The 144179-nt window shown below is 36.8% G+C and overlaps 5 protein-coding genes and 1 pseudogene across 5 annotated transcripts; 2 read left to right on the top strand and 4 right to left on the bottom strand.

The window, feature by feature from the left end:
* Window positions 1-34864: 34864 nt before the first annotated feature.
* On the bottom strand, window positions 34865-63277 carry ZNF215 (zinc finger protein 215). Its single transcript, XM_003919793.4, has 6 exons — window positions 63204-63277; window positions 54636-55112; window positions 45748-45830; window positions 44206-44338; window positions 43785-43880; window positions 34865-35703 (listed from the first exon to the last, which is right to left on the bottom strand). The coding sequence occupies exons 2-6, from the start codon at window positions 55033-55035 to the stop codon at window positions 34865-34867; spliced, it is 1551 nt and encodes a 516-aa protein (XP_003919842.1). The 5' UTR covers window positions 55036-55112; window positions 63204-63277.
* Window positions 63278-70762: 7485 nt separating this feature from the next.
* OR2D3 (olfactory receptor family 2 subfamily D member 3) lies at window positions 70763-71722 on the bottom strand. The gene has a single exon (XM_003919792.4). The coding sequence runs from the start codon at window positions 71705-71707 to the stop codon at window positions 70763-70765; it is 945 nt and encodes a 314-aa protein (XP_003919841.1). The 5' UTR covers window positions 71708-71722.
* Window positions 71723-92955: 21233 nt separating this feature from the next.
* OR2D2 (olfactory receptor family 2 subfamily D member 2) lies at window positions 92956-93903 on the top strand. Its single transcript, XM_003919791.3, has one exon. The coding sequence runs from the start codon at window positions 92956-92958 to the stop codon at window positions 93901-93903; it is 948 nt and encodes a 315-aa protein (XP_003919840.1).
* Window positions 93904-106385: 12482 nt separating this feature from the next.
* Window positions 106386-107380, bottom strand: OR10A4 (olfactory receptor family 10 subfamily A member 4). Its single transcript, XM_003919790.3, has one exon. The coding sequence runs from the start codon at window positions 107355-107357 to the stop codon at window positions 106410-106412; it is 948 nt and encodes a 315-aa protein (XP_003919839.1). The 5' UTR covers window positions 107358-107380; the 3' UTR covers window positions 106386-106409.
* A 13495-nt stretch (window positions 107381-120875) lies between these two features.
* On the bottom strand, window positions 120876-121823 carry OR10A5 (olfactory receptor family 10 subfamily A member 5). Its single transcript, XM_003919789.4, has one exon. It carries the CDS (start codon window positions 121812-121814, stop codon window positions 120876-120878), a length of 939 nt encoding a protein of 312 aa, XP_003919838.2. The 5' UTR covers window positions 121815-121823.
* Window positions 121824-123598: 1775 nt separating this feature from the next.
* LOC101037418 (phosphorylated adapter RNA export protein pseudogene) lies at window positions 123599-124751 on the top strand (annotated as a pseudogene).
* Window positions 124752-144179: the final 19428 nt, after the last annotated feature.

Raw genomic sequence — 144179 nt, 5'->3', positions numbered from 1 at the left:
TTCACTGAACATTAAAATCAATTGTCAGATGAATTAGAACTCTCACATTCTTTAAAATAGTTTCCTGGTGAACAGTGACAGCACAGTGGCTGAAGGATCCAAAAGACTCACTTGGGTTTTACCCAGAATCTGTCCTTTACCAATGGTATGGGGTTGTGATAATCTTTTGATCTCTCTGAGCTTAAGCAGCCTCAGCTATAAAATAAAATGTTGAAATAAGATGAATCCTAAGGCTACTGCCCAAACAAATTTATCTTTTCTCTAGAATAGTGCCCATTCAAATAATAAAGTATTAATTTTCACAGTACACTGATTCTCAGAAGGGTTAAAAGTTTAATGTCATTTAAATTTCACAACTGCTTTGCGAAAGGTCCCACAGGGCACATTCTATAGTCAAGAGAAATTGTGGCATAGAAAAGTTCATGATTCACCAGAAGGTGAAGTTCTAATCACAACCTTTTCTCAGTGGATCAATACGTAATTTGGCTTTAATAATTAATGTGCAATATCAATTAGTATTAATAAGTGATACTAATATATCACAATATAGAATATATAAAAATATAATAATATTTACTATATTGATTTGTTAATATTGAACTCATAAGACAACAGCACAATAATACCTGAAGGAAGCTTCTCTTTCACATGTATTTTCTCCTAAGGCATATCACAGCCTCTTGTGCTTAGGAACACTTAGACAGCACTTTAGCACTATACTTGGGATGCTAAAACAGCACTAAATACATTGTGAAAATGATGCTTTTTATGGTATGAGACCTAAAACAAGAAGGCATGGCATTGCTTTGTTCCACCTCAGCTGGGCACATGGACAACTCGAAATTTTCCCTGCTCTGCACCTGTGTACAAATGACTGGGGAAAGTGCTGCAAGTATTGATTTGTGTTACAAATAAATTATAGTGAGTAGGTGAATTTACAAATATGAAATCCATTAGTAACGAAGTTAGACTGTATATAAAAAGCTAGATAAGCCAATCAAACGTAAAGGCATAAGAGAGAACAAAAAATAGGATACCGAAGAAAATATATTTATAGCACACTGCTTGTCTCCATTTGGACAATATTGGCATAGTCATAAAAATGCTAACACTGAAAATAAATTTACAAAAAATTGATAAAACTATATTAGTAGGATCAGGGAAGGGTGAGAGGGGTATAAAAACACCAAATTTCCATTTCCCATAATAGAAAAAAATCAGAAAGGAGTACCTAAAATTGTCCATCTTAACTGCATAAGCATAGTACTATATTTAGAAATGAGTAGGTAGATACAAAAAGAATCAGCTGAAAGTGATTCCTCTGAGGATCAGAGGCTAAAATGGAGTAGGAAATAGTGCTGCCAGAAAAAGAGGTCCCAATCCAGACCCTAAGAGAGAACTCTTGGGTCTCAGCAGGAAGGAATTCAAGGAGAGTCGCAGAATACAATGAGAAGAGTTTATTGAAAGCTACCCAGATACAGAGTAGGGTGTCCTCAGAAAGCAAATGGAGGAATGTGCCTTCTTTGTTTTAAACTCTTCTACTATAGGGATCTTATCTATGTAAAAGCTATTATATCTATGTGGGGGTAGGCTGACAGCGTGACAAAATTTAGTACTTCGTTGATTTTTAAAGAGTTTTTTTTTTTTTTTTTTTTTTTTGAGACGGAGTTTCGCTTGTTACCCAGGCTGGAGTGCAATGGCACGATCTCGGCTCACCGCAACCTCCGCCTCCTGGGTTCAGGCAATTCTCCTGCCTCAGCCTCTCGAGCAGCTGGGACCACAGACACATGCCACCATGCCCAGCTAATTTTTTTTTTTTGTATTTTTAGTAGAGACGGGGTTTCACCATGTTGACCAGGATGGTCTTGATCTCCTGACCTCGTGATCTACCCGCCTCGACCTCCCAAAGTGCTGGGATTACAGGCTTGAGCCACCGCACCCGGCAGATTTTTTAAAAGTTTTCTTTGGCATTTTAGTGCATAAGCACATCAAAGCATGACCATATCTTAAAAGCATACATTGTTATGTGATTACTGGGACATCAGGACATTCTGCTGTCATAGGAATTTGTCCTTAAAAGCATTACTAAGCTGCTTCCTTAACCAAAAACATCTTATGGCTGTGTGTTGTGACTGGCAAGGAATGTGCCTTGCTAGTTTTAAGATGGAGTTGATTTAAAAAATAGTATTACTGTAGCTCTCCTATACTCCTGTTTACTTAACAATAATGTGACTAGCCAAGGCATTAACCTGGGTCAGAGGTCCCAGAATGAAAGCCTACATAGCTGGATGAGTAGTACAGACCTCACAGCTGGTACATGATATTAGAAATGTGTTCATTGTAGAAGCTGAAAGAAAAGTTCCAACAGTTGTCTCTATGGGCCCCTTGGTGAGGAACAGATTTCTCACAGCATGTGACATAATTCTGTGGCACAGCATGATCCGTCAGTCCTGTCCTCCAAATCTAACATAACTGAGTATTTTTCCCTCTGAGGACAATTTACACATTTTATTTACACTTTAGTGTTAGTGTAAAAAGGTTGATTTAAGACAAAGTTGATATCCTGTCATATTATTTAAGCATGTTTATCCTATTGATGGCTGCAGAAGCTTCACAGATTCTTTAACCGTTATTAGCAGTCTTAGCTCTTGAAATACAACTTTGACAATATATTAATTTTGCCCCTTTGCTAACATTGATGTTTTGGTTGTCTATTGCCATTTTACATAACAGCAACCATTTTATTTGCTCACAGTTGTGAAGGCTGGGCTGGGCTGGGCTGAGCTGAGCTGCTTAGTTCTTCTGGTCTTGGCAGTATGCATTCTTTGATTGCATTAAGGTACAAGCAGGGCTGGGCTTTTTCGCTCTCCATGTAGTTTCAGACTTCTCCCTCTTCACGAAGTTTCTACATGGCATTTCCAGCAGAATTCCTAGATTCTTCCTGGGTTGCTCAGTAATCCTACGAGCTCAAGCGCAAACTTCCAGCCCTTCTTGAAATTTAAGTCCAAACTATCACTTCTACCATATTCTATTAGGGAAAAAGAGTCACAAGACAACCCTAGATTCACTGGAAGGGGACTACACAATGCTATGAATACTAAGAGGCGGTTCATGGGGAGATGCCAATAGAACCAGTGGCATCTCCCCATGAACCGCCTCTTGGTATTGATAAGTAGTTGTAATAATAAGCTTGCTCTGGTAACCAGTGAATCTAAGAGACTATACTGGAAATTAAAAGTGGTATTAAAATATTAGAACAACTGAGGAGTTATACTTAATCCTACACAAAGTCGGGGCAAAGTAGAATTTGGATACAAAATCATGAAAATATGAGCCACACAATGAAAATATGAGAATTCTAGAAGTGTAGAAGTCATAAGGATTCTAAAGCATTGTTTAGTTTACTTACAAATGTTGAACTGAGATGAGATACTGACAACACAGAGGGAAAAAGAAGGCTGAGCCTGAGCTCTTAGAGAGGAAGTAAAAAGCAGTTAGGGGTGAGTTGGGAGTTTGGTGGCAGTAAGTGCAGGAGGCCTGAGGGGCCCTTGGATAGGACCCTGGAGTGGGTGACGGAGCACTGGAGTACTAACCTGGAGGGTGTGTACTGCCCCAGCCCCAGTGCTGTTGCAGGCAGCATCCAAGTGAGCCAGAGGAAGGGAGGCTGTCCAGACCTTGGGCTTGTACACTGGCTGGTGCTGCACATCCCGGAGGGAAGCAGGGAGACTTGGGTAAAGTGGAACCACAGATAGCAAAGACCCAACCATTTCGACCATGAAGAAACGCAGGCAAAGAGATACTAAGTGGTTGTCCAGAACTCTACCATGATTACTGTAAGGTTTGTGACCTGAGACTCTGTGCCCTTTCCCACAGGCCAGGCAGCTTGTCTAGGATTAAAGTCAGAGAATTGATGAAAACACTTTTCTCACATGGTGAGAGGCTGGAAGGCTTTGAAAAGGAGGATATAATTTTGGTATGTGATATCAAGTGTGATGCTAACTTGATTTCCTGCCTATGCCTACATATTTAGCCAGTTTCCAAAATGCCTTCTTCAGTCACTGGCTTGTGATTCTTCTTCATAAACAAGTTCTTATAATTATTGCTTAATTCTCATTTTTCCTGGTCTGTTGAATTTTTGCAGGTGTGCCACACTAATTTAAATAACTTTGGTTTTATACTGTGAATATATACCTGGTAGGGCCAAATATATTTTAATCACCCTTCTTTTCAACATCCTTTGTGTGTGTGGTTGGGGTGGGTGTGTGTGTGTGTGTGTGTGTGTGTGTGTGTGAATTACGAAATATCCACTAATAGCTGTTCATATATAGACAACAGAAAGACTTCTTAAGAATTTTTGAAAAACAGTGCATTCCATTCTATGCTGAACATGAATTTTCCTTTAAAAATAGATAATACATTAATGTGGCTGTAAATGCAAAAGATACAGAGAGTGTAAGGTGTAAGTCTCCCTCTCACTTCTGTCTCTCACACACCCATACCAATCTCTGCAGGCAGCCATTTTTTTTTTGGTGTCTAATAAATTCTTTCAAAACATTTTTAATAAAAATAGTAGCATATTCTATACACAGTTCTGTGTATAATACTTTAACAGATGAGGTTTTTCACCATTTTGTTGTGACTTTGCCACTGGAAAGATTTCCCTTCACCATTGTTCTTTAAGGCTATCCTTGAGTGGGCTGAGGTACAGCAGCAGTATGATTTTGGCTCCAACATACTGTTACCAAGCAATCCATGGGCTTGTTGCCTGATACACATGGAGACCAATACCATGGCACAAGCTTTTGAAAATAGAAAAAGCTTATTTTAAGTTGACCTGCAAAGAGATAGGAGGAAAGTCTCAAATCTGTCTCCCTGAGCTAGGGGCAGGGTTGGGTTTTATAAGCATAGGGTAATGAAGCATGATCTGATTGGATCTTGCAATAAAGTAGTGCTGGGAGGCATTATCTGATTGGATCCTGCCATGTGGGTGATGCCAGAGCTCGATTTGATCTGATCCTGGATTCTGACATGCAGTGTCTGCTTCTTAATTCAGTTTCTGATCCTAGGTCTGAGCATTTAGGTTCTCCCTATGGTTGCAGGCTTCATTTATCCAGGCATACTCAGTTTACATGACCTGTGGGTCCATGGCAATTGAAAAATAACTCACAACCTTGTTAAAAAGTTGAACCAGATTAGTCTGGTGCGGTTGCAGTACTGAACCACTCTTCTGTGGCCCAGGCCTGTGTTTTCACTTCCTCTGTCAGCTGGTCACAGGAAACTCCCTTTAGAGCCAGGATACATGTTTAGGAAGAGCCAAGAGTGCAGCAGAGCTATTGAACATGGGGGTCTGGGCCATCTATTCATGAAATTTTAGCCCTCTCAATCAATCTCAAACATACCATTTCCCTCCTATGATGGATTCCTTTAGTACCTATCCAATTGTATAACTTGGTTGATCTGACAATACCCAGCTCATGGGTAGGTGTGACTACCCAGTAATTTGATGTTCCAGGTAGGTGTTCAGTCTCCACTAGGGCCTAATAGTATGTCAGAAGCTTCCTTTCAAAGGGTGAATAATTATCTTCTCTGGAAAGAATGGCTTTGCTCCAGAGCCCATGTCTGCTTCTTTTATGGAGCGGCATAAACATGGCTAGAAAGAAGTAGGTTTGGAAAAGTGAGATGTTTGATCAGACAGCTGGTATTTTTTCCCAGAGGTCAATTTTATTTGGATGGTGCAAAAGTAGTTATAGTTTTTACCATTACTTACAAGCACTCATAATAACCAAATAAGTATAACATCTTGACAATTTTGAACTTTACCTGAGCCACGTGATCCTACAATCCTCCTAAGGTTCTAGGGCGTGGTGGCTCACACCTGTAATCTTTGGGAGGCCAAGACGGGCAGATCACGAGGTCAAGAGTTTGAGACCAGCCTGGCCAACATGGTGAAACCCCATCTCTACTAAAAATACAAAAATTAGTCAGGCATGATGGCGCATGGCTGTAACCCCAGCTACTAGGGAGGCTGAGGCAGAACTAAATTTAAAAAGAATTGAAAAAAATAATAAAAGTTTTTTTTTTTTTTTTTTTTTTTTTTTGAGATGGAGTCTCACTCTGTCACCCAGGATGGAACGCATTGGCAGGATCTTGGCTCATTGCAACCTCTACCTCCCAGATTCAAACAATTCTCCTGTCATGTAGGTTTTATTTTCTTGCCCCCTACCCCAATCCTCTCAGCAATACATTTTAAAATTGTTTTCTTAGTCAATATTTTATAACTGATTATATGCCATTGTGGTATTTTGACTTAGTCTGTTAATAACATTTAAAAGCAACAAATTTTTTATCAGTATTTTATTATAATTGAGTTACCTCTTAGGAGATAAAGAATCAATTCACCCAAGTTACTTCTCCTCTTTAGGACATTTAAACATGCTACTTAGCCTCCTTCTTCTACTTGAATGTTATGTGGAAGTCACAGCACTGATCACTCATTACTGTTCCTAAAATAGTTCCTCCTTTTAATTGGACTATTTGACTTATTCACAGTATTTGTCTTTCCTGCTTACATAGACAGAAAGAGCAAGCACTTGCTTATAAACAGATATAAGTAACAAAAGAAACATAATGTCCATATAGAGAAACTCTTCTTTTAAAGCTTAACAATCAAGTTGTTATCTATGTTTTTTCACCGATTCAGCTTGTTCTAATATACTACAATTATTATTTTATTATTATTAGTGTTATTCAATAAGCAAATTGTAAAATTTGCTAGCAGGAGTCCCTTTAGATTTATTCTTTTCTTCTTTCAAAACTGTCCTTGATATTCTTGGAAACAGTATTGCTACTATGTCACTCAGAGTACAGTATCATAGATTTGGATAAAGAAATGTAGGCTGGGGGGTGAGAGACAGTAAATTGATAATTGGCATATATATCCCTCCTTATGTTTTACTGATCCAAGATTTGTATTTCATTACATGGTAAGGTGTGCTTGTTCCTTTTGGTGGATAAGAGCATTAAAACATTATAAAATTTAGGCAATGGGGGACACAGTAATTTTATAACAGTGGGCAGAAGTACTGCTATTGTTAGGGAGCAACACTATCTTAGCAGTGATAGAGCTGGAAAACATGTTTCAATTTTATGAGTTCACATTTCTCATTTTTATTCATTTTATAATTTAATTTCAATTAATGTTTTAAAATTAAGTAAACATTAATTTTGTATTATATTAATGTTAGATTATATTAACAATATTCTCAACATTATATTATGAACATTTTCAAGCATAAAGTTGAAAGAATTTTATAGTGAATACATTTTTTTTTTTTTTTTTTTTGGTAGAGACAGAGCCTTGCTACGTTGCCCAGGCTAGTCTTGAACTCCTGACCTCAAGTGATCCTCCTGCATCAGCTTCCCAAAGCACTGGAATAACAGGTGTGAGCCACTACACCCTATCTTCTAGTCACGTCCTACCATACTGGATTTATCATATCTGTACATCTGTCTATTTTTCTGTCACCTATCAATCTAATTTTTTCAATTATTTCAAGTGAAACTAGAGAACATCAGTATGCTGTCTCCTACATATTGCAGCATTCATATTAATCAGAGTTCAATATTTGATTTTAATTTGGATCTTAAATGTATATTCACAGAGCTTTGTCAAATGCCCTTTTCTAATCAGTCCCCAACACAATCCACCAGAGGTAATCTCTGTTCTAAATGTTTTCCACCATAGATCAGTTTTGCCTGTTCAAGAACTTCATGTAAATGAAATCATAGATTATTTTCTCTTCTGTATAGGACTTCATTCACTCAGCGTGATTTTTTTTGACATTCATCCATGTTGCATGTATTGGGGCACATTCCTTTTTATTGCTAAGTATTATTTTTATGAGTATTCCACAGTAAAATTATCCATTCTCCTACTGAACACTTAGGTTCACTGACTGAACACTGCTTTGCCTATATTAAACATTTTATATACATGGGAGATAACATTATTTTCGAATCAGTTTCTGGGTAGTGTTTAGTAATGTTAGAAAAAAGAGGCATTACACTCATGGGACTGCAAATCACTACCCTATAAAGTGCACCAACAGAGTGAGCTATTGCCTTTTCCCAGATTTGAGTCTCTGATCTTCATGGTTTCCTTTTGCTGTGGCTTAGATGTGTCCCTCAAAGTTCTTGTTTTGGAAACTTAAAACTCTATGCAACAGTATTGAATATGCATATTTCAATTTTATGAGTGATTAGGTTGTTAGGGCTCCGCCCTCATGAATGAATGTTGTTTTGGGAGTGGGTTTGTTGTTACAGGAGTGTATTCATTATCACAAAATACCACAGACTGGATGGCATAAACAACAGAAATCTATTTTCTCACAACTTTGGAGGCCAAAATTCCAAGATCATGGTGTTAGCAGGTTTAATTTTTTCTGAGGCCTCCATCTGTCTTCACATGCTTCTTCTCTATTTGTATGTATCCCTGGGTCTCTCTGTGTGTCCAAATCTCTTCTTCTTACAAGGATACCAGACAGATTGGATTATGGCCCACTCTAATGGTCTCATTTTAACTTAATCACCTCTTTCAAGGCCCTCTCTCCAAATATAATAGTTTCTCCTTATCCACAGGGGATACATTCCAACACCCCCAGTGGATGCCTGGCACCTCGGATAGTACAGAACCTTATATACATATATATTTTTAAAGATCTAATAACCAAGATAACTGCTAAGTGACTAACAGTCAGAGTATATGGTACAGATATGCTGGACAAAGGGATCATTCACATCCTGGGCTGGACAGGGTGGGGCACAGCAGGAGAGCAAGACTGCATCACTCTACTCAGAATAGCTCACAATTTAAAACTTATCAATTATTTATTTCTGGAATTTTCCATCTCATATTTTCAGACTGTAGTTGATCACTCAGAAAGTGAAACCATGTAAAAGGAGAGACTACTATGCAGTCACATTTGAGGTACTGGGAATTAGGGCTTCAACACATGGGGAGGACACAATTCAGTCCCTATCAACTTAACACAGAAGAGAAGGTAATATGACCACAAGACAGAGATTGAAGCGATAGTGCCACAAGCCCAGGAATGCCAGTAAGAGAAGGTGAGGAACCAACTATCCTGAAAGAGAGCACGAGGCTGCCAGCACCTTGACTTTTTGCTCATTGAAACTGATTTCAGACGTCTGATATCTAGAACTTTAAGGACATAAAGATATATTGGTTTAAGCTATTTGTTGTTTAAACCCTTTGTTGTTTGTGGTAATTATGCCATAGGAAACTGATAGAAGAAACAGAAAACATATACATGTGTATTTCTCTCCACGAACAAGATACTGATATTTCAAGCCAATTGTAATCACTCAGCTAGAGCATGGGGAAGAGTGATGACTAGTGGAGAAAAAAATAATTTCTAAATTACCCTCCAGGTTAGAACCAAAAAGTATTTGCCAGTCAGAGAAGAAGCAATTTCTTCTTAAATGAAATTATTAAATAAAAAAACAACAAGAAGAAACTCCTCCAAGTTTCCTTTGTCTAAGGATAAGATTAAAGTCAGTTAAGTTCCCTCAGTACTACATCATTTTCACATATTTTCTATGTATTGATTATCTGATATGATCTTCTTGACTCAATGTAGGTACTTCTTCATCAATTACATGCTGCCAGTTCTCTGGATTTATTTTCATGTAACCTCTACTAGGCCTTTATTTTCATAAGATATTATTTTTAGCATCCTTTGTCTCTGTTTCAACATTGCATATTTTAAGACATTAATTGGACCTTTTGGAAAATAAATTAATTTTATGATACTCAGGCCACTTTTACATGAGATTTGTTTTGTTTTTCCTCTTTAAAAATAATTCCTTTTAAGGATCTCAAACAACTCTATAGGAAAAAAAATGTAATAATCCAGTCAAAAAATCAGCAAAAGATTTGAATAAACATTTGTCAAGTGCTCAACATCACTGATCAGAGAAATGCAAATCAAAACTACAATGAGATATCATTTCATCCCAGTTAAAACAGCTTATACCCAAAAGACAGGCAATAACATGTTGGTGAGGATTTGGAGAAAAGGAAACCCTTGTACATTGTTGGTGGGAAAGTAAATTAGTACAGCCACTGTGGAGAACAGTTTGGAGGTTCCTCAAAAAACTGAAACTAGAGCTACCATGGGACACAGCAATCCTGCTGTTGGGTATGTGTACAAAAGAAGGAAATCAATATATCAAAGAAATAGCTGCACTTGCACTCTTGTTGCAGCACTGTTCATAACAACTAAGGTTTGAAATCAACCTAACTGTCCAGCAGCAGAGGAATAGATAAAGAAAATGTGGTACATATGCACAATGGAGTACTATTCAGCCATAAAAAATGAGATCCAGTCATTTGCAACAATGTGGATAGAACTAGAGATCACTGTGTTAGGTGATACAGTCAGGCACAGAAAGATGAACATCACATGTTCTCACTTATTTGTGAGATACAAAAGTTAAAACAATTGAACTCATGAAATAAAGAATAGGATGATTACCAGAGGCTAGAAAGGGTAGTTGGAAGCTGGGAGGTAAGTGGGAATGGTTAATGGGTACAAAAAAAATAGTTAGAATAAAAAAGACCTACTATTGGATAGCACAAGGGAACTACAGTCAATAACTGTACATTTTAAAATAAAGTATGTAATTGGATTGTAACACAAAGGGTAAGTGCTTAAGGGGATGGATACCCTATTCTCCATGGTGTGATTATTTTACATTGCATGACTGTATCAAAACATCTCATGTACCCCATAAATATATGCACCTACTATGTACCCACAAAAATTAAATATTAAAAGATTTTCAATCCTTTCACTACTAAGAGTTATTTTATGACATTGGAAATGCACAGTCTGAATTTGTCTACATATCAGCTCTTTCTAGTCTCTTGAGTCCTGCAATAATTAGTTCACACTGTTCTACTACTGTCTTGGTGATCATTTAATAGGAAAATACAATGAAATTATTTTGGTTTCATCTCTGTCAAAATTTCTTTGGCATTTGCCAGGGAAGATTTCTACTTTCCTTGAAATTCTACCCTCCATTGATTTATAAGATACAAGAGTTTTTGAATTTATGAAAGTAAAAGATTTTCCACTCTCATTTAAAATCCATTTATTAAAATCACTTATGACTTTTACTTGCAAAAATCTCTTACAAGGAGAAAAACTTACAGATATATTCCTAATTTAGTAGGACAGTTTACAGTGTTTATAGTTATTCAATGGTTATTAACTATAAAAAACAATCTGTTAATTTATAAGAAGTCAACTGCACAAGATTGGTTAGAAAAAACAATCTCCTAGGATAAAGTTAGTATAGAGGGGGCTGATAAATTATGTGTGCCAAACTTGGCCTGTCACATGTTTCTGTAAATATTTATTTTAACACAGTCACACCCATTCATTATGTATTGTTTATGGCTGCTCTTGTAAAAAAAAAAATTGAGTAGTTTTGACAAAGAGTGACTATATAGGTTACAAAGCCTAAAATACTTACTATCTCATTCTTTACAATAAAACCCAAAAGTTACTGACACCTGATCTATAACTTCAAATAAACAAATATAATTATCTCACTCAAACATTTAATGGAGTTTCCCAGATAACAGTAGGCAGTCTCAAGTTTCCAGATAAGTAGTCTTAGGAAGACAACTATTAAAACAAATCTCTGAGTAGTACAGAAAAAAAGAAAAAATTTCCTTTAGTAAATAGACTTGGCAAAAAACAACCTTACAGTAACAATATATAGTTTAAAAATAGACTTTAATTTAAAATTTGTTAGCAATTCTGTAAATATTCTAACATTTTCCAGTTTCTTCCTAAAACAAGACAATGGCTAACCTGCTTTATGTACTCAAAAACACCTGTATCAACATTTTCTTCCCAGCTTGAGTTCTTGCTAAGTATTGTTTTGACTGTATGTCTATGGTTTCAATGACAATTTTAACTAAGGCTAAATGAGAATGTGTGTGAACTTATAATAATAGCATTTCATAGGTTTCTTCCTAACAATTTTCTATATCTCGAGTTCCTATTTTGTGGCTTCCCCTCTTAAAGAAAAATCTAAGAATTCTCATTTTTCATCTCTGCTCCTTTCTAAAGATACACATTGAAAGAACTAAAAGATTTTCGTATTTTAATCTATCCATTTTATGTTTTCTCTATGATAGGCATTTATTAGTCAGCATTTATTGAGCATCTACTATCTTCCTGGCATTCTGATTGGTGACAGGATACAAAATAGTAAAGAAAAATTTATTCGTTTCTTCAGGGAGATAGAACAGAAGGTATTACCAAACTGCAATGAAAAAACTACAATACAAGCTAGCCCAAAGAGCTATGTAAATGCAGAGGAGCAACAACTCTGCCATGGAGGAAGAATAATCTCCGATAGAAGGAGATGTGATCAACTCAATTGATTGTTGACAAACGTGATGGAAAGGATCCAGGATTATTATACTTACACATTTATTAACATCTACTATGTTCAGACACTGCACTAGGCAGTGAGGATTTGAGCAAGAATAAGAGATGCTCAATATTAGTTAAGGAGGCAGACTTCTCTGGAAATACTCTCAAATATAATGACACAAACTTAATAAAATTTGCTTCTTTTTTCATGTGACAGTCCAAGGCTAATATCTCAAGTTGGCTAATATTTCAAAGTATTTACTCCACATGAGCCTTCAGGTTACTCTGGCTGTCTACACTCTGTCATCTTCAACACATGGGTTTCAAGATTGCTCTGGTCATTGTTCTACCAATCACTTGCAAGGGAGAAGAGCATGATAGAGTTGCCCCACAGGGTGGTATGGGGCAGATCTGAAAGCTTCATTTATCACATTTGGTGCACATTCCATTGTTTAGAGCTATCACATGTATACATGTACCTGCAAGGAAGGAAGTCTGGGAATGTCTAGTTGTGTGCTCAGTAAGCAGCAGAGCATATGTTGCAGTAGGTACCTGTACTCTGATGCAGGTGAGATGGAGAAGGTAACAGTTATTTTTTAAACTTTTCAGGATGAAAAATTTCAAAAATGCACAAAAGCAGGGAGAACAGTTTAATGAATGCCCACTATTTATTACCATACTTAAGATATTGTAAATAATTTGCCATTCTTGTTTAAATTATTCCTTATTTTTCTCCATATTTTCAAGCAAATCCTAGGTGTTACTTCACCCATAAACACTTTAGTGTGTACTATTAATACACAAGGATTAAAAAGTTACCAAAAAATATTTTATCAGCTAACAAATAGCAATAAATCCTGAATATTTTCTCATATTTAGTCTATGTTCAGTTTTCCGCAATTGTTACAAAAACGTCTTTTTACAATAGATTGGTTCAGATCAGGATGTAAACAAGGGCAAGACATTGGACTTGGTTAACATGGCTCTTAAGTCACTTGTCATCTACAACTTGTTCTCATGCATTTTTTTAAAAAGAAATTGGATCTTTTTTTCTGTACAGTTTTTTATACTTTTATGTCACTGATTTGCATCTTGTAGTGGTATCATCATCCTGTATTATTTGTACTTCCATATTTTTCTGCACTGGTAGATCTAGAAACTTTAATAGATTGAGTTTTAACTGTTTTAACAGGAATGTGTCATGGGGGTGATATGTATTTCAAAATACCAATGCTAACCGGGCACGGTGGCTCATGCCTATAATCCGAGCACTTTGGGAGGCCAAGGCGGGTGGATCACTTGAGTTCAGGAGTTCGAGACCAGCCTAGCCAACATGGTGAAACCCCAGCTCTACTAAAAATACAAAAAGCCGGGTGTGGTGGCAGGTGCCTATATTCCCAGCTACCTAGGAGGCTGAGGCAAAGTGAACTGCCTGAGCCCAGAAGGTAGAGGTTGTAGTAAGCTGAGATCACACCAATGAACTTCAGCCTTGGCAACAAAGTGAGACTCCATCTCAAAAAATAAAAAATAACATTCTACCAATGCTAATATTAGTTATGAAAAAATAAGAGCCTTAATATGCGGTTTAAAGTTCTTTGCAATTTTTTTTTCTTAGGATATAATCCATCATGTTTAATAAATATACTACATTTTAAATCTTCAGAAAATTCTGTGCTTTTGCTATAATTAGGTTCATTTGTTTTAACTAAATTTTTTTAGCTATTGCTTTTCACTTTACTGATGCAATTATGTTTAATTATATGAAACATTTATATGATTCCAAAGTCAAAATTAAAAATAGAGTACATTCAGATTATTTTGTCCACATAAGTTGAAAATTTTCTTGTTTGCTTTTGGAAAAAAGTGTATCTTTTTTAGTAGAGCTTTTTCTCTGTGGTGGCAATCAGATCTCAGTAATCAGAGATTAAGATAATCAGGAAAACTATGAGTGTTCTTAATTCCGCAAGGAGTAACTCAAGTGCATATTGGAGAAAAATTCATAGAGGAAGGTAAATAGTAATTGCAATGGCCTTAAAGTGAGAATACACTTGGCATGTTCTTTCATAGCTTACAAGTTGATCCTTAAAAGCAAAGTCACTGTTACTGAGATTTTAATTGCCAATATGAGAGCTCTTTCTTTCTTAAAATCACAAGGACATGGAATAAATTTGCATTTTGGATTTCATTTAGACTTGGAAACCAGAATAAAATCCAGTGATTCAACATCAAAGTGCCTAGTTTATTAGGAAGGATCAGTACATGGCATAATAATGGAAAGATATGGAAGAAACAGTGACTATTTCCCATGAAAAGAAATCATAAAATCTAATGAACAATTAGGGAAGCATTTGGAAAACCAGAAGCAGTTTGTTTTATTCAAGGCTTGTTTTTATTATCAAAGTTACCCAGAGACAGGGACTCACTCTGTTGCCCAGGCTGCAGTTCGATGGCATGCTCATGGCTCACTGCAGCCTCAACCTCCTGGGCTCAGGTGATCCTCCCACCTCAGTCTCCTTGGTAGCTGGGATTACAAGCATGTGACACCATGTCTGGCTAACTTTTGTGGGTTTTTTGTAAAGATGGGATTCTGCCCTATTGCCCAGGCTGGTCTTGAACTCCTGGGCTCAAGTGATCTACCCCCTTTGGCCTCCCAAAGTGCTGGGATTACAGGTGTGAGCCACTGTGCCCAGGCTTAAATTTGATTTCAAACCTTGTTACATATCAGAGTGCCTGTTTAAAAAAAAAAAAAAAAAAAAAGACTCCATATATGTAAGCCAAAGAGCTTAAAATGTAATTCAGAGCAATCAAGAGATACAATGTGTAATAAAAGTACAAAAAATAACAAATACAGTGATGTGTATAGCCTTATCTCAGAGCTTTTGAGGCATAGGATGATCTGTACTGGAAAAGTAGTTTAAAATGTAAGGTTTTTCAGAAGATCTTTAGGGAGTATTTAAATCTTATTCAACATTATGTAATCCATAAAGAAAAATACTTTGAAAGCAAAGAATGTGGGAAATCTTTCAGTGCTAGTAAAACAGTAGCTAGAAATCAAAGAATTCATACTAGGGAGTAGCTGGGCAATGTAGATGTGTAATAGGTAGGAAAAGCCATTCCGTTTAAACTGCCATCTGATTACAAATGACAGCAGTCACACTGGGAAGAAACCTTACGAATGTGGTAACTATGGGAAAGCATTCAGCTGTACTTCCGACCTTAGCCTGATATAATTCATATTTGGAAGAAAGCCAACAAATACAGGGATTGTGGAAATGTCTTTTAAAATAATTCAAGTCTTATATCCCATCAAGAAACTCTTATAGGAGATAAATTATATGGATGTAAAGAGCAAAGAAAAGATTTCAACTGCAAATCTCAGTATACATCAGAGAACTCAAAAAGGAGAGAAGTCCTATGAATGTGATAAATATGGAAAAGCATTCCATCAGAATGCAAACCTTACTGTCTACCAAAGAGTTCACACTGGGAAGAAACCATACGACTGTAAGAAATTGCGGGAAAGCTTTTATTAGAAATTCAAACCTTACTATACACTGAAGAACATAAAGGGGAAAAATCTTATGCATGATAACAAGAGTTGAAAGAAAACACATATCATCGTACAGAAGAATATATAGAAGGTAGAAAAAACTTTAGTTGGTGAGCACATCTCATTAGTATTCATAGAAATCATACCACAGGGAAACTCAATGAATGTAAGGAATGTGGAAAAGCCTTTCCCTGGAATTCAACTGTCATGTAGCATTAGATCATTAATACTGGGGAGAAAACCTATGGGTGTAATAAATGTGGGGAAGTCTTCAATTTAAATGCAAGCTTAATTAAACATAAGAGAACACATATTGAAGAAAAATCCTTTGGGTGTAAAGAACGTAGAAAAGCTTTCAACTGAAGTACAAATGTTATCAAACATCAGGTAATGCACACTTGGAAAAAACTCTATGGGTGTAAAGAATGTGGAAATGCTGTCAAATCAAGTGGAGGCCTAAGTAAACATCTGAAAACTCACTGGGGGTGAAGCTTTATGAATGCAGAAATTCTTTCTGTCATAATACAAACCTTACCATACACATACAGTTCATACTGGGGAGAAACCATATAAATGCAATCATTGTAGACGTACAAACCTCATAGCACATCTGAGAACTGACACTATGGAGAAATCCTATGAATGCCAGAAAGAGTCCCAAGAAATTATACATCATTAAAAGCCAGCATGTTTGTACTGCAGAGATACCTTTTGTAAGGACTAATTATGGAAGAGACTTTGGTTAGAGAACATACCTCATTCAACATCAGAGAAATAATACTGGAGAGAAACTCAATAAATGTAAGAAATGTGAGAAAGCCTTCACCAAGAGTTCAGTTCTCCTGCAGCACAGGGGAATTCATTCTGGTAAGAAACTCAATGCATGTAAACAATATGAAAAAGCCTTTATTTCAAATACAAATTTAATTAAACATCAGAGAACTCGTACTGGAGAAAAACCTAAACAGAAATAACATAAAGCCTTATAAATGCCTTTATTCATACTACAAACCTTATTGTATACCAAGTAATTCACACTGGTTGGTTGCAAACCCTATGTATGCATAAAGTATGGGAATATATTCAGCTGCAGTTCTTCTTTTGCTCCTGAGAGAATTTACACTTGGAGATAAACTTTGTGAATGTGATCAGTGAAGAAAAGTTCATCTGTTACCTATTTGTATAGTTGAAATCAAAGAAAAGAAGAGGAAAAAAGAAAGAGGAGGGGGAGAAAAAGGAGGAAGAAGTGGAATATGAAGAAGGAAGATGGAGATAAAAGGAGAGAGGAGGAGACAGGAAAAGAGAAAGGGATAGAGGAAACCGAGGTAGGAGGAATACTTGGATGTTTAAAGGTCAATAATTTTCCAGAAATAATGAAAGACAACAAACCAAAACTCAATACACTCCGAGAATCCTGAGCTTGATAAAAAAAATATTTTAAAATACCTGAACAGGTCTGACACAGTGGCTTATGCCTGAAATCCCAGAAATTTGGGAGGCTGTGGCCAAAGGATTGCTTGAAACTAACCTGGTCAACACAGCAAGATCCCATTTCTCCAAGAACAAAACTAAAAATAAAAAATTAGCCAGGCATGGTAGCATATGCCTATAGTCCCAGCTACTTGGGAGGCTGAGGCAGGAGGACTGTTTGAGCCCAGGTGTTTGAGGCTGCAGTGAGACACAATCTTACCACTGTACTCCAGCCTGAGCCACAGAGACTCTGTATCAAAAAAAAAAAAAAAAAAAGAACAAATTACATTAAAACTGCTTAAAACAAGAGATAATGATAAATTTATGAGGTTATCCAAAGAAAAAAGGAAAAAGAGGCACATTACATAGAGAGGAACAAGAATAAGAAGTATAGCAATCTTATCATCAGAAACTATGGAAGTCAGAAGGCAACAGAATAACTTCTATAAAGTGCTTAAAGAAAAGTGCTTAAAAAAACTTTTCAAATGAACAAAAGCCCAGGGGAATTCATTACAAATTGACCTAAAGTACAAAAATCTTAAAGGAAGAGTTTCAGGCAGAAGGAATATGATACCAGAGAGAAACCTGGATCTACGTAAGTAAAATGATACATTCAAAATAAAAGTAAATATAAAGGATATGACGTTATGAATGTCTAAAATAAAATTAGTTATATTTTGGATTTGTAGCATATTTCAAACTAAAATATATTAAATGACAGCATCAAAGATGGAAGGAAAGAATTGGTAATATACTATTATAATGTACTTTGATAACACACAAAGTTATATACCATTTGAAGGTAGACCGTAAATTCTTACTGTAATAATTATGCACACAAGTGCGTATAGTATAAACCCTAACATGTATTTAACTAAAAACAAGTATAAAAAAGTAAACTGAAAAACTAAATTAAAATAACGCATTAAAGCAAGCAGAAGAAAGGTTTTGAAAAACAAAGAACAGAAAATTAGAAATGGTTTAGCAAAATGATAGTTTTGTATTCAGTCATACCACTAATTAAATATCAATGGTTATACTAACTAATATAAAGATTTTCAGATTGTGTTAAAATACATATCCTATCAACAACAAATCCATTTTAAATATATGTCAGGTCAGAAACAATGTTGAAACAATATATATTATACAATCACAATTATAAGACAGTTAGTGTAGCTTTCTTTTTTTTTTTTTTTTTTTGAGACGGAGTTTCGCTCTTGTTACCCAGGCTGGAGTGCAATGGCACGATCTCGGCTCATGGCAACCTCCGCCTCCTGGGTTCAGACAATTCTCCTGCCTCAGCCTCCTGAGTAGCTGGGATTACAGGCACGCGCCACCATGCCCAGCTAATATTTTGTATTTTTAGTAGAGATGGGGTTTCACAACGTTGACGAGGATGGTCTCGATCTCTTGACCTCGTGATCCACCCACCTCGGCCTCCCAAAGTGCTGGAATTACAGGCTTGAGCCACCGTACCCGGCCAGATAGTGTAGCTTTCTTAATGCTAGAAGTTACCTTCAGAACAAGGAATATCAGCAGGTATAAAGAGGGGCCTTACAAAATGTTAAGAAAACAAACATCTCAAATGTGTATATATCCTAGCTTCAAAATACATGGAATAAAAACATAACTGAAAGGAGAAAGAGAAATCCTCAATTATAGTTGGAGATTTTAATATTCCTCTCACAGTAAATGAACAGAAATAGACAGAAAATATATAGAAGATTTGAGCAACAGTATCAACCAACCAGGCTCAATCACTGCAAACAGAAGATATGCATGTGGAATATCCACCAAGACAAACTATATTCTTGCCCTTAAAACAAATGTCAATACAATTAAAAGAACTGGAATTATCAAAAGTATATTCTCTGACTAAAAAGGAATTAAACCACAAATCAATAACATTGATATCTGTGAAAATCCAAATATTTGGAAATAAAACATTTCCTTTCTAAATATTACAGGGTCAAAATCGCAAAGCAAATTATAAAATAATTCAAATGTAAGGAAAATGAAAAAGCGTATCACATTTGGATGCAAAACATATCTAATGCTACAGTTCTTAGAGGGATATTTACAGCATGGAATGAGTATATTGGGAAAGAAATGTCTCAGATCACTGAACTGGTCTCAAAGGCTGTGGCCTCAGGGTGTGACCCAGTGTGACAACACCTGTAGTGTCCACAGGAGAACCTGCATCACCCCTCCCCCAAATCCAGGCAGTGAAGCATAGAAACAGACTCCTCCTCGTGGAGGCAGGGACCTTTGTGTGTGGCATAGCTCCAGTGGAATGTGGCCGTAGGTACCCGTCACCCTCCAAGAACCTCTAGTCCCAGCTGACCCATGGGCCAGGAGAAAGCAGGGCCAGCTCTCCCACAGGACAAGGACACAACAATTCTGCAAGCCCTCCTGCTTGTCAGCCACTCTGTGGGCTCCTGCGAGACTGTCTCACAAGAACATGTACACAGAGAAGTATCTGCTGCCCAGCCTGAGTGCTTTGCTTACCTGAATACATTTTCAATGTTCTGGGGACACTTAGGATCCCCCAGTGTACCCAGAACCTGACTCTGAGGGACCAGAGAATGGAGCCATGAGCCGATAACAGCACCCCAGGGCTATGGTGCATAGATCAGAAGTGCCGAGCCTAGATTCGTGGCAGGCACTCTCAGAGCACCAAGAGGCATGAGTTGTGCTGGTTTGTGGGATAGACAGGAATAGGGTATGCCTCCCCTGGCTGGGCTTGCCCAGAAAGGTTGTGGCCTGTCTCTCTGCTGCAGCCTCTGCCTGAAGGACCCCTGCAGCTGGGAACACCTAACAGAAGAAATGCAGGCACAGTGCCAGTGATCTTAAGGGGCTTGCGGATGGTCCAGGAACAGACCTGGTGAAGGGGTCACCTCTCTCCCTGCTACACCACAGAGCATGGTGGCAAGTGAGAGGAAATACAGAGGAGCCACATGGCTAAGTATGAGCTTATCTACCTCCCATTACTCGTAAGCACCATCTATTGGATCACAGCCCAAACTACAACACCAATAATATTTTGCTAATATATCCTTCTGTGAAACCAAGGGCAAGAATTCTGCCATAAATGAAGACCCTGTACAGGTTTGGCCCTCAGAAAAGATCCAGAAATAAAGCCAGCTGACTATACCCATACCACAGGTAAAGAAACACCAACCCTTCCAGAAGAGAAAGGATCAGTGCAAGAACTCTTACAATTCAAAAGAGTCAGTCCAAGAACTCTGGCAAATTCCAATTCTGGAAGTAAGAGTATCTTCTTATTTCCAAATGAGCCCATAAGCTCCCCAGCAATGGTTCTTAATCAGACCGAAGTGACTGAAATGACAAACATAAAAATAAGAATCTGGATGACAAGGGAAGCTCAATGAGAGTCCAAAGAAAGTTGAACCCCAATCCAAAGAATACAATAAATCTGGTTACATCATCCATAAGCTGAAAGACAAAATTGCCATTTTAACAAAGAACTACACAGAACTTCCAGAACTGAAAAATTCACTAAAAGAATTTCATAATATACTCAGAAATATTAAAAGGCAGATAATTGAGGCAGAAACTGACAGGAAAACTCTGAACTTAAACTCAGCATTTGACCAACTGGACATAACAGAAATCTGCAGAACTTTCCACACAACAGCCATAGAATATATTCTTCTTATCTGCATACAGAACATATTCTGAGATCCACCACATGCTTCATCGTAAAGCAAGTCTTAATAAATTTTTTTTTAAACCCTGAAATTATACCAAGCACCTTCTTAGACAACAGTGCAATAAAACTAGAAATCAGTATCAAGATCTCTCAAAACTACACACATTCATGGGAATTAAACAACTTGCTCCTGAGTATCTCCAATGTTCAATGGGTGAACATTAAAATTAAAGTATAAATTTAAAAAATTGTTTGAAATTAATGAAAATAGGGACACAATTTTCCAAAATCTCTGGGACTCAGCCAAAGCAGTGTTAAAAGTTTATAGTGCTGAACACTTTCATCAAGAAATTAAAGATTTCAAATTAACAATCTAACTTTGCACTTAAAATAGAAAAAAAGAACAAACCAACACCAACGCTAGCAGAAGAAAAAAAAAAGTTAGAGAATAACTTAATGAAATTCTGATGAAAAAAAAAAAAAACCCCATATGAAAGATCAGTGAAACCAAGGGTTGGTTAATCAAAAACATGAACATGATTGATAGACCACTAGCTACAGTAACTAAGAAAAATAAATAGAAGATCCAAATAAGTAGAGTCAGAAATGACAAAGATGATATTACAACTGGTCCCACAAAAATACAGAAGATCCTTGGAAACTATTAGGAACAACTCTGAACAACTATATGCACACATATTAGAAAATTTAGTGGAAATAGATAAATTCCTGGAAACACACCACCTGCCAACATTGAATAAAAAAAAACACTGAAACCCTGAATAGACTGTTATCAAGCTCTGAAACCGAATCACTAATAAAAATCCTACTAACCAAAAATAAAAATAAAAAAATAACAAATTTTAAAAAAAGCCCTGGAGTAGATGGTTTTGACCAAAATGCTGATAGTGATGTAAACAATGAAGTCCATGCTTAAGTTGTCTCAGTGGAGATGAGGAACTTATTGGGAACTGGAGGACAGGTCACGCTTGCTATGCTTTAGTAGAGAGATTAGCAGCATTTTTTCTCTGCCACAGAGATCCGTGGAACTTTGAACTTGAGAGAGATTATTTAGGGTATCCGGCAGAAGAAATTTCTAAGCAGGAACGCGTTCAGGAGGTAACCTTTTTTTCTTTTCTTTTTTTTTTTTTTTTGAGACGGAGTTTTGCTCTTGTTACCCAGGCTGGAGTGCAATGGCACGATCTCGGCTCACTGCAACCTCCACCTCCTGGGTTCAGGCAGTTCTCCTGCCTCAGCCTCCTGAGTAGTTGGGATTACAGGCACGTGCTACCATGCCCAGCTAATTTTTTGTATTTTTAGTAAAGACGGGGTTTCACCATGTTGACCAGGATGGTCTCGATCTCTCGACCTTGTGATCCACCCGCCTCGGCCTCCCAAAGTGCTGGGATTACAGGCTTGAGCCACCGCGCCCAGGGAGGTAACCTTTTTATCAAAGCATACAGTTATATGCATTCACTGAGATGGTTAAAACTGGAACTTATGTTTAAAAGGGAAGCAGAGCATAAATGTTTGGAAAATTTGTAGCCTGAGCATGTGATACAAAAGAAAAACCCATTTTCTAGGGAGGAATTTAAGCCAGCTGCAGAAATTTGCATAAGTAACTAGGAATCAAATGTTAATCACCAAGACAACAGGGAAAACGCCTCCAGGGCATGCCAGAGACCTTGGCAGCAACACCTCCTATTACAAGCCTGGAGACCTAGGAGGGAAAAAATGGCTTCAGGGGCTGGTCTCAGGGCCCTACTGCTCTGTGCAGCCTCAGGACTTTGTGCCCTGCATCCCAGCTGCTCCAGTTCCATCCATAGCTAAAAGATGTCAAGGTACAGCTTGGGCCATTGCTTCAGAGGGTGCAAGCCCCAAGCCTTGGTGGCTTCCATGTGGCATTGGGTCTGCAGTGTGCAGAAGATAAGAGTTGAGCTTTGGAAACAACCTTTGCCTACATTTCAGAGGATGCATGGAAATGCCTGGATGCCCAGGCAGAAGCCTGCTACAGAGGCAGAGCCCTCATGGAGAACCTCTACTAGGGTGATTCAGAGGTGAAATGTGGGGCTGGTCCCCCACCCTCCCCGCGTCCCCACTGGGGCACTGCCTAGTGGAGCTGTGAGGGTCATCATCCTTCAGAGCCCAGAACAGATCCACCAACAGCTCACACCATGCATCTGGAAAAGCCACAGGCACTCAATGCCAGCTGGTGAAAGCAGCTGCAGAGGCTGTACTCTGCAGAGCCACAGAGGTGGAGCTGTTCAAGGTCATGGGAGCCCACCCCTTGGGCTCCCATGTGTGCCCTGGACGTTAAACACAGAGTCAGTGTGCCCTGGATGTTAAACATGGAGTCAGAGGAGATTTTGGAGCTTTATTTAATTACTGCCTGGACAGGTTTCAGACTTACGTAGGGACTGTGGCCCCTTTGTTTTGGCCAATTTCTCCCATTTGGAATGGGAACATTTACCCAATGCCTGTACCCCATTGTATCTTGAAAGTAACTAACTTTTAATTTTACAGGCTCATAGGTGGAAGGGACTTGCCTTGTCTCATATGAGACTTTGGTCTTGGACTTTTGAATTAATGCTGGAATGAGTTAGGACTCTGGGGGATCATTGGGAAGGCATGATTGGTTTTGAAATGTGAAAAGGACATGAAATTTGGGTGGGGCCAGGGATGGAATGATATGGTTTGGTTATGTCCCCACCCAAATCTCATCCTGAGTGGTAATCCAAATTGTGATCCCTGCCTGTCGAGAGAGGGACCTGATAGAGGTGACTGGATCATGGGGGCAGTTCCCCCATGCTGTTCTTGTGATGGTGAGTTCTCATGAGATCTGTTTGACAAGTATCTGGTGTTTCCCCTGCCCTCCCTTGCCTGTTGCCACGTAAGACGTGTCTTGCTTCTCCTTCACCTTCTACCCTGATTGTAAGTTCCAGAGGCCTCCACAGCCATGTGGAACTGTAAGTCCATTAAACCTCTCTTCTTTGTAAATTATCCAGTCTTGGGTAGTATCTTTGTAGCACTGTGAAAACAGACTAATACAACATAGTACTGGAAAAGCAATCAGGCAAGGGAAAGAAACAAAAGGCATCCAAGAAATCAAACTATCTCTTCACTGGTGCTCTGATTCTATACTTAGAAAACTCTAAAGACTCCACCGAAAAGCTTCAAGAGCTAATAAACAACTGCAGTAAAATTTCAGGATACAATATTAATGTACAAAAATTAATAGGATTTATGTATATCAATAACATCCAGGCTGAAATCAAGAACACAAGTCCATTTAAAATAGCTATGAAATAATTGAAATACTTAAGAATACAGCTAAGAAAGGAGGTAAAAGGTATCTATAAAAAGAACTTCACTGCCTGAGAAAAATCAGGATGACACAAATAAGTGAAAAATCTTTCCATGCTCATGATAGGAAAAATCATTTTGTTAAAATTGAAAATTACCATACTGCCCAAAGCAATTTAAAGATTCAACACTATTCCTATCGAACTATCAATGTTATTCTTCACAGAATTAGGAAAAACCATTTTAAAATTCATATGGAAAGAAAAAAGAGCCCAAATACCCAAAACAATTTAACAAAGCCAGTGGCATCAATCTACTCAATTTTAAATTATAAGGCTACAGTTACTAAAATAGCATAGTGTTGGTACAAAAACAGACTCATAGACCAATGGAACAAAACAGAAGTCTCAGAAATAAAATCACACACACACAACTTCTGATCTTCAACAAGGCTGACAAAGTGAAGCAATGAGGAAAGGCCTACCTATTTGATAAATGGTGCTGGGATAACCTGCTAGCCATATGCAGAAGTGTGAAACTAGACCCTTACCCTTTCACCATATGCAAGAATTAACTCAAGATGGATTAAAGATTTAAATGTAAGACCTCAAACTATAAAAATCCTAGAAAAAAATGCAGGAAATACCCTTCTCAACATCAGCCTTGGGAAAGAATATTTGGCTAAGTCCTCAAAAGCAACTGCAATAAGAATGAAAATTGACAAGTGGAACATAAAAAATATTCTGCACAGCAAAAGAAACTACCAAGGGAGTAAACAGACAATCTACAGATACAAAATCAATGTACAAAAATCAATAGCATTTATATACTGGTGAGAGAAAATGCTTATACACTATTGGTGAGAATGTAAATTAGCACAGACATTATGAAGAAGAGTATGGAGATTCCTCAAAAAATTGAAAACAGGACTACCACATGACTTAGTAATCCCTCTTTTGGTTATATAATCAAAAGAAAGGAAATCAATATATTGAATAGATAACCCACAATCTCATGTTTATTGCAGCAATACTCACAATAACCAACATTTGTGATCATCAAAGAATGGATAAATACACTGTGGTATATGTACATAATGAAATATTATTCAGCCATAAAAAAAGAATGGAATCTTTTCATGGGCAGCAATATGGATGGAACTGGAGGATATTAAGTGTAATAAACCAGATATAAAGTACAAATATTGCATGTTCTCACTCATATATGGGAGCTAAAATATTGACCTCATGAATAGAATGGTGGTAACTAGAATGGTGGTAACCTTCCCCCTGGGAAGGGCATGGGGGAGGCAGGGATGAAAAGAGGTTGGTTAACAGGCTCAAATACATGGTAGAAGAAATAAGCTTTAGTGTCCAATAGCACAATAGGGTAACTATAGTTAACAATAATTGCATATTTTAAAAAGCTGGAAAGAAAAAACTTGGAATGTTCCCAACACAAAGAAATGATAAGTATTTGAGATGATGGATATCCTAATTGCTCTGATTTGATCATTAGACATTGTATTCATGTACCCAAAAAATCACTTGTACTCCATATGTACAACTATTATGTATTCATAAAAAATAAAAATTAGAAACGTCAACTTCCCACTTAAAAATATAAGCATCCACCTTAAGAAAAAAAGTACATCTAAATCAAGAAGGAACAACATTATAAAAATGAAATTAAACCAGATGTAGGTGAAGGGGAGGAAGGCAGTGAATCACACTGCCATGTGTGTACCTAGGCAATAATCTTGCATGTTCTTCACATGTACCCCAAAACCTAAGATGTAATTAAAAAAATGAAATTAAAAATAGAAAAATAAAGATAACCAATGAAAATGATAAACCACTAGCCAGACTAAGATAAATGGAGAAGACAAGTTATGCTATCAGGAAAGGGACTACAGATTCTATAGATATTAAAAAGAAAACAAGGTAATATTGTGAACAGTTCTGTCCATAGAATAATTTATGCCCACAGATTCTACAACTTAGATAATACAAACGTTCTTTTTCTTTCCAACTTTTATTTTAGGTTTGGGGGAGTATATGTAAAGGTTTGTTACATGGGCACATTGTGTGTCACAGGGGATTGATGTACAAATTATTTCATCACCCAGATAAGCATAGTACCTGATGGGTAGTTTTTCAATCATCACCCTCATCCCACCCTCCACCCTCAACTAGGCCCAATGTCTGTTGTTCTCTACTTTGTGTGCATGTGTACTCAATGTTCAGCTCCTACTTTTAAGTGAGAACACATGGTATTTGGTTTTCTGTTCTTGCATTAATTTGCTTAGGATAATGGCCTCCAGCTCCATCCATGCTGCTGCAAAGGCCATGATTTCATTCTTTTTTAAAGCTGTGTAATATTTCATGGTTTATTCTTGAAAGACACAAAGTGCTAAGGCTTACTCAAGAAGAAACAACCTGAATAGCTGTACATCTCTTAAAGAATAGATTTTATAATTTAAAACTTTTCAACAAGGAAGCTCAAAGCCTAAAGACTTCACTGGAGAAATCTATCATATATTTAAGGAAGAAATACCAGTTTTACAGAAATTCTTCCAGAACATAGAAAACAAGGAACAACTTACCAACGCATCTAGTTATACCAGCATTAGTCTAATCTAAACTAGACAAAGACATTACAAGAAAAAGACCAGTATCCTCCTTGAAGATATAACTAAAATACTAAGAAATAGTCACAGATGACGAATGTCTATATAAAAAGGCTCAATGAGATCACAAAAACCTGCTAGAGTGAGTTTAGCTCACTCATGTGATGCTAAGTCAATATGAAATAATTTTATTAGTATACACTGGAATGAACAAATGGAAATTCAAGTAATAAAAACAGTACTATTTATAATGTACTAACAATGTTAATGGCATGGAAGTATATCTAACAAAATCTTTCTAAGTTTTGTATGCTGAAACCTACAGAAGACTGATAAAAGAAATAAAAAATCTTAAGACACATCATGCTAATGTATTGTAAGATAATATTTTTAAGATGTGAAATTTCCCAAAATTGATTTTTAGATTTATTTGTAAGTAGCAGTCTTAGAAACATCTTTTATTTAAATGTCTTTAAACACTGAACAGAGTCATGAACACATCCGTATGCTAAAAACTTGTTTCTCAAATCGATGTCCATGTAGCACTTTGAAAACATCTTCTATACATGTGTTTAAAAACAAGTTTTACATCATTGCATAGTTGAATACATCCAATCACTGAAATAACACCATTTTTAAACTGGTACACAGGTGGCACTCTCAGAAGCACTTACATACGTGTGATTTAAAACTCTGTATAACATGTATTACAGTGTTCCGTAAATACTTTTACTGAAATAACATTGTTCTCAATTTAGTGTGGAAGTTTCACTCAGATATTTCTTCCAAATCTTTGCCTTACAACACTATCTAGTCACGTTAATGTGGTGGTCACATCTGAGTTCACCACAAATGATGCATTTGAAGACCCATGTATAAAAGATGATGTAGGAGTTCTACTTGTACAGCTTGTTTAGTATTATTTCAGTGAATGGATGTATTCACTGTAATGCAATGCATGTAAAACTTTGTTTAAATACAAATGTATAAAAGAGTTTTCTGAGAATATTACTTGAGCACTCATTTGAGAATGTTATTTCAGTGAGTGAATACATTCAACACACACTAATCTATGTAAAACAGTGTTAAGACATATATACAAAAGGTTATCTTTAGATTTAATACAACCCTAATAAAAACTCATCGTGATTATTCTGTAGAAATAAGCTAAGTCTAAAAATTTATATAGACCTGCAAAGGAAAAAGAAAGCCAAAGAAATTTTGAAAAAAAAAAAAAAAAAAAAAAAGAACTAAGAAGACTTACATGATCTGATTTCAAGGCTAAATATTCATTAATCAAGAAACTAAGTTATTACTGAAAGGACAGGCACAAAGATCAATGAAATAAAACAGACTGTGGAAATGGACTGACATAAATGTTCATTAATTTTTGACACATGTTCAATGGTAATTTGATCTACATTCTTCTACAAAGAGTACTGAAACTGCTGGATATCCATAAGCAAATAAACTCTGACCCATATCTCAAATAATGTACAAATGTTAACTAAGAATGGATCATAAGCCTCAGTGAAAAACCTAAAGCTCTAAAACTTCTAGAAGAAACAGAAGAAATATTTTAGGTATAACAGTGAAAGCACAATCAATAAGAGAAATAATTGATAAAATAAACTTCATCAACATTATAAACTTCTGCTTTTTGAAAGACAGTTAAAAATGAAAGGACAAGCCATAGACTATGCAAAAATATTTACACAAAATACACATCCAATAAAGGACTTCCATCCAGAATATATTTTTTAAAAACTATCAAAACTTAGAGAACAACTAGATTTAAAAATAGGCAAAAGATTTAAAAAGACATTCATCAAAATTATATATGTAAGACAAGCCCATGAAAACATAATTTAGTCATTCAGAAAATGCAAATTGAAGTGATAATGAGGTACTATTAGATACTTATTACAATTGCTAACATAGTGGTATGGTAAATGTTTAGTTGGGTCTCCAGAAAAACATTAAAAAACCCTAATTAATAGCATTTGCTAGTTTCTCTGATGTAAATTTTCCCATCCTGGTTGATTCCAAGCTATAACATAATTTCATGTAGCTCACAAAATTCCTGATAATACTCTATCAGGCCAGTGTGAGCTTACTCTAGTACACCATAGCTAAAGCAAAACAAAACTGGGAATATCCAACGTTGGTATGTGGAACATCAGGTACTCTCATTCATTATGGTCAGAATGCCAAGTGATACAGTCGTTTTGTAAAATGGTTTGACAGTTTCTTATCAAAATAAACATACACTTACCATAGGACCCAACAATCTTACACCTAGGTATGTACAAAGAGAACTGAAAATATATCTTACCACAAACTGTTATATATATATTTTGTAAATTTTTTATACTTAACTCCAACTGGCAACAATCCAAATGTCTTTCAACTGGTGAATGAATAACCATCTGAGTTATTCATATATATATATATATATATATATATATATGATTAACAAAATTTAAAGTGAATAACGCATATATATGAATAACTCAGATGGTTCATATATATACAGAATATATGTAGCTATATTTTAATAGCAATTTTATTTTATTGCTACTCAGCAATAAATAAGATGCAATAACATGTCTGAATCTCAATTAGGTAGGCTAGGTGAAAGATATCAGACTAAGAAATCTATATACTATATGAATCCATCCATATCACATTCTGGAAAAAGCAAAATTATACATAGAAAGACCAGATTAGTGGTGACAAGGGGTTGGGGGAATAGCTTGACTATAAAAGGACAGGAGAGAATTTCCTGTATGGTAGAACTGTTCTATATATGGATTATAGTGGTAGTTACATGACTATATGAGTTTGTCAAAATTCATAAATCTACACTAATAAGGGTGAATTTTAGTGTTATTCCTCAATAAAACCTAAGAAACTAACAAACTACTGCAGAAAAGAGCCCCAAATCCAAGTTCAAATGTAAACAATATATCTGTACACTCTACCACATGACATATATGTGTCTGTATAATTTGATAAAATCTTAAAATACATAAATTTGAATATAAAATATACTGAGCATTATATAGTTAGTGTGACTTTTAAAACAGATTAGACAAACACCTTACGATAGTGAAAATATTTGAAAACGATATTTGTGAAGATGTGGATAACTGAGGTCAGTTTGATGTTAAGAATAAAGAATGTCAGTTTCGATGCTTATTGTTCTCATTTTATATTTCCCTATAGAACATACAGGTTAAACAATTTAAGTAATTTTTTCTTAGACTTGTTTTCTCATTGGGGAAGGTAACTTTATTTCAAACTTGTACACAATTGCTATATAGTGATAGTTCCTGGGTCAACACTATTAAATACAAAGAGATAATAGAGTTCAGGACTTTAATTTTCATCTAAAAATATTGTCTCAAGAAATACCTTCTTGTGAAATGAGGCAGTTGTAATATCCCACAAATAACCCTGAACTTAAAAGTGATTTTAAATTCAATATGTAATTTTAAACTCTTAGCCTTAGAATTTCCATTATCTCCATTTTCTAGGTGGGGAGTCAGACAAGAACATCTGTTTTGCTCAGATTTTACAGCTCATAAAGTAGCAAGAATTAACAGAAGCAGTCACACTCAAACTCTTTAGTGGGAATGCAGATTGGTATTACCCTTTGACAGTTCTGAAAATCACTATCAAAACTAAAAATTCACATACCTTTGACTACATTCTAATTTTTCATTAGTTTTGAAAAATAGCTCTATTAAAATATCTTTGCTCATTTAACTGTACAGGTCTTCACTTTCTTATTACTTTGTATTAAACTTGAAAAATATGGAAATTTATTCCCTATCATATGTTAAGCAAAATTTTTTGTGGGTTTTTCTTTTATAATTACTATTATACAAATCTTCCTATTTTTGTACATTTTAAAGTTCTTTATCAAAAGCTACCACTATGAACTTATGTGCTCAGAACTTTACATACTTGATCTCATTTAGTCCTCAAAAAGCCTTATAAGGTAGTCAGTAATCATCATCCGCTTTTAGAAAAAAACAGATGTGTTAGGTAACTTTCTAAAGTTCACACAGCTAGAAAGTGGCAGAAATGAAACTGAAATTCAACTACCATGTCACACTGCTTTTTTTAATTATGTTTCTCTTCAATGCTTAAAATATTCTCTCTATAATCTATCTGCTCTTATTTGAGGCATTTTTAAATGTTCTATCCCAATGTCAAAGACTTGTGCAATATTGTAAATTGCTCTCTGGTGGAGTTTTATTATTTTTTTACCTGAATACTATCTCTTGGACAAAAGTGTTTGATTTTGGCAGTTCACAGAAATAAACGCAGCTGAATCATATCAATATGAATAGAAATTAGACTCTGATAACAGAAAAATAGCTCCCTTAATTCTGAAGAAAAAAAAAACCATACACATAACATGTATAGCTTATTATCTACCAATTTGTGAAAAGTTAAAAAGTGATTCAACAAGCATCCTCGTGTTCAACGACTATTCAGCCTGACTTTATAGAATAAGATTGGTAAATTTTGTCTTTTCAATTGAATTTACTAATTAAATGCATGCTAAGACTCTTTAAATTAGACCATGCCCAGGAAAGGTGGATGAGTAGACTAGAAATAAAGGGCACTAAGAAAATGGGTAGAGCTGTTAATTTGCTTGAGAAGGGCATCATCAATTGATAGTTTCTTAATATATTATTTCTCTCTGAAGTCAAACTTAGAATACAAGGGCCCTTCAGAAACAAGGACTTAAGACACGCAGTAAGACACAGGAAAAATATAGGTGATAGCTGATGCAAGGCCAATTTTAGGAACATTTCTGAAATTTACAGTTAGCATTATTGGTAAGATTAGGCCCAGATGCCAAGCTTAGATCAGAGGTTTGCCAACTTGCATCAGAATTAGAGGGCTTGTTACAAGAAAAATTACTGTCCATTTTCCAGAATTTCTGCCTGATTGGGTCTGCTGTGGGGCCCGAGGACTGGTATTTCTAACAAATCCCAAGAGATGTTGATGATGCTGGTCTGGGGACCTGTAAGAACCACTTACACTATGTTACAAGGTGAAGACACCAAGCATTACCAAGTGAGATGAGCAGTCAAATTTAAAAAAATACATTTCCACTTGCTGTGGATAACCTAATAGGGTACAGAAACCAGTTCAAGAAGGAGTTGGACTTCCAAAGATACAGTCTTCTGGCCTACATTTTTCTCTTGTGCTGGATGCTTCCTACCCTCAAACATCAGCTTTGGGACTCTTGGACCTTCAACTACAGACCGAAGGCTGCACTGTTGGCTTCCCTACTTTTAAAGTTTTGGGACTTGGACTTGCTTCCTTGCTCCTCAGGTTGCAGACAGCCTATTGTGGGACCTCTCCTTGTGATCGTGTGAATCAATATTCCTTAATAAACTCCCCTTTACAGATACATCTATCCTATTGGTTCTGTACCTCTAGAGAACTCTAATACAATGTACTAAATAAATAGTAGGCTTGTGGAACAAGGCTGGGAGAATATGTTAAGTGGCTATAAATGCTCTATGAGAACTTTAAATGCACTCCAAAAATTATCTGAACCTATGTTATGTTAAACTTAGTGAACATAGTAAACACTTTTTAAAGAAAGTTTGGAGATTTAGGAGAAAAAAATAAGCATTTTACTTAGGCTCAAACAACTAATTGTTCAAAGAAAAGATAAAGAATGAAAATAGTACTTCTTTCAACCATCCAAAATAAAATCACAGCTTATTTTTTTAAAAAGTGAAATATTGGATGTGGAATACTTAAAAAGTCTGAAACCATTGTATTTAACATTTTTTTATATTCTGAGTGCTTTTCTCTTGTTAGTCTCCTCTACAAGTTACCTTTTGTTTATATGAATTTTTATAGCAATTACTTATATAGGGCTTTGTCCTAATAAAACTTATGTTGCAACATAAAGTATGAACAAACATAGAATTTTTGACATTATTTAACGAATCACAGGTGTTCACTCCAGTATATCTTTTCTGCCTTTGAATAAAGTATGAACTTTCACAAAAAGCTACCATCATCATTAATTGGGAATGTCTCCAGTGTGAATTTTTGGGGGTAGATTAAGTCATTCTTCTTGTCTCAAGAACCAGAAGGGATCCTGAGGTAGTTTACAGAAGACACAGTTCTGGTGTACAGAGTATTAGGACACTTTAATAAGTTCATGTCTGGGATAAACGATATAACTAAGGCTATGGATGTCTCTCCAACCTAGGTTCCCAAAGGTACAGTAAGTCTGCACTGAACATCATCAATAGGTTCTTAGAAACTACAACTGTAAGTGAAATGATGTATAACAAAATCAATTTTACCATAGACTAATGGATACAAACAAGAGTTAAGTTCCTCTGGCAAATGTCTGGTCACAACATCACCAAACTTCTAAAGACCCCAAATGCTTCCAGTATTAGACATGAAGATAAATCTGAGCTGTACACACATTTAAGAAGGATTAACAAATACAGGTAATATAATTATTTACCCAACTATTCCAGTACAGGACCATGAGTGGACAGAGCACATCCTAGCAACTCAAGGCAATGATGGGAACCAACCCTGATTAGAAGCCATTCTACTGCAGGTACTCTCCCTCACATGCAAACTCAGACTGAGATAATTTAGAAATGTCAATTAATCTAATGGGTACATCTTTGAGGTTTGAAACTGGAGCACCTGGAAACATGGGGAGAGTATGCAAACTTCACACAGACAGTGTCCCTGGCTGGGAACTGATATTTGTCTCATCAACATTATAACAATTACAACATTATAACAAAACAAAACCATTTTTCAAAGACCTGCTATACTTTTTAAAAATGCAGATTTTAAGAATACATATAGATTAACAACAATACATCCTTCTCCCATTGCAACTGATAACCCTCTCTCAACTCTAGTTTCCATTCAGCACCAAGACAGCAAAGGGTATTGTCAGGGGTGGAGTAAATGGCTGTTACTGTTATCTTAGGCATTAATTCAAAGATTTCTGTCCTTAGTATGTTCTCTTACATTCTCATCAGCTTCTGATTTCTTGTGACCTTCTTATAAGGGCTGAGTTTTATTAAATATCAGCTTTCAGAGTATTGCTTGGCTTTGCCTAATGTCTTCATCAATAAATCAGGTGGATATTAGTATGCTATAGCCCTATTTATGAACTAGGGAAAGGTAAGGGCAATGGATATCAAAATAATGATAGACAAACACTTGTATGGTGATACTGTGTTTAACTCCAAAGCCTTATGGCTTCATCTGAAAGCCAGGGAAACTCCTTCAAACAGATTTCTATCCAATAATATTTCTATCCATTATTAATTCTGTCATATTATTTAAAGAATAATCTTTAATAATTAAATATATTGTAAGAAAACATTAAAGATATTATTTATTAAATATATGAAAACATTTAAAGATATTAAAGATATAAAACATATAAAGATATAATTAAATTTAAATTATTAAATTTAATTATTCTTTAAAGAATAAAGATTATTCTTTAAATATGTTTTCTATTTAAATAATCTTTATTATTTAAATTATTTAAAGAATAAAATATTAAAATAAAATAAAAATATTAAAATAAAATAAAAATAATTATTTAAATAATTATTCTTTAAATAATATGTTTTCTTACATTATATTTATGAGATTTTATCCAGCATAAATTCATGATGTTGAATGAGTTCTGCATTTTGACTAAAGGTAATCTTTCATTTTTTCTTTTTTCAGGACTTATCTTGAGTATGCAGCTTTTGATGTTTAACAAGGTTTGAACTCCTGTTGAAGGCTTTATTACATTCCTTACATTTGAATGGTTTCTCTCCTGTATGAATTATTTGGTGTCGAATAAGAGAGGAACTCCGGTTGAAGGATTTTCCACAGTTAACACATTCATAGGAATTATTTCCAAAATGGACTGTTGGATTATTACTGTCTTCACTTTTACAGAAGGCTTTTCGACTTTTATTGCTTGTACAGGCCTTTGCTTCAGTGTGAAGTTTTTGATGCTTAGTAAGATTTGTACGTCGGTTGAAGGATCTTCCACATTCACTGCATTTATAGGGTTTCTCTCCTGTGTGAATGATCTGATGTCGAATAAGGGATGAACTTCGGCAGAAGGCTTTCCCACATTGATAACATTCATAGAAATTCATTGTAGTATGACTTTTTTGGTGTTGAATATCTGTACTCAGGCTGAAGTCATTCCCGTATTCATCCTTTTCTGAATGCTGCTTACATACTGAGTCTAAATTAAATTTGAAGTGAGTTTTCAACTTACCATATTTTGGAGACCCCTCACATTTTGGAATTCCCTGTTGTATAGCACAAGTTGAGCTAAGTGAATTAATATCAAAGCTTTTCTTATTTTCACTACATTCAAAATCTTCCTCCTCAGTATAGACTGCTTCAGGAAATTCTTGCGGCAAATCTATGTCCTGTTTTTTCTGGTTCCTATATAACCAATCCTTATTTTTCCAGACATCTGAGGAAGGTTGTCCACTTTTGGTAAGCCTTGTCATAAACACTCCATGGGATGTTTCTTCTCCAGAAATACTCTGCATGTCTAAAGAGAAATAAAAACTGCCATGAACTATAAGGGAAATTGCTTAATTAGGAAATGGAGGTTGAACTGTATAAGGTATATGCGTATATCACGGGTCTTAAATACAGAATGGAAATGCGAGGCAAGGTTAGAAAAAAGACATATAAAAGAAATAAATGGTATAAAAAAGTTAAAAGCAGGTTAGTAAATAAAATAGGAGAGGTATTCGGGAATATTAAACTTCATAGGGCTCAAGTAAAATATTGTTATATGAATGAGATGGCATATCACATCATAATTCAAGTTATCACTGGTTACTAACTAGTGTGTAAAGACTCTGCCTAATAATTTTTCTTCTAGCATCTTGTTTATCTCAAGCTGTTTACCAGTAATAAATATTCCTTTCTATAAAATACCAGTTGAATCATAATTTTAAGAACAAGTCTGTATTCCCAGGCACCACAGCTTGACAAGCGAAAAGCAAACTTGCAATCATAATGCCCCTGTTTTCCATACAGCTGCAACTACTCCCTAAATATAACAAAGACAAAAAGAACTCTAATATAAGGTAGCAGGAAATCTTTGTTCTGGCCTCAAAAGAACTCCCGATTCTAACATTAGTGCTTTGGTACTTTTCTACTATACTTCCTAGAACTCAAAACTTTACCTGTTCTGATTAAGACTGGATTCTCTTCCTTTCACCTGTCCTCATTTGTTTTATTTAATAATGTTTCACATCATTTCTCAAAATTCCTCTCACTTAGCTTCTATATACTCACTATACTATATATTCTAGTGATTTTTTAAAAACTAAATCTCACTGACTTCTTTTTCCTTGTAACTTCAAGTATGCCTAATAATTTTATTCTCCCAACATTTATTGGTGACCAACTCACATCAGCTTTGAACTCACATATTACTGTCCCTTGTTTTCATCACTCTCCAGGACATCTCCACTTGACTATCATAGTCCTCTAAACAAATCAGAGACTGAAGTTATCTTCCATGGCGAAAGAACTTCCTTCGATGTCTTCATTTTTGTTTGAGTCAATGCTTTTCTAATATTTCTACTGGAATCCATAAGAAAAACTTGAATAACCATTGTCCTTCACCTCTCAAATCAAATATGTGCTTTGGTTCTATTGTTTTATAAAATTCCCTGCCTCTGTCTCACCAGTGTACACAGGGTGTGTGCGGGCAGACAGCTTGTCCCTTTAATTCATAAGTCTTCAGAGAAAGAAATATCTTCCAAACCTGGACCTAATGTAGATTATGAGATCCTAGACTTCAACCTTGATGCCATAATAGGTAAGACTCTTGGGGTCTTAGGAGAGAGTAAATATATTTTGCAACGGGGAAGAACATAGATATTTTGTAGCCAGTGGACAGATTATGGTAGATCAAAATGGATGCACATCCTTTGCCACTCTTCTTATACAGAAATAGAGTTTATTCTTCTTCTCCTTGAATCTGGGCTGATCCTATGATTGCTGAGCCAATAGAATGTGGCAGAAGTGATACTGTTCTGGATCTAGCCTTTAAGGTGATTTCTCTCAGGATGTCGCCTCTTAGAACCCAGCCACCTTGCTGTGAGAAGCCCAAGCCTCAAAGAAATGCCACATGTAGGTGCTCTGGTCCATAAGAACAGTTAATTGGGTCCCTTGTAGGGACATGGATGAATCTGGAAACCATGATTCTCAGCAAACTGACACAAGAACAGACAACCAAACACCACATGTTCTCACTCACAGGCGGGTGTTGAACAATGAGAACACATGGGCACAGGGAGGGGAGCATCACACAATGGGGTCTGTTGGGGGTCTGGGCGGGGGGAGACAGTGAGGGGCAGGGAAATGGGGAGGGTTAACACTGGCAGAAATGCCTGATATAGGTGATGGGGGGATGGAGACAGCAAACCACCATGGCATGTGTGTACCTATGCAACGGTCCTGCAAAATCTACACATGTACCCCAGAACTTAAAGCACAATTTTTTTTAAAAAGCAGTTAAGTTCCAAGGAACAGCCAGCATCCACCCATGTGATGTGCCATCTTGGACATTCCATTCCATTTGAGCCCTGGAACACCGCATTACCAGCTAACAACATATAGAACATAAGAACTCCTTAGTCAACTCACAAAATTTGAGAATTAATAAAATGATTGCTCTTTTAAGTCACTATGTTTTTGGTAATCTGTTAAAAGCAACAGATAGCCAAAAACAGTGTCCTAGTAGTATTTATGTAATAGCAGAATTTCCAGTTGTATTTGCCCAAGTAAATCTTTTTTATTCATGTCTATACAACTCATTTTTTCATATAACTTCAATTTTTTTTTTTTTTTTTTTGAGAGAGTCTTGTTCTGTTGCCAGGTGCTAGGCTGGAGTGCAGTGGCACGATCTCAGCTCACTGCAACCTCTGCCTCCCAGGTTCAAGCAGTTCTCCTGCCTCAGCCTCCCAAGTAGCTGAGACTGCAAGTGTGTGCCACCATTTCCAGCTAATTTTTGTCACCATGTTGGCTAGGATAGTCTCAATCTCTTGACCTTGTGATCCGCCTGCCTCAGCCTCCCAAAGTGCTGGGATTACAGGCATGAGCCATCGCACCCAGCCTTTTTTCTTTCTTTCTTTCTTTTTTTTTTAAGAGACAGTGTCTTGCTCTGTTGCCCAGGATAGGGTGCAGTGATGCAATCACAGCTCACCGCAGCCTCCAACTCCTGAACTCAAGCAATCCTCCAAGCAGCTACCATTATAGGTATGCACCACCATGCACAGCTTATTGTTTATAGAGATAGAGTCTTGCCATGGTGCCCAGTCTGGTCTTGAATTCCTGGCTTCAAGAAATCTTCCTGCACTGGCAAAGTCTACATCATGATGGAGACTATGACATAGATTTTGTGGATATCTTTAATCTACCACAATCCATTAACTATGCACTGGCAAAGTCTACATCATGATGGAGACTATGACATAGATTTTGTGGGCATCTTTAATCTACCACAATCCATTAACTATGCACTGGCAAAGTCTACATCATCATGGAGACTATGACATAGATTTTGTGGGCATCTTTAATCTACCAAAATGCATTAACTATTTGGGAAAATAAGTTACACTTACTGAAGTAAATTCCAGATTAATTTATTATGCTTAGATGAAGAGACAGATGAAATTAGAATATAATCAGAAAATGTTTGCTAGCTTTAGGATGGAAAACCATGTATAAAATTAAGAGATATAAAACAATGGGGAAATATACAGTTGACACAAATTTTAAAAATGTGTGGCATACACCATGAATAAAAGTAAAAAACAAAACTCTGAGATACCTCGTTTGCCACACTGTGATCCATAGAATTCATATAGGATGTTAATATATTAATTAAAAACACTTACAGCTTTAATCAATAAAGGACATAAATAGCCATTTACTAAATGACAACCGAAAAAATAATTCTTACCTTTCTTATCTAATATCTATTCATCCATCCTTTTTTTTTTTTTTTTTTTTTTTTTCTGATTCCTATATGCACCAAGGGCTAGAGATGTAAAGGTAGGGTAAAAACAAACATTATGCCTAACCTCAAGGAACATACAGCCTAGTGTGGGAGACAAATATTCACAAAGATACATGTAAAATATAATTATGAAAACTGGTAAAAGGAGAATAAGGTGCTGTGCAAGTGTACAACAGAAAAGAACTGAGTCAGGAAAGACTTCCTTAAGGAAATGTGGACTTATCTGGGATCTGAGGAATAAGAGTCAATTAGGTAAAGAACAGGGAGAAGAGCATTCTATGTAAAAAGCATGTACAGAGGTCCTGTGATGGGAGACTGCAAGCCACATTCAAGGGACAACCAGAATGTGTTCCCTCAGAATCATCTTTTCTCTACTGCACCCCAACACCTGCCAGAGTGCTTAAGACATAGTATATAGATGCTTAATATGTATTTGATGTTGATTTGCTGAAAGCAGATAGGTGTGGCCTGAGTACAAAAAGTGAAGGGAGGATGTGGTGCAAGATGAGATTGGAGACGTAGGCAGGAAATAGAATGCTGTGAAATAAAATACTGAAATCAATATAGTATTTAAAAATTGCAGATCACAAAATATTATCTCTTTGGTTGCAGTATGGTTCAAAGATTGGAGCTGGGGCAAAAATAACAAGTTAAGAAGTATGCCAATGTGGTGGTTCAGGTGAGAGATGATGGTATGTGGACTAGTATAGCAGCACTGCAGATGGACAAAAGTGGAGACATTCACAAGGTAACAGAAAAGTAAAATAGAAACAAACATTAGAGAGGTGAAGGAGAAGAAGTTGTGTCAAGAATAGTTAAAGTGTACTTGTGTAACTAGGTAGATGGCAGTGTCATTGACTCGAGGAATAACACAAGAGTAGAAAGGGGGAAAAAATTATCAGACTTTGGTTTCATGGAATTTAAGGCATCTCTAAGATATCCCAGAGAAATATCATGGCATATATAAACCTCCAAAGAAAAAGTCTGAGGTAAGGATATACATCTGTAAATCCCCTATATATGTAAAATAATTTAAGTTTTAGTTGTGGTTGTAACAAACTAGGGAAGAAAAGAGCAAGAAGAGAAGAAAAAAATGAGATTAAATGTTGAGAAACTTTGAAATTTATCGGAAAGCTAGAGAAAGCTAAGTCTGCAAAAGATAGAATAGCCAAACAAAGAAGAAAATCAGAAGTATTACAAGAACCTAAAAATATTTTAAGAAAGAAGTACAGTTAACAGTGTAACTTGCTGTTGAGAATTCAAATGAGATAAGGAATATCTCCAAAATATCTACTGGAATTAGCTACATGAAGTCATTAAACACTTTAGCAACAGCTGTTTCAGATGAATGTCAGGGTAAGAGCTAAATTAGAATGTAGAAAAAGAGGTGAGGAAATGAGAAAACCAGGCATAAAGTACTTTGAGATGTTTGGCTACAAAGAAGAGGTAAGAAAGACAGTAATAGCTAGAAGAGGATGTAGGGTTGAAAGAAAACTTTTAAAAATGGAATGTCCATGCTCATGGTTAGGAAAAATTAATGTCATGAAAATGGCCGTACTGCCCAAAGCAATCTATAGATTCAACGCTATCCCCTTCAAGCTACCTTATTCACAGAACTTAAAAAAAAAACACTTTAAACTTCATATGGAATCACAAAAGAGCCCGCATAGCCAAGACAGTCCTAAGCAAAAAGAACAAAGCCGGAGGCATCACAATGCCAGACTTGAAACTATACCACAAGGCTACAGTAATCAAAACAGCATGGTACTGGTACCAAACAGAGACATAGACCAATGGAACAAAACAGAGGCCCCAGAAGCAACAGCACACATCTACAATCATCTGATCTTTGACAAACCTCACAAAAACAAGCAATGGAGAAAGGACTCCATGTTTAATAAATGGTGTTGGGAAAACTGGCTAGGAATGTGCAGAAAGCAGAAACTGGACCCCTTCCTGTCAACTTACACTAAAATTAACTCCAGATGGATTAAAGATTTAAACATAAAACCTAACACCATAAAAACTCTAGAAGAACATGTAGGCAAAACCATCCAGGACGTAGGCATAGGTAAGGACTTCATGACTAAAACACCAAAAGCAATGGCAGCAAAAGCCAAGATAGACAAATGGGATCTAATTAAATATCAGAGCTTCTGTACAGCAAAAGAAACCATCATTAGAGCAAACTGGCAACCAGCAGAATGGGAAAAAATTTTTACAATCTACCCATCTGACAAAGGGCTAATATCCAGAATCGACAAAGGGCTAACATCCAGAATCTACAAAGAACTAAAACAGATATACAAGAAAAAACCAAACAACCCCATTCAAAAGTGGATGAAGGATATGAACAGACACTTTTCAAAAGAAGACATATGAGGCCAACAAACATATGAAAAAAATGCTCATCATCACTGGTCATTAGAAAAATGCAAATCAAAACCACATTGAGATACCATCTCATGTCAGTTAGAATGGCGATCATTAAAAAATCTGGAGGCAACAGATTCTGAAGAGGATATGGAGAAACAGGAACACTCCTACACAGTTGGTGGGAGTGTAAATTAGTTCAACCATTGTGGAAGACAGTGTGGCAATTTCTTAAGGATCTAGAAATAGAAATTCCATTTGACCCAGCAATCCCATTACTGGGTAATATACCCAAAGAACTATAAATCATTCTACTATAAAGACACATGCACATGTATGTTCACTGCAGCACTGTGTACAATAGCAAAGACCTCGAACCAATCCAAATGCCCATCAACGGTAGACTGAACAAAGAAAATGTGGTACATATACACCATGGAACACGACGCAGCCATAAAAAATGATGAGTTCACGTCCTTTGTAGGGACCTGGATGAATCTGGAAGCCATCATTCTCAGCAAATTGACACAAGAACAGAAAACCAAACACTGCATATTTTCTCTCATAGGTGGGTGTTGAACAGTGAGAACATGTGGACTCAGGGAGAGGAACACCACACACTGGGGGCAGTTTGTGGTGGGGGTAGGGGAGGGACAGTGGCTGGTAGGGAGGGTGGGGAGGGATAACATGGGGAGAAATGCTAGATATAGTATATGCCTAAAGTAAAACAAACATTTTTTAAAAAATTGGTAATGACCAGAAAAAGGTTAAGAAGCTGACGGAAAAATGAGACAGAAATGGTGAAAATGTAAGTGAGAAAAGATAAGGAGAAGTGAGGTCCAAAGCACAATGGGGTTGGGGACAGAGGGTATTTATCTTAGAAAGGAAGAAAAGAGTAATTTGCCTTTCAAATTAATAAAGAATTCAGGTAAATAATGCCCAGTGTTTGCTAGGATGATAATAAAGAGATAGTAATACTCTATTAGTGAGAGTATGAATTGGTGTAACCTTTTTGTAGACAATTTGGCATAACATAACAAGACAACTAAATGCATTTATACCCTTTAATGTCAAGCTCCTCTTCTAACAGGGCATCCCATGGAAGTTATTAGACATGGCTGAAAAACTGGCAACAGCCTAAAAGTCTAACAGTGGAGGGGCAGGGTGATGGTTAAATATATTATGATATAATAGAATATTGTATGGGAATTAGAAACCACATATTCAAAGATTATTTAGTGAAGTATGTAATCACTCATGATGACATTTTAGGTGAAAAGAGCAGGATATAAAATGACATATTCCTGATGACTTTTGGAAAAATTTTGAAAACTGTTCCACAATTTCAGAAAAGAAATCTTCAGAAACCACAGAGACGCAACATTACAAAGAAAGAAAATGGCTTAAAAAAAAAATGTATACTGCATAGCTCTGGGGAGTGAAGTAACAGGCAAGTTATATTCCTTGTTTTATTTCTCTATACTTACTAGAACTTATATTAATCTCACAATAATTTTCTCTTATAAAGTATTAACAAGAATGAAGAATAAAAAAAATGATGAAAATAGGGAGTTAAGGCAAAAGTTAAGTTCCCCAGGTGGAAGCTGAAGAGGAAGGATCACTTGAGCTCAGGAGTTTGAGGGCAGCCTGGGCAACACAGTGAGAACTGTTTCCAGAAAACAAAATAAGTGATACAGGTTTAAAAAAAAAAAAAAAAAAAAAAAAAAAAAAGGAAAAATGGAAGATTACTAGAAATCACTCTAGTATAAAGTCGATTTACTTTCTTTAAAATATAGAATAACATTCAATGTTAGGCTGGCTAATATTCATTGACGTAGCACTTACCACATACTGATGTAGCATAGACCACATACTGTTCTAAGTGTGTTAGGCACACCAACTCATTTAGTACTCACAGGAACCAGAAGGGGTAGGTACTATTATTACTCTATGTTACAGATGAGGAAACAGGCACAAAGGTTCTCTCAGGTCATACAGCTTTAAGTGTCTGTGGTCCTATCCTTAACCTTATGTGACTATTTTACCACACAGGAGAAAGAACCTGTGAATGAAAGGCAATGATGTATTTTTTCCCCCAAAGTATATGTTTTGCTATCTCCTTCCCAACTAACAATTCAAAGATTAGGTTGCACATTATCTGTATGTTTAAGAAAGAGAGGCTTCTTATTATGGCCTCATATGTACCTGGTTCTTACCAGAAATAGTCTTCTTTGATATTTCTTTCTCCGTTATCCATCTTTTCTTCTTATTCTTCAACTCAAGGCTCTCAACTGGTTTGGAAAGTAGATGTGCTGTTCATGGAGAAAATAAAAAGGACAACTAACATATATAACACTTTAGACATTTTTATAGGGAAGATAATTCTATCTCAACACAGTAATCTAAGCTGCTGAAGGGTAAGGCCAGAAGAGCACCATGGACTTGTGTTTCTCTGGCTCAATATCAGAAAGGACTTCAACCAGGTAAGAGTCAGAAAATCTGCTACTGTGTCCAAAGGATATTAGCAAGCCTGAACCCAGACCCAAAAGTGAACTTAGCCACTTCAGCAGTCTTACAGCTTTTAGCAGTAGGAAGAAACTACTAAATGGACAGATTAGGTAAACATATAGAAACCACCTTTATGCAATGAATTCAGGTTCCTAAAGTTTTCCAGCATCACATCCCTGTACAGGTTCTTTACAGCAGAGTCCAGTTGCCCCCACTCTTCCTTGCTGAATTCCACAACCACATCTTTGAATGTCACTGGTTCCTAAAACATTAAGTTCCTTTTTAATCAAAGGTGTCACTCCCCAAAACACTACCAGAGGAGGAATGGATTTGAAGGAATAAGGTAGAAGCCAGAATACACAAGGAATTGATAGGACAATGTTTTAGTTTCTAAGTGATGAAAATCAAATTGTATTAAGGGCCAATCAAATTGACATTATATATACTCTGTGAGGGCTGCAAAAGAAAAGTGAAGTGCAGTCCTTATTCTAGAGTAGCTGATATTATGGTTGAGGGAGAGAAAGACAACTGAAATAACTGTCGAACAAAAAATTATTATGCTGTACAAATAATTTACATAAAAGGAGTTCAGAACAGGAAGAGTTTGTGATAGTTCTGAGGAAAATTTGTAATGAAAATGTAGGCTCTGCTGGGAGGAGAGGTAGAGCATTTTCTTTGAGAAATGCTGCGTACTAACTCTTATCATTTGGGACTCACAGTTTAATGTCACTCATCAAATAGGCAAGATTACCTAACTGCCCAAAATAGCCTCCCTACTAATCAGTTACAACTACAATGTTTATTTTCTGTGTAATAATTATTACTATTTACAATTATCTTATATGGCTTGTATTTGCCTGTATACCTCTACTAGAATGTGATTTTCACAAGGCTTGAATTTCATTTTATCAAACTTATTTTCAACCTTCATAAAAGTATTTGGCATACTATGCACTAAATAAAATATTGGCTAATGAATCAATTCCCTCCTGTATCACACCATCAATTATCCCACTCTCTCTCCAGCATCCTCAACCTTGTCTTTATTGGCACTTTCAATCACACCGAAATTATATAAACATCTTCCTTTCCTCTCCTTCAAGCCAGTCTTCATGAGTAAGTTGTCTGTTTTCTCACCTCCTCTTTCCTCAACACACCACAATCTGGCTTAGATTCCTGTGCATTTTAGTATCTCCACTATAAGTGAATAGACACTACTTGGGCTGTATTATCTTGACCTTGTAAAGCATTTTTCCCTTAAATATTCTCATTCCTTGGCCTCAGTGACATCCCATTTCCCTAGTTTTCCCCTACATCTTTGGTCCTGTCTTTTTAGTATGCTTTGAGGTTTCTTCTACTCTTGCCTAGCAAGTGACATTGCTCTGGATTCTACTCTTGAGCCTTAATTCTCAACATTTTCTGAGTAGACTCTACATCTATAGCTTCTACAGATAAAATAGGAACTATATTTTTGAGGAAACAGATACACAGAGAGAATATCTGGCTAAGAGCGTATCACCAACTAAAACAGGTCCAATGTCCTGTAGGAAAATAAGTCTCATGTCCTTGGATGGAATCATGTTTGGCAAAAGTTCAAAGGTCAAAAAAGTGAAGGCAGGTAATACTAAAAACAAGCATGTATGTTCAGTAAAGACTAGAATCTTAATTTACCTGTGGTTTGCCTGTTTGTGAGTCAGCTTTCATTTTATCCTTGATGCTCCCCTTCTGGGGTGCAGAGTCCTTGCAGGGTGTATCTGAGGAAGATGAAGGAAAATATTAGGGAGACAAGTTTTGCCCTGGAGCAACCTCTAATATTTATAGTTGTTTTAATATGATATTCACAGAAATTATCCATAGAACTTTGCAAAAATAATGTCAGGCGCTACCACCAGTCACAATCTGCAAAGGTCAGGCCTAGATCTTGTATTAAAAAAAAAATTTTTAATGTGATTCTGATATGCTACCAGGGGTTGAGATCTATTGAATCAGAAAGAGGGACAAAATAATATTTTCAGACCTCATCTATGGTTATAGCAGAATCTAAAAAAATAACTAATTCTGTCATAGCTAAAGCCTAACTATAGCTTAGCCATCACAGACTATTCTACTTGGAACTAATAATATTTTATCCAACCAATACCTTCCTCAAACACACCAGAGAGAATTCTGTTCAAGGATTGTTTTCCTGTAAATTGCTCTGTGCTTACTATACATAGACTTAAACAACCTGTCGACCTTAAACTATCACTTTTTTTAAGACATAAAATTCTGAAGGAGAACCAATTCTCTTATCCAGCCATTCAGTGAAAAATTTATCCAAGGGCCACTCTGGAAGATTCATGAGTTACATCAGTAATCCAGTGCCAGACTATGGACTAATACTGGTCTGTGATGAAGTTTTCACTGATTCAGGGTGAAATAAAAAGAGTAGAAACAATGTAGTAAGTACGGTATAACATTACATTTATTCAAGATAAGGGACTTTCTTTGACATTAAAATGTCTTCTAATGTGTTATTGATTTTAAAAATGTTTTTACTTAAAAGGAGTTGGCAAATCTATATTGTCTCCACTTGCATTTTTAAAAACTTTTAGTGACCTTTGAACCCCCCTAAAAATCTTAGAACCATGCAGCATTATAATAGCAAGCATTAATTCTCCATTATAAATGTATAACTGGACTCAACAATAATTTAAGCAACTGCATGGGGACTTCTTAAAACACATCAGGGCAGGCGTGGTAGCTCACACCTGTAATCCCAACACTTTGAGAGGCCATGGTGGGAGGAATGCTTAAGCCTAGCATATAAAACCAGCCTAAGCAATATAAGGAGATCCTTTCTCTACAAATAATAATACTGAATAAGCCAGGTGTGGGAGTGTGTGCCTGTGGTCTCATCTACTTGGGAGGCTGAGGCAGGAGGATCATCTGAGCCTAGGAGGTGGAGGCTGCAGTGAGTGGTGATCGCACCACCACACTCCAGCCCTGGTGACAGAGTGAAACTCTGTGTAAATAAAAGCAAACAAAAATTCAAATTTCTCAGCAACATACCATGTGAATGCTGCAACGATTGTGGTCCATTAACTTTTTTTTTTTTTTTTTTAAAGACACAGTCTCGCTTGGTCCAGGCTGGTGTGCAGGGTGGTGCAATTATACCTCACTACAATCTCAAACTCCTGGGTTCAACCAATCCTCCCGCCTCAGCCTCCTGAATAGCAAAGGCTACAGGCATATGCCACCATGCTGAGATAATTTTTTTTTCTTTTTTTAGAGACAGGGTGTTGCAATGCTGCCCAGGCTGGTCTTACTCCTGGCTTCAAATGATCCGCCTGCCTTAGCATCCCAAAGAGTTGGGATTACAAGTGTGAGATTGGCCCTGATATCTGTTAACTTTATTCAGGTCTGTAACACTTTGTGGAATGTCAGTCTACTCAATTCCATAATCTTTAGGACAGTCAATACAATACTGTTTCTTGTTCTTGCCATTCTTGGAAATATTTGAGGTATCTTTGAAAGGTACAAATGCCTCCAATCAGCTATCCTCTTATTTATTGCTCTCTGAATATCCTTTACCTGCCCTTCTTGAACTCTTACCATTGTGTTCTCTGAAGATCTCATTCCATTAAAAGAAAAATCTATATGCAGTCTCAAGTTCTTTATAGTCTCTTCCTTCTCACTTGTCTAAATGGATCTTGGCATCATCGAAAGCACCTTTTTGTATCCTCTAAGCACTGTGATCTTGGAAATTGTTCTGATATACTTGTACCTCCCTTCCACTTCCTCGTATTTTCTCTCATGCAAAAATATTTCTTACTGGTTTATGCCATTTAGTTATACTGTTCTTGATGTTGTAGTGTATTAAGCTATTGCACATTCATTTTTTTCAACACATATTTACTATCTCCTATGTGAGATAGACAAATACCTGCCCTCAGAGAGCCTAGTGTATTGTGAATGACCAACACTAAAGTAATTGTACTAAGCTAATAAAAACTTTGGTTACTTGGTTCACATTGTTGCTTTCCACTCCAAATCCTGACAGTCTTTTAATAGGTAACTTCAACACTGGCACAGACAATTCCAGCAACCCAGACTGATAGACCTTTGACTTTCTTATTTCTAATAACCATCAATAACCAATCTACTTCCTTGTTCATATCCTGGTCTTTATTACTTAAAACTATCCTACCATGAGAATAAACTTGGGTGAATCAATTGCTAAATGTATCTTCCTATCCTTTCAATTTTCACATCCTTGCTTTTTGTGTATTCTCCAACTTTTATCGGAGTCCCACTACACTACATGACATTCTTTAATTTTCTCCCATTCTATCATGCCTCTCGTGAAGTCACTTCATTTTCTATGAAGCTTAGATTTTAAGTTTAAAAAAGGTAAAATTCACCATATTAGCTATTTTAAAGCATACAATTCAGTGGCTTTTAATACATTCATAATGTTGTGCAATGATCACCACTATCTAATTCCAGAACATTTTCATTACCAAGAAAGAGCCCCATATTCATTTAGGAGTCACTCCCATATACTCTCTTTCCTCACACTGTCTTTATGAATTTGCCTATTCTGGACATTCCACATAAATTGAATCATATAGTATGTGACCTTTTGTGTCTGACTTCTCTCACTTAGCATGTTTTGGAGGTCCATCTGTGTGTGTGTGTGTGTGTGTGTGTGTGTGTGTTTTGAGATGGAGTCTCACTCTATCATCCAGGCTGGGGTGCAGTGGCATGATCTCAGCTCACTGTAACCTCTGCCTCCTGGGTTCAAGCGGTTCTTGCCTTAGCCTTCCGAGTAGCTGGGACTACAGGCACGTGCCACCACATCTGGTTAATTTTTTGTATTTTTAGTAGAAACCGAGTTTCACCGTGTTAGCCAGGATGGTCTCAATCTCCTGACCTTGTGATCTGCCCTACTCGGCCTCCCAAAGTGCTGGGATTACAGGCGTAAGCCACCACACCTGGCCCTTGTTTCTACTTTTTAATGTGAATATGGGTCTTCAATTATCTGGGGTATATGGTAATTCTATGTTTAATTTTTTGAGGAACCAACAAATTGTTTTTCACAGTGGCTGAACCATTTTATTTTCCCAACGACAATATACAATTCCAAACAACTCCTCCACATCCTAGCTAACCTCATTCTTTTTCCTTTTTTTGTAATTTATTATAGCCATCCTAGTGGGTGTCATTATGGTTTTGAGTTGTAATTCTCTAATGACTAATGATGCTGAACATTTATTCCTATACTTTTGGGGCATTTGTATATGTTCTTTGGAGAAATATCCATTCAAGTTCTTTGTCCATTTAAAAAACTGTGTTGCTTATCATGTTATCAAATTGTAAATTATTTATATTTTCCTGATATTAGACCCTTATCAGATATGATTTTCAAGATATTTTTTCTCATTCTGTAGGTTTTTCACTGCCTTGATGTCTTTTGATGCACAAGTGTTTAATTTTGATAGTCTAATTTATCTACTTTTTCTTTTGTTTGTATTTTTGGTGTCATAGCTAAGCATTGCTTACCAAATTTAAGGTGATGAGTTATTCCTGTATTTTCTTCTCAGAATTTTATAATTTTTAGTTCTTATAGTTACACAATTGACCCATTTTTTTTTGAGTTAATTTTTTGTACATAATATGAGGTAAGGCCCCTACTCCAGTCTTTTGAATATGGAAATCAAGTGGTCCCAGCAACATTTTTTGAAAAACTATTATTTTCTCATTTAATGTCTTGGCACCGTTGTCAAAAATTAATTGGACATGATGTATGAGTTTACTTCTGGACTCGCAATTCTATTCCAGTACCATATAGCTTTCATTATTTCAGTTTTTTAGTAAGTTTTAAAATTGAGAAGTATACAGTCTAAAACTATATTCTTTATGAAAACAGTTTGAGTATCTTGGTTCCTTTCCAATTTCCATATGAATTTCAGGATTGGCTTGTCCATTTTTGCCAAAAAAAAAAAAAAAAAAGCAGCTGGGATTTTGATAGGGATTGCATTTGAATCTGTAGATTGCTTTTACAGAGTATTATCATCTTTATGACATTAAGCTTTCTAATACATGATGAACACAGGATTTACTTCCGTCTTTAATTTCAACAACTGTTTGCAGTTTTCAGCAGACAAGTCCAATACCTCTGATTTTGTTTCACATTTTATAAGTGAAATTATTTTCTTGGTTTCTTTTTAAGTTTGTTCATTGCTATAAAGACATCACCTATTTTTGTTGATCTTGTATCCTGCAACTTTGAATTTGTTAGGTCTAATAGTTTTTTTAATGGGTTCTTTAGAATTTTGGTTATATTAGAGTATATCATCTGCCAGTAGTGATAGTTTTACTACTTCTTTTCCAATCGTGATACCTTTTTAATTTCTTGCCTAATAGCGCTAGCTAGAACCTTTAGTATGGCATTGAATATAAGTGGCAAGAATGGACATTCTTGTCTTGTTCCTGATTCTAAGGACAAAGCTTTCACTTTTTCATCAAATTCATCAAGTACAATGTTAACTGTGGGTTTTTCCTAATTGCCCTTTGTCAGATTGAGTGAGCTCATTTCTAGTCTTTTTTTTTTTTTTTTCTTTTTTGGTCACAAAAGGGCAGTGGATTTTGTCAGATGCTTTTTCTGTATCAATTGAGATAATCTTGTAATCTTCCCTTTTCACTGTATTAATATGATGTATTAATATGACACTGATACATTTTCTTTGGTTGAACCATATATTCCTGGGATAAATTCCGCTAAGTCATTTTATATAATCCTCTCAAAATGCTGTTGGATTTGATTTGCCATTTTCTTTTCTTGTGATGCCTTTGTCTGGCTTTGGCTTCAGATAAATACTTGCCTCACAGGATAAGTTAGGAAGTGTTCCTCCTATTTTTTGAAAGAGTTTGAGAATACTGGTGTTAATTCTTCAAAAGTTTAGTAGAATTCACCAGTGAAGTCATATGATTTTTGAGTTTTCTTTGTTGCAAGTTTACAAATAACTAATTCAGTCTTTTGTTATTGGTGAGTTGAGTTCAGATTTTGTATTTCTTCTCAGTCAGTTTTGGTCCTTTGTGTTTCTGGAATTTGTGAATTTCATCTAAGTGCATCTAATTTGTTGGCATTTAATTGCTCATAGTATTTTATGAGCACTTTCATTTTATGCAAGTTCAGTAGTAATGTCCCCACTTTTCCTGATTTTAGTAATTTGAGTCCTTTTTTCCCTGATTAGTGTAGCTAAACCTTTTGTCAGTTTTGCTGATCTTTTTAAAGTAACAACTTTAGTTTTGTTGGTTCTATTATTTTGTGTTCTCCACACCATTTATCTTTGCTCTAATATTTATTTACTGTCTTCATCTTGCTTTTAGTTTTTCTTTTTCTAGTTCCCTCAGGTGGAGGGTTATTTGAGATCTTTTTTAATGCAGGCATTTATACCCATAATTTAAGCCATGCCTTATGACATACTGTATGTCATAAGTTTTGATATGTTGTTTGTATTTTTGTTTCCATTTCTCAAAATATCTTTTCATTTCCCTCATGCTTTCCTTTTTGGCCCATTGATTATGTGACTTTTAATTTCCCCTTATCTGTGAATTATTCTGATTTCCTCCTGTTACTGATTTCTAATTCTGCTGTTGTTGGAAAAGATACTTTATAGAATATCAATCTACTTAAATGTACTGAAACTTGTTTTTTAATCTAACATTTGGTCTATCCTGGAGACTATTCCACGTATACTTGAAAACATACCTATTGTTGTTTTTTGGGTAGAACACTTTGTATATTTGTTAGTTCAAGCCAGTTTATAGTGTTTCTCATGTCTTCTCTTTCCTTTTTAATCTTTTTTTCTAGTATTTCTATCCGTTAATAAAAGTGAAATCTCCAATTATTATTCTTGATCTATTTCTCTTTCACTTCTGTATTTGCTTCATGTATTTTGAGACTCTGACTGTTGTAGTTATTGCTCATTTATTAACTTTTGAACTAATTTTGTAAATCCTATGTTGTGTGTACCTGCATGAATCTCTGTTCCCTCAGCTTAGTGGTCAGCTTGTGACTCCACAGAGGTTTTCTTAAATGCCTTGAAACATAAAAACAAAATCAAAAACAAAAGTCATCACTTGGTCTCTGCAGATACATTGTGTGTGTTAGGGCACACTCGACACTCAGTTTTAACTCTATAGTCTTCACTTCCTGTGTAACACCTGAAGGTCAGCTAGAGATGAGGATTAGGGCTTTCTTAGGTCTTTCTGAACATGCTACCAAGCTTCCAGATTTTCATACATATGCGGGAGCTTTCAAAAGCGCTTATGCCTTCAAAGCATATCATTCTCCAGCCTTTCCTCCTAATCTTTTTGGTTAGTTCTACATCTCAACTGTTACTTATTATCTAAGATAGCAGTAGCTAATATATTTCCATGTTTTTGACAAATACACCACAGGTAGCCACCTCAGTCTTGACTGACTTGAGCTAGGTAAAATAAGGGTAAGACCTATGAGCAGGTTTTTCAGAGAGCCACCAGACAAACCAAAGAAACCATCAAAAGCCTTTCTTCAGTTTTATATTACCCTGCAACCTCTCACCTTCCTTTTCTACTAGATTTCTTAAGAATAGTCTATCATCATGATCACATTCCCACCTCATGCCCATTTTTTTTTTTTAATCCACATGGTGGGCAGAATAGCAGCCCCCAAAGATATCCATGTCTTAGTCCTTGGATACATGGCAAGAGGGACTCTGCAGATGTGATTAAAGTCAAGGACCTTAAGATGAGGGAGATCATCTTGAATTATCTGCGTAATCACAACATAATCACATGAATCATGGAAAGTAAAGGGATTTTCCCAGTGTAGTGAAACAGTAAGAAGCACCATGAGTGAGCAAGCACTGTGACAACAGAATAAAGCATCAGAGAACAGAATAAAATGTCAGAGATGTGGCAGTTTGAAAAGGACTTGGCCTATGGTTGCTAGCTTTGAAGACAGGGGAGGGGGAACATAAGCCCCAGAGAGAAAATGGTTCCACCATTACCTTGATTTTAGCTGAGGGAGACCCATGTTGGATCTCTGATCTACAGACTTGTAGAATACTACATTCATGTTGTTTTAAGTCACCAAGTTTGTGGCAATTTAATATAGTAGCAATAGAAAAGTAATACAACTCACTACAAATAAGCACCCCTCAGATCCTCTAAAACTGCTCAAACTAAAGCTTAAAATTCCTCCTAATCAACAATTTCAATGAATTACTTTTAATATTCATCTTAATAGGATCTTTTTGTTATACCATTGTTGAACCTTCACTTCTTGAAAATTTCTCCTTTTTTAACTCAGATACCAATCTTTTCTGGTTTTCTGACTTCCTAAATTATTCCTTTCTAGGCAGCTTACCTGGCTTTTCTTTTGCTCATTAAAAAAAATATTTTTAAAAGACTAACTATAACCACAATATCAACATAATCACTGTCCCCAGTCAATAATTTCTCATCAAATATCCAGTCACAGCCTCATGTCTTATAAGGTCCACACGTTCTCATGATTTAAAAAACTTAAAAGATATATATCTCTATATCACTTTGCCATACTCCTCCCAATTCCCTTAAAAACTGGGATGTCTTATAGTTTCCCAGTTTGGATTTTACAAATGGTATTACCATGGTATAGTTTAACATGTTCCACTATCCGCTGTATTTCCTGTAAATGACAGTTGTATCTAGACTAGCTCTTAAATATTGATCTCCCTAAGGATTTATATTTCTTTTACTTCTCTGTTCATACCTATAAGCTTCCAAATCTTCTCTTTCTGAACACTAAAGCCATGTTGTTAACTATACATTGGTTTATTCATTGTGAAAATCTCACAAGGGCCTCAAATAAAACTTACCATATAATTAAAGTATTACATCCTTCCCCCTTTCCCCAATTCTACTCATGCAGGCCAGTATATGTGAATTTATGTCAAAACATATCCTATTTATACATTTATAGTTCCTCTCGGTTCAAATTCCTATTTTCCCAAAGCTCATTCTGTAACACCTAATCTATCACACAATAGTCTCCTAACTGGTGTTCCTATTTTCAGAATCCTCAGACTCTCTCCTTTACATGAGATGTTAGTAAACTTTTTCTGTGAAGGGTCAGATAACAAATATTTTAGACTTTGCAGACAATACAGTCTCTGCTACAAGTACTCAACTCTGGTCATAGCACAAAAGCAACCATAAACAAAATGTAAATGGACGTAGCTGTGTTCCAATAATGGTTTATTTTAAAAAATATTTGGCCTATTTGCCATATTTTGCCAACTCCTGCTCTAAATTGATGTCAACATAATATTTTCAACTGGCAAATCCAGTTGTCTCATTCCCTTACCCAGTCTGTGAAATCTAATTCTCTATTTCTATTACCTACAGAATAAAGTTAAGGCTTCCTAATAGAGTAATAAAAACTCCTTCAATAACTGGCACTTGATATCCTCTAATTTCAGAAAAAGATAACTTCTCTTCACATGGAAAGGTCAAGTATTTTATTTCTAATTTTTTTATATTCTTACCTTCATCTTTAAGCATTTCAATCACATTTTCTATGAGGGTCATCACATCTTTACTGTTGCTTGGATGTTGTAAATTCACCCAAGTCCTGACTTCTTCAGGCAGGACTGCCAGGAATTGTTCCAGCACCAACAGTTCAATGATCTGCTTCTTTGTATGAATCTCTGGTCTCAGCCATTGAACACAGAGCTCCCAGAGTTGGCTCAGGGCTTCATGGGGTCCAGACACCTTCAAATACTGGAAATGTCTGAACTTTTGACGAGATGCCTCTGAGTCCTGTGTCTCCATGACAGGGATGGTTTCTTGCTGCCAAGACAGATCTGCTCTCAGAAAGTCTCTTTGTTCATGTAGAGACAGGTTTTGAGGTTTTGAGATAGCCATCAACTTGCTCAGAGGCTGCATCTTCCTAAATAGAACTCCCACAGTAGTTCAAATCTGCCTTGCTGGATTGTAGTAATTGTCAGGCTTGAGACAAGAAGCTGCAAAAAAAAAAAAAAAAAAAAAAAAAAGAAAAGAAAAAAAGAAAAAGAAAAGAAATTAACCCACAGGTAACAAACATCTATTAGTATAGCATTAAAACATAAATAATATTCTTAAAATTGCCTCAGAAAAAATACATATCATGGATTCTCCTGCTATTTTTGTTTTTCTTTCTTAGAACTAGAAAATATGCTTTCCCTTTCTCCTAACCAGTTTCCCAAAGGACAGAGAAACACACTAAGATAAATAGACATCTCAAAACAAATGATAAAGGAAAGAGTCCTTGGATTTAAAAAGACTTCATAATTGAATTGCAATTAGATTTATTCTGTATCAGGTAGCAAATAATTTTTACTTTAAAATTAAGCAACACAAATCTTCAGGCAGGATATTAAGGCTTCTGACTAGATAGGACTGAAAAACCTTTCCCCAAGTTCTCATTAAAATGCCAATAAAATTCTGTAAGATGAGTAAAACTGGCAATAGCACAAGAAAGGTAAGAGGCAATAATTTAAAATATACTAGAACAATATCCATAAACTGTTTTATTATTAGGAATAAATCAAAAAGTACAGTCTCTGACCACAATTAAAAGTTTTTATTTGTTAGGACTCACTGTGTACAAGTATGCAATGCCCACCAGGGAGTCTTAGGCACAACTGAACATCTAGACTCACAAGACTACCACAGGTCATATTCAGCACCAATTTACTCAGAAGGCAAAAAAAACAACTTGGTAGCGAAAGAATAATATGCACTTTTCTTCAGTGTGAGTCTTTGCAGAGTTTAGCTCAAGTGCAGGGAGATGAGATCCATAAATGTGATGTAGGAAACACTCTGACTCAAAAGAATTCCCCCAGGGGCCAATATCTCTCATAACAACTGAGGACAACTTTTAGGGTTGCCCCAAAGAGCCTGCCAAATTATAGGAGTCACTACATTTAGGGAAGTCCAGATACAGCTTTCTATTAGATTTACAGTTCTCCAAGTCTCAATGCAATTTACTACTTAGTTATCATTTTGATTATAATCATCTAAAGTGAGTTGTTCTTGATTGGGAGATTTTGCCACCATGGGAAATTTGACAATGTCTAGAGACAGTTTTGATAGTTATAGCTAGAGACTGTACCTGGCATCTAGGAGGTAAAAGCCAGGGATGTTGCTAAATATCCTATACAGGATAGCCCCCTATAGCAAAGAATTACCCAGCCCAAAGTATCAATAATTCCAAGGTTTAGAAACTCTGTTATGGGAAATATATAGTGAATGAGAGTACATACTTTGTAGTCAGTTTATATCCCAGCTGTACTAGTTACTATATGTATTAAGCTGACCAAGTTATATTAACCCAAGTTTGTGTTCTCAACTGTAAAATGGATATAACAATATCTGATCAAATTACAGGGATTAAATTCTCATCTCATTTCTTGACACACAGTAAGCACTCAATAGATCATATGCACATAAGTGTATTATAATGTTTGTAGATCTTATTGGCCAAAAGTTTGTGTGACTTTGTCCATGGCAATGCCTACCTGAATAGATCATTCAACATTCGAATAAGTATTAGTCAACAGAGTTGGGGAAGATATACAGAGAACTTTGAAAAGACAGTTTAGTGGCAAATTAATGGCAGAAGCAAGGTTTCTCAATGTTTGACTGGAAATTTACAAATAACCAAGGGAAGGAGGCTAAAATGATCCAAGTGATAATGGATTAGCATTGGAGATATAAGTATAAACTTGTATTTGGTTCAATTTAGATGAAGATGGTTACATACAGAAATATTTACAGATATGTATATATACATAGATTAGTATAAATACATATTTCCTTGCTCTGTTGGCTGAGTAGGTCTAGAAGCAAGAATAGCCCAGCAGCAAAAGAACAATTAGCTTCCAGATCTTAGTTTCTAATATCGTTCTCCAATAAGAACCAGAATTTCTTAGAGAAATGGCTGATTCTAGGACTGAGGCATACAAGATAAGCACTGAGTATCTTATAGTGACATAAAGAAATGCTCAAAAAATAAACATAAATAAAACTAAAACATTTATTGGGGTACATCAAAGGTACACGGGAGCCAAATGAAAGAGTTCCCTATGGCCAAATCTGGAACAATATAAGCAACAGAATAAATATTAGATTATAATTCAAACAATTAAAACTCATAAGCCATACTAATATAAATGGTAACTTATTAAGTAAATAAATGGGGGAGAATAAACAAATCTCCTATGCAGAAAAATTCCAAATAGTTTATGCAAATTCTCAGTCATCCATGAGATAGAGCATAACTCCCCACCCCTTGAGTATGGGCTCTGCATAGGAATTTCCTGCCTAAGAGTATAGTATGGTCGGGGAAGGGGGAAGGTAAATTTACAGTAGAAAAACCTGACAAACGCTGTCTCAGCCAGGTGATCAAGATTAACATCAACAGCAGTAAGTCATGTTGGCAGTATGCAGCCTTAAGACAAGGTGATAAAAATGGCATTTTACCTCTGTGATCTCCCAGGTCTAAACCCATAACCCCAGTCTAACAATGACAGAAACATCAGAATCCAACAGATGGTTCTCTATACTTAACCAATACTCCCTCAAAACTGTCAGCATGATCAGAAACAAGGAATGTCTGAGAAACTGACACAGCTAAGAGAAGCCTAAGGAGGCATGAAGACAGAATGTAATGAGGTATACTGGATGGATTCCAGATCAGTAAAAAAGACATTAGGTAAAAATTAAACTTGAATAAAACATGGACTTTAGTTAATGTAGTATTATTAATTGCAACAAACGTACTATACTAATATAAAACGTTACTTATAGGAAAAATGAGTGGAGGGGTATATGGACACTCTGTTGTACTATCTTCTCTATTTTCCTGTAACTTTACTCAATTTATTTAGAAACTTTTTTTCCTCTGTGAATGCAAACTCCCCAAAGGATTTCCCACAGCAAGTGAAAAGCCACAGAGGCAGGCACCTTCTGGCTTCAAAGATCCCATCTAGGTTGTCATGGCTGAGAGAGAAAAAGGGCAATGTTGCCTTTCATGGGCTATTCCTGGGTCTCACTGAATAGAAAATTGCTTCCAGTTGCCCTGAAACAAGTGCTGCCTGTAATGAATCCCTCTGGAGTACTCCCTGACATCTCAAATCGGTAACAAAAGTCTGTCTTTCTCCACATTTACATCTGCCAAGGCCCACAGTTAAGACAACCTACTGAAAACCTGCCACAACTGTTGACATCCATGACACTCCTGATCTGGCCTCATTAGCTCCACCTTTGGTTTATGCAACTGTATTTTTTCAGGACACTAACAATTTTCAGACAGATCCTTAAAGGCTCTAAAAACATATCACTCACCCTTACTCTGTGAAGACACAAAACAAAACAAGCAACAAAGAGGGAGCAGCTGGCTCAGTGAAGTTTTCTGCAGATGAAAGGCCCACTTAGAGGACTCGTGGTCCCACCTGACACAGAAAACAAATCGGAACCACCTCTACACACAAGCCCAATTAAAGAAAACAAATACAATCCTATGGGAAAAGAACAATTATTGAACAAAAATCTCTCTCTCCTTTTTTTTTTTTTTTTTTTTTTAGTTTTTTAGACAGAGTTTTTGCTCTTGTTGCCCAGGCTGGAGTACAATGGTGCAATCTCAGCTCACTGCAACCTCCTACCTCCCCGGTTCAAGTGATTCTCCTGCCTCAGCCTCCTAAGCAGCTAGGATTACAGGCATACACCACCATGCCCAGCTCATTTTTTACATTTAGTAGAGATGGAGTTCCACCATGTTGATCAGGCTGGTCTCGAACTCCTAACTTCAGATGATCCACCCACCTCAGCCTCCCAAAGTGCTGGGATTACAGGTGTGAGCCACCAGCCAAGAGAGGTCTCTTAAATATTACTGATGGAATAGTCCTGAAGTGAGTCCAACAAAAAAAATGAACTACAGGCCCAGATACTTTGAAATTAACATAAATGGTGAGAGAAAAAATACAAGGTCACAGGCCATATGTCAAAGACAAAACAAAAAAGGCTTTATGTTAAAAAGTAAAAATAACAAAGATATTTATTGCAACAAAAAATGTACTGGGTAAAAATTTAAACTCAAACTATATAAAAACTCAAAAGACATCCAACCCAAAAGAACTCCAAAACTAAAAGTAAAACGGTTTTATTTTAATACTAGGCAAACCTTAAAAAATAAGCAAAAGTGTAGTGAATTAAAATTATAATGAATTTAAAGCACAAACACATTAGACAGAGGAAACCAGATGATAATAACTCATAATGAAATACAACTGCCCTTAAATGTATAACGTACTTGAAATATTTTTAGCAAAATTCTCAGAAAACAAGAAATGAAGTCAACAATGATACAATAGAAATGGGACATTAGGTAACTAAGACTTTGACAGATAAAGTCAAAAAAGTAATAGTATAATGAATATACTTAGTCTAACATAGATAAAACTATATGTAGTTTCTGTTCAAGCACCTGTGGGAATGGTTACAGAAGCTATTTATTAGATTACCAAACAGAAAATCCTTAATAGTAAACAAGAGTATAGGAAACCACATTTATTACTAGAATGCAAAACCGGAAATTAACACCACATAGGAAAAACAATTTCACCTACTTTAAAATTCAAATGTTTGCTTCTAAAAAAACAGAGAATCAAAAGTACAATTGCAAAGTGTCTAAAAACCAAAAAGAGTACAAATATTGTACATCAAAATCTAAAAGGCGCAGCTGAAGCTCCTGCTAGGCAATGGAAAAGCCTTACACATAATTAAACAAGAATGAGATGCATTAAATATCCAACTCAGGAAATACAAAAAGCAACAAATATACTGGGAAGTTTACAGGTGACAAACACAAATTAATGAATTACTCACTGTAAATAGTTATAGAGCTAGGACAGGGAGAGACATTCAGGATGGGATGCTGCATTTAAGATTTCCGAGGTGGCAATAAACTAGGTATCGAAGGAACGTATCATAAAATGATAAAAGCCATTTATGACAAACCTACAGCCAATTTCAAACTGAACAGGCAAAAGCTAGAAGAATTCGCTTTGAAATCAGGCACTAGACAAGGATGCCCTCTCTCACCACTCCTATTCAATATAGTATTGGAAGTTCTAGCCAGAGCAACCAGGCAAGAAAAAGAAATAAAGGGTATTCAAATAAGAAAGGAGGAAGTCAAACTGTCTGTATTTGCAGACAACATGATTGTATATCTAGAAGACCCCATCGTCTCAGCCTAAAATCTTCTCAAACTGATAAGCAACATCAGCAAAGTCTCAGGATACAAAATCAATGTGCAGAAATCACAAGCATTCCTATACACCAGTAACAGACAAACAGAGAGCCAAATCAAGAGTGAACTCCCATTCACAATTGCTACAAAGAGAATAAAATACCTAGGAATACAGCTAACAAAGGAGGTAAAGGACCTCTTCAAGGAGAACTACAAGCCAGTGCTCAATGAAATAAGAGAGCACACAAACAGATGGAAAAACATGCCATGCTCATGGTTAGGAAGAATTAATATTGTGAAAATGACCATACTGCCCCAATTAATTTATAGATTCAATGCTATCGCCATCAAGCTACCAATGACTTTCTTCACAGAACTGGAAAGAAATACTAAACTTCATATGGAATTACAAAAGAGCCCACATAGCCAAGACAAGCCTAAGCAAAAAGAACAAAGCTGGAGGCATCACACTGCTGGACTTCAAACTATATCACAAGGCTACAGTAATAAAAACAGCATGGTACTGGTACCAAAACAGAGATATAGACCAATGGAACAGAACAGAGGCCCCAGAAGCAACACCACATATCTACAACCATCTGATCTTTGACAAACCTGACAAAAGCAAGTCATGGGGAAAGGATTCCCTGTTTAATAAATGGTGTTGGGAAAACTGGCTAGGAATGTGCAGAAAGCAGAAACTGGGCCCCTTCCTGACACCTTACACTAAAATTAACTCCAGATGGATTAAAGATTTAAACATATAACCTAACACCATAAAAACACTAGAAGAACATGTAGGCAAAACCATCCAGGACATAGGCATAGGCAAGGACTTCATCACTAAAACACCAAAAGCATTGGCAACAAAAGCCAAGATAGACAAATGGGATCTAATTAAAATTCAGAGCTTCTGTACAGCAAAAGAAACCATCATTAGAGTGAAATGGCAACCAACAGAATGGGAAAAATTTTTTGCAATCTAACCATCTGACAAAGGGCTAATATCCAGAATCTACAAAGAACTAAAACAGATACACAAGAAAAAAAAAATCCATTCAAAAGTGGGCAAAGGATATGCAGACACTTTTCAAAAGAAGACATATATGAGGTCAACAAACATATGAAAAAATGTTCATCATCACTGGTCATTAGAGAAATGCAAATCAAAACCACATTGAGATACCATCTCATGCCAGTTAGAATGACCATCCTTAAAAAAATCTGGAGACAACAGACGCTGGAGAGGATGTGGAGAAATACGAACACTCCTACACAGTTGGTGGGAGTCTAAATTAGTTCAACCGTTGTGGAAGACAGTGTGGCAATTTCTCAAGGATCTAGAAATGAAATTTCATTTGACTCAGCAATCCCATTACCCAAAGAACTATAAATCGTTCTACTATAAAGACACATGCACACGTATGTTCATTGCAGCCCTGTGTACAATAGCAAAGACTTGGAACCAACCCAAATGCCCATCAATGATAGACTGGACAAAGAAAATGTGGTACATATACACCATGGAATACTACGCAGCCATAAAAAATTGTGAGTTCGTGTCCTTTGTAGGGACCTGGATGAATCTGGAAGCCATCATTCTCAGCCAACTGACACAAGAACAGAAAACCAAACTGCATGTTCTCACTCATGGGTGGGTGTTGAACAATGAGAACACGTGGACTCAGGAAGAGGAGCATCACACACTGGGGGCAGTTGGGGGGATAGGGGAGGGACGGGGGTAGGGGAGGGATAACATAGGGAGATATAGTTCAATTGTAGGCGGATACTAAATGCTGGATATAGTATACACCTAAAGTAAAATTAAAAGAAAAAAAAAGATTTCCGAGGTGGAACAGTTCTGATGATAGAGATCCAAGGTGTGACATGACTCCAAGTAGCTTAAATGGTCTGTAAGTGATGAACACTAGAATATACAAAGCCAAGAAATACAACATTTGAACTCTGAAGTACTGAATAGAGGCCTCTGATATAACGGTGGGATTCAGGATTAAGACACAGAGCCAGTGTTACTGTGTTGGAGGGACCCGAACGTTGTAGTGGAGGGTTAGACTAATATCACCAGGTGGCACAGGTTCTATCGTTTTATGGCCGCCAGGAATTTGAATAGCGGCTCATTATGGAAAAGGGGTAGTACCTGTCTGTGAAGAGGGTTATTTCTAATCAAACAAGTGGTAGGTAGGACGGCTGCTTGCGATAAGAACCACCTGTAGAGATTAGCTCAGATAAAGAGGAACAGAAAACAGTTTGCAAATAAGTGACTGACATAAGTACGACACTTGGAGGTTTTACAATGTTTTAGGGAGGTGGCCAGGAATGAATGGGAAAACAAGGCAATATGGAATTAATTAAAACTCCAATTACTTTCCCAGTTGATCGACCCAGTCACACTTGGTTTTTCCATAAGGCATCAATACCAGCCATTCCGAAACCAGCTGATCATAACGTACTAACCACGTTGCGAGTCTGGACACTGCCCCTGTTACAGAATGGAAGAGGCGCCAGGAGTGTGGTTAAATCCTTATTTTAGCGGAGCTGGATCCCGACTCCAGCCGTCCCGCCGCCCAACACTAGCCCTCTGTCGCTGCTCTCGCGCTGGTCCTCCTTCCGCAGCCCTCGTTTCCATCCCTCCCGTCAGCTCGCGCTCTCGTCCGGGTTCTCCCGCACAGACCTTGGAGGGCAGCGTGCGCACAGGGTAACTGCAAGCCAGCTGAGGGGAGCTGCACGTTCCGCAAGACGCGCTCCAGCGTGATTCCCGACTCCACGCCCCCGCGGCCCCGCCGCCCGCTGACGAGGGTGATACCTGTGAGCACTGCTCCTCTCCAGGGGCCCGTTCCGTCACGCCCAAGCGCCAGTTCTGCGAGGAGCCGCGGAATCGCTGTCTTGGCCAGTGAAGGGAGCTGGCCTTGGTAATCACCCGCAACTAGGAACACCTGACTTCCCCGAACCCTCCACTCAGAGCCCTCTTCGAGTTTCATAAATTGCCACGGCACGCCCCCGGCGCACTGTTGCGCACGCGCACCAGCTGTGGAAGGAACCCCCAGGAGCCCCCGCGACACCAGTCGGTAAGGTAGGCCAGACCCTTTCAGGCTCCGCCCCTTTCTGCAGGCCCCGCCCACGCCGCACGCTTGCCGCTCTGGCCCGGTGAATGGACTCACGCTGTGCTTCCGGTGGCTAAAAGGAATGGGCGTCATACTTCCGGCGCTTACTCACCCCCTACGGAAAAGCTAGTCCGAATCGGCTTTCTGTTCCCCACACCCTTTTTGTCTGGAATTAAAAAACAATGTCAATTTCGGCAAGAAATTGTCTGTTGTCCTACATGGTCTTTATTGGTTTATTGTTTCGCAGATTCATTCATTCCGTTTGTATGGAAGTAAGAGGTCTTGCAGCTCATTTGTTCAGTTTTGGCTTGTTAAGAATGAGGTACTTTGTGGCATCCGAGAAGCATTGTCAATTAGGCATTGGATGTAGGCTTCTGGGAGTTTAGAGATATCTGGGCCTAGACAGGGAACGTTTGTGCCCATCCGGGCAGATACTGATGGATGCCCTCCATTGGAAGAGGATTGCAGAGGGAGGGACAGAGAGGAAGAGAGAAAACAGAATAGAAGGAAATGCGCTGGGACTGGCCTGGGGAACACGAACAGCATCGGCTGAGTCAGGAAGGTGGGCATGCAAAAGAGAGAGAGAAGGATCAGCCTGAGAGGTAGGAAATCTGGTGGGTGTGGAGACACAGAGGGAAGAGATGTGTGTGTCACAGGGGAGAGAATGCTCAGTGGCATTAAGTACGTGATGATATGATTAGTGCTTGCATAGAGGCAGGTAGACAGTGCTGTAGGAAGGAGCAAAGTGAAAGAAATTAAACCAGAGAGAGCTTTCTATCTAGGCCAGGAGTCGACTAGGGTAAAGCAAGCTGGCAACTAGAAATTTTTGCTAACTTACCTTGTACTTCTTAAATCATAAACACATTATAGATGTCATCTCACATAATTATTATCACTTCACTTAACATAGAGATTATTATCATCCACAAATTTATTGAAACTGAGATGGCAGGGTGGGGCTTCAGGCTCTGTCATTTTATACTTACCCCACTGCTGCCCACTCAATCCTTCAAGACTTAGCCATTAACAAGTTATGACGGAATTGTGGAATAACATTTTCTAAAATTGGGTATATGGTGTATGTGCCATGAATCATTTCTGAGGGCCTTGATCTTTATAAAAGTCATATTTAACTAATTAGGTGAAATAAACATTTTAACTTCCAAGTGTTGCCAGTAAACAGGCTCAAGCATGGTATACAGCCAATTAAGAGGTAAGGAAATGAAAGAGGCACAAAGTAGGAGGGAGAATGACTAGTTTTCCTCCAATACCTCTCATAGGTATAAGGTTTCTGACCAGTATTTTTGGCCACACTGATTGAACAAGGGTAATTTTCAGGTGATAGTCACCTTACTAACAATCCAGTTATTTTTTAAATGATACAACTTTATAAGGTTTGTCTCAACATTCCTATCTTAGTCTGTGCTACTACAACAAAATAACAGAGACTGGGTAATTTATAAAGAACAGAAATTTCTATTTTTTATTTTGGAACTCCAAAATCAAGGCACCAGCATGTTCAGTTATCTGGCGAAACCTGTTACCTGATTCCAACATGGTGCTTTATTGCTGCATTCTCTGGAGGGGAGGAATGCTGTCCCCTCCCATGACAGAGGCAATGTGGAACGACAAGAAAGCCCACAACTGCATTAAACCTTTTTAATAAAGCCTTATTCCCATTTAGAAGGAGAGAAACCCTTATGACCTAGTCACCCTTTAAAGGGCCCACCTCATAATACTATCGCATTTGCCATTAAATTTTATTACTAGAATTTTGTAGGGGACACATTCAAACTGTAACAATATGACTCTTGTAGAGGTGAGGGATTCTGAAGCCATGTGGGACTAGCTCCTTAGGATGCATAGAAAGGTTTGCTATAAACCCTATTTCTTCTATCATCATGAAATCCAGCTCTTCTGGATTAACATCTGTCTGTATTTACAGGTTGAGCATCCCTAATATGAAAATCCAAAATCAAAGTTTTTGGAGCACTGACATGATGGTACAAATGGAAAATTCCAAAGATGACCTCGTGCAATGGGTTGCAGTCACCACACAGGTGCACAACACACAGTTTATTCATCGTTCCTAGGTATTCTGGTGATGGTGCCATGCTGCTTAGTTATCCTGAATACATTATTTTTTTCACTGTGTTAGTGGTATGTCATATTTTACTCTCTAGTATTGATGTGTGAATAATTGTAAGTAAGTGATTGCTTATAGATAACATATAAATCCAGAGTCAGAAATGATGGTGATATCAAAAACCACAGATTGTCCACATGGGTGGCTGAGATGGTGACATCTTTGCTTTCTGATTGTTCAGTGTTTACAAACTTTGCTTTCTGCACAAAATTATTAAAAATACTGTATAATATTCCCTTCAGGCTATGTGTATGAGCTGCTTATAAAATATGATGACTTTTGTTTAGATTTGGGTTCCATGTCAAGGTGTCTCATTATGTATATTCAAATACTGGCCAGCCGCAGGGGGTCATTCCTGTAATCCCAGCACTTTGGGAGGCCGAGGCAAGCAGATAACCTGAGGTTAGGGGTTCGAGATCAGCCTGGCCACATGGTGAAACCCCATCTCTACTAAAAATACAAAAAATTAGCCAGCCCTGGTGGTGCATGCCTGTAATTCCACCTACACCAGAGGCTGAGGCAGGAGAATCGCTTGAACCCTGAAGACAGAGGTTGAAGTGAGCCAAGATTGCACAACTGCACTCCAGCCTGGGTGAAAGAGCAAGACTCTGTCTCAAAAAAAAAAAAAAAAAAAAAAGTATATGCAAATATTTCAAAATCAGAAAAAAATCCAAAATCTGAAACATATCTGCTCCCAAGGATTTTGAATAATTAATACTCAACCTGAATTTAGGAAAAGATACAGTGAAGACTGGACCTAACTTAAACCAACAGTTTTCCTTAGACCACTTATTTATTCATTCAACACATTTTTATTGAGAATGTAATATGTGGCAAATATTTTACTAGCATTGGAAATATATTAGAAAATACAACAAGAAGAGGACTGCCTTAACACCCAACAGAAATATTTTTTATGCAAAGAGTTTATATTTCTTCAAAGTTTTATATTCTATACATCCTCAGAATATTGTTTTGTATAAATTGTGAGTTGCAGTATTCAATCTAGAATTATAGGTAGTTATTAGTGATGGTGATTTCATTTCATAGGTCATGTGTTAGGTATTTGTCCATTTTTGGCTTCCAACCAACTGAATGTCTTTACTATTTTTATACTTTTATGTGAGTTTGGGAGGAAGTTAGAAACCCCTCCATAGAGGTCGAATAAAGTGAAAATTCACTTTTCTTGTCTCTGTTGCAACTAGGGCACAGCATGTAACTTGGACTCAATTAATTAGATGCACTCAGTATAAACTTTGAACAGCTAGTAACACAAAAAACCAGGACATACCATATAGTTTCTTTTATTTATTTTTAAATAGACTTTATTTTATAGATCAGTTTTGGATTCAAAGTTTTAGAAAAATTTAGGCAGTAATATACTTTTTATTCCACAACTAGTTTTCCCTGTTATTACCATCTTACATTATTATGGTGTATTAGTTACAATTAAGAAAATTAAAAAATAACATCAATACCTTATTATTAAGTTCATAACACTTTATTTTGATTTCCTTCTTCCCTTTTCTTCATTCCTTCCTCCTTTCCCCTCCTCCCTTTCTCTTTCTTTCTCATTCTTTCTTTCTCTTTCTTTCCCTTCTTTCTCTTCTTTCACTTCTTTTACTTCTCTCTCTCTCCTTCCCTCCTTTCTTCCTTCCTTCTTTCTTTCTCTTTTCTTTCTTCTTTTTTTGACTGGGTCTCACTCTGTATCCAGGCTACAGGGCTGGAGTGCCATGGTGTGATCACACCTCACTGCAGCCTGGACCAGCCTGAGCTCACGTGATCCTCCCATCTCAGCCCCGCCAAGTAGCTGGGATTACAGGTACATGCCACCAGGCCTGGCTAATTTTTTTGTATTTTTTGTAGAGATGGATTTTTGGCATGTTGTCTAGGCTGATGATGACCAGATTTCTTTAGTTGGTTTATTTGTTTTGTTTTTATCTTTTTTCTTTTCTCTGATGCAGGATCCCAAGTGGAACATTACATTACATTTAGTTGTCATGTCTCTTTAGGCTCTTCTTGACTGTGACAGTTTCCTATACTTTCCTTGTGTTTGATAACCTTGACAGTGTTGAGGGGTACTGGTCAAGTGTTTTATATGATCTCCCTTTATTTGGAGTTTTCTGATGGTTTTCTTATTATTAGACTGGAGATGACAGTCACAATAAAATACCATTTTTATTACATCATATCACAGGTACATAGTATCAACATGACTTATCATTGCTGTAATATCTTTTCATTAACATTTTCTGGGTCTTTATTTTCCCCCTTCCTCTCTAGCATGGGAAGTAGTGATTTCATGCAGACAGCTTTGTGAAGAAGCCCCATTGGCATCTATTTTGGTGGGATGAGTAGGAACATAATTTTCAATATGTCAGTAATCCATTGCTGCATACAAACCATTTCAAAATTTAGTGCGTTAAAACAGCAATCGTTTTATTTTACTCAGGAGTTTGTTTGAAATTTGGTCAGAGAGGATGGCAGTTATCATTAATGCCAATATTTAAGATATGACCATGGGAATGAATGGCTAAAATCATTGGATAAGTGAGGATTAAGGAATCTCAGAATGCAAACTATTCTATGTGAAAATTAAAATAATCAAGCACTATAACAAGAGCAGTATCTTGGGGAGAGTGGCAGTGAACCAGAGGGTAGAATCTTCAAGGAATGGGCTGGGGAGTAACCTAGACATCCAAAATAAAATAAGCCCCCCAGAATCCCACTTTCCTAACTATACCTTATATCCTCCTTCTCCCTCATGGTAAAACATCTCCAAATTAGTGTCCACATTGTCTGTTTCTTTTTTTATTTTTCCTCTAGTGGCTGAAATAGATCTCATCTTAGATCATAACTAACAGCCAAAGTTATCAAATTCAACTAATAATTTCCTATCCTTCTCTATATCACCTCAACTAGCACTTATCTTTTGAATGAAGGTTTTCAGTGATTATCATACCCCAGATTAAAATTTTCCTATTGTGGTACAGTTCCAGTAAATTTTTAAAAGATAGCAAAAAATGTGTATTAAAATACATTATATCTCAGTCACTACTCTGGTGTATCAAACATACTCAGAATTGGATAAGACAAAATGAAATAAGAGCTCAATAGCTGGTTTTAAAATGAATGATGTATACATGAATTAAAGAAGTAAGAAATAAGTACAACTACTAAATAGCTCTTCACTGGAGAGGAATACACAGTCAATCTGAGGTCTGTGGTTTCTGGACCCCATGTTCGTGATGGCTATAGAATAGTTTCCATGGAAAACCACCTCTAAACATGTTATGTCCTCTAAACATGTGAATGTTAGAAGTTTAGGTGAAAGAGCCAACTGCCAGCCAGTTTATTTATATTACAGATTTATGAGAACTAAAGTAGACTCCGGAATTGACCATTTTAGAGAAGTTGGGCCACAGTGTGACATGGTGTGCAGGCATCAAAACCTGTGGAGGGGTCAGCCTAAGATTTGTAAACTGTTTTTTAAAGAAATATTCTTTAGGTAAATTGGGCTCATTCAAAAGAAGATTACCAAGATGAATACAAGGTATCAAAACATATTAGATAAATAAATTTTAAAGAAACTCATGGGCAGTTGGTGATGAGAATTGAATTTGGCCAAAAACAAAAATTGACCTCAGTGAATTCTGATATAGAAGAATGACAATTGCTCCAGAACTAAAACTAGAGAAACTCAGTTGGAGATACAGAAAAATGGATTTTGACTTATCATGAGGAAGATCTCTATAATAGCAAAAACTACCTTTATATGAAAGAGAGTGGCCCAACAAAGTAAGGAGCTGTATCATTCCTGGTTATGCAAATGCTGAACAATTATTCAATAGAGATATTGTGAAATAATTTAAGCCTCAGATATGTAGTTGGATTATATTACTATTGAATTCCCTTTTTATTCTGATAGTCTATGCTTATGAAATTTTAGTGATTATACATAGTTTTGGGGAGTTTTCAGGAGACAACATAAAGAAGTAGGAAATATTATTTCCTCTGGTACCTTTTCACAAGCTGAAATGCTCCAGGATCAAATGAACCCAGTAATAAAGACTGTTACCAATATTTTAATTGTTTTAATCAGAGTCTATTCTGAGGTTTGTATGCCAAAGACATGCAAATTTGAGATGTCTTTGATGTTAGAATTATGCTTGAAATTTGTATTAGCTGTTATTTCAAATAATATGGTTGAAACCTAGATTCAATTGTGACTGTGCTTAAAACATGCCCATGGCAGCTTAATTAACTACCAACTCCTCACAGTAGCATCTGACACCTTCCACAATCAGGAAATAATCTAACTTTTCATCTTGTATTTTCCCCCTATGTTCTAGTTTAGATTGTAGTATTAACAGTTTTTAGAACATGTTCATTTTTATACTTCTTCCTGAAATACCTAATTCATAAGTGCTTACTAAAATCCTGCTCCTTTTTTTTTTTTTTTTAATTTTGAGACGAAGTCTCACTCTGTCACCCAGGCTGGAGTGCGGTGGTGCAATCTCGGCTCACCACAACCTCTGCCTCCCGTGTCCAAGCGATTTTCCTGCCTCAGACTCCCGAGTAGCTGGGACCACAAGCACGTGCCACTGCACCCGGCAAATTTTTTGTATTTTTAGTAGAGACGTGGTTTCACAGTGTTAGCCAGGATGGTCTCGATCTCCTGACCTCGCGATCCACCCATCTTGCCTAACCCTGCTTTTTTTTTTTTTTTATTGCATTTTAGGTTTTGGGGTACATATGAAGAACATGCAAGTTTGTTGCATAGGTACACACATGGCAGTGTGATTTGCTGCCTTCCTCCCCCTCACCTATATCTGGCATTTCGCCCCATGCTATCTCTCCCCACCTCCCCACCCCCCGTCCCTTCCCCATTTCCCCTCAACAGACCCTAGTGGGCAGTGCTCCCCTCCCTGTGTCCATGTGTTCTCATTGTTCAACACCGCCTATGAGTGAGAACATGCGGTGTTTGATTTTCTGCTCTTGTGTCGGGACATGGATGAACCTGGAAACCATCATTCTCAGCAAACTGACACAAGACACACAATCCTGCTCTTTTTTAAAGGATGTTACCATAGCTCTAAAAGTTGGACTCAGAGGTCACTGCCTATGAGAGAAGGACTTTCTCCCAGCCAGTTTCCTGAGAGCCCCTTTGACATCTTTGTTTCTCAGACTATAAATTATGGGGTTCAGCATTGGACTCACCACTGTATAGAACACAGATATCATTTTATCCCTTTCTTTTGTAGTCTTGGAGTTTGGCCGCATGTAGGTGAAAATTCCTGACCCATAAAAGAGGACAACAACAATAAGATGGGAGCCACAGGTGGAAAAAGCCTTGAGCCTTGCTTCCCCAGACCGCATTTGGATAACAGTGGAGATAATATTCCAATAAGAAACAAGAATCATGGAGACAGGGGCCAGGAGGATTCCCACGCCCATTGAAAAAATAGCCATTTCTGTGCTGTAAGTGTCTGCAGAAGCCAGCTTCAAGAGAGCAGGAGGTTCACAAAAGTAGTGATTGATAATATTGCCTCCCCAGTAGGGAAGATGGAAAGTAAAGCTGGTATCTACTAAAGACACTAGTGCCCCACTGGCCCAGGACCCAAGGGACAACCAGAGACACACCCGTTGGGTCATGATGGTGGAGTAGTGCAAGGGCTTGCAGACAGCCACATACCGGTCATAGGACATCACAGCCAGCAGCGCACACTCTGTACACCCAACCAGAAGAAAGACAATTATCTGTGTCATACACCCATAAAAAGAAATGGTTTTCCTCTTTACCAGGAAGTGAACCAACACCTGAGGGACAATGCTAGTAGAGAAACAGAGATCTGCAAAGGAAAGATTTCTAAGAAAAAAATACATAGGTGTGTGAAGGTGAGAATCCATGAAGACGAGAATGATGATGAGCAGATTTCCAAGCAGAGTCAGCAGATAAATGATGAGGAAAAGGATAAATAGGAGGATCTGGGTCTGCAAGTCCTGTGAAAGGCCCAGGAAGATAAACTTGTACACAAAGGTTTGGTTTTCTTCTCCCATTGATATTTTTGCCTGTTTACCTGTTTGGCACAAGAAGAAAGAACAGATTTTTGTTGGGTCTATAACATCAAGTCTTGTAGAAGAGGCTTATGTTAAAAGCTGACACCTACTTGAGTATTTCTAGCTCTTTGCTATCCAGCTTGTTCTAATTAACAATAAATTAATATATTTATTATTATTAGTTGATTGCAATTTAAACCAACTTGTTATTTTCCAAATCCTCTCTCTACTGTGCTGCTTTTTAATAGAGTATGATACTGTTAAAGCCCTCTCGACTAGTTCTAATGTAAGGATGTTACAGTTCATGTGGATTTTACTAACTAGCCTAAATATACTGTTAGGAAATGACTGTATATAGTGTTAGGACTATCTTTATGCAGAAAATTCTACCACTAACTATTCAAAATACTACACATCTAATTGTAACACATACTTGAAAAATGTGAAGCAGTTTTCAGGAATCAAACTTAATTTGACCTCTTCAGAAGCAACAGATTTTGCTGGGTTTAAAAAGTAAAGCCTTAGCTATCCTACACTAAAGGCCATACTATTTGGATTAAGAAATACAATATTAAAATTAAAGCAATACAAAAAGAAAAAATAAGTTAAAATTGTTGTGATATTTGGATAGGACTAGACTTGAAAAACACAAACAGTTTCTAAGAAACCATGAAGAAAAATATGTACATAATTTACTACATAAATTTAAAGACTCATGTGAGATAATAATATCATAAGATAAGCCACAAACAGAGGAAAATGTTGGAAGGAGATGTCAGAATAAAAGTTAAATAATTTTATTTTTCCTCAACATTCATTTTAGAATTAGGGTATACGTGCAGGTTGGTTACAAAGTTTGGAATACAAATGAATCTGCCACCCAGGTAGTGAGCATAGTATCCAAGAAGTAGTCTTTCAGCCATTTCCCCACCTCACTCTCCACCCCCAGTTGTCCCCAGTATCTGTTGTTTTCCATGGTGATAGCAATGTGTACCCAATGTTTAGTTCCCACTTACCAGTTAGAACATGTGGTATTTAGTTTTCTGTTCCTGCATTAGTTCAATTAGGATTAATTGTTTTGAGCTGCATCCATGTTGCTGTGAAGAACATGATTTCATTCTTTTTATGGCTGCATAGTATTCTATTGTACATATGTTCCACGTTTTCTTTATTTAATGCACCATTGATGAGCATCTGGGTTGATTCCATGTCTTTTTTATTGCAAATAGTGCTGTAATAAACATATAATTGTCTGTGTCTTTTTAGTGGAATTATTTATTTTCCTTTGGGTGTATATATAGTAATGGGATTGCTGGGTCGAATGTTACTTCTATTCTTAGTTCCTTGAGAAGGCTCCAAACTGTTCTCTACAGTGGCTGGACTCATTTACATTCCTACTAACTGGGTATTCATGTTCCCTCTTTTCTGCAGCCTTGCCATCAACTGTTATTTCTTTACTTTTTGGCAAAAGCCATTCTGACTGGTGAAAGATGGTATAATCTGTAACAAAACCACAGCCAGCATCTTATTGAATGGACAAAAGCTGGAACCATTCTGATTGAGAACTGTAACAAGACAAGGATGCCCAGTCTCACCACTCGTATTCAACGTAGTACCAGAAGAGAAAGAAATAAAAGGCACCCAAATAGGAGAAGTCAAGTTAAATGACCTTATTATATTAAGAGTTTGTATAAAGCGCTCTGAAAATTGTGAAGTCCAAGAAATAATGAGCCAAGAATATCAGCAGACTATTTACAAAGAAGATATGCAAATAGTTACTAAATATAAGAAAAATATTCAATATTATTATAACTCAATAAGTGTAATTAAAACAATGAAAGATAAATTTTCATTTGGGTGATTATCTAGAATTTTAACACCAAAAATCATAACAAAAATATCTAGTATATTCATTAAGCATTTAACACGTAACATCATTAATTTTAGGGCTTTATATGATTACATCTTCCTAATAACATTATGAGGTGAATTAAAATACTATTAAGTTTATCTTAGCAGATAAGGTAACTGAAGCAAGGAAAGATTAAGTTACTTAATTATACAATTAAGTAACCAAATTATACAATTTGTTACCAAATTATACAATTAACAATTAGATGTATAATGGAGGTGAAAAAACAGGACACATTTGCAAAAGTAAGTGGTTAGGAGAATTTGTATTAATCTTTCTGGAAAAAAAAGTTGCCTATTACAGTAAAATATTTAAATATTCATGTGTTTTGACCCAGTTCTCAATAGAATGAGGCAGGGAAAAACTTGCCCCATACTCAAAGTTCAGTCTTAAAAATTTACTTACAGGATGTTTTCAAATATACATCGCTGCAGCAGTGAAAGGGGGCACAATATGGGCAACATATCAACAATATAAGGGCACAGTATCTATTTATCTAGCTATAATTGGAGTTACAAAAATTAGTGAAACACTGGGCCTATTCAAAGAACCATTTCTTCTCCTGCAATTATTATTATTATTATTATTATTATTATTATTATTTGAGGCAGGGTCTTGCTCTGTCACCCAGGCTGGAGTGCAGCAGTACTATTGTAGCTCAAAACAGCTACAAATTCCTGGGCTCAAGCCAACCTCCCACCTCAGCTTCCAGAATAGTTAAGGCCTGTCATTTTCTTTTTCCCCTTCTCTGGTTGTCTAGGTCTATATGATCACTATTATTTCCTTTGGCTTCTACAGATAATTATTATTAATATCATTATCAATAATAATGAGAATCACCTCCCATTGGTACTTAACCAAAAGTAGTTTTGCTGTTGTCTTAGAGGCCAATGCTAATATATGTTTTCAAAATGCACAGAAAAGACTAGAAGAAAAAAATTTCCAAAATGTTGAGAGTGGTTGACCCTGGGTTACTGGGATTATGGGTAGGTTACTTTTAGTTTCTAATGTGTTGATACTTTAAAAAGCCCTATATTACTAATATAAGAAAAAATAAAAATGAGAAAATGTAGTAGCACCTAACTGAGGATGCTCTAAAGTTACTTCTTTACTCCTTCTTGATAAGAAGTCCTGATAAAATAACTGTTATAGGACTAGCCCTCTTGCAAAAAGCAAATATAAAACAAAATATGTGAAACAACTATTTTCAGATATTGAACAACGAACAGCCAACCCATAAAATAATGCCATTTGGCAAGGAAACAAACTAGGTGAGCCCCTATAATCACACTAGCTTTATCCCTGGAGGCACTCTCAGGACTGTGGTCCATGGGGTGGGAGTCTGAGGAGAGCATGAGACCCTTGCTGAACTAATGAGATCGAAATCTGTAATTGATGGTTGGAATTATGGAAGCGAATAGCAGAATGAAAGAAGCTGCAGATAGGAACTCCAAGAATCTCTCTGAGTCATGGCTGAATATTAAGCTGTACATACACAGGGTAGGACAGCCAGGCCCCAATTTTGGAATTTGAGCCTGCCAGAATAAAGAATCTTAATTGAAAGCCCCTGGCACTAAGTTGATACCTCAGAAAAGGTAAGCATTAAGAGAGGATCATGATCAGTCAAGGATGCATAATGTAACCCCTAGAATAACCATTAAAATATAAAATAAGGTTATAGTTAAAAATAAAACTAAAAATGAAATAATTTTAAAATAAGAATGCAAGAAAGAGATATGGAAAGAACAAACAGTAGATAGGAATATTAGAAAGCAAGTAAGATGGTAGACTTAAATTTTATCCATAATTACATGAAAAATAAATGGACTAAACATTCTAATTAAAAGGCAGTGATTTTCACATGGGACAAAAAGGACATAACAATGTTTTGTCTACAAGGAATTCATTTTTAAATATAAAAACAGTTGTGTGAAAGTAAAAGGATGAAAAAAACCCACAAAAACACTAGTCATAGGAAAAGTAGAATATATGAATATATAAAGTATTACCAGAAACATAGAGAGACATTTAATAATGATAAAAGTGCCATTCACCTCAAAGACAAAACCATATTTAATGTGAATGCACTTAATGAAGTTTCAAAATATACAAAGAAAAACTGATGCAATTGAAAGAATAATTAGAAAAAAAATACAGAAATAGTTGAAGATTTCAACAGTCTTACTGATAGAACAAGCAGAAAATCCATGAGGGTACAGAAGACTTGAACAACATGAACAATCAACTTGGCCTAAAGGACATTTATAGATTACTCTACCCAATAAGTATAGAATATATACCTTTTCAAATGCAAAGGGAATGTTCCCCAAGGTTAGACTATATATGCTAGGCAATAAATCAAATCTCAATAACACAGAATTGAAATCACATAGGGAATATTCCCTGACCATGAAGGAATTACATTATAAACCAATAGCAAAAGGATATCTAGAAAATCCTCAAGCATTTGGAAATTAATCAACACAATTCTAAATAACACATGAGTCAAAGAGGGAATGAAATTGTAAAATATTTTAAACTGAATTATAATAAAAATAGCATTTTAACAAATTTAGAAATATTTTGAACTTTTAAGGAATTATGATTACTATTTCATTTATTTCATTTGTAGAGAAGAAAGGAAAAGTCAGTTTTTAAATGAAGTTGACATTAAATAAATACATATAAAATAGATACAAAGTCAAAATAAAATAATAATTGTATTCCATTTGAATAAAGCGCTGTGATCAAGTGAGCTCCTATCATAAGTGCTCATTTAGGCCAACATTAGTAAATTTATTAAAACAATTCTACATATTGATAGATTAGAATGAGAAAAAATAGTAAATGCCTCAAAAGATACTTGATAAAATTTGTCTTTCATTCTTAATAAGTACTTTTAGTCAAACAGACACTTAAGTATACATTTTTAAGAAGAAATCTGATTATTTCTTCTTTTGTATAACAATACACATTTGAAATAAAATGCTAGCATCATGCTTAATGGTCAAATACTAGAAATATTCACATTAAATTCTGAGTTACATGAAAGGTATCTGTTTATTTTTCTAGAGTTAGCTAATGAAATCAAATTAGAAATATAAACTAGAAATGACAGGTATAATTATTGGAAAGGAGAAGGTAAATTGATCACTGCTTATAGATTGATTTTCTGTTTGTAAATTTTAATACAATCTGAAAACTGATTAGAATAAATAAGAAATCTGTAAACAGGTAAGTTATCATATATATATATGTAACTATGTGCATAGTTTTTCTTATGTATATTAATCAGAACTAATTATAAAGTTAATTTTAAAAATATAGAATTCATAACAACCCTGCCAAAATATGTAGGTGTGAATTTAGCGTGAATATGTTCAGAAAGAATACAGGAAAAGTCAACATACATAAATAGAGAAATAAACCTAATTTCTAGATGTAAGATTTAAATATTATAAAGATATCTATTGTTAACAAATTATTGATTCTCATATATTAACATTCCTAATAGTTCTCTTTGTGAGAGGTTGTTAAAAATAAAAAATTCTGAGCTCTAGAGATTCTTAGTAGGTTTGTGGTTGAACAATTAAATTTAACTTTTAACAAGTCCATTTGGTGATTTTAATATGAGTATTCCATGAACATATTTTGAGAAATATTCCCCAGTAACTATCTAAAAATTAACTGCAGTTATAATCAAAGCCAATAAACAATCACTGATGGGAAATTTAACAAAATAATTTTAAAGTTTATTCAGATAAATACATGTAAATATATTCAGAGAAAAAATATGAAAAATATGAAAAAGAATTGTGGTAGTAAGGAGGGTGGGGAGATTTAACCTATCTGATATTATGATTTCCTATTAAATTAGGATAATTTATATGCATTGTACTAGTGCAGATATCAACACCTCAATGGAATAAAAGAGAGAAATGACTCAAACTCAAGTATATAGGGAAATAAATGATAAAGGTATCATCTAAATCGATAGACGTATATTATTTAAAATGGTGTTAGCCGCATGTTCTCACTCATAAGTGGGTGTTGAACAATGAGAAGACATGGACATAGGAAGGGAAACATCACACACTGGGGCCTGGGGGGTGGGGAGCTTGGCGAGGAATAGCAGCGGGTAGGGGGATTGGGGAGGGACAGCATTAGGAGACTTACCTAATGTAGATGATAGGTGATGGATGCAGCAAACCACTACCACGGCATGTGTATACCTATATAACAAACCTGCATAATCTGCACATACACCCCAGAACTTAAAGTATAATAAATAAATTTTTAGAAAAGAACAGCTTGATAAATTTTTACAAAATGCATATACTATGAACCCAGCACCCAGGGATGGAAGAGTATGAACAACCTGGGCACTCTCCCTCCTTTATTCTCCTTTTCAATCACTGTTCCCCCAAGAGAAACTTATATACTGGCTGTTTACACAATAAATAATATTTGCCTCTTTTTGAACTTTAAATAAATAGATTAATACAATTTTTAAAAGTTAAATAAATAAAAATAAAATGATATTAGAATATCTGGTTATCTGTTGAGAAAGGAAGTATTTTCACATCAGTTCTTCTCCAAAATTTAGATGGATTAAATATCTCAATGTAAAACAAAATAACGACACCCCCAAATATTACTAGGAGAAATAATAGGTGAATGTTTGCTGTAATCTGAGTGGCAAATGAACTTCTAAGGACATCATGAAAACTGTTTGTAAAATGAACATAAAACCGCAACTTCATATTACGGTTGTAAAGACTAAATTATTTTCTGTAATCTTTGAGGGGGAAAGGACCTTCTAAGGACATCATGAAAACCATAACCATTAACTTAAGATTTGTATGTTTTGTTATACAACTATTTTAAATGAATGATTAAAGGACACATATATGAAAATATAAGCAAGAAATAGAAAAACTACCACATCAAAGAATTTTTAAAATCAAGAATATGAAGAACTTCTTAATGGAAAGGATGGAAAAAGAAATTTTAATGAGTGATTCATAAAAGAAATTCAAATATCCAAAAAGCTAACTACGTAAAGAATGTTCACTCTCACTTAGAATCAGAGAAATATAAAATAAAACAAGTAGTTACTGATTCTTTCTCATTTTATTAGCAAAGATGAAATAGATTGAAATCGCCCACTATTTTTTGAGAGTAGAACAGATACAAAAAATGTAGGCATGTACATTTATAAAATCTCTCTGCAAGCCATCTTAAAGATATTCAAAAACTATAAAATGAACTTATCTTTTTTCCTGAACAGCTCAAGTTTTAGGACTTTATATTCTGGAAATAATTATAGGTATGCATAAAGCTTTGTTTCAGAGGATACTCACATACAGAATTATTTCCAGAGTAAATCAACCCACAGTCAAATAATAGGTGTTGTGTTAAATAAATTATAATTTTCCTATATAATAGAACCTACACAGTATAGAGAAGTGGGTAAGAGTGCAAGATGTCTTAGTCACACATACATGGTTGAATCTTTGTTCCCCATTTTTTAGCTCTGTGGCTTTAGACAATTTAACTCCTTTTTGTCTGCTTCCTAATTTGTAAAATGAACATAAAACCGTAACTTCATAATATAGATGTAAAAATTAAATTAAGAACTTAGTAGAAAATTTGCATTATGCCTGGAACCTAAAGAAATGACTGCAACATTGATGGTTATGGTTATGATGATGATAATATGATAAACATGTCATTAAAAATTTAAGTAGGTATGTATTTTCCATGGAAAGATGTTTGACATACTGTCAAATTTGAATAGTAGGTTGCAAAATAGCATGTATAGGTATGATATATATATATATATGGGGGTGTGTGTGTGTGTGCGAATGAGTGTGCAGAGAAAGAGAATAAGAGCATGTGTATGAGAAATGACTCTGTTAAAAATACTTTTACCACATTAATAATTCTTAACCCACAACAAAAACTTAGAATTCAGGTAGAGTATATAGAGAGTAGTTAGCTATATCTCAAAGATAGGATGTATACATTTATGTGTGTATATATGTGGATTAGGGAAGAATGTAGCTTAATCTCAAAACAGGAAAGAAATCAAATCAAAAGGAATAATCAAGATGAAATGTAGTATCATTCATATTCTAAGGAAGAATTGCCTTGGGTAAATTATAATTTCACACTCTGAAGATTTCATGTAACTTTGTAAACTTTTCTAATTAATTCAACAAAAGTATCTCTTTATCTAATGCTGAGAGAAAATGAGAAGAAAAATAAGTGGTAAAAATAAAATAAAGAAAATAGACTTCAGAAGAAATCAGGGAGGGGAAGCTGAACATAGAGGTCAGGAATTCAGAGATGTGGAGAGAAGGCAGAAAGAGGAAAGGGAGTACAGGAAGAGATACCGAGGGCAGGTTGTTTCCCCAAACTGAAAGGACAGGTAATGAATCTGTTATCTCTCTAAGGCCCTAACAGCATTTTAATTAACATGTCCTTGCCAGATAGCCTCTCTTAAGAGTCTCACACAGAGACAGAGCTGCACACAAGGGAATTCTTCCTTGTCACACACACATCACAAGCCACATGTACTTCCTCTCAGCTTTACAAACTTAATATCTCATAGAATATGCAGATATTCGAGATCCACTCACACAATTATTTTGTATTTGTTTATATGCATGCCCATGACCACCAAATCTTCCACATAATAAACAGTATCAGAGGAGATACTGAGCCAACTGTATACTGACCAAGACTGAGTCACGTGGGAACTTATTCTGCCTGACTTGTATGGGAAGCATATTTGAGTACTGAGTATATGTGTGATGGCACCTGTAGTGGGTATCCTTGCCCATGCTGGGAGGACAGCACCGACTGTAATTGGACCCACTCTCCTCTATGTGCCTTAGGTCATCAGCAGATTGGAGCCAGCAGTGCTAGCATTCTTACAGCAGTGTGTTCATGCACTCTTGCTTCTTTCATATCTCTTAGATAAAACACATGATCAAGTTCTTTACAAAGCTTCTCAAAGCAAGATTCCTAGTGTCCTTCCAGCTCCTTTCCTGTTTTCTGGGCCAGCCACTTGGGAAGAAGATGGAACAAATGCAAACTGAGGTAGCCAATGAAGACCTAAGGGCTGACAGAGGGCAGGGGAGAATCAGGGAGAGCTCCTTTTTAACAGTAAGAGGAAAGTAATGCAGGAGGGTACTCCCTCTGTGATTTCTCTGAAAACAGTCTTGTCCATGAAGGAAAAAGTCTGTGGGAGGGTTTTCAGCCTGGGATTCTGGAGGAGAAGAGTGGGAATTGAATTGTCTCTGGGAATCTAGCAAGGGAAAAATTGAAGTGTAAGAGAGAAAATGACAAAGTTCACCTTCCCAATACCTTGGCCTCTTCCTACCCCCAACAAGCATTGCAGAATCCTACAGTTTGAGGCCTATCAGTGGCTTCTTCTCTCTCACCTGAGGGCAGAGACTTAACAGGAATAGCACTGTTAGGTCATTGGTGAAGGAACCAAGGATATAGTATGGAAAGGAGCAACTTCTGTGTCTGCAGAGCCACACTTCAAGGACATGCACCTGTGTGTAGGTTGACCCCTGAGCAATTCCTCCCAAGGCCTGTACTAGAGTCATCCTGGGAGTCTGACTTCATTCCAAGCCTTTCTACTTTACTCAAGGTACAAATTCTGATTCTCCTAGGCTCCACTTCTGAACAACAGATTCTCCTTTGAGAAAATAATTAAAGGTGAGGTCCTGAGAATTATGTCAACAGGACATTCCCTGGAGCTTTTAGAGCCCTAAACTTTATTATCTTTTTCCATCCCCTGAGACACCCTGGGGCACTTTTCATTAGTTTGAAACCACAGACTAAAGTTTCTAAATCATACTCATCCTTCTTCCAAACCTTACACCATTGTCATTTAAAATGGCATCAACAGATATATTCTCAGGGGTTCATAAGTTTTCAAACTTGTGTCTTTGTTTATATGGTAATTAAATAAAAATGAAAATGAGCAAGGAGTGCTGGATGCTGACTTTCAAATTGACTAATGCAACTTGATTTCAGACCTTGTCCTTTCATTTTAGTTCACGGTTGGTTGAGAGTGCTGTGTGAACACCTTACATAGTGGAGTTCAATTTGGTTAGCACTGTCCTAATATCAAAATGACAATGAAGGCTCTAAATGTGTTGTTATAATAAAGTTGTATGCTTTTACTGGCTGGGGGAAACATCACAGAGCCAATTCAAAGGCACAATCAGGGAAATAATAAAGATAAAAGGATAAATAAACCAAATAGATAACAAAATAAAATAAGATTAATAACATCTCAAACTTGTTCTTTGTGAAAATTACTAAGTCAAAACTCTGTCAAATCAATTTTAAAAGTGAAAAGAGTGAAGTAGGGGACTCCAATGGGCTATCATTCCTCCAAAGAAATACCAAAAAAGGAAAAAGCCATTCAAAATACTATTAGAATAAACATTATCTGAATTGTGCAAAACAGTCAGATGTTTACAGCAACAACTTAATATTTAGTTAAGAAAAGACAACTGAAACTAAGTAGGGGAGCTTTGTGTTATAAGAAACACACAAAATAATGACAATATTAGAGCTCAAACTTACTGGCAGATCATTTGAGGTCAGGAGTTCAAGGCCAGCCTGGGTAATATGGTGAAACCACATCTCTTCTAAAAATACAAAAATTAGCTGTGCATGGTGGCATGCACCTGTAGTCTCAGCTACTTGAGAGACTGAGGCAGGAGAATCACTTGAGCCTGGGAGGCAGAGGTTGCAGTGAGCCAAGATCACACCACTGCACTCCAGCCTGGGTGACAGAGTGAGACTCTGTCTCAAAAAAGTAAAAAAAAAAATAAAAAGAAACTAAAATGCATAATAAAAGTGAACCAAAAGCTTTGTTAATTCTTCAAGTAAGACAAAGCTGACTTTCTTGCAAACTATGTAGAATAATGTTTTTCTCTTACAACACATTGTTTTCAGATAAAAACAAAAGCCACCATTTTATTTAAAAATATCTTTTTAAAGGAGAAATCACACAAAAAATAGAGTATTTAAAAATAACTACAGATAAAATTTCATTAAATGAAAGACTATTACAACAATTACATGCCAATAAATTTTAAAACAGAGGAAGTGAGTAAATTCATAGAAAGATATAAAATGTACAATAATGTATAAAATAATTGATACAACTGAATGATTGTATCAATGAGAAATATCACTGAACTTGAAATGACAAATATCACTGAAAATAAAACTGCAAATACCTCCCCTAATATACTCCAGGTCTGAGTAGTTTTATAGTTGAGTTATACCAGACTTTCATGAAACCATTCATTATTTTCTTTATGTATTTTCCCTAAAAGTAGAGAAAAGGAGTTAATTCTTCCTGTCTTATTTTACAAAGCTTGTGTAAACTTGAGCAGTACAAAACTACATAATAGTATAAATAAGAAGAGTAAAATATGGATTCATTTTACTTATGAGTCAGTGCAAAAGTCTTACTAAAATTAGAGCTAATTGAATCTACAGAGTTTTTAAAAATAAAACACTATGATGAAATGTGGTTTCTGTCTGGAATGTAAATATGTCTCAACATCAGAAACTCTACAAAGAAATTTATGAATTATACTGAAGGAAAAAAGTCAGATAATAATCTCGGTGATGCAGGAAAAACATTTGCTAAATATTTCAGGAATGTACCACATATGTCTGCAAGACAATTTTTTTTTTGGCTCTATCTTTAATAATAATTACCATAACATAGAATAAGCAAGTATAAGGTGACCAAGTAATTGCCAGATTTTTTCCCATGGTGACTACACTTCTCTACATCTTTCCCAACTATAAATGAGTGTTATATTCTACTTTTTCTGTCAACACTTTATAGTATCTGACTTTTAAATAGCTGTATGCCTATTTGTTGCTCTAATTTGCATACATTTGATTGCTAATGAATTTGAGTATTGCTTTATATTCTTGTAGCCCAATAAAATTACTTTTTAATAAATTCCCTTTTTATTACCTCTGATCTTTTTTTCTTTTGGGGGTTTCTTCCTCATTTATTGGTTTTTAGAAGTTTATTGTGAATTCCTGATATTAGGTTTTTATTTCTTTTTGGTTTTAAACAGTGCAAATATCTCATCGATTCTTTTATCTATCTTTCAGTTTTGTCTGTGATGTCCTTCATTGAAGACAAATACCAGATTTTCATGAAATCGAATTTATCAAAATTTTTATTGTGGTTTGTGTTTAGAAGGTCCTCACTCTAGGTCAGGAAGATGTTCTATGTTTTATTCAATTGTGCCCTTGTTGTCTTGTAACTTTCAGATATTTAATTCATTTAGAGTTTACCTTCTTCTATCATGTTAGGTAGGAATTCAGCATTATTTTTCTCTAGGTAGTAAACCCATTTTACCAACATTATTTAATAAATTATTTTCCCTTTCCTGATGATTTTTGGACTTAACTTCATCGTACATTAGATTTCCATATGGGTCTATCTATGAAAATGTTGTGTACTTTTTCAACCCCCAGCAACTTGAATTAAATGCCTAACTCTATTTTCCTCTTTTCTCTCTCTGCTTTTAATGAGGTATTACTTATATACAATAATATGTACCAGTCTTAAGTCTAGCTCAAGAAATGTTAACATATGTAATGTATGTAACCATTATGTAAATTAAAATATAGAACATTCACAGCACATCAAAAGACTCCCAGTTAAATCTAAATCATCACTCCCTCAAAGGTAATCATTAGTTGGAATTCTAAAAGTATAAATTAGTTTTGCCTGTTCTTTAGCTTCAAATAATTGGAGTTATACAGTGTACACTTCTTTATGTGCCTGGCTTCTTCACTAAAACATCACTGTGTAGATTCATCTATATAATTGTTTGTAGCAGTTCATTTTTAAAAAATTATTTGATAGTATTCTGATGCATGACTGTACCAACATTTATCTTTCTATTGCCCATATAAATTTATAGTTTCCAGTGTGAGATACTATGAATAAAGCTATACTATAAACATCTTTGTACATATTTTTGGTGGGTATAAACACTCATCTTGATTAGGTATATGCTCAGGAGTGGAATTACTGAGTCATAGGGAAGGCATGTTTAGCTATTCAAAGATAATTCCAGATGGAATTTTAAAATTGATGCTATGAATTTATGTTCCTATAAGCAATGTAAATTGCTCCACATCCTCAGTCATTTTATCCTTTTTGATGAGGATTAGTGGCATTTCACTATGGTTTTAGTTTATATACCCTGGGGGCCAATTATGTGTGCACCATTTCATGTGCTTATTAGCTATTCGTATTTCCTATATTGAAGGTACATGATCAAGTCTTCTGCCCATTTTTAAAAACTGGAAATTTCTGACTTTTCTTATTCATTTTTAGTAGTTCATTGTATTCTGAGTATCACACCTATAGCTTACTGTCAAGTTCTTAAAATAATATGTATATAAATACAGACAAATGTGACAAAATAATAATTGGAGAATCTGAGTAAGGGAGGTATGAGAGTTTTTGTACTATTTAACTTTTTTGAAAATTTAAGATCAAAATACAAAATTATAAAACAACAAAACTAAATATAAAATTTATGCATGTATTTCGATGAACTTTGCTTAGTAACTTTATAAATGAACTAACAGAAAAATCAGTAGCGATATGAAGATTTTTAACCACCCAATCGATAAACTTGACCTAATAGAATATTCTACTCAGGTTTTGTGAGTGCTAGTCCATGTTCAGTTGACTTTTTGTCTTAGGATAGTCATTATTCTGGAGCTGCAACTGAAAGAACAGGATTTCTGCCAAAGGTTCTCTTCTTTTCAGACCCTGATCTTCACTCCCTCCACTCATGCCCAACACAGCTTCAAGTAAGTACTCTTTGGAGGAATTTTAAAAAGATAATTAGAGTACTTGAAGGTATTTCAGCCTCTCATCTTTCTGGGTAGTTTAGGATTCATTGATGTATAATAGATTTCCTGAACAATGTCAAAATATGACATCTGCCAAAACTCAGATACCTGTTTATAATCTCAATCCCCTAGCCTTGGTTATAATAATTAGAGATCGTATTTACTGAGCTCATACTACATGAATACATTATGTTAATCACATTCATCTAATTATTATTATCTAGGTCACATCACATTCATACTCTACAAATGATAAACTTTCTCAAAATTATACAGCGTATGCAGAAGACTTAATTTGCAACCTAGTATTTTTTCATCCAGAAACCAAATACTTAATTGCAACAATACAATGATTCTCTAAAGAGAACACATGTAAGACTTCATGATGGGACCTGTAAATAGAGATGTGACTGCTAACTGCATGTTATTTTCTGCCCCTTTTATTACCGTTTGGGGACCTTCTGAGAGGAAGCACACTCAAGATCAGCCCTAATGATTCAGAATTCTCCTGAGCACTTCACCTGCTCCAGAGACTGCTTCTAGTATCCCTGCCATTCACCTCACTTAAATGGAACTATTGTTGCACAATATACCCTGAAGTCCATGATAAGACCTTTGGATGGAACAGAAGGACATGATGTGGGGATTCCCCTTCCTGCTTTGTTCTTGCCTTGAGAGATTCTACTGAGCCCTTTGCCTTTATAAAAATACACCTGCTGTCCGCAGTCTGTCCATGCTGCCACCAGTGCACCTGAAGCACTTTCCCATCAATAATGGAGTGTCCTTATTGGCTTTCACATGCTAATTTGACCTTTTTTTCTCCATCAAGTGACAAAATATTGGTAAGACTATTGGAGGGGAAGATAAGGCATGAGATGAACAAAGAAAGGATAACTGGAAATATGTTGGGAGTGAATTGGTTTCAACCTCATCATAGATTTGGTTTTTAAAATTCAACTAATTTTGTCCAATAATCTGATTCATAGAGGTAAATCTTCTGTAATAGATTTAGCCAAGGTTTTTTTTCCCCCACAGTGGATCTACCTTATCAAACCACAATTACAATATAAAATTATGTGAGAAGAAGATTCCTGATGTTCACCTTATGTCGATATAAGCAGAACTTTCATGGAGTCAGTATTGGTCCCTTGGGTAGTGTTCTCATGCCTTGTTGAACTTGATTTGGAAGAAAATAAACAGGTATGGATTATAAGGAATAGGTGATTTGACGTATGAAGGATCTTGGAATCAGAAGAGAAATTTAGTAATTTTCTTTTGGTTCTTTAGGGATTTACTCGGTCTCCTCTTCCTAAAATTCATATCAGGTTAGATAATGCATGTTTCTGTGGCCCTGTATTCCTTTTCCATATCCAGTGACATATTTTATTTTTATAGAAGTGAACTCACAAATTTATGTTAAATCTGGAAAAAGGCAAAATGAAATGATAGAAAGGTTGACAGTGAACATGATTTTCTTATAGGAGCTTCTTGACCCTGGGAACAGATTCAAAGTCACCTAGAGGAACATTTTGTCCTCTACATTTGCATAGGAGAATAACATTTTTAAAGAAAAATCAGGAGAGGTTGGGGTGTTGCCTTCTAGTGCATAATCCCAGGGTCAGTGAGATCTCCTAGCATCTGATAAGTCATAAATCACACTCATCTCTTCCTTACACTCTTCTATCTCTTGCTACTTTGGCTCAAATGAAATCAGTTCATCAAGAAACATTTGCTGGACACTTATTATAATGTACATTACTGATCTTATTTTCTGTGAATACGGACGATTTAGATGTGATCTCTGCCCTTGACTATCTTACAGTCACAGAGAAAGACAAATAATTTTAATATAATTTGTTAAAAGCTGCGATGGAGGTAAGTACAAGATGCTGTAGGTGTACTTGGGCATCTAAGATAGACTAGTTGTCTGTAAGTGTGTGTATTGGTATGTGTATGTCTATGTGTATTGCAGGTAGGAATGGGGAAAGTTTGTGGAATTGTTTCCAGAGAATATTTTTCCTAGACAGAATCTTAAAAAATGCATCTGGCTATGGTTATGAGCCAAATGAAGAAGGGATCAAAGTCATAGCAATGTCCTGTAGCTTCACTTTCATTAAATTAGTCACTGACTGTAGTCATCACTTTAAATTTCGTGAAAGATGCTTAGTTTTATGCTCTATATCTTCTTTTGTTAAAACTGAGAAAGATGGTTTGTCTATCATTTAATTTTCCTTGAGATTTAGATGTATTATTTATACCATTGCAATCAAATTCTTAAAGGAAAAGAAAATTCTACTCTGGGAAGAGTGAAAATTGTGGCAGAAAGAGGACTGAGTCTGAAGAACTGAGCTGAACCAAAACCTGGAGCCTCTAAGGACCTTCTACCAGATGGATGGCAATTCAAAGAGTAGCAATGTTTTAATTACTGTGTTCTTAAAATTTATTTTTATATCAGCTGTTTTAATACACTATATTTCTCTTTTGAAGCAATTCTTTGTTAGTTTGATGTATTAGAATATATAGATTCTTTAAACCAATATTTGCTGTGACTCTCTGATATTCCAAGGACCACTCCTGGCACTGGGTATGAAATAATTTGGCCCCTCTTTGCTGGAATTCTTTGGTCTTAGGAACTGGGTTTTCAGTCTGTATCACCAGTCTTTAGCGTATGCTTGGTACATAGTATTTGCTTAAAAAATAAGATTGATTGAATATTCAAAGTATGTTGAATGCCCAAGGAAAGTAATGATACCTTGATTTAGTGGGTGTGTCTCTGAGTAGAGGGACTGTGCTGAGCAAAACACAGTGGGATGTAAAAATGTAGTGTGTTCTAGTTAGGTGGCATGGGATAAGGCTGGAAAGGTTACCTGCAGATAGATATGGGAGGATGGAATTAATCTAAATTCAGTGTGGGGCCATAAGAAATCAAACAGAGATGTAATTGTTCATATTGTTTCATCATTGAATGAGTTGATTTCCCTTGAAATAAAGGTAGGCACTTGTATAACTGCTAGGCACTACACTTTTTAGATATTGGCAGCATCTATCAAAAGTAAAGATATGCTTAACCTTCTCTCTTTCGTCTTGGATAAATCTTACTATCTAGCAATTGGAAGGTTCGTAGTTTACCTTACAGATATATTGGTAACAGTGAAAAACAACATATATATAGGGATGTTCATAACACAATTGTTTGTGGTAGCATAAACATTCTTAATGTTCATCAATAAGAGAATAGCTAACTAAGTTTTGGTTTAACTGTAGTGTGGAATATAAAGCAATCAATAGCAAGACATAGGTAGAGCTATATATATTGGTCAAGCAGTGTCTCCAAGATAGAGCGATTGTCCAGAAAATTAAGTCATTAACTCATATGTTAATTACAAAAGTGTGTATACTCATGTACGTACACACATGCATATTTGAATTAATAGACATCTGGAAAGATGTATACCAAGCTGTGATCTGTGGTTACTAATGGAAAAGTTATTGAGCTGGAGGGTGTTTGGAGAGAGACTTACTATTACCATATATTTGGGTAATGCATGTTGAACACACTACACAACTTATCATTTAAAGCATGTAATTCAATGGCTTTTAGAATATTCACAAAGTTGTGCAGCCATCACCACAATCCATTTTAGAACATTTTCATCACTCCAAAAATAAATCATACACTCCTTAGTCATCATCAAACAGTCCTCCTATACCCCTAGCCCCAGGTAACCACCAATCTACTTTCTTTCTCTATGGATTTGCCTGTTCTTTACAGTTAATATAAATGGAAGCATGTAATCTGTCATCCTTTGTGACTACTTTTTTCACTTCACATAATGTTTTTAAGGTTCATCCATGTTGTACCATGATCCTTTATATGGATATATCCCCCCACCTTTTTTTTTTTTTGAGACAGGGTCTCTGTCACCTGGGCCTGAAGCACAGTGGTATGATCTCGGCTCTTTGCAACCTCTGCCTCCCCAGTTCAAATGAGTCTCTTGCCTTAGCCTCTCAACTGCTTGGGACTACAGGCATGCGCCACAACACCCAGCTAATTTTTGTATTTTTAGTAGAAGCAGGTTTTCACCATATTGGCCAGCTGGTCTCAAACTCTTGACCTCAAGCAATACACCCGCCTCAGTCTCCCACAGTGCTGGGATTACAGGCATAAGTCACCTCACCTGACCTTTTCTTTATACATTCAAAGACATTTCACTGTGTCTTTGGATCATTGTACTTTTTGACTATTATGAATAATGTTGCCGTAAACATTCATATACAAGTTTTTGTGTGGAATATATGCTTTCAGTTCTCTTGGGTACACACCTACTGGTGGGATGTCTGATTTATATGATAATCTGCCAGCCATCCTAGTAGGTATAATGCATGCCATTATAGTTTTGGTTTGCATTTCTTTTATGGCTAATGACATTCAGCGTATTTTCATGTGCCTACTGGCCATTTGCATACCTCCTCTAGAAACAATGTCTAGATCCTTTGCCCAGTTATTAATTATATTATTGGCCTTTTATTATGTTATATTCCTTATATATTCTAACTACAAGTCCCTTATCAGATAAATAATTTGCAAAATTTTCTCCCACTCTGTGGGTTGTCTTTTCACTTCTTTAATGGTATCTCTTGAAGCACAAACATTTTTAATTTTGATGATGTCCAATTTGTCCATGTTTTTCTTTTGTTCTGAAAATGTGTATTTCATGTATATTTACAATGCAGTTAAACCAAATGTTAAAATTAAGTAATTTATCATCTTCAAAACTGAGAAGGAATATAGAGCTCCTTTTAGGAGTTAGGTAAGAGATTTTTATCCTTTCAAATATTTTAGTTTGGTGGCACTGGTTTTTATTTTATTACTGAATCAACATCACCTCCATTTGCCTGATACAATGGTAATATTGTGTAACCATTATGTTTTTGTGATTTGACATGAGAGTGTTTTTGTTTTTTTCAGATTTTCCTAGATTTGTAAGAGAGGAGAATAACGTAAAGGATAAAGAAAACATATATTTTGAGTTAAAAAAAGAACCTTTTAAATATTTAACTAATCTGTACATTGTTAAAGTAGAATGGTAAGGTGAAATTGTTTTCAGGATTCTTCCTCTGGTAGTTAAAACAAAAGTGGAAAAGAGAAGAGACATTGGGTCAAACTTTTCACAAATTGGTTGTTAGTGGTAACATTGGTCCAGGACATCTGGATTCCCGTCTGGAGAAAAGATGTTGTAGGAGAAATCCCATGAAGTGAGGAAAGGAGTGTAGAGTCCATGGCTGATCAGTAATGTGTAAAGGTGGAAGGGTTATGGATTGAATTTTGTCATACAGGTGATGCATGCTGGACTAAGCTATTTGCTTAAGGCTTTCTGCCTACGAACTGAGCAAGGAGCAATGCTAAAAATCTAAAGCACCAAACAGTTAAGTAGAAGTGAAAAGGGACCTTCCTCCCAATGCTAAATTCCAACTTTAGTCTTAAGACCAATTATGAATTGAAAGATTTCATTTCTTTGACTCACAGACCAATCCAGATGCTAAGACTCTGTTACTAGATTATGTAGGGTGTAATTATTTCTTTTATTATTATTAAAAAGAAAACTCCTGGGGATTCCTGTAACCCCAGGGAGTTTTTCAACTTGGAGTAAAATGCTACTTCTTTTTTTCCCCTAACTGAAAGTTGATGTTTCCTTCCAATTTGAATGTGAGTGACCAACCCATACCAATATTAGAAGTATCAATGACTTTGTCAGCAGTAGAAATTACATGAATTTTTATCTTATATTGCAGCTGTTAAGAGACTTCCAAACCTTTAAGCTCATGATTATTTTGAAATGAAGGTGGTTATTAGACCCACCACTACATTTCAAAACTTTAGTGTATTAATAAAGAAGCACATACATTGCTGTTTATAAATCTGTTTTCTAAAATTATTTTGATAACTCTATTTTGATATAACTGGTTTCCTTGGTAATCCTATATATTTTATTTGATGTATTTAAAACATTATTCTGAGATGCTTTCACCAGACAATTAAAGGATTGATAGCCCAACCTGAGTATAGGATCTTAAACTTAACACTTTCAAGTAAATTTATTTCCCTTCTTTTTGGAACAGCTCCACAAAATTGAATTATTTTTTCCAAATTCTTATAAATCTCTCCAGGGATATTGGAAATCCTTCTAAACAACTCTGCTTAACATGTGATCAAATTATTTATTTATTTAATAGTCATTTATGGAATGAAGTTCTTTTTTTTTTTTTTTTTTTTTTTTTTTTTGAGACGGAGTTTCGCTCTTGTTACCCAGGCTGGAGTGCAATGGCACGATCTCGGCTCACCACAACCTCCGCCTCCTGGGTTCAGGCAATTCTCCTGCCTCAGCCTCCTAAGTAGCTGGGATTACAGGCACGCACCACCATGCCCAGCTATTTTTTTTTTTTTTTTTGTATTTTTAGTAGAGACGGGGTTTCACCATGTTGACCAAGATGGTCTCGATCTCTTGACCTTGTGATCCACCTGCCTCGGCCTCCCAAAGTGCTGGGATTACAGGCTTGAGCCACCGCGCCCGGCCCTGAAGTTCTTTGCTACGTCTTGGACACGGAGTTGAAAAGACATGGACACCATTTTCAAAGGTGCTTTTAATTTTGGGAAGGAGTGGACAGATAATGCATATAATGTTTAGCAGAGAGAGCTGGGGTGTAGTGCTATTTGGGCTGACTATGCAACTAGCCAAGCTGGTGGCTTAAAATGAAAATTATGTTGTGATGATGTGTCTGTTGTGTTGGAAGTTCATTCACAGTTGAGACTGAACAGAAATCAAGCTGAGGCTTCAGTTAGGATTCCCAAGGGTATCCTGAGTCACCCTTTGGTTTTCCAGCTCCTACAAGACAATTAGTCTCTTAAATAAAACATATCCCTACTTTGGCTCTTTCTGATTTCTTATACCTTCATGTCTGTCTTTGCAGGGAAGATACAACAGAAATCTATACAATCATAAATGGGTAAGAGGAGATGTGACAAGAGCACCTGAGACTCAGGGGTTTTAGTTAAGAACAAACTGAAATTAAATGGTATAACTTTATAGAGGAGTCCAGTCTCTATTTATTATTGTATTATGAAAAGTGTGGGACTCAGAATAAGAAAAATAATGTTAAAAATCTATTCTTGCCAGATGAAACCAACAACGAATGCATCATCTTTTAAAGTTTGTTTTACAACACTGAAATGTTCTAATGAAAGAAACATGATCATCTTATGAAGGGGATTCTTGACATTTTCAGTAGCAATTGGGGCAATTCCTAAGCCTGCACCGCTGAATTATATAATTTTATAGATACGCATGCCTATGGTTAGCGCATAGTGACTTCTTACTGAAAAGGGCAACAAACTATGAGACAGATAAATCAGACACAGGTAACAGAATTCCTCCTTCTGGGACTCTCCAATGGCCTGCACACCCAGCAACTGCTATTTATCTTATTCCTGGGTGTCTACCTGGTCCCTGTGCTTGGAAATCTGCTTCTCATGTCCCTTGTTCATATTGACTCCCGACTTCACACACCCATGTATTTTTTTCTCTGCAACTTGTCTCTGGCTGACCTCTGTTTCTCTACCAACATAGTTCCTCAGGCACTAGTCCACCTGCTTTCCAGGAAGAAAGTCATTTCATTCACACACTGTGCAGCTCAACTTCTCTTTTTCCTCATTTTTGGGTGTACACAGTGTGCCCTTCTGGCAGTGATGTCCTATGATCGCTATGTGGCAATCTGCGATCCTCTGCGTTACCCTAGCATCATGAGCTGGAAAGCATGTGTCCAGCTGGCCACAGGATCATGGACCAGTGGCATTCTGGTGTCTGTGGTAGACACCACCTTCACACTGAGGCTACCCTTCCGAGGCAGTAACAGTATCACTCATTTCTTTTGTGAGGCCCCTGCACTATTGATCTTGGCATCCACAGACACCCACAGATCAGAGATGGCCATTTTTCTTATGGGGGTCATGATTCTCCTCATACCTGTATTTCTAATTCTGGTATCCTATGGCCATATCATAGTAACTGTGGTCAAGATGAAGTCAACTGTGGGGAGTCTCAAGGCATTTTCTACCTGTGGCTCCCACCTGATGGTGGTCATACTTTTTTATGGATCAGCAATTGTCACTTACATGGCACCCAAGTCTTCCAAACAGCAGGAAAAATTGGTGTCTGTTTTCTATGCAATGGTGACTCCCATGCTTAATCCCCTCATCTACAGCCTGAGAAACAATGATATGAAGGGAGCTCTAAGGAAAGTAGCCACAAGGAATTTCCCACGCAAGCTTGGAATCTCATACTGATAGTGAGCTCAGAGACCCTGTTGGCTTCCTACTTCGAAGACTTGCTGGGAAGACATGGAATCGATCAGGGGGATTGGATTTTGGTGCACTTGTTTTCTCAAGTCACCCACTCATCCCTCTTCCAAGTTGTACTTTTCTTCTTTTTTCTCCTTTCCTTTCCTTCCTTACTGTTCCAAAGCTTTTTAATAAACTTTCACTCCTGCTCTGAAGAAAAAAGTACACATATACCATGGAATACTATGCAACCATAAAAGAATGAAATCAAATTATTCACAGAAACACAGATGCAGCTTGAAACCATTATCCTAGGTGAACCAGCACAAAAAGAGAAAACCAAATACTTCATGTTCTCACTCACACGTTGGGTACAAATGAAGACAAAGATGGAGCAATAGACACTGGGGACTACTAGATTGTGGGGGGGAGGGAGAAGAGTTTTTAAAAAACTACCTATTACCTACTCATTACCTGGGTGATGGATTCATTTCCAAATCTCAGCATCATGCAATATATCTCTGTAACAAACCTGGATGTGTACCCCTGATTCTAAAATACAAGTTAAAAAAAGAAAAACATGCACATTGGATTTTGAATTTTCACACCAATATGAAAATAGAATATAAACCATGTCGTTAATAATTTTATATGGATAGCATGAAAATAAAATAATATTTTGATATATTGGATAAAATAAAATTATATTATTAAAGAGAACTTGCTGGATAGCCCTCTTCTTTGTGAATCTAAAATATGGAAAGACTTAAAGTGATGGATATGGTAATTACACTTATTTGATTATTATACACTGTTTACTTGCACTGAAACATCACACTGTATTCCCAAACCATGTATAATTATGTCTATTGTGAATAAAAATTAATGGAAATATCGTAAATTCTTATTCTTGAGCCTTATCTATAGACACCCCCTCTATCCTTCATCCTGCATTTCTTTCATAGAAGGAGAAGGACAATAATTCACGGAGCAATTGGAAGGAGGACATGCTTCCTTCTGGTTGATCCTTTGACACCTGAGTTAAGAAATCTCCTGAGAAATATGCACATTTTATAAGCCTAGTAAAATCTACTTTTTTATTTTATTTATTTACTTATTTATTTTTTTATTTTGAGATGGAGTTTCGCTCTTGCTACGCAGGCTGGAGTGCAATGGCGCGATCTCGGCTCACCACAACCTCCGCCTCCTGGGTTCAGGCAATTCTCCTGCCTCAGCCTCTTGAGCAGCTGGGATTACAGGCAAGCACCACCATGCCCAGCTAATTTTTTGTGTTTTTAGTAGAGACAGGGTTTCACGATGTTGACCAGGATGGTCTCAATCTCTTGACCTCGTGATCCACCCGCCTCGGCCTCCCAAAGTGCTGGGATTACAGGCGTGAGCCACTGTGCCCGGCTGAAATCTACCTTTTTAATAATGCTGTCTATTATCACCTGTCTATCCCAGCTCTTACTCCAGGTCCTTTATCTTTTGGTACTTCAGAGCCTCTCTGCATCATCAAATGATCAATAAATTAACAGACATTACTGAATCACTTACTATGAGCTAGGTGCTACATGTGCGTTGGCATGTGCACCTGTATGTGTGCTTAAATTGGGTAATGAAGAGCATGGGTACAATAAGGCAGCATATGAGCTCTGCTGTCCTCCTCACACTCTTTTTAGAAGCATAAGGATCATATTTATCAGGATACACCTTCATAAAGATGAATAAAGGGGTTGTGGAAACCAGCAAGAAATAGTGACATTTTCCAAGAATAGTGACATAGACCAAGAGTGAGAAGCTCTAACTAATGTTAAGTTTGAATGACTAAGAGGAGGACTTAGAACCTGGAGAGGGTAGCTATATGCGAAGGGTACAAAACACAAAGTGTGGACGTAATTTATGTGAAGGCAAGGAAACCACGAGAAGAACTATTTCTCAAGCCCATTTTCCACCCACCTTCCAATACACTGTTATTGTATTCCAATTAGAAGCCAGGGAACAAGGAGCTTTTTTGCATAATCTATAATAGACATCAAACATTCTGAAGCATATAGCAAGCTGAAAAAGGATAGAAGGTAGATCTGAAAAGCTCAACAAGTGAAGTACACCCCTTTTGTCCTCGGGATCCACTTCTTCTTTCAGTGATTACTTCATGTTTCTAATACAGGAAACATATAAACTTCCCTTAAGAACTTTATCATAGAAGCATGATATCAAGTAGCTCACACTTCTACTTAAAACATAACAGAATAGCTCCCATCATGATTATTTACATAAAAACATTGAAAAATGAAGAGCGGTAAAAAATAATAATAATAATTAGAAGAAAACATAGCTGCTGTAGCTCCTAATCCTGCACCAGACACAGCTTGTTCTCTCATTACCCTTTCATGGATTTCTTATTTTCTGCTTTAAGCTCAGCTTGCTGGAGTTTTTTTAATGGATGTAGTAACCTAAAACATCTTACCTGTAATATTTGAGTTCTTGATGATTCTGTGTTTATTTTTTTTAACTGTTAGTTTCAGGGGTACATGTGTCGATTTATTACATAGGTAAATTGTGTGTCACGGGGGTTTGGTGTACAGATTATTTCATCATCCTGGTAATCAGCATAGTACCCCATAGGCAGTTTTTTTTTTTTATCCTCACCCCTCTCTTATCCTCCACCCTCAAGTAGGCCACAGTATCTGTTGTTTTATTATTTCTATCCATGTGTACTCAATGTTAAACTCCAACTTATAAGTGAGAACACGCAGTATTTGGTTTTATGTTCCTGTGTTAATATAGAATAATAGTCTCTAGTACCATCTACGTTGCTGCAAAAGACATGATCTTGTTCTTTTTTATGGCTCTTTAGTATTCCATGGTGTGTATGTACCACATTTCCTGCTATTGATGGGCATTTATGTTGATTTAGGTCTTTGCTGTTAAAAACAGGTTGATTTAGGTTGATTTAGGTTTTCACTGTTGTGAATAGTGCTGGAATGAACATAACCATGCACGCGTCTTTATGGTACAGTGATTTATATTCCTCTGGGTATATACCCAGTAATGGCATTGTTGGGTCAAATGGTAGTTCTGTTTTTAAGTTATTTGAGAAATCATCAAGCTGCTTTCCACAGTGGCTGAACTAATTTACATTCCCACCAGAGAGGTGTTCCCTTTTCTCTGCAACATTGCCAGCGTCTGGTTTTTGTTGTTGTTGTTTCTTTACTTTTTAATAGTAGCCATTTTGACTGGTATGAGGTGGCACCTCATTGTGGTTTTGATTTGCATTTCTCTAATGATTAGTGATGTTCAGCATTTTGTCATATGCTTGTTGGCCACTTGTATGTCTTCTTTTGTAGAGTGTCTGTTTGCAGTTTTCAAAAGAAGACATACATGAGGCCAAAACACATATGAAAAAATGCTCATCATTTTTTCATATGTTTGTTATTAGAGAAATTACAAACTGGTCATTAGAGAAATGCAGATCAAAACCACATTGAGATACCACCTCACACCAGTTAGAATGGCGATCATTAAAACATCTGGAGATAATAGATGCTGGAGAGGATGTGGAGCAACAGGAACACTTTTACACTGTTGGTGGGAGTGTAAATTAGTTCAACCACTGTGGAAGACAGTGTGGCGATTCCTCAAGGACCTAGAAATAGAAATTCCATTTGACCCAGCAATCCCGTTACTGGGTATATACCCAAAGGATTATAAATCAGTATATTACAAAGACACATGCACACGTATGTTCATTGTGACACTGTTTACAATAGCAAAGACCTGGAAGCAACCCAAATGCCCATCAGTTATAGACTGGACAAAGAAAATGTGGCACATATACACCATGGAATACTATGCAGCCATAAAAAATGATGAGTTTGTGTCCTTTGTAGGGACATGGATGAATCTGGAAACTATCATTCTCAGCAAACTGATACAAGAACAGAAAACTAAACACCGCATGTTCTCACTCATAAGCAGGTGGTGAACAATGAGAACACATGGGCACAGGGAGGGGAACATCACACACTGGGGTCTGTTGGGGGGTGGGGGGCTAGGGGAGAGACAGTAGGGGGCGGGGAGGTTGGGGAGTGATAACACTGAGAGAAATGCCTGATGTAGGTGACGGAGGGATGGAGACAGCAAACCACCATGGCATGTGCGTACCTATGCAAAAATCCTGCAAGATCTGCCCATGTACCCAGAACTTAAAGTACAATTAAAAAAAGAAAGAAAGAAAAGTGTCTGTTCGGCAACCTACAGGATGGCAGACAATTTTTGCAATCCATCTATCTGACAAAGGTCTAATATCCAGAATCTATAAGGACCTTAAGCAAATTTTCAAGAAAAATACCAAGCAACTCCATCAAAAAGTGGGCAAAGGATATAAACAGACACTTCTCTAAAGAAGACACTTAAAAGAACAACAGACATATGGAAAAAAGCTCATCACTGGTCTTTAGAGAAATCCAAAACAAAACCACAATGAGATATCATCTCATGCCAGTTAGAACGGCGATCATTAAAGTCAGGAAACAACGGATGCTGGAGAGGATGTGGAGAAATAGGAACACTTTTACACTGTTGGTGGGAGTATCAATTAGTTCCACCATGTGGAATACAGTGTGTCAATTCCTCAAGGATCTAGAACAAGAAATACCATTTGACCCAGAAATCCAATTACTGGGTATATACTCAAAGGATTACAATCATTATTTCCTTGCGTCTTTACATAATTCGGAATATTTTATTGAATGCCAGATTTGGTGAATTGTACTCTGATGAATGCTGGGTATTTTTGGTACTCCTATAAATCTTCTTGAGCTCTGTTTTAGAATTCAGTTAATTTACTTGAAGATAATTTTGTCCTTTTATGTTTTGCTGCACGATTTGTTAGGTGGGTCTGAAGCAGTGTTCAGTCTAGGGACAAGTATTCCCCATTACTGAAATTGGACCTTGCTGCATACTCTATCCAATATTCCATGAATTATGAGTTTTTCCAACCTGAACATTGGGAACAGGAACTATTATGGACACTATGTGCATGCCAAGCACCTCTGATACTTCCTCAGATTATTTCTGATGACTATTTCCCCAGACCTGGACAGTTTCTTCAGATGTATGTGCTTGACTCTATTAAATAGCCAAAATGAACCCCTTTTAGATCTTTAAGGTTCTCTTTTTCTGCAATCTCTCTTCTCTGTTACATATTCATAAGGTTTATCTCATTTATTTTTAGTCTCTCGGCAATCACTTTCCTTTGTTGCTTGATGCCCGTGTCTTGAAAGATCATTGTTTCATGTATTTTGTATGCTCTTATTTTACTGTTTTAAGTTACAGGTAAATCCAATTCCTGTTATCAAATTTTGGTGAAAAGTAGAAGTCCTTGAGAGTAGTTTTGAATGACAGTTTTGTTAGATACAAAAATTTACATAGCCAGTATTTTCTTTCAGCAGTTTAAAAGCATTATCCCATTATCTTCTGTCTTTCACTGATTTTTGTGATTGTATAGATGCTTTTTACGTATTCTCTCTTTTTACAGCATTTTGCTGTGATTATTTATTTGTTTGTTTTAGCAATCTGATTAGTGTTCGCTGAGTTAGTATTTTTTCAGATATTGCATCTCTTTTATTTTTTTCTCCTGGAAATCTGATTAACCATGATTTAGACCTTTTTGCTTAGTTGAACTTATTTATTTATTTATTTATTTTTTGAGACGGAGTTTCGCTCTTGTTACCCAGGCTGGAGTGCAATGGTGCGATCTCAGCTCACCGCAACCTCCGCCTCCTGGGCTCAGGCAATTCTCCTGCCTCAGCCTCCTGAGTAGCTGGGATTACAGGCACGCGCCACCACGCCCAGCTAGTTTTTTGTATTTTTAGTAGAGACGGGGTTTCACCATGTTGACCAGGATGGTCTCGATCTCTCGACCTCGTGATCCACCCGCCTCGGCCTCCCAAAGTGCTGGGATTACAGGCTTGAGCCACCGCGCCCGGCTGCTTAGTTGAACTTTTATGCTCATTTATTTTCTCTCCTTTTGATTCTGTGCTTCAGTCTCCATACTTTGTACTGAACAAGGCCACAGTGTATAAATTATCTTTTCTTTTTTGTATAATTTGTCATTGAGCCTACCTAGTGCATTTTCAGTTTACCTTTTTAGTTTTATGTCTATTCATCTTTTTATGAATTGTAGTTATCTCATGAAAAAATTTTTCTTTTCCTAAAAATGTTAATAATAGTTATTTTGAACTTAGAACTCTAATATCTAAATCACCTCCAAATTTTTTTATGGATAATGGCACTATATCTAGACATAGACAAATAAATTGTCCATAAAAGATTGGCAAAACAAATGTCACAGATGTCAAACATTTATAGATAAATTTTCTATTTTTTTCTCTTGGTTTTCAGTCATTTTTATCCCTTTTATTAGCATGTTTTATCATTTTTTCACTAAATTTTTTCACAAGATTCTCCCTTTGTAGAGGCTCTGGATGATTTTTTCTTCCTAAGAGGATGCAGTTTTCTTTTGACAGTGTAAAAAGATAAGCAGATCAATCCAGTTGATTGTTGGTTTTAGTCTTTATTAAGCTTATTCTATCTAGCTTTGCATTTGTTCCTAAATTATGATCTTTGAGGGATCTCAGCTGAAAGCACAGAGTCATCTACCTCGTAAGACTTAAACCCAACCCTCTACCTCCCAGCACCAATCAGTTACGAGATGCACAGCTCATATTTTAAGCCTTTCACATGCTGCTTTCTTCTGAGTTTTCCTGAGTCTTTTCTTGTGCATACACTGTTTAGGAGTGACAAACAACTTAGAAGTATATTGCACGCAAATATTTGGACTCGTTTATCTGTGGTTCCCTCATCTTTGTGATTTGATTCTCAATGTCAATATGTTTGGCAACCCCAAATTCTAATTTCTATCTTCTCATTTCAGTGACCGCCACGTTATGCTAACACTCTCTTTTCCTCTTAGAGAATTGATGAATGCCTGTGGGAAAATAGTTGGGTGAATGTGGCACTTACCTTATTGTTCTTCCCTCATCCTACCTTTTCTTTTCAAGTCCTGTGTTTGCTGCTCTCCTGTATCTTTAAGGACTTGTTTCCTGTGTTTTGTCAGTCTTTTGTAGTTGTACAGTTGTTTGAGCGAGAATCATTTAAATGCAAAGTACTTCATTGTGGCCAAAAGTGCTGACATTAAATGTGTCTTCAAAGTTCTCCAGGTGATTCTGATTCACAGTTCAAAATCATTGAACCATATCAATGTAATTGAGAGGCCAGGGGATTTTAAGTATGGTTGGAAAAATGGATAGAGATTAGCACAAGTTGGATTTGTAGAATTAGTGAAGGTTTTGCATTTTACTTGAATAGTAATGGAAAGCTGTGAAAAGTCTTCAAGCAAGGATATGACATAATCTTATTTACATATTTAAAAGACTACTCAGGATTCTCCATGGATAGTGGATTATAGGGAAACAATATAGAAATAGGAAGATATGTTAGGAGGTACTGCGGTAGTCAAGGTAAAGAATGATTGAGGCGTGGCCTAGGATAATAGCAGTATAAAATCAAAGAAAATTGGATATAGCATATGTTTTGGAAATCATTTATCAGGTTTGCTGATAGGTTGAATATGAGGGATGAAAGGTAGTGAGTAAATAAGGATGGCTCTTAAGGTTTTGGCTTGAGTCACTGAATAAATGGTAATAATATTTGCTGGTGAGTAGAAGAGGGGAATAAAAAAGCAAGTTTTTTTATTGTACTTTAGGTTCTGGGGTACATGTGCAGATCATGCAGGATTGTTGCATAGGTACATACATGGCAATGTGGTTTTGTTGCCTCCATCCCCTCATCACCTATATCTGGCATTTCTCCCCATGTTATCCCTCCCCAACCTCCGCTGCTCCGCTGTCCCTCCCCTGGACCCTCAACAGACCCCAGTGTGTGATGTTCCCCTCCCTGTGTCCACATGTTCTCATTGTTCAACACCCGCCCATGAGTGAGAACATATGGTATTTGATTTTCTGTTCTTGTGTCAGTTTGCTGAGAATGATGGTTTCCAGATTCATCCATGTCCAAAGCAAGTTTTATGGAAATGTTTTGGAAGTTTGAGATGCCTACTTGACATAAATGCAGAGATATGAAGAATGCAATTGGATACTGAATTTGAGCTCAGTGGAGATATCACATTTGAAGATATAATTTTGGGGGTCAGTACTCTACACACAGTATATAAAGGCATGAAATTGGATAAAATCTTTTAGATAATCTCTAATATGGGAATAATAATAAGAATAGTTAATTCAAAGAAAAAAGTGTTTTAAAGAAAAACGTAGAATTTTGTTTTAAAGAAAAAAGTAGAATTTTATAAGTGTAACATAAACTATAGAAATATGTTTTTTATTATATTTTCTAATCCAACCCTATTATGTAATTTACATAGAAATGATTAACTGCAATGGGCAGGGAGTAAAGGCAGAAGTTATGTATTTTACACATTTTCATGGATAATACAGACACCCTTCAGGTGGACAGATAAACAGTTTTTATCATTTTTAATTCACACATTTAATCATAAATACAGAATTGTTTTAAATATTGGAAACCTAAAATATTGGTAAGTCAACATTTCTCTGCAGGGATTATATATGAATATCTATGAGGGATACTGGATAGTCGAATGTTTGTACTTATTTTAACACTCCCAATTTATTTCATGGGAAATCAAATGTATATTAATTGCATTTTTACCGTGCTTAAGTCACTGTGCTAGGCCATGTAGGAGATATAAGTATGTTTTAAACCCTGTCCTTACAAAAAAGCAACATAATCAAGGAGCAAATAAGTAAGACAGAATAAAAATATGTCATATGTTTGTGTGCATGTGTTTTCTCAGAGAAGAAAATACTGTCAGGTTGAAAGCAATTGAACCCATGCCATGAAAGAGGTAATATTTGAAATACAAATTGTAGGATGGTCAATTTATGAATGTATCACAATATTTTGAATGAGCAGGATAGTAATAAAAATTTTAAATCGGCAATAAAAAAGTTTTAGGAAGAAATATACTTAACTGTTCTTTTGTAAAAACAGTATTTCTAAGTTATGATCCAGAAAAAGAATCACATAGTCCTTGTAGAATTTACTGAAGATTATATGTAATATAGTACTGTGGCCCAAAGGAAATGACAACATGCAGGTTAGGTGAGGACTCTTTATTGGATTTTCTGGTATAAAGGATGAGCCTCATTTGATTATCAGATTTCTGATTTGGTTGACTAGGTAATGCTAGTCACAGTCCTTGAAATAGGAATTCAGTTCAAGAAGCAGGTTTGATAAAGAAAATGAGTTTAGTTTTTGATATGAGTTAAAAGATACCTTTGAGGCGCCTTTGAGAAATCACTGTGGATATGTCTTATGGACAGTTGCAAAAATCTGATTCTCAAGCTCAGTGATGAGATTTTCTTCTCTCTCTTTCTCTTTCTTACCTTGTTTGTGGTATGTATAGTATGAGTATATACCTGTGTATAAACTCATCAAATTGTATACATTAAATACATGCATTTTTGTATATAAATTATGCTTTGATAAAGCTATTTTTTTTAAAGTAACAGAGTGAAAAAAAGCACCAGGGTTATTATTGGAACTTTGGGGAACACGGTATTTGTAATGGTTAAGTGTTCGTGAGAAAAATCCTTGAATATTGAGAACGAGTGTTCAAAGATGCAGAAAGAAAACCAGAACACAGTGGTATTTGGGAAATAAAAGGTATAGAAATATTCAAAAGAAATGCATGAGCAATGTAAGAGATGTAATTGAGAGTAGCAAAATTAAGATTAAACATTGGACATGTTAATATAGAGGCCATTAATGATTTTGAAAGATGTATTTCCATAAAGTGATAGGAGCAGAAACTAGATTTCAGTGAATAAATAGTAAATGTAATGAAAATAAAATAGAAATTATAAACTTTTTTTTCCCCAGGAAGTTGTCTGATGCTAATGGGTATAGGCTTTTTTAAGGGATGATAAATTTGTTGGAAACTTAGATTGTGGTGATGGTTGCACAACACTGGGAATATGCTAAAAAAATTGATTTATAAACTTTAAATAGCTGAGTTTTATAATATGTAAGTTATTTCAATAAAGATGGTACCAAAGTCAGAGAGTAAATGAGAAAGACAAGAGAAACATGATCAAGACTGTAATTCATTTTTGTTTTAAGGATCAGGGCATGTTTGTAGCTTGAGACAAAAGAGAGGAAGAGGTTGAAGTTACAGGTGAAACAGACAAGATACTACAGTGAGCATGGTCCATAGACAAGAGGCAATGAAATCAAGTGTTTCTCAGATTAAGAGAAATAGGCATAGATGTGGGCATAGATAGGCACATTTTTAGATGTAAGGGCATAAGTAAAAATCATTTAAATCTGATCACCCCAATTTTCCTGATGAAGTAGAAGTTGTTTTCTCGAAAGAAGGAAGAAAGGTACAGGGGAAAATAGCAAAAACTTGGATATTAGTTGAAAAGGTTACAGTATAACCAACTGCATTATTTTCTTATTGCTGCTGTAACAAATTATCACAAACCTAGTAGCTTAAAACAACATGGATTTGTTATCTGAGAATTCTAGAGTTTAAAAGTCCAAAATCACTTCCAGTGCACTAAAATTAAGATGTCAGCAAGACCTACATTATTTTCTGAAGTCACTAGGGGGACATTTTGTCCCTTTGACTTTTTCAGCTTCCAGAGGAGGTTGCCTATATTTTTTGGCTCATGGCCCTGTCTTCTAATTTCAAAATCAGTAATGTATCACCTTCTGTCTTCTCTAACCTCTGCTTCCATGCTTACATTTTTCTGTCCCTCCTTCTTATCATCTTGCCTCCCTCTTAGAAGGACCCTTGTGATTAGATTGGGTCCACCAAGATAACTCAAGATATTAGAACCCTTAAGTCAATCACATCTGCAGCCCTTTTACCATGGAAGGTACCACTTCCACAGGTTCCAGGGACTAGAATATAGATATCCTTGTGGGGAGGGGCACTGTTTACCTTATTCACCAAGGTCAAGCAAAAGGAATGTGAAGAAGTGATGAAAGTTTGACCGAAATTGGAGATTATCAATTTTTAATGGTGTCAATCTGCTTGATTGTATGATTGCCTTCATGCAAATAGAACCCCATGATCTGCCTTTTCTTTTGAAAATTCTCAGTCATTTTACAGAATGAGCTATCTTTCAGAAGCTCTTGTGTCAAGAAGCTAAAGGACACTTCCTGCAGGAAAAGAAACTGGTCCTGATACTTCTATGGCACATAGAAGTAGGTTGTTTACAGAGTCGGTAAGGCAGACATGCCTGTGTAGTAAATATAATTTCACCCTGAATTATCAATGAATTGCTATGAGTATGTTTACACACAGTTATGTTGCCCATACCCAAGGCTGCTGTTTGCTGAGTTCAGAGTTGGACCATGTTCACTAGATAAAATCATAAAGAGAGGCTACTACGTTGGTTGAAATACACACAAGCTTGAAAAAGACAATAGATTCCATCCAATCACAATAAAATTACAGAAAAAAAATCTCATAAGCAAAGAATACTTGGCTCTTTATGGCAGTTCCCCATAATTTCTCCACTTGTACTTGCTGGGAGTTCTTTATACGTTTTATGTCAAGCAGCTCCCATACACCAGGTGGATAATGTGAGATTTAGGCAGTTGTCACTGTGGAACAGCCTTTCTCCAGATGAGGCATAGACTGACTCTATGAGTCAGAGAGGTGCAGACTGACTCTGTGAGCAGACACAGAGTCAGTCTGCTCTTCAATTGCTAGTCCTCTAAACATGTATACTTTATAAACCACTGGAGATTTTTGTATCTTTTTATTATCTCTTTTTCTCACTAGATTGTAAATTCTATGGGGTAAAAAAAATTACCTGTTTTATTTACCAATGTGTCTTCAGGGCCTAAACCGAGTGTGACACATGCTGAGTGCTGAATATAAATTTGTTAAAATGTTGAGTTCAAACTCAAAATTTGTTGGGAAAAATCAGTATAAGAATAAAACAGAACTCTACTATTTATTAGCATTATTATTATTTTAATTATGTTGTAAACAAAGCCTAGAAACATGCAGATAGGTTTTAGACAAATAGAAGAAAGTAAAGCAGAAAATCATAAAATGAAATGGATGAGGGAGTTTGAGAAAGGCTGAAACAAATCTTCTAAAATGGTAGATTATAATTATTGATCTGCAGAGGATCCTAATTTATATAAACTAGAAGCATCTTCAGAGACTCTGGTACCACTGTCCCATAGAATACTCAGACTACGACAATGCTTTCTTCATTCCTCATGTTCTTTCTTTCATAAATGGGTCTTAGTAGAAAGTTAAAAAAAAAAAAATCAGTAGGCATACTGTGTCATCTAAAAAGAGTAGAGACACAAAACCCATTTGAGGAATTCATTTTTCTTGTGTGCTTACATTTTACCCCTTCAGTTTCCATCTAAGTCAGTCATAGTTTCTGAGAGCCCAGGGTCCTGTGGATAACCCGCTTCAGTGCAGCCTTCACTTCATTATTCCTTAAGCTGTAGATGATGGGATTCAACATGGGTGTCACCACTGTGTAAGAGAGTGACAGCAGCTTCTTGCTCTCAGGAGAGGCACTAGATCGGGGTCGGAAATACATGAGGATGGCAGTGCTGTAAAAGAGAGAGACAACCAGGAGGTGGGAGGAACAGGTGGAGAAGGCCTTGTGTTTCCCCTCAGCCGAGGGCATCCTGAAGATAGTGGAGAGGATGTGAACATAGGATCCCAGGATCAGCAAGAAAGGAAAGAGGATGAATAGAACAGTGGCTGTCAGAGCCTCCAGTTCAAATAGAGAGGTGTCAGCACAGACCAGTGCAATGACAGGAGGGCTGTCACAGAAGAAGTGGTTCACCCTATTGGGGCCACAAAAAGGGAAACTGAAAATCCATGTGGTTTGCACAGTAGCCACTGGAAACCCTGAGAACCAAGAAGCAGCAGCCAGCTGGGCACGGGATCTGTGGCCTATGACAACTGGGTAGCGCAAGGGGTCACAGATAGCCACATAGCGATCATATGCCATGGTGGCCAGGAGGCAGCACTCAGCAGCCCCAAAAAAGAAGAAGAAATACATCTGAGTGGCACATCCAAGGAAGGAGATGGTTGTGTCTTGAACGATCAGGGTCCCCAGCATCTTGGGCACAATGACCAAGTTGAAACCTATCTCCAGGAAGGACAAGTTTCTGAGGAAGAAGTACATAGGACTTTGTAGTGCAGAGTCAGCTGTAGTGACCAGGATGATGAGGACATTGCCCATTAAAGTAACCAGGTAAATGGTCAAGAACAGGAGAAACAGTAGAGCCTGAAGCTCAGTGGATAGGGCTGAAAAGCTCACAAGAACAAATTCACTGACAATTGTCCAGTTTTCCCACATCATTCTTCTGCCCAGGACTTCACTGGGCATTCAAAATCTAGGAAGGTAGAAGAAACCTCATATGTTATTTATACCTCTATTATACTCTTATAAAAGGGACTTCCTGTGGCCTCATTCTTTACTTTCCTTGTTATAGTTGTTGAGGATCAAACATCTATACTCTCCAAAATGTAATAAAAGAAATTTTACTATTAGACTTACATTTTTGGGGGAAGAATTCTACTTTTCCAGACTGAATTAGCATACCATATATTATCTATACATGTCCTGATTTTTCTGTTCTCTCTAGAGAATGGCCAAAATCACAGCTTTACGTTCATGCTCCTAACTTATTTCTCTTCAACAATGGTGCAAGAAAGCCAGACCAAGCATTTATGAAGAGAGAGGTCTTGATACATAATGAAAAGTGGTGAAGTCAGGCAGGTATATCTTTTGCAAAACAAAAATGTAGGAAGGAGAAAATCAAAGAAATTGATTCAACAATTACCAAATAACTCCTGAGGAGGAGATCCAAATGGGTCCCAATCTCAAGAAGCCCATACTCAGGAAGGTTTCACTATATTGTAAGAATCTCAGTTTCTACACTCTGAAAATTGCAGTGTAAACAGAAGACACACAGCATAGGCAGTGTGGCTTATATTGATCCCAGGGATGAGTATTTTCCAAGTAGTTACATGTGTCAAGATAGCATCAGAACCATGGACAGAATCTAGATGGGTTAAGCATGAACTTTTTCATTAGCTCTCTTAGTTCACTTGTGTCTTGACTCTCAAGAAACTTGAAGCTCACATTTTACATATTAATAAAATCCAACTTCAATATGCAAGTGTGACTAATAATATGAAATCCTATGAAAAGGAAACAAAAGATTTCATCATTGCATTAATAATGAAGCTTTGAAATTGGGACCAAAATTCTTTGTCATGACTATAAACATACAGAGGAATAGTCTGAAGCACTTAGCATGTTGTCTGCTATCTGGTACATATTCCATAAATGTTGACCATTATAATTATTGATATAATGCTAGGCCTATCTTCTAAAATTTTCTTATCCAACTCATTGCCAAATCTCACTATAGCCCCTCTATTCAATCTCTAAGATAAAATAATAATTTATTCCATAAATATTATCAGAAGATAATTCTGTATGCCATGCTCTGTTTTAGATAGTGAAGATAATACATTTGTAAATAAAACAAGCAAAAATCTCTGCCCTTATAAAACTCATCTTATCATAGGGAAGACAGGTTATAAACAAATTATGTTAGTAGAAAGTATAGTATATAAGAGCAATGGAGAAGAATAAAGTTGTGGAGAAGGAGATAAACACTTGAGGTGGAAAGTGTCAGGGAAATCTTCACTGATAAGATGACATTTAAGTAAAGTTCTGAGCAGGTGCAAGAGGTGAATTTAGAGTGGTGAAGGAAGGAGGGAGGTAAAGAGAAAAAAATTAGAAAATGCTAAATTTTTTGCTGATTCATATTCATTAAAAAAAAATTCAACCAGGGAATCACTTTTTTTTTTTTTTTTTTTTTTGAGACAGAGTCTTGCTCTGTTTCCAGGCCCCAGGCTGGAGTGCAGTAGCACAACCTTGGCTCACTGCAATCTCCGCCTCCTGGGTTAAAGCAATTCTCCTGCCTCAGCCTCCTGAGTAGCTGGGACTACAGGCGCACACTACCACATCCAGCTAATTTTTGTATTTTTTAGTAGAGATGCGGTTTCACCATGTTGGCCAGGATGGTCTCCATATCTTGACCTCATGATCCACCTGCCTCAGCCTCCCAAAGTGCTGGGATCACAGGCATGAGCCACCGTGTCCAGCCAGGGAATCGCTTCTTTTATGAAAACATCCTTGATACCTTATCTACTTTCATACTAAGAATGAATATTTATGAAGCATCAAATAAGCTCCACACACCATTCTAAGTGTTTTACATGTATTATCTTATTTAATTCTCACAACACCTGAAGGTACAGAGAGGATTATACCGATTTTACAGTCAAGGAATCTGAGACCCAAAGAAGTTGAGTAATTATTTCGGCAATGTTTGCATCCTAGATGGTCTGCATCCATGTCATGGATTTGGCCATCAGGTGGTACTTGCACTAACTTTTCAGAATGGGAATAAATCTGAGCCCACAGGTGAGGGTAAGCCAGTATTCAGTGCAGGGTGGTAGTAAGAGCAAAGCAACACAATCTCTAAAGATAGGCAGAAATTCTAATACATTAGTAACATTGGAGAACTAGAATACCACTTTCATAGTTCTTATTTTAGAATAATCATTAACGCACGTATCTGTCTCATACTAGAGATGACATGCTCCTTGGAATAGAAATTGTGTTATTCAATTTTTTACCCCAATGCCAAGAAAGGTAGATGCCAGGTAAATTGTTATTGAATGAATTAATAGATAATGAAGAAAATGTGGTAAATAGTCAAGGAAATACCTCTACCTACACAAAGTAGGTGCCGTGAGCCCCATTCATAAGGAATTTTGACAAAAACACAAAAGAATATGTTACAGCATCATACAATTAACTTGGACTTAAACAATAATAAGAGATATAAATGTACTTGTCTGCTTCCTCCATCTCAAAACCCCTCTTTGTAGTTCCTCTATTTCAGTAAATGGCACCATCCCAAGTACAAGCCAGGAACTGGGATACAATCCTTTCATTTGTCCCCCAAATTTGATTATTTTTACTCTTAAGTAGTAATTCAGTGTCACCTCTCCATATCCACCACCATTGAATTTAGGTTCTGGATTTCTCTGGCCTGGAGTATGGTAGAAACCTGCTTCCAGTTCATTCTCTTCAAACCATCCTTGGCTTATATGCGATCTGTCAGCAACTCTGGTTAAGTCACTTACCTGCTTAATGTCTTTCAATTACTTCATGTGGCCTCTGGGATAAAGTAAATTCTTTAACAAGGTCTTTTCCTATGATCTCTGCTTATTTTTCCAGCTTCAAATCCCCAGTGCAGCTGATTTTTCAGTCATACAAAAATACTTTGTGTTCCTCACACACATCATAGTCTCTCAGCACTCCTGTGTTTGTGCATGTGGCACTCTTTTGCTGGAATTCTTTCCCTGAAACTATGTACAACTTTTTTTTTAGGTTTTGGGTTATTCTTATTTGCTTTACTTCAAATTATTTACCCACACTCTCTTTATTTTTAATTGATATGTAGTAGTATAGTGCATAAGTATAGTACGTATTTTGGGGGTACATAGGACATTTTTATACATGTATACAATGTATAATGATAAAATCAGGGTGATTGGGATATCCATCACCTCAAGCATTTACTGTTTCTTTGTGTTGGGATGGTCATTATGTTAAGTAAAATCAGCCAGGCCCAGAAAAACAAGTATCACATGTTCTTACTCACAGGTAGGAGCCTTAAAAAGTATAACTTTCTGCTCATCTTGCAAGAATTGGCTGAAATATCACTTTCTTTTTGAAGTTTCTTGCCCTCCCTCGGCAGAAAGAAGAATGGGTTTTTTTTGGCTGTCTCATAACACTTTGTGTACAGCTCTCTTAGAGTACTTTTATAATTATGTGCTTGTGCATCTATTTATGCTATCTTAATTGTTAACATCATGAGGACAAATCCATGTGTTCATCCTGTATCTTTTGCACCTAAAGTGCTAACTCCAAGTGCTCAGTGTTTAAGGCAGCCTAAGGTTTAATTATTTTTATAGTACTTTGATGACACTATTGGATCTCTAACTGAGCCTACAGTCAGAGTCAGAACTCTGAGTGTTTTTTTTTTTTAATAAGTGGTATATTAGGTTTTGTCTTCCAAGTTATATTTCTTTTGTTTAAATATTTTGTTATGTTCTGAGAAAATATTTTTAAAGCTTTACTCTAATATAATAGCTTTAAATCACTCAGTGTGCCTCAGGTATCCACTCCCCTAAAATATTTCATCAAACTGTTTGCTGGGAGAGAGTCAAGACACTGAGGCACATCAATTAAACCATATCCTGAAATTGATTGACACCAATTCTTTAATCTATACTTTATGGGCAAAACCATCTACTTTTTCTATTGGTAAACCTTAAATCATTTCAGATGCTGGTTGGGTTTAAAAAAACACAGTTATAAGCACCGTCATCTGAAATATATCTCTTTAATGTGACAACAAATATCTCATGAAAGAAGTAATCAAATGTCTTAGTGAAGCACAGCCAAACCATTTTGGCCCTCATTCCTCAATCTGAGATCTAATATCAACTTCCTTGTAAAGCCTTTTCCACCATCCTCATTCCCCAACTGGGTATAATTAATTATTCTTTCCTTGTGTTCATCATAACATTTAAAAGTATACTTATTATAACAATGGTTTTATGTATTAATTATTTTTACATATATGTCCTTTCCTGTAAATTGTATACTCCTTGGAGACACAAACAAAATCATATCTATCATTATGTCCATATTACATTGCTTGGTACATATTAATAATAAATATTTGTTGAATTATGAATTAACATTTAATGATATTAGTTAATTGGCCTACCATACAAATATTTCTTAAAAAGTTAATGACGTTCTTTCACATAAAATTATTAGTGAATTCATGATGGATTAAAGTAATCGCTTTTTTTTAAAGTTTTTGTAAGAAGTCCTTTTAACAATGTTTTGAATTACTGTCTGTTTTAAGTTATAAGAGAGATGGAAATAAATGTAGAATTCTAAAACTCTATACGAATCGAATTCTTATTGTCCTAATTATTATCATTGATAATACTACAGAGAAAGAAACAAAATGAAACAAAAAACCTCTAAACCTAAATTTTTGGTGAAACAGTGTTGGATAGATAGAAAAAACAAATCCAGTGAAGTGTGGTTGAGACCCATTATAGTTGAAACCAGAGAATAAGAGCAGCACAGCATAGTTTGTGAATTTCCTAAAGATATACACCAGATGATACTAGTTAGCCACTGACTAACATGTGACTAAAGGCAGGGAAGAAAAAGGTTCTCAGGCCAAAAATTCAGATGTTATCAGAGTATTGCTGCATATTCAGTAAATGAAGCTGAGAGAACCCGAATATACCTACTAGAATGTTTGTTTGGGTTTTGGGTTTTTTTGTTTGTTTACTTTCAGAGCAGGAATGTCCTATCCCTTTTTTCAAGCCAAATTCTATAGGGAATCACAATACTTAAATCCGTAAGGAAAAGCAAGGGCAGGGGCAGGGCCTCAGGGCTCTTCTACTGCTTGGGTTTTACTTTCTCCTGTCCCCTGAAATGTCCCCCTCAGGTATCTTAAGGGCCCTAGGGCTGCAAGAAACAAAATGTGAAAATCTGATTCAGGACTTCTGAAATGCCTCCCTCTCATACTTGTAATTCCATATTTTCCTTCATTTGTCTTTACCCCTCTTTAACCTACTCCTTCATATTTTCTCTTTGGGATCTATCCTTCCCTCACTTTCTCTTTCATATCTTTCCACTTTCTCTTGTTTTTATTTTTTTTTTTTTAAGGTTTTTCCTCTACTAAGTAGGGAAGGGATGGTAGAGGGAAAGTTTTTGGGAAGATGTGAAGAATTCCTGTAACTACATGCATGTAGCTATGGCTGTCAGGATGTTATGCAGTATAATTCAGACACTATTTTACTACTAGTCTTGCAAAGCACAGAACCTTTGATAAGTGTGGTTGTGACTGCAGACATCAGAGAGAGATGAGAGATAACCCTAGGGGGAGGCAAAAGCTATGGGGAAACTTTGTTGTGGTTGCCTGGGCAGCCACTTCTCTGTCCAGAGTATCTACTTTCAAGGATAATATCTTAGAGTGTCTGTGTTTTGTTCCAATAGGAAAAACTAGATAACATAAGAACTTTGTGAAACTACCACATAAATGATGGTCTAAGACCTAATGGCAAGGACTTTTGAGCCCTAAGTTCAGATTTAAAATTCTAGCTATGTATTTATTCATTTATTTATTTTTAATTGAGATGCTGAGCTGCTGACTTGACCTTTTCTGAGTTATGTTTTTCTCGGTTGTAAAATGATCATTATAATAAATGTCTTACCTACCTGAGAGGGTAGCTGTGAGAGCAAAATAACAGATAACATATATGCAAACATTTTTAACATTCTAAAGCACAATACATATTTTATTATTTTGTTCTATCCTTTCCTAGATTCCCTATTGTGTCAAGTCCTATAAAACTCCGGGTTCTTTTTGGGGGGCCCATGCTCTTTTCCTGTCTTTGAGAAATGTGTCCAAGAAGACACATTTTCTGTGGTAAGCCTCTATATAATACACAAGAGGTTGCAAGTCTGTGCCCCATCCTCTCAGCCTTTACTCACCTCCTGCCAGTGACACTTGTCTGTATAAATTCCAGAGAAGCCATGGTCTATATCAGTCACTCCAGAGCAGCCTTAGGCTATTTCTGAGTGAGTGACTCCAGGAGAGTCCTAAATTATGGCTTTGTCTGCTGCAAATCATTCCAGAGAAGCCCTGGGCTGTGTCAGTGGCATCAGTCATTCCAAAGATGCTCTGGGCTGTGCCTGTCTCAGTCCACAATGCTGGTGAATTCTGGATTGCATCTTTGTCACATTCTCAGAGTTTTGTTGCAGGGTTGTGTCGGTCACTCTTAGGTAAATCCTGGGCTGTGGCTGGGTCAGTCCCTGTGAAAAAGCCCCGAGCTGTGCAGCATTTTGTCACTCTAGAGGAGTTCTGCACTGGGTCTCTGTCAGTCACTCTAGAGGATTCCAGGCTGAGTCTCAGGATTATTTCACTCCCTGCTGTTTACTGTAAGGAAGTCAGTGATTCCCCCAATGCTTCATTTCCTAAGGTGAAGTCATAGATTCACTTTCTAACCGGTATGAGTTTTGGGGAGTTCCCAGGAGTGCAAAAATTCTTGAAGATGCTGCAATGTTGTAATTAGAGGAAGGTCTTTGCTGCAGCTCCAGCATTTTCCTGCACTTATGAGGCTACAAGAGTAAAGGGACAAAACTCAGTGGTCTATCTATCCTCCAAGGTTTTTTTTTTTTTTTTTTTTGAGACGCAGTTTCGCCCTTGTTACCCAGGCTGGAGTGCAATGGCGCGATCTCGGCTCACCGCAACCTCCGCCTCCTGGGCTCAGGCAATTCTTCTGCCTCAGCCTCCTGAGTAGCTGGGACTACAGGCACGAGCCACCATGCCCAGCTAATTTTTTGTATTTTTAGTAGAGACGGGGTTTCACCATGTTGACCAGGATGGTCTCGATCTCTTGACCTCGTGATCCACCCGCCTCGGCCTCCCAAAGTGCTGGGATTACAGGCTTGAGCCACCGCGCCCGGCTATCCTCCAAGGTTTATACCCAGGAGAGATTTGAGGAATATACCAATATTCTTCCCATAGTTCTCCTCACTTTTAATTATTTTGGGCTGGTTATCAAGAGTATTTCTGATCTGGACTCAGGAGAAGTTTTGAGGCATGAAGAGGATAACCAATTAATCATTGTCCAAGCCAAGTAGAGACTGAATAAAAACCATAAACAGTTCATTGGGGATGCTGTTGATTGGGGTGGTGATTATCTTCAGGTTAAGATGAAGAAACTCCAACTAACAGTTTCAACCTTCTAACCTTTCTGCAATAGGATTTGAAGTTGGGGGAGTAAGGCAAAGTCAATGCTTTGGGATAAAATTTCCCCCAGATAATAGGGGCTTCCTTTATTCAAAGACCCAAATGGATATCTGAATATTTCTTACTGCTTTTGAAAGAGATCTTTGATTGCATGTTTCTTATTGAAAGTAGCAATCTTATCTGCCTTGATCATTACTGTTTGGTTAGTATCTAGCATGGTATCTGCATTTATGCCCTTGAATTTTTCCACAAGGCATATTTAATGTACTGATCTGTCTCACTGCTATCTATATAACTTTAGATTTTCTATTTTGATTGATGAGGATGGCATGCTCATCTTGCACTTTGTTCTAAGGAAATACTTCACATTTCCCAAAAAATTGATAATAGAGAGGTTACTCAGTGGATAAAAATTAATAGCTATTTATTGTTCCCCTGATAACTCCTTTCTTCTTCCAGTATATACTCTAATCCCTGTTGGTTCCCATGCTTACTTGGGATTACAACCAAAGATAATGTGAGAGTAGATGTAGTCACCTGAGTCCTCACTGCCATTCTTCATCTCACCCTCTCCCTCTCCCCTGGTCGTGCTCTCTACAATTTGGAGGAGGAACAATTGTAACACAGGCTGCAATGGCCAATAAACAAATGCACAAGATCTACTTTGAGTCCTGCTTCATTCATCCAACAAATATTTAGTAGATGCCTAACAAGTAGCAGGCACTAGAAATTTAAATTAAATTTAATAGACATTGTCCTTGGTCTCATGGAACATACAGTTTAGAGGGGGAGGCAAACATCAAACAACCATGTAAAAATGTGAAATTATACCTGTAATTAACATGTAACTAGAAGAAAGCTATGTATCTTCAAAAATAGCACCACCATTTCTCCTTTCCCTGGACATAAACAATAAGCCTAAGAGACCTGGATAATAATTTAATCAAATTATTATGAGCAGCAACCCCAAAGCTTCAGCTTTATTTTAGGATTGCTAAACAATAAGCCTTTAAGAGGTAAATCAATCAGTCATGACCTACTGTCTCAGTCCCAGAAATCTCAAGGGGGACCACTATAAAAATGGGAGATGAAGAAAAAAAAAAAAATTACTGCCCTGTGTAATGAGGTATGGTTCTGAATCTATTGTGAAAAATAAAGATACCTTGAAAATAATGAATTAAATAAGAAAATATTTATTTTCTACATGTGTGTAGACTCTTATTTCTAATAATTAATGTATATCTTTAGGAGATGAGTTTGAATAGTTGTGTTTGGTTCAAATTACTCATGGAACAATCTGAAGAAAAATAGATGTATCAGTTGCTGATACATCTACCCACACTGGTGGATAGGTATTGAATTTGGAAAGGTCTCCCCACATTGAACTGTGTTCTACATTTAGAGTGTTAGTGATCATTATTTTCCATGGTAATCTTTTTGCTTGTACAAATTGATGGGGTACATGTGAAATTATTACATATACATGCTGCATGATCAAGTGATCAAGTCAGAGTATTTAGGGTGTCTCTCACCCTGGAACAATACTTTTTTTTTTTTTTTTTTTTTTTTTGAGACAAGAGTCTTGTTCCCTCGTCAGGCTTCAGGCTGGAGTTCAATGGTGCGATCTCGGCTCACTGCAACCTCTGCCTACTGGGTTCAAGCAATTCTGCCTCAGCCTCCCGAGTAGCTAGGAATACAGGCGTCTGCCACCATGCCCAGCTAATTTTTGTATTTTTAGTAGAGACGGGGTTTCACCATGTTGGCCAAGATGGTCTTGATCTCTTGACCTCTTGATCCGCCTGCCTCGGCCTCCCAAAGTGCTGGGATTACAGGCGTGAGCCACCATGCCCGGCCATACATTTCTGTTTAACTATAGTCATCCTATCAAGGGTCATTTTTAAATGTTCTGGTTAAGCCTTTTTGGTTTTTTCTTGACTCATACACTCAGATGATGACAAGCACTTCTAACAGGAGGACTGTAGTGGACACTGTTGTCGTTCCTTCTTAATCCTTCTGAGTCACTGTTACTGGTTCTGTGCCTCCTCAGCTTCTTCGAGGTTTACTTTAAAAAAAATTATCAACTTTAGTGAACACATCCACCACCTCCAAACATTTTCATGTGTGTGTGTGTGTGTGTGTGTGTGTGTGTGTGTGTGTGAACACTTAGCACAGCCTTTACTTGATTTCTTTGTAACAGCTTGCATCTGAGAGCTTCAAAAGAACACCCTTGGGCATTAGGAACCCTCTTCAGGACACAGAGGTACCTGAGAATTTTACTTGTCCCCTTCACTCACCTCACAGTCCACCAGTAGCCAATGGATGGCTGGAGTGGAACAAAAGCCTACTTCCCTGATATGAACAAACTCTGAGATTTATGTATACTCTGGAGCAGGTTGAATTTGGGATTTCAAATGAAATTGCACCTTTGTTTAGCCTCTTCTCCATTTCTACTCAACTTTCCCCATTCAATTAATGGTTTTGCCTTAACAAGTCAACTTTGAGTCCTTGGCTCCATATCCGATTCTAGGAGAACCTGGCCTGTGATGAAAGTCTCTGATCCTAAGACAAGTCTAATTCCCATGGGTTTAGGATAGATATTCCTAAAAGGTGGAAAGGGATTCATAACACAGTGACATGAAGGAAAAAGCTTCAGGCTTGACTTTCTGTGTAAATAATATTCATTTATTTTATACCTCTTTTATGGATCCCTCCCAGGCTTTCAGAACACCTATGCTCTGCTACAGGAATTGGTTTTGCTCGTGCATTTCCCCACATGTAATCTACTTTTAAGACTCCTATCAATTCTTCCTCCAAAAGTTATTTTAAATTAATTTCTATACATATCATTCCACTCCAGGTCACCATCATTTCTCAGTTTTTTCATCTCATTTATTCATTTATTCATCTTACATACACTACTGAAATATCAGAGAGTGATTTCATTTATCCATCTTACATACACTACTGAAATACACTATTACAGTAGTGTATGTAAGATGAATAATACCACTCATACCACTCATACCACTCATGTATTCATCTTACATACACTACTGAAATGTCAGAGAGTGATTTCATTGTAATGTGGAAGTTTTCCTTGGGAACAACAATAAATGTCTTTAGGTTTTGGCATCAGGAACCCTTATGGCTATGTTATAGAAAAATTTTAAAGTGTGCCTGCATCTAAGGTCTCATCCCCAGAGAGGAGTATCCCTTGCTTTATGTAGCTTTTGGCTCCTGGCAAGTGGCACTGACTCCCATGACCACCTAAGGACTACTCCCTACCCCAGTTCAAATTGTCTTAGCATCAAATATCATCGTTCTAATCAAAGCATTGTTGGTATTTTCATGCTGCTGTTGTTGCATATTTTAACTATCTACTGTGGCAACCTCCAGCCTCAATGAGCTGCCTGTCTGGGCAGTCTACATTGTCTCTCTTGGGACCAAATGTTGTTTCTATTAATGCCCTGTCTTCGAAGTTGCATGTATTTTGAGTCTAGCCCTAACTCTAGCCCTACCTTCCCATAATATCTTTAATGCAAAGGTTTGTATAACATAAGCTTTTCAGGAGTGTCTATGTCATATTAAAAGAGAAACACTTGGCCTGGTGTGGTGGCTCATGCCTGTAATCCCAGCCCGTGGGAGGCCGAAGCAAGCACATCACTTGAGGCCAGGAGCTCCAACATGGCAAAACTCCATCTCTACTAAAACACACACACACACACACACACACACACACACACACACACACACACACAAATTAGTTTGTCATGTTGTAGCATGCCTGTAATCCCAGCTACTAGAGAGGCTGAGGCACAAGAATTGCTTGAACCCAGGAAGCAGAGGTTGCAATAAGCCGAGATTGTGCCATTGCACTCCAACAGCCTAGGTAACAGAGCAGACCCTGAAAAAGGAAGAAGGGAAGGAAGGAAGGAAGGAAGGAAGGAAGGAAGGTAGGAAAGAAAGAAGGAGGGAAGGAGAGAAGGAGGGAAGGAGGGAAGGAGGGAGGGAAGGAGGGAGAGAAGGAAGGAAGGAAGGAAAAAAGGAAGGAAGGAAGGAAGGGGAAAAGAAAAGAGGAAAGCAATGGAATGGAAAGGAAAGGAAAGGGAAACACTTATGCTGCATGCAGCGGCTCACACCTGTAATCCCAGCACTTTGAGGGGCTCAGGCAGAAGGACTGCTTGAACTCAGAAGTTCGATACCAGCCTGGGCAGTGTAACAAGACCTTATCTCTACTAATTTTTTTTAAATAGCCAGGTATGGTGGTGTATACCTATACTTCCAGCCACTAGGGAGGCTGAGGCAGGAGGATGGCTTGAACCTAGGGATTTGAGGCTACAGTGAGCCATAATTCTGCAACTGAACTCCAGTCTGGGTGATAGAGAGAGACCTTGTCTCAAAAACAAAACAAAACAAAACAAAACGCCAGAAACATTTGAGTAGTTATTTTTGAAGAGTTACAGAAATGTTGGAAGAAGACAAGCATGTAAAAATAAGTACATGTACATTTTGTACATGTAGTACATACAAAACTTATTTATTAATAAACTTGAAATGGGTTCATATAGGAAGGAGTGATTTATGCCACTTGAGGACTCACAGTGGATGGAGTCTTGAGAGATGGGATAGATTCAGCTAAAATAAAGAAACTTTCAAAAGAAGAGAAAATGGAACACCAAGACATCACCAATTGCTAATCATCTAATCTATAACTCAGAATAATCTATATATCTTTGCCTTTTCTCTGCTTTAATCATCCATTTCTTTTTTATTCAAAATTTATTTCATTCAAATTAAAATTTCATTGAGTTTTTATAAAATATTAAATAATCAAAATTCTAAATGTTTCATAACAAATATTATTGATGAGTTATGGGGAAACAAACACCTCATAAATTGCTGGTGAGAGCATAAAATGGTATAGTAAGTTCAGAGGAGAGCTAGACAATCAATATACAGCAACTTTATTTAACATGTATTTAACTTTTGCCCAAGAAATCCAATTTTTAGATTTCTAATTGTCAGGTACACTAGCAAAAATATTAAAAAGATATATGCATAAGTCTGTTATTTACAGCATGATTTGTAGTACTAAAAGACTGGCTAAATTAGGGCACATCTACCAATAGAGTACCATCAGGTTATAAGAAGAAGGAGAAATCTTGTGGTTAAAGGAGACTTATTCTGAAGTCAGCTGAGATTTTTTTTTTTAAAGCTATGACTAAAATTTGTGACATTACTTCAACAAAACGTAAGAACCTGAATATGGAATAGACAGCTTAGGGAAGATCAGATTATACTTCCTGGGAAAAATCTAGTGAGAAGGAAATGGTTATTGGGGTTATAAAGGCATATGCATGTGAACTTTTGATCTATCCTTGTACATGCATACTGCATACCAGTAAGCTTAAAAGAATTAACACTGTTCAAGGGCATGAGAACTGAAGTAAGATGGTGAGGAGAGTTATGTGTTGGGAAAGATCATGGGATTTTCTATCTCACAAATGGAGCGTCAGATCTGCCCAGAGAAAGAAAAGTGACAAGATGATTTTTAATGGCTTTTACCCTCTGTTACTGTGTGTGCCCCCATGTTATAATGACTAGCATTTTCATATTGTACACAATGTATGCCACATGTAAATGTAAATATCTGGAAATACTTGGCCACAGAAGTGCTGACATACCAATTGAAACAAGAAAAACAATGTAAGTCTGCAATGGGCAGACAGAGAAGTTTTCTTAATTGGTGGTGCTAGGTTGAAACTACTTCTGTGCTCCATTCTCTCCTCTCAGCTTTCCAAAAGCCATTTGGAAATGGCAGCTGGGCTTCATCTCATTGGATATGTGGAAAGATACAGAAAGGAATCTCAAATCTGGGACTCATTGTTTCTCATCCAATAAAATGCAGTCTTGCTTCCTAAGGCCTATGGGATACAGTTTTACAGGGCTAGGGCCTTGCATACCTTCCTGCTGAGGGCATTCTTCACCTCATTATTTCTCAGACTGTAGATAATGGGGTTCAACATGGGAGTCACAACAGTGTAGGACAATGATAGGAGCTTCTTGCCCTCAGGAGAATTATTTGATTTAGGCCGGAAATAGGTGAGACTAGAAGATATATAGAAAAGAGAGACAACAAGGAGGTGTGAGGAGCACGTAGAGAAGGCTTTATGCTTCCCTTTAGCTGATGGGATCTTGAGGATGGCAGCAGCAATGCGAGTGTAGGAACACAAGATCAGCAAGCAGGGGACCATGACCACCAGAATGGTTCCAACGATGGCGTAGATCTCAAACAGTGCTGTGTCTGCACAGACCAGTCTCAGCACAGGTGGGCTGTCACAGAAGAAGTGGTTCACCTTGTTGGTGCCACAGAATGGAAAGCTGAAGAGCCACGTGGTCTGCACAGTAGCTACAGGAAAGCCTGGGAACCAGGAGGCAGCAGCCAGTTTGGCACGTGTCCTTTGGTTCATGATGACTGGGTAGTGTAAAGGACTGCAGATGGCCACATAGCGGTCATATGCCATGGTGGCCAGGAGGAAGCATTCAGCCACCCCAAAGAAGAAGAAGAAGTACATCTGAGTGGCACAGCCAAGGAAGGAGATGGTTGTGTCCTGGGCAAGCAGGGTCTCCAGCATTTTGGGCACAATGACTAGGTTGAAGCCAATCTCTAGGAAAGACAAGTTTCTGAGGAAGAAGTACATGGGGCTGTGTAGCATGGGGTCAGCGAGGGTAACCAGAATGATGAGGCTGTTTCCCGTCAGGGTGACCAGGTAGATGGTTAGAAATGTCAGGAAGAGCAATGACTGTATTTCAGTAGGCAGGGAAGAGAAGCTCAAGAGGATAAACTCACTTATTCTTGTCCAGTTCCCCATAGCCATAAGTATGGGCATAAATCCCCAACTGTGGCCCTGGAGAGACTCTTGATTGGAAGTCAGATACTCAATCTGTTTTTCAGATGTTATCTTAGTGTCAGGGATAGAGACAAGATCAGCATCTCAGCTGGAAGAGGAAGGGTCTTTTGTTGGCTAAGAAAAAAGATAAAATAAAGAGCCTTTAGTCAGAACCTAAGCACTGAAATGAGCAATATGTGACCTTTCTCCTCTCTTTTATGTTCTATTATCTTGTTAGCATTTTTACTAAAACAAACCTGATCTTGTTCACACACACTCATTTTCTTCTGCACACTTAATACTTTTGTAAAGGGTTAAGTGAAAGGGATCCTGAGGCAATGGAGTGAAGTAAGATGAAAAAGATGAAGATGAAAGATGAAAATATAAAAGATAAAGTAAGTAGAAAGTTTCCATTTGTATCTGGTATATATCAGCCTTCAGCAAAGACACATTGTTTTTGTCTTCATCTGCTGTCAGAACTATTACTTACCTTTCTGCATCCATTTAGGGACTCCAGTTCCGAAACACTTGAGAGGGTATGCAGTAAAAACATGTATTGCATCATATTTTATTTTTAAACTATTCAAAGTAGAAAAAAATAGAGGTGAAGGGATGAGTCAGAATAATGTTTATGGTGTGCGGTTTTTTGGGTTTTTTTTGGGATGGAGTTTTGCTTTTGTTACCCAGGCCAGAGTGCAATGGCGCGATCTCGGCTCACCACAACCTCTGCCTCCTGGGTTCAAGCAATTCTCCTGCCTCAGTCTCCCAAGTAGTTGGGACTACAGGTGCGTGCCACCATGCACAGCTAAGTTTTGTATTTTTAGTAGAGATGGGATTTCACATGTTGACCAGGATGGTCTCGATCACTTGACCTTGTGATCCACCCACCTCGGCCTCCTAAAATGTTGGGATTATAGGTGTGAGCCACCACGCCCAGCCGTGTGTGGTTGTTTTAATGTGCTTTCTGCATGCATTTAGGGACTCTAGTTCCAAAACAATTGACGGGATATGCAGTAAAAAAACATGTATTGTATCATATTTTATTTTAAAGTTATTCAAAGTAGAAATAATAGAGGTGAAAGCATGAGTGAGAATAATGTTTACAGAGTGTGGTTGTTTTAATGAACTTTCCCCCTCACTCAATGTGAGAATTATAGACTACTTCAAATCATATGATAGTTATTTTTTCTTGCCAAATCAGACTATGGGAAACAATGTTAGGAGTTTCCTCTTTGGTCCAGCATATCTATAACTGACAACTGATTCTTAGTATCTGCATAGTCCACTCACTCTCAAAATTAAGATCTGAGAGGAATATTATGCTACAACTCTGTGGAAAGTGAGTGTGTCCAAGGAGAGTCTGACTACTTCTCTTTCAAGAAAAGGAAAATTGGAAAAAAACAAAACAGATTCCCACAAAAAAATCTGTAAAAAATATAAGAAACATTTGAGTGAAATTTCAAAGGAAAACGTTCATGGATAAAAAGTTGTGAAACAAGAGACAGAATCTTAAATGATATAAAAAGAAAGTATTTATTCAATTTCTATGGCAGCACTGATTATACAATGATTGATTATTCATTGAAGCTTAGAATTTAATAGAGAAAATAGTTAAATAATCAATTATAACACATCACAATGGAAGTCAAAACACGGAAATATATTGTACCTTAGAGGGGCACAGGAACATATAATGTGGTATTTAAAGGCTTTCTAGGCAACAGAGATGAAAATAAAGTTGGCTAAAATACAGGATTAGGCACTGTGGGAAGATGGTGTTGGAGGCCAACAACATGGAAGATGGGCAGCTTTCTGACATGACTCAGATTCTGACATAACGGTAGCACCCAGCAACAGGTCACGGCAAGTGTGGAAAGTGCTAGGCGGGGACAGTGCTTATGAGGGCCTTCCAGGCCACGGAAACTGTATGTGCACCAGTATCACAGTATTGAGCTGTTGAAAGTGTGGATTCAAGTGAAGAGAGTTTTTCTAATTCAGATGATGATTACTGTCTTTGGAAGCACAAATGACAGAAATGTTTTAACCCTCCTCCCAAATCAGAGTCTTTTCAGTTTGGCCATAGCAGTCAGAAACCACCTGCTGCTGGAGGAAAGAAGGTTAGTGGCCTTCTGCAACTTCAGTGGCAGTGGCCACTGAACTTGGTATCTTGGGAATGAAGCAGACAGTTCGAGACCTACGATTATTTGCTTGCTAAGAAACTAAAGAGGGAATCTCAAGAGCATACAAAAAGATTAGACAAGGAATCAGATGAATATATGCGTGGTGGCAAAAAAAAAAAAATGGTATCAAAGGAAGAGGAAAAGGGGCAAGGTCACCTCAAAAGGAAATGACCTATCAAAGACAGGCTAGGCAATAGATCAGAAATAAACCATAAAAGTTGATACGAGATCACAGAGGAAGATTCTCAAGAGAAAGTGGCTGATGAAATTTCATTCAGGTTATAGGAACCATAGAAAGATCTGATAGCTCAAGTAGTCAGGATTATTGGGAACAAAAGGCAATTGAACTTCTGATGGAAAGTGCTGAAGTGGAACGAATTGGCGGCCTCTTTATGATGAATGGTAGGTGAAGAACACCGGCTGAAATTTTTCCGAATCTCTTGAAAAACATTCCTAGTATCAGTAAGGAACAAATTAAAGATGATTTTTACATTGAAAATCAAAAGGAATATGAAAATTAAAAAGCTACTAGGAAGAGGAGAACACAAGTGTTGGGGGAAAAATGAAATAAGCTACTAAAAGTCTAAATTTTCAAGATGACAATGTATCATGAGAAACTTTTTCAAGTGACGCAAATGAGGCCCTAGCCTCTCTTGATGAGTCACAGGAAGGACATGGAGAAGCCAAGTTGGATGCAGAGGAAGCCACTGAAGTTGATCATTCTCATAATTTAGATGTCTTTTAAGTACACTTTTGATCATTTGTGGAATACCCTTTCTAAAATAACACTGTAATATATAATTTTTACTAAAATTGCAATGTTATGCACTGATTAACATGAGAATCTGGAGGAAAGAGAATTGTTTTCTTGTTCTAAGTAAAAACTAATATATGTGGCAAAAGGAATCCAATTGATGGAAACATTTAAATATATCTCATGTCTGACAAAATACTTAAGAGTATATTGCACAGGATTTAATTTCTCAATCTATTGCATGTGATTATTATATTACTAGTTAATAATCTATTTTGTTTGTCATTATAACATATTATTCAAAGTTTATTTGCCTTTTCTAATTTATCTTTGCAGTAAATTGTGCTTTGGCTTTAAAATATTCCACTAAAAGATCATAATGAGACATATAAATTATTAAACTGTTACAAATGCATTCAAATTTATTTTTTCTGTGTTCCAAGAACTCAGGTAATTTTAAGGATAAAGACTAAAATTAAAAGAGGCTTATACTGATAGCTCTTCCCACTTATTTGTTTGTCAAGAAGTAAATAAATGTCAGAAAATTTTCAAAGAACTATTTGTACTTTTTTCTTTTATTTTTTTGAGACAGAGACTCAGTCTGTTACCCAGACTGGAGGCAGTGGCCTGATGTTGGCTCAGTGCCACCTCTGCCCACAGGTATAAGCAATCTCATGCTTCATCCTCCTGGGTAGCTGGGATCACAGACACCCTACCATGCCTGGCTAATTTTTATATATTTTTGTTTGTTTGTTTGTTTGTTTGTTTTTGAGACAGAGTTTCGCTCTTGTTACCCAGGCTGGAGTGCAATGGCGCGATCTCGGCCCACCGCAACCTCCGCCTCCTGGGTTCAGGCAATTCTCCTGCCTCAGCCTCCTGAGTAGCTGGGATTACAGGCACGAGCCACCATGCCCAGCTAATTTTTTGTATTTTTAGTAGAGACGGGGTTTCACCATGTTGACCAGGTTGGTCTCAATCTCTCGACCTTGTGATCCACCCGCCTCGGCCTCCCAAAGTGCTGGGATTACAGGCTTGAGCCACCGCGCCCGGCCCTAATTTTTATATTTTTAATAGAGATGGTGTTTTGCCATGTTGGCCAGGCTGGTCTAGAAATCCTGGCTCCAGGTGATCCACCTGCCTCGGCCTCCCAAAGTGCTGGGATTACAGTTGTGAGCCACCACAACCGATCTATTTGTTCTTAAATTTAACATGTGTTTTGACTTCTTAATTAACTTGGTCATATACTAAGTGTGATCTACACATGCTAAATGTGATCTATACCTGTGGTTTTTTTTTTTTTTTTTAATTCCCAGGTCGGGCGTGGTGACTCAGATCTGTAATCTCAATATTTTGGGAGGCTGAGATGAGAGAATGGCTTGAGCCCAGGAGTTTGAGATCAACCTGGGCAACATAGTGAGACCCTGCCTCTAATTAAAAAAAGAAAAAAAAATCCCAGTGGCAGCCTGCCTAAGACTGCTTAAGACAAATAATTAATGTTCCTGAAAAAGTGAGCCAAACAAATGGAGCTGGAATAATAAATAGTAAGAAAGGTAATGAAGATATTACTAAGTAAAAAGAAATCAATCATTTAATAGTGAGAACTCATGAAACAACAGAGAAAATCAAAGAATGACTAACAACCAGTATGTCCCTGTGAACAATTTGGTTTTCAAGAATATATTCAAAACATTACAGAATCTAAGCAGAAAAAAAATTTCTTAAAATAATACTTAACACACTGAAATTGGGCTGCTCTGTGGCACTAACAAGTAAAAAAAAAAACCCAAAATTTATAATTTTGAGGAAAATACTGGTAATTTTAGCAACTGTAATTGCTCAAGCTCTCTCCCTCTCACACACGTATGCACACACACACACACACACACACACATACACACATACCTATAAAGTTTTGAATGAAACAAAAGGATCAATGATATTCGTAACACAGTATATCAGTTAGAACTTCTGTTTTATAAGACAATCTAGGCTTTTGTACTTCAGAATAAACAGAATAAAGTCATGGGAGATAGGAACATAACAATTTAAACTAATGGGACATAACTAAGATATCAAAGGAGATATCCATCTTCTGAGAAAAAAGTAAATAATTGGAGAAATATGTAAACATCTGTAATCTGTACTACCAACAACATAAAATAAAATACTCTTGAATAGGTTATCACAAAAATGTTCAACGTGTTGTAAGAAAAATATACCTGGAAATAAAAAATGTCATTAGGAAATTAAAAGACTGTGAAAAACAGTCCTGGATACTGAAGGAAACGGAATTAAGAGAATGTTTAAGAAATTGAGGAATACTATGAAATGATAAAAATTACAGACTAAATTAAAAACTCAGTAAATAAAAATAGATAAATTTCTAGAAACATAGAATGGCACATCAAAGTGGAAAAATGATAGACAAAATGCTAGCAAAAAATAAAAAATTGTTGAGCTAATAATTTTAAAGTATTTCTTACCATACCACAAAATTTATGAAAATATACTCACTAATATCTTAATCATTGTCCTAGTTTCCTTTTAATTTTGAGGGTAGAGAAAACTTTAAGTTTGCAGAGAGAAAACAAATAAAATAGAAAACTCAAATCCACAAAACCACACAAGCCACAGCCAAAACACCTTTCAGGATATACACCAAAAAAAAAAAAAAAAAAAAAAAAAAAAAAGATAAAATAACTCAGAAGAACAATAGATTTTGCTGAACACACATATGACAAAATGAAGTACATTCAGGTTTGTATGAATTTGGATGAGAATAATTTTACTATCACACAAGAAACAAACAAACAAAAAACCTAAATTGCTCTTCAAATCAACTTAGAAAACAAAATAGAAACAGAAAGAGAAAATAGAATTAAAAGCAGAAATTAATTTCAAATATTTAAAACTGATAGATCTAAGATTTGGCCCTTTGAAAAATTAAGTAAAGATAAATTGTTGAAAATACCAAATAAAGAAATAATGAAGAAAACAAAAATATGTAATTTAGCAAGAAAATATGTAAAATAATCTCAGATATAGAATGAAACTTTAAAAATTATAAGCAAATACTACTGCATTAATAAATGTCAGATTTTTAAAACGAAGTAGCTTTCTAGTAGAATGTAAGGATCAGCCTTGAACAAAACAGATAAAAAAAGAGTAGTTCAAAGTAATTTTATCAAAAGATTACAATGCAAAAGTCCATTAACCAGGATAGTTTAGTGCTTGAGGTAATTTACTCCTTCAGGGAACACATAAATCTTGTGATTTATCTTTAGATGAACTGTTTCAGAACAAAGAAAAAGATGCAGTGTTTTCCAATTAATACTATGAAAATTACCTATACCTATTTTCTTTTCTTTTTTTTTTTTTTTTTTTGAGACGGAGTTTCACTCTTGTTACCCAGGCTGGAGTGCAATGGCGCGATCTCGGCTCACCGCAACCTCCACCTCCTGGGTTCAGGCAATTCTCCTGCCTCAGCCTCCTGAGTAGCTGGGACTACAGGCACGCGCCACCACGCCCAGCTACTTTTTGTATTTTTAGTAGAGACGGGGTTTCACTATGTTGACCAGGACGGTCTCGATCTCTTGACCTCGTGATCCACCCGCCTCAGCCTCCCAAAGTGCTGGGATTACAGGCTTGAGCCACCGCGCCCGGCAACCTATACCTATTTTCAAAGCAGCACATACAATATGTACACAAAAAAGCCCAAAGACTAATCTGACTTGTGAATATAAGTGCAAAATTAAGAAATAAAATGTAATTATTTTACATCCAAAACTAAATATATATGGCCAAGTAGGATTTATTATAGGAATGCAAATATATTTTGTAATTCAGAAATAATCAAATGTAATTTATCTCATCAAGATTTCAATCAAGAAAAATGTTAACCTCAGCAAATCCTAAAAACGTTTGAAAGTTCAATATTTATCTCTAAAAAATCCAATACAGCAAAGTTTTATAACGTTTGAAGAGAAGACTACTTTCTTAATGAAACCTGAATATTATATAAATAGCCAATTCTGAGATTAGTAGTATAATATTGGAGCAATGGTTCTGAGAATTTGGGAATTATGGAACCCTTCTACAATCTGACAACAGTTATGAACTCCTTCTCCTCCCAAATTTACATATATCCATGTGTAAAAAATTTTGCATATAATTTTGGAGGGTTTATGGATATTCTGAAGATCATAGATGTTGTTGAAATTTTAATGACACTATTGGTTTTAAAATTCTGGCCAAAATAATATGATAAAAATAATAAACAAGGCATAAACATTGGAAAAGAAAATAGAGAGTTATCATTAATTTCAGAAGAAAAGTTGCTCAATGACAGAAAACTAAGTTGTTAAATGAGTTGACTAGTAATACAACGTAGTTTAAGAAGGAATATTTTTCTTATATACAAGGAAAAAACAGTAAAAAATAAATTTCTTGTTATGAATAAAATCCAAAAATCTTGAAATAAACATATCAGGAAACAATTAGTATCCTATTTAAAATAATCAAAGCCTTAAGAAATGTCATAATATAATCTTGAACAAATTTAATGTCATATTGTGTTTACGACTAGAGAAATAGTTTTATAAAAATATAAATTTTTGTCAAATTATTAAAAATATTTAAAGTAATTCCAAAATTTAAAAAACAACCCTATGTTTGTGACCATATGGTAAAATATTTTGTAATATTATTTGTATTTTATAACATTATTTATAACATGAAAATATTTTATAAATCTCTATACATGCTTTAAGTATAATATATTTGTATTAGACAAATCATGGAAACATAATGCAGTCCAGAAATAGTGTATATACAAGAAAAATACAATAAAGAACTCTGGGCAATGCAAAAAAGCCCAGTTAAATTCTCATCAGTTAAACATCATAAAATGTTACATTCAATATAGATGATGATTTAAATGTTGAAATTCTGCTCTGGTTGAGTGTGAAGAAAATAGGTTTATATTTTATTGTATATGCTTGTGGTCTTTCTAAGCAATATACTAAAGAAAATTTCCTGAAGAAAAAAGATGATTAGCCCAAATAAAAATTAAATAATTTTAAACATAAAACTCAAAATTAGAAAAAAATTGAAATCAAAATAAGAAAATGTCTTAAGATATACGGCAAAAGATCTACAGATGTTCCAAGAGTAGAAATTTAGGTAGAGGGGGCATAAAAGCCAACATAGACCAGTGGTACCGAGAGCCCAGAAATAAATGCACACACACACACAGTCAACTGATATTCAACAAGTGTGTCAAGAACACACAATATAGAAAAGGATAATCTTTTCAATAAATGATTTCAGGAAAACTGAATATTCAAATGCAAAATCATGAATTTTTCTTTCAGCTTTTATTATAACACACACAATAATCAACTCAAAATGAATTAAAAATGTAAATGTAAGAACTGAAACTACTGAGCACTTTGGGAGGCTGAGGCAGGCAGATCACCTGAGGCCAAGAGTTCGAGACCAGCCAGCCAATATGGCAAAATCCCATCTCTGCTAAAAACACAAAAATTAGCCAGGTGTAGTGGTGCATGCCTGTGATCTCAGCTATTTGAGAGGCTGAACCAGGAGAATCGCTTGCACCCAGTAGGCGGAGGTTGCAGTGAGCCGAGAGTGCCCCATTGCACTCCAGCCTGGGTGACAAGAGTGACACTTCATCTAAACAAAACAAAACAAAACAAAAACAACTGAAACTATGAAAGTCCTGAAAAAAATATATAGGGCATAGCTTTGTGACATTGGGTCTGGCAACAATTTTTTGGATATGGCACCAAAAGCACAAGCAATAAAGGCAAAATTTGGCAAGTGGGACATCAAGCTAAAAACCTTCTATGCAGCAAAGTCAATAGAGCAAAGAGACAACCTACAGAATGCAAGCAAATATTTGCAAACCATATATCTGATAAGAGTTTAATAGCCAAAATATATAATAAATGCCTACAACTTAGTAGCCAGGAAAATAAGTAAGCTGATTTTAAAATGGACAAAAGACTTGAATAGATGTTTCTTTAAGAAGACATACAAATGGCCAACAGGTGATGAAAAGATGCTCAACATCAGTAGTTATCAGGGAAATGCCAGTCAGAACTACAGTGAGTTATCACCTTACACCTGTCAGGATGGCTATTATCAAATAAATAAACCCAACAGACAAAAACAAAGGAACAAAACAAAGCAAGTCTTAGTGAGCAGGTAGAGACGTTGGAAGCCTTGTGCACTGCTGGTGGGAATGTAACATGTTACAGCCACTGTGGAAAACAGTATGGAGGATCCTCTAGAAACTAAAAATAGATCCAACAATTCTGCTTTTTGGAATATATCCAAAGAAACTGAGATTAGGATTTTGAAGTGATATGTGCACTCTCATGCTCATTGCAACGTTATTCACAATAGCCAAGATACAAAAATGACCTAAATGTTCATTGACAGTTTAGTAAATGAAGAAAATGTGGCATATAAATACAGTGGAACAGTATTCAGCCTTAAAAGAAGACAACCTGCTGTCTGCAACAACGGGGATAAATGTGAAAGAGATTGCACTAGGTGAAACAAGCCAGTAATTGAAGGACAGTACATGATTCCACTTATATGAGCTATCTAAAACAATCCAACTTACAGAAACAGAATGTAGAGTAGTGTATATTAGGTTCTGGGGAGAGGGTAATAGGAGTTGCTTTCCAATGGTAAAGTTTCAGTTTGGCAAGATGATTAAGTTCTAGAGATCTGCTGTACCACATGGTACCTATAGATAACAATACAGTACTGTGTACTCAATATTTTTTTAAGTGAGTAGATCTCATGTTTCAAGTGTTCTTAACACATGCACACATACACACAAGCAAAAGGCACAATGATTTCACATATAAACATGTTCAATGTTGCATCATTATAGTGTCAAAATTGTGTCAGTAATCTACACATGATTGGGTCAATTATAACCTAAAGCATTTAAGTAAATACCATGTAAACATATAAGTCATTTTTTATTGCATTTTAGGTTTTGGGGTACATGTGAAGAACATGCAAGGTTGTTGAATAGGTACACACATGGCAGTGTGGTTTTCTGCCTTCTGTCCCCTCGCCTGTATCTGTCATTTCTCCCCATGCTATCTCTTCCCACCTTCCCACCCCCCTGTCCCTCCCCCATTTCCCCCCAACGGACCCCAGTGTGTAGTGCTCCCCTCCCTGTGTCCATGTGTTCTCATTGTTCAACACCCACCTATGAGTGAGAACATGCGGTGTTTGATTTTCTGCTCTTGTGTCAGTTTGCTGAGAATGATGGTTTCCAGGTACATCCATGTCCCTACAAAGGACGTGAACTCATCGTTTTTGATGGCTGCATAATGTTCCATGGTGTATATGTACCACATTTTCCCTATCCAGTCTATCATCGTTGGGCATTTGGGTTGGTTCCAGGTCTTTGCTATTGTAAACAGTGCTGCAATGAACAGTCGTGTACATGTGTCCTTATAGTAGAATGATTTATAATCCTTTGGATATATACCCAGTAATGGGATTGCTGGGTCAAATGGGATTTCTATTTTTAGGTCCTTGAGGAATCGCCACACTGTTTTCCACAATGGTTGAATTAATTTACATTCCCACCAACAGTGTAAAAGTGTTCCTATTTCTCCACATCCTCTCCAGCATCTGTTGTTTCCCGATTTTTTAATGATCGCCATTCTAACTGGTGTGAGATGGTATCTCAATGTGGTTTTGATTTGCATTTCTCTGATGACCAGTGATGATGAGCATTTTTTCATATGTTTGTTGGCCTCCTGTATGTCTTCTTTTGTAAAGTATCTGTTCACATCCTTCACCCATTTTTGAATGGGCTTGTTTGTTTTTTTCTTGTAGATCTGTTTTAGTTCTTTGTAAATTCTGGATATCAGCCCCTTGTCAGATGGGTAGACTGCAAAAATTTTTTCCCATTCTGTTGGTTGCCAATTCACTCTACTGACATATAAGTCATTTTTAAAGAACATTACCACTCACCATAAAATAGTAAATGGAAAAAAATCACAAAAATACATATGATTACATGTAAAATTTCAAACTCATAAATATGTGCATAGCAATTTGCAAATTTTTATCAATAGTCACTTTCAAGTGGTAGGAAGAGAGATGGGATTCTATCTCCTTAATTTTGCTTTCTGGGTTTTTTAATTCTGCAATGAGCTACACGTGTTATATAGCAGCAATAAAAGCAGTAATAATAAAAAAAATTATGACCTCATGTTGGTAATATTTGCTTAATACATAAAAGAATTATGCTATGTGTGTTACTTTTCCCTTTTTCAAATTCTTCTAACAATAACTGTCTGATCTAGATGCTATTATTATCCTCCCTTTGTTGCCACTTGATGAATTGAAGTTTATATACATTATGTAATGCATTAAAGAATTTAGTAATTTGTTTACATGGGCAGTAAAAGGCAGAGTCTGCATTCAAAACCATAATCAGAAAAAAATATAACAAAAGCAGCACCTGGGTTTTAACAAGGTATGCAATATGAATACAGCATATTCTTTAGGTCTCATTTTTTTGTCCCCTTGTCATCCAGGTACCTTAATCTTCACCAATGCTGAGGATAAACATATTATTGAAAAAATTACTTTTTTACATGATTCTATACCAAGAATTGGAAAACTTCTTTCTGTAAAAGGCTAGACATAAAATATTTCATGCTTTGTGGACCATGTGATCTGTCATAACTACTCAATACCTAGACAAATTCTTGCATGCACGTGTGCCCATACACACACGTAAATAAACAACATATATGATACCTAGTGTATATAATATAAGTATACAAATATATAATTAGGCATATAAACATATACAATACCTAAGCAAATGTGCATGGCTGAGTTCTGATAAAACTTTACAGACATCAAAATTTTATTAAAATTTTATATAATTTTAAGAAGCTATAAACTATCACTCTTTTAACATTTTTGACAATTTGAGAAATATAAAAGTCATCTTTAGTTTATGGGCCATATAAAACAGGGCTGAATAGATTTTGTCCATGAATTTTAGTTTGCTAATAACTGCCTATACCCTTGCTCATGACATCACCTGTAATTGCATGTACCCCCTCCTCCACCTGGCTGACTTCTTTCTTCTCATCTTAAAAGCTAAAATGTGTCTCCCTTGTGATGCTTCCAGATAGGGTTATTCCTGTTTCTTTTAAAAAAATTTTAATTATTTAGTTGTATTTAAGTTATCTAATGATATCTGAATTTTCAAATTTAATCTGTAAACTCCTTCAGACTAGAACTTCTTATTTTATTTACAGGAACGAGCCCAATGTCTGCCCATATTAAGCAATTTATGTGTATTTTTGGGTGAATGAGTATAAGAATAAATACATGAACTTTAGAATGTTCATTATTCCTAAGTTTCCATTGGATTTCATAACCAACTACATCCTACTAAAATGACCTTCAAGCTGGGTGCGGTGGCTCACGCCTGTAATCCCAGCACTTTAGGAGGCCAAGGCAGGCAGATTACTTGAGGTCAGGAGTTCAAGACCAGCCTGGCCAACATGGTGAAACCCTGTCTCTACTAAAAATACAAAGATTAGTCAGTCACGATGGTGTAATCCCAGTTGTAATCCCCGTAATCCCAGTTACTTGGGAGGCTGAGACAGGAGAATTGCTTGAGCCTGGGAGGTGGAGGTTGCAGTGAGCTGAGACCACGCCACTGCATACCAGCCTGGGGGACAGAGCGAGACTCTGTCTCCAAAACAAACAAACAAACAACCACTTTTACTAAAAGCTCCATTTCGTGACAGCTGTGTTGTGTGTGATGCTGGTGGAGAGGACTGTGGAAGAGAAATGGCAGAGATGAAAGGGCCTGCTAAGGTTCCTATAGAACTTCTGGAAACTACTGGGAAAGAAGAACTGGCAACCTGTTTCCAGTGTAGGAGACACTGAAGAAGCTAATGGCCCTTGGCCAGCCCACAGGCTCCTTGCCAGTTCCTCTAGAACTCCCCCAGGAGCAGCTATTTGCTAATCATCTGACCAACTGTCCCTAGAATAGAAACCCACTCTCCTAGGCCTTCAGTAACCATAAAACTGCCTGAAAGAAGTAGTGTCTCCATAAAGAAGGATGAGCTCATGTCCTTTGCAGGGACATGGATGAAGCTGGAAACCATCATTCTCAGCAAACTAACACAAGAACAGAAAACCAAACACCACATGTTCACACTTTTAAGTGGGAGTTGAACAATGAGAACACATGGACACAGGGAGGGGAACATCACACACAGGAGCCTGTTGCAGGGTGGGGGACTTAGGGAGGGATATCATTAGGAGAAATACCTAATGTAGATGATGGGGTGACGGGTGCAGCAAACCACCATGGCATGTATAGACCTATGTAACAAACCTGCACATTTTGCACATGTATCCCAGAACGTAAAGTATAATAATAATAAGAAGAAGAAGAAGTAGGGTCTCCTGATATCCTCTGCCTCATGAATGTTCTAGTGAGGAAAGTCTTCCTTGAATTAATCAGAAGAAAATCAAAACCTGGAGGAGGTGTGTGCCCTATGGAAGCTCCAGCTACTAAAATTTTTCTAACCCAGAAAGCTTTATGGGATAGAGTTATGAAAAAAAAATCCTGTCATTTATTTCTTCTGCAGTCTTAGATCTCACTTACCTTACAGGCAAAGAAAAAAGAGACCTAAAGAAATGAGGAACTGATGAGATCTTCCTAGTTGAGCAGAGAAATAAAATTAAGTATCCCACAAACCCTGCTCAAACCTTGTCCAGTTGAGCAACTGAACCTGGAGAGTGGCCCCTGATAGATTAGGACCTTGGTAAAAAGCCTTACCTGTGTCCAACAGGAACATGTGTCTTGTTCAGTTCTGCCTGACATCTATGCTTTATGCATGCCCTTCATGCACAACTTTCACAAATGTAACCTAAGAGCTTTCTATCTTTTTGGCTTTCAGCAAAGCCAAAAGAGGAATCAGGGAAGCCCTATTCCTTGTTCTGGCTGAACTATTAAATGACTGGAGCTGTAACCAGCTCATTGCTGCCTTGTGTGTCATACGTGTGTCAGAGGTGAGTGAGCGCAGTAGGAGTTGGCCATGCTCCCTGCCCTGGCTTTCAGAGACTTATTCCCAGTCGTGCCTCTTTTGTCCTCAGGGCCAGCTGGAGTGCTGGCACCTGTATTTCACCGCCCACCCCCCCAAATCCCTGGTGTTTCAAGGATCACCTAAGTTCCTCTTCCTTCCCTTTTGCAGGAGGACCTGATCTTTTTTGAATCTACTGTCCTTTGGGATCCAAAGAAATATCAGATGTTGAAAGGATGAATTCAAAAAGAAAAACCATATTCTAGGGATATAGGGTTGTGCAAAGTAAAGGACAAAAGTTTTGGATTCCTAGTGATCTAAGTTTAAAACCAGCTCTCAAATTCACTGGCCTGTGATATTTAGTCATTTATTAAACTTTCTGAGTTTCAGTTTCCATATGGCTTAGACAAAGATCATAAGGATTACTTTATAGGATTGGTGTGATGAGATGAAGTATATTAGCAATCATATTAATATGTTACAACATATATGCATACTTAAAACCTCATATGAACATGATGTTACTATAACTTATGTGGCAATAAATTTTCATTTATTTAACAAATACGTATTGAGTAATTACTACATGCCAGGCATTGCACTAGACCCTGAGATAGAGAAATGAACAAAACATTGAAGTCTCTGTCTCATAAAGCATATATTTGAACGGGGGAATTTAGGTGTTGAACAAATAACTGATTAAGTACATAAGACTAGGTAGCCATTATAAACAAAATTTGAGAGGGAGGAATAGGAAACTGCTGACAGAAAAGATTCAGTCAAGTAGACTTCCTTTAGTATAAATCTGCAAGAGCGGGTGGGAGTGTTGGCTAATCTTAGGCTGGTCATTGTTAAGGAAAATGTATAAGTGGAAGATACAATTTCTTGTACAAATGTTCATTAAAGGAATTGAGGCTCTAAGATTTTGAAATGGTTAGTGAGCAGCCCAAGATAGAAATAGTGATTTAGGTTTTAAGAATCATACAGTTTTACAGACAGGAATAATTATGATTTTTTGTTGAACTACAATTTTTAAAGCAAAAGAATGGGAAAATATCTTAATTTCATCAATGGGTAATTGATTTAAAATTGTCTATTTTCCACTGGAATATAATGAATTGTACATGTCATATTAATATGGGATAAATACACATGGAATAAACTCCCAGATAATTTTTATGTGAGGGAAACACGAGATGAGTGATGTTATATTCACATCACACAAATTAAAAATATTGTACTTAGATATATAAAATATGCACATTGACCCTTGAACAACATGGGTTTGAACTTTGTGGGTTCAGTATATGTCAATTTTTTTTCCATGGGATGCCATGTGGAGGGTTGATTTTTCATATTCACAGGTCCCACAGGGCACACAGTGGTACCTAAGTAGGAGTGTGTTCAGTGACTGAACCACCCCCCAAATGCAGAATGAGCTGCAAAACAAAAGAACAAGGCAGACAAATCCAGTTTTTCGGTAAAAGATAATTTACTAGGGAACTTCCAAATGGAATTGTGGTCTTGGAAAGCAACCAGGCAGGTAGATGTTCAACCTATTATCCCCAGCCCCAGCATGTATGTACCACAGGGAAAGGGTATGCAGCTCTATACAGACAATTAAAGGCAACACTACAGAACAGGCCAAAGTGTTACGTGCATCATAGCCTATAATTTGTGCAGTAACATCAAGGTTGCTTTGATTTAAAAGCAGGACTTATAGTAAGCAGATGTTCTGACACTAAAAACAGAAAATAAAATAGGAATCAGGAGGCATTCACAGGAATGGAGTTTACCAGGAGTCAACATGGTGGATTAGCATCCGAGATGGAGTCACTTTTGTCTCCATACTCAACCTCCCTAATTCTGCTCTTACAATCGCATGCACCCACCTCTTCATGGTGGTCCCTGAGCCTCTGGCAGGCTGCAGTCATTTCTGATGACATGGGTGATATGTTGCATCAGTTTGTTTTCTGCTTTTAAGCAGAGGCTCCAGCAACAATACAAACGACAACAGGTGATGACACTTATGTCAAGACAAAGAATTAATAATGCCTTTTACCAACATGTTCCTCAGGGTCCAAACCAAAAGGCATAAAGCAAAGAAGCAACAGGAACAGAAGACTATAGGTGGAAATACAAGTGTTTAGTAGGTACTTGGCAGGGCAGCTCTTTGCCATCAAGCTTTGTCTCTGTTGGTTAAGACACGGGCAGCCCAACAATAATGGGCTGGAGGTACTTACCAAGAATATTACCCTAGGGGTGAAGTGTTGGCATTATCTGTAAAGTTGTAGGGGTAGCAAAGAACCATGTCAAATGGCCAACCAGACTGCCTTTTAAATGGGTCCATGTCCCAGTGTCTTGGTGTGTGGAGTATCTTGGCCCAGACTGCAGTAGAATCAGTGGAGACCACTTTAGTTGACTGGGGAATTCCTCTTTCTGGCAAGAAATGCCCTATTTAACCTGGGGGATGTTCCCAGTCCAGTCCCTATTTGTAGGTTAAATATTCTATATGACCTGAGAGAAGTGTCCTCTCCCCAGGCTTGAGATCTTGGGGAGTGCTAAATAACATTTGCCATTGCCCTCTATCACTCCAGTAGAAATGTATCTGGTTAGGCCTTTTTTACAACTCTGATAAATGGACCTTCCTCTATGGTGATCCTGAGTCATTATTAGATTGCTAACCTCGTATTCATTTCAACTGAATTAAGACATCTAACGGCTTGAGGCAAAACCTTTGCCCTCTCATTCAAGGTATTGGATTGTGAGAATGGATATAGTTGTGCCTTCAAAATGCCATTTTTCCTTTTAATCAACCTTGCTGCTTGGGGACTATATGGCAAGTGAATTCTCTATCTATAGTTTTTTCATATGCCTAGTCTTGGACATCATGTCCAGTAAAATGTGTGCCTCAGTCACTATCAATGGATCAAAGATAACCACACATGACACGGAATTGTTCCAAGGCCTTGATGATTGCTATTTGGTTTGCCCTTTTATAAGGGAAGGCCTGCAACAATCCCATGGCAGTATCTACATATGCTAGTGCATACTTTTATCCATAGCTTACTGACAGGGGTCCAATGTAGTCTAATTGCCAGTCTCTCGCAGGGGCAGCTGTCTTATATATTTGTCTAGGGTTATGTGGGATATGGTGGGGGTGGGATATGGTGGGGCACAGGTGAAAGCACTGCTGCTACTGCTGCCACTACACCTGCAGAGTGGAGAAGCACGGCCCACTACTGCTCTGCGATACCAACTGTGTCTACGTATTCAGTCAACAAGCTCAGATGATTGAAAGAAGCCAGTGCTCTAATTTTGGCTGGGCTTTCTGCCTTCATGGTGCTGGGAGGTGAATCTGAGTGGTGTGGTGAAGCATGACACACAGTTAGGCTCACAGGGGTTCTTGTAGCCTTTCCACCTGGCAGGTGGAAAAAAACCCGAAAGAGTTTTCTAAGTACATTCATCTTGACCTATTGGGTAAGCCAAGTTGTAAGACCATTGGATACTTCCCAGCTGTCTGTACAGGTAACTGTAGGCCATGGCTCATGGGTACAAATCAGCCATGTAGCTCAGAGTTCTGCCCATTGTCTGCTTTGCTGCATTCCCATCTCAAACCAGATAGCATCTGTCTGTGGTTGTACAGTGACTTCTGTCCATACACAAGGATTATTTCAGTTGTACTCATCTGAGTACTATGTGTTTTCAGGAAAGAGGGCCATGCCTTTGGGTACCATTGGAGGGATCTCCTGTGGGGGCTTCACAAGAAGGGCAGCACTGGCCTCATAGTGTACTGGCCCTAAGATAGCATGCAGTTCATTCCCCAAGGGACTTGTGGAGAGGTCACTACAGGTTACAAGTATGCATGCCAATTTTGTAAAGAGGAAGCTTGAGCAATAGCTGATACATGGCTAGCAAACAACACTTCTATTCAGCCTTTAGTAGGAAGAACTCTTCTTACTGTTACTAGCAAAGCAACAGTCACAGGTTCAACTTGTCATAAAGCTTTGTATATCCCCAGGACTGGTTGTTTCACGAGGGAATAGCAGGTTTCAGCGTCTTTCCATTGTTACAACCAAAATCCTAAGGGAACTGCTGTCCCGTGCTGGACTTGCCAAAGGACCCAACTGATCCCCTCAGAGATTATGGTCATATCCAAAGACATTGGTATCCCAGGAAGGGGAAACCCTAAGCCTTGTGCCCGAGCCAGTAGTATTTTAGCCTTCTCAAGTGCATCTTCTTCTTCTTTATCTCAGCACCAACTAGATTCCTTCTTTACTAGTTGGCATAGGGGACACAAACATTGAATTAAATGTGAAGTAAATATCCAAAAAGACGTAGGAAACTTTGTAACTGTTTAACTGTCTTAGATGTGGAAGACTGTTGTATTTTGTCAATGACTGTGCCTGGGATAAGATGTGTCTTACCTAAGGAAAGTGTGCCTGGGATAAGATGTGTCTTACCCAACCAAGTGACCCCTGAGAACTTTACAGCAACCCTGTCCCTTGTATCTTTTTCAGGTTGATGACCTATCCTATCCACTGGAGAATGGCACACAGTGCATCCAGGTGTTGCTGTGGCAATGACAAGTCTTCAGGGATTAGCATAGTCATCAATATAATGCCTGTGAATCACAGCATAAAGCAATGCTAAAGAAGGCAGTAGCCAAATCTAACAGAGCATGATGAGTGCCATATTCTTCATTATTTGTTTTATCACTTGAGTTCTATTTGGCACTATATGGAAACAACCCCCAAATGTTCAGAAAGAGCCAAGAAACTAAGAACAAGGCATACAAATCCAGTTTGTCAGTAAAGGGTGGGTTATTGGGGAACTTACCAATGGAAGCCTGGTCTTGAGCAGCAGCAAAACAGGTAGATCTCTGCACCTGTTACACTCAGACCACGGGTTTATATACCATAGGGAAAGGGTGTATGTGCTCTGTATAAGACAAAGGCAACCTTCTGGAACAGAAAAGAATGCTATATCCATCATAGCCTGTAACTTGTATGATAATTTCACAAAGGCAGAATTTATAGTGAGTATAAGTTCTCATACTAAGGATGGAAAATAAAATAAGAATCAGAAAGTATTCATGAGACTGGAGCTAATCCAAAGTCAACATGGCAGATTAGCATTCAAGAGGGAGTCGCTTTTGTCTCTGCAGCACAGATATCAGTACACATGGAGGGGTTCTTAAAACCAATGCCCAAGATATAGACAGTTGACTGTAAATAGAAAATTTCTGGAAGGATACACAAAAAATTGTTAATAGTATTGCCTTTGGGACAGGGATATGGGGAACCACAAAGGTCAGCATTGAGAGGGAAATATTTTGATTATGTGTTATTTCATGCTTCATTAGTGTTATCAGGTATGTTTATTAAATTTTTTAGAAAAAGACAGATACCTGAAACAAAACACCTTCATTCTGATTATTTTCCCAAGTTTCTTGCCTTATGACTCAAATAAAGACATTAAAATTAATCCATGTATCATTACCCATTGTGAAAAGGAAATGAGATAAAGTATAGGAAACATGCCAAACCCTGGTGAATGTCATATATGATAAGGCTGTATCATGATACTATTTGACCTTGACCTTGACCTTGACGGTTGCAATTAAGGAAGAGAAGGGGGATTCCAGCTGACTCTATGATGACCATCACTGCTACTATTACTACCATCAACCCTGTTTCTCTAATCCCACTCAGTGTTTGTCAGATCGGCTTCTTTCTTTTCCTCCAATACACCAAACTCTCCTGCCTCAGGACCTTTATGTCAATTAATACATTTATTTTTTAACGTCTTTCCCCCTAATTTTCACCTTGTTAACTCCTATGCAGTTTTCTGATATCACTTTGTCATTTTCTGTTGTCATTTCCCCTAGAAAGCACTTTCCTAACTTCTTTATATTTGGATTTCCATTTATTCTTTCTCAGAGAATTTTGTTCTTTTTTTTTTTTAGCAATAATAGCAATATGTAATTATATATTTATTTGTAAATTCTTTATTTAATTTTCATAGGGTAACAATGTCTCTGAGGACAAGGACTTGGTTTTGCTTACCACTGTAAAGTACTTATTAGTACATGTGAAGGAGAATTGGGAAGTGAGCATGGAATTTGAGAACAGTGAGGTGGTTTTTATGATAACAGCTTAGAAATAAGGGCCTGGCTAGGCTCATGTTAGTAGCAATGAAAATGGGAATTGAACCAAAGTTTGAGTAAGAATTTTTCCAACAGAGAATTAACAGGATTAAAAGACTTGGCCGGGTGCAGTGGCTCATGCCTATAATCCCAGTATTTTGGGTGGCCAAGGCTGGCGAATTGCCTAAGGTCAGGAGTTCAAGACTAGCCTTGCCAACACGGTGAAAAATACCAAAATTAGCTGGGCATGGTGGTGTGTGCCTGTAATCCCAGCTACTCAGGAGGCTGAGGCAGGACAATTGCTTGAACCTGGGAGGCAGGCAGAGGTTGCAGTGAGTTGAGATCACACCACTGTACTCCAGTCTGAGTGACAGAGTGAGACTCCATCTCAAAAAAAAAAAAAAAAAAAAAAAGATTTGGTAACTTGTTGAACACTTCTATGATAGTATATAGCAATGTAAAGAAACTAAAAATGCATTGTATAAGGGGAAAGAAAAAAGTTCAGTATGACTATAATTGAATGAATAAGTGTGTGGTAAGAATTGAAGTTCTTATACAACATGCTAAGAACATTAGTTTTATTTTGATCATGAGAGTAAATCAAGAATTTTTAAGCATGATAACGACAGATCATCACGTGTGTTTAGAAAAAAAATTCTGGGGACGCTAAAAAGTATTAATTGAAATGAGTTGTATGTGTAAGTCTGTGGCAGGCTGGGAGGCAGGAAGACCAATTAGTGTAACCATAAAACCAGATCAATCTGGCTCAACTTTTATATAACAAAGGAATGAGTCATTTTTCAGTTGCCATAGATCCTAGGTTGCAAGTTAGGTAACCAGCATGCCCAAATGAACCAAGTACACAACCATGAGTGTAACCTAATAGCTTAATACAAGGAACAGGGACCAAATTAAGAAGCAGACAACACATGGCATAATGCATAATCCAATCAGATTGAGCCCTGGCATCAACCCATGGCATAATCCAGTCAGATCATGCCTCCCAGCATTACCTCATTACTCTGCCTGTGAAACCTGCCCCAGTCCCCAGCTCAGGGAGACAGATTTGAGCATTTCCTTCTGTTTCCTTGCCAGTTGACTTGCAAAAAAGCTGCTTTTCTCAAAAGCTAGTGACATGATATTGGCTTCTATGTCCTTTGGGCAATGAGCCCCTGCTCAGTAACATTAGGAGGCTCCAACACTAATCCGGGTGGGAGGTATAAGATATGAGTCAATACCAAAGTTTCATCTCCGCGGGGGCCATGTGTTGGAATCCCATGAATGGACAGCATGTCTAGGGGACAGTACACAGGGAGGAGAGAAGAGGGCCAATGAATTAACTCCCAGAACAAACATAATTTTTAAACACTTGGAAAATAACACAAAGAATCTGTACTTGGACACATAGGGGGAATATCGAGAGAATCTATGGTTATAGAAGGCAAGATAATAAAAAGTTTCAAGAGCTCAATTCCATTTACACAAGCACCCAAGATAACTTGAAGACCATTTGATTTCCTCAAGAATCTCTTTAGATCAATAGCTGTTCCTAGCCTTGGATCACTTGATTCTGTTGTCACTGCTTCCCACCAAAGACCTGGTCCCTCTGGATGTCCTTCTTCAGAATCATAGTCTCAGAGCTGGAAGGGACCCTGGAGACATCAGAGAACAAGCCTAGGAGTTTCTGCTCAGTTCTTCCTTTTTTTTTTTTTTTTTTTTTTAACACAGCTGCACCTGGGCTGAGCTGTTATCACTGACTACTGTCTTCAGTCTGCTTTACCCCCAGGGATGCTGACTAACCAGTCTATTAATGAGCAGTCACAGGCTGTGACCTCATTAAAAAGTAGCTAATGAGGCACTTTGTTGTTCAGGGAGTACAGTCTACTGAGGTACCCAGTGGCCTATCTTGGGGCCTGGAGGGAAAGCTCAGGTGAATAGAAGGGATCAGATCTGGAAGAGAGGGCTAATGATGGGGGCTGCAGAGCCATAGCTTCAAATAAACTCATTTTGGCAAGCAGCCACCTTTGAAGCTCAAGTTCCTGCTGGCCTGCAGGTACACAGGAGTAGATATGGTTCAGAGCAGCAGTGATTTCCCTCTGAGCTGTCAACTCTGCTTAATGCCTGCTCTGCTGACCCATTTTGATAGAGAGC

Source organism: Saimiri boliviensis, chromosome 6 (genome assembly GCF_048565385.1).
Source record: "Saimiri boliviensis isolate mSaiBol1 chromosome 6, mSaiBol1.pri, whole genome shotgun sequence".
Classification (NCBI taxonomy): domain Eukaryota; kingdom Metazoa; phylum Chordata; class Mammalia; order Primates; family Cebidae; genus Saimiri; species Saimiri boliviensis.
This window is presented reverse-complemented; position numbering and strand designations above follow the sequence as displayed.

Bases quoted from the DNA above. Each gene is read 5' to 3' on its own strand.
- OR10A5 (XM_003919789.4), bottom strand. From the start codon at position 121,814: ATGGCTATGGGGAACTGGACAAGAATAAGTGAGTTTATCCTCTTGAGC.
- ZNF215 (XM_003919793.4), bottom strand. From the start codon at position 55,035: ATGCAGCCTCTGAGCAAGTTGATGGCTATCTCAAAACCTCAAAACCTG. The intron at 45,831-54,635 runs GTAAGAATATAA...CATCTTCCTCAG, and splicing joins TGAAATGCTTAAAGATGAAG to ATACACCCTGCAAGGACTCT. The intron at 43,881-44,205 runs GTGGTTTCTATA...CTCCATGAACAG, and splicing joins CCTGAATTCATTGCATAAAG to CACATCTACTTTCCAAACCA.
- OR10A4 (XM_003919790.3), bottom strand. From the start codon at position 107,357: ATGATGTGGGAAAACTGGACAATTGTCAGTGAATTTGTTCTTGTGAGC.
- OR2D2 (XM_003919791.3), top strand. From the start codon at position 92,956: ATGAGACAGATAAATCAGACACAGGTAACAGAATTCCTCCTTCTGGGA.
- OR2D3 (XM_003919792.4), bottom strand. From the start codon at position 71,707: ATGGGAGAAGAAAACCAAACCTTTGTGTACAAGTTTATCTTCCTGGGC.